At 41.8% G+C, this 122,203-nt stretch overlaps 3 protein-coding genes and 2 long non-coding RNA genes across 11 annotated transcripts; 2 read left to right on the forward strand and 3 right to left on the reverse strand.

Moving 5' to 3' along the window:
• Positions 1-10,963: 10,963 nt before the first annotated feature.
• Positions 10,964-14,466, reverse strand: barhl2 (BarH-like homeobox 2). Its single transcript, XM_029149260.3, has 3 exons — positions 13,498-14,466; positions 12,656-12,881; positions 10,964-11,787 (listed from the first exon to the last, which is right to left on the reverse strand). The coding sequence occupies exons 1-3, from the start codon at positions 14,054-14,056 to the stop codon at positions 11,475-11,477; spliced, it is 1,098 nt and encodes a 365-aa protein (XP_029005093.1). The 5' UTR covers positions 14,057-14,466; the 3' UTR covers positions 10,964-11,474.
• A 43,789-nt stretch (positions 14,467-58,255) lies between these two features.
• LOC114853758 (uncharacterized) lies at positions 58,256-60,521 on the forward strand. 4 transcript variants are annotated; one of them, XR_003785632.3, is made up of 6 exons: positions 58,270-58,358; positions 58,858-58,921; positions 59,277-59,377; positions 59,704-59,849; positions 59,980-60,070; positions 60,190-60,521. It is a non-coding gene; the product is annotated as an uncharacterized LOC114853758 (long non-coding RNA). The 4 variants fall into 4 exon arrangements; XR_008694513.1 differs by having other exon boundaries at positions 58,256-58,358; positions 58,858-59,377; XR_003785631.3 differs by lacking the exon at positions 58,270-58,358 and having other exon boundaries at positions 58,738-58,921.
• A 1,394-nt stretch (positions 60,522-61,915) lies between these two features.
• LOC129604001 (uncharacterized) lies at positions 61,916-62,979 on the forward strand. Its single transcript, XR_008694514.1, has 3 exons — positions 61,916-62,034; positions 62,371-62,410; positions 62,549-62,979. It is a non-coding gene; the product is annotated as an uncharacterized LOC129604001 (long non-coding RNA).
• A 4,366-nt stretch (positions 62,980-67,345) lies between these two features.
• znf644b (zinc finger protein 644b) lies at positions 67,346-88,868 on the reverse strand. Of its 3 annotated transcripts, none has more exons than XM_029147526.2 (6): positions 88,724-88,868; positions 85,308-85,354; positions 72,980-75,577; positions 71,914-72,447; positions 70,405-70,501; positions 67,346-69,256 (listed from the first exon to the last, which is right to left on the reverse strand). In XM_029147526.2, the coding sequence occupies exons 3-6, from the start codon at positions 75,561-75,563 to the stop codon at positions 69,085-69,087; spliced, it is 3,387 nt and encodes a 1,128-aa protein (XP_029003359.1). In that variant the 5' UTR covers positions 75,564-75,577; positions 85,308-85,354; positions 88,724-88,868; the 3' UTR covers positions 67,346-69,084. The 3 variants fall into 3 exon arrangements, with proteins under 3 accessions (XP_029003359.1, XP_040926366.1, XP_029003358.1); XM_041070432.1 differs by having other exon boundaries at positions 67,346-69,234; positions 88,696-88,868; XM_029147525.2 differs by having other exon boundaries at positions 88,696-88,868.
• A 9,985-nt stretch (positions 88,869-98,853) lies between these two features.
• Positions 98,854-116,808, reverse strand: LOC114853922 (complement C3-like). Of its 2 annotated transcripts, none has more exons than XM_055508383.1 (43): positions 116,562-116,808; positions 115,397-115,595; positions 113,409-113,571; positions 112,420-112,499; positions 112,230-112,318; positions 111,620-111,702; positions 111,452-111,542; positions 111,218-111,320; positions 110,957-111,077; positions 110,603-110,718; positions 108,983-109,129; positions 108,798-108,897; positions 108,645-108,724; positions 108,342-108,533; positions 108,003-108,158; positions 106,450-106,579; positions 106,282-106,350; positions 105,808-106,005; positions 105,587-105,701; positions 105,405-105,499; positions 105,176-105,315; positions 104,709-104,921; positions 104,399-104,456; positions 103,893-103,982; positions 103,497-103,700; positions 103,337-103,415; positions 103,083-103,242; positions 102,916-103,011; positions 102,444-102,594; positions 102,277-102,362; positions 102,055-102,132; positions 101,828-101,983; positions 101,658-101,720; positions 101,356-101,437; positions 101,193-101,241; positions 101,019-101,109; positions 100,827-100,916; positions 100,452-100,554; positions 100,123-100,212; positions 99,872-99,964; positions 99,715-99,798; positions 99,414-99,555; positions 98,854-99,114 (listed from the first exon to the last, which is right to left on the reverse strand). In XM_055508383.1, the coding sequence occupies exons 1-43, from the start codon at positions 116,654-116,656 to the stop codon at positions 98,970-98,972; spliced, it is 4,965 nt and encodes a 1,654-aa protein (XP_055364358.1). In that variant the 5' UTR covers positions 116,657-116,808; the 3' UTR covers positions 98,854-98,969. The 2 variants fall into 2 exon arrangements, with proteins under 2 accessions (XP_055364358.1, XP_029003662.1); XM_029147829.2 differs by having other exon boundaries at positions 103,337-103,412; positions 103,494-103,700; positions 116,562-116,807.
• Between the last annotated feature and the right edge of the window lie 5,395 nt (positions 116,809-122,203).

Below are 122,203 nucleotides of genomic sequence, written 5' to 3' on the forward strand. Positions count from 1 at the left end.
GAGCTCAACAGCAGACCACTAACAAGGAGACAATCACCCCTGAAGGAAGGATGCATACACAGAATGGCAGGAGGACTCGTCTTTAAAGCGCTCGCCATCCAGTACTCCAGCGGTTAGTTCCTCCGTCATAATAAAGGTCTGCCAGTTGGTGGTTTTCTCTCTATTTGCTCTGTGCTTCAGCATTCACATCAACATTAAGATTTCTCTTGAATATCAATAATTTAGCCTCTGCGTGGAGTTCATTTTCAAAGCATTGCTTTTATCTAACATGGAGAACAAACCAATCTAAAGCATTGATGTTATTTCTCGTCTTTGTTGTCTGAATTGGAGCGTTGATCCCAGAGACACAGTGGAGGTTTGGTGTTTTCATCTTTGGATTAAGGAAGCATAGGTCTTTTTTAGTTTGGGGGAGTGCTCTCACAGGGGTCAAATAACAGATTAATAGGTCCAGTAATGAGCTCCCCGGAGTGTCCAGGTCTCTCTAACTTCCCCAACCTCCATTATGTCCTTTTATGATGGATGACGGCAAACATCATTCACACATCTTAAAGAAAAATGACTAGGATGCCATTTGTGTGAAGGAGACACATCAGCTGTAGTGATATATATTTCTGATATGATGTTCTCTTTTGTATCTTTGTTTGTCATCCATGCTTAAACTGTCACTGCTGTCTCCTTTGTTTGGTCTCCTCACAGCAACGGGGATGTTAACACATCTCTCTGGGTTTGTTGAAGGTGCTTTAAGGAACTTGGGTTTCAGATCTGGCGAATTTGTCTGCTTTCATCCAATCACGCTCCTGATGCTCAGACCAGACACTTGATAGCATGAAGGCTAAGATCCAAAAGCAATGTATTTTGTTCTTTACAACACAATACTTATTGCCACATCAGCACAAATATGGTCTAATCTAATCTGCACCATAATGGCACATTCCTCTCAGATCTTACAGTAACAGCCGTCAAGTAAGAATCAGAAGGTTTCCTTTATCTGACTGTGCTTCAGTTTTAATTTACATAAACATAACATGAAGAAAGTTTGAACTGCGTGTGGTTATAATTGACAAAATCCCAAAGCCATTAAAAATGTGACTTAAAGAGATTTGGTGGAGCAGTCGTCTATAAACTTTTCTTTCAGACCACATAGCCTCAAACTTTAATTATGGCATCATATTTCTAAACAGCTTGATCAATGTGACAACCTCACCTGGATGTCAGAGAAGCTTTGCGATCCTTCGACAAGATGCCCAAACCTTGTACTGCGTTATCTACTGTGGATATTTATTACATGTTAATGCTCATAGCCTAACCTAACAATAAAAAAAACACATGTTTTCCAATGTGAAGCTAAATTCTGCTTCCGTCTTCTATTATAGAAGTTGGTTAGCTGTTGGTTAATATAATATAATGCCATAATGTACAAAAAATAAGAATATTAGTTCTACATGTGACATCAGTGGTACTGTGGCCAAGCCTACATTCATGTTTTCAGGTCAGGAGTCTGTCTCTGTGCAGGTAGCAGGTTAAGAAATGATGACACTGTATGGACACTATTTGATTCTCACTGAAACTTCTGGCTTTGATTTCCCCTCACATGGCTGGAATAAAAAGGACAGTTATACATATTTCAAGGCCTAAGGATCCACAAAGGGACTTAGGAATAAAAAGGTATGAACCTTTGAACTAAACAAAGGTCCATCACCCACATTTCATATCAGATGTGCTGGGTAGCACTTGTAAAGAGATGGATACAGAAGGAAGAGAGAAGAACCAGCATGCCCTTGCAGACAGGTTGTCTGAGTGTTGTCTGCATGTCCCATGACCCCCATCCTTCCCTTGCCCCCATCTATAACACACACACACAGACACACACACTTGTTAGCCAGGTCTGCGGAGAAGCCTGTGCACTAGCATCGTCCATCTGTGGGCCCTCTTTGAATCGGACCTAAGGCTCATAACAACAGCCAGTATCAGTTGCATTAAGTTGATTAAAGTGGCTGGCGAACACAGGCACTTGGGCTTTCACAATGCCAGATGAAAGAGCAGCGTGGCGGCAGCCCCTCTTGTGGTTGTCAGAGAATCCGCCTTTGCTCTCAGCAGAGGTCAACAAAAGACCAAATAATACGAGAGTGAAAGCAATCGAAAGCTTCTTTGCCAAATGATCTCTAATTGACCCTTTCTTCCTTGTGGATCAGTCGTATGATTTTGGTGGTGACTGTCGACTTACCCACAATTCTACCTTTAAAAGCTTCTCTTGAAAGTGGGCTACTTGAAAGAAGTGACCATTACCTAAACTACAATTGTGTGCGTGTGGGGGGGAGACAAGCCAAATAAAATTTCTCTAAAGCAATAGGTAATTGCATTCCATTTACCAAATAAGAAAAAAAACATTGTGTTCGAAGGAAGCAGATGACATATAATTACAAAAACAGGCATCTGGGAATTGTGGCTTATTTATAAAGGAATTGTGAATAAAATAATAAAAAAGAATCATATCAAGATCTGACAGCATTTCAGTTGCACTTATCAGTGCTCCACGGTAATTTATTCAAATAATTACGATGCCAGATGCCATCCCCTCTTTAACCATCAAAACAAACTACAAGCTTTGTCCCTCCCATGCAGCTGAAGGGGTGTCATGTGAGGCAAGACTTTCCTTTTCATTACGGATACGATTTAAGCAACATGCCATATTCCACTTTCGGAAGGAAGTCAAGACAGAAACTGACAGTATTGTTCTAGTATCAGCGTAGAGGGAAAAAAAACATCAGGAAAAACAAACAAAAGCTTTGGCACTAAGGAGCTGTTCCAGGGATGATAACAATACAAAAAAAAGAAAAAAAGAAAAAGACGCAGTGATCAATGCTGTTCTGGATTTTGATAACACATTGCTCATGCCTTAGACAAATGATGGAAATTCTTAAGGAGCGAGGGCCTGCAATATGCCAAGTGCGCTCCAAATTAGCCTTCAAGAACCATCCTCCGTGTGTATATGGAAGCTGCGCGAGTAAATAAAGGGCCAGCATAAATTACCTTTGGATGTCAATCGTGATAGCACACCCTGTTTTCTTTTTGTTATCGTGTCGCCTATTCGTCTCGCTGGCGGATGACATGAAATGAAAGTAGTCTCTCTCCAGCACCGCCACCAGTACTCAGAGCGCTTTCTGACACTTGAAAACGCTACGGGTTCGTGAAACCACAGCTGGGCCCCCACTGATTGGCTTGCGCGCCGGCTTGCCACTAAACTTTCGCTGCTTGAGGAGTTGTCTGCGCCGGGACAGGTGGTGTTTATGCAGATGAATGAACACATTACTGTGTGCTCTTCCTTTTGGTTTAAACATTAGCGTTTCAAATGTGACAAATCAGATGTTCATCTCCTGCTATATGCAGCCATTGTGCGCGCTGCTGAGAACCCTCTGTATATGAATTCCTGTAGGTGTTGACGTGCTCCTCCACGAGGCACGGACAACTTATACGGCCTCTCGCTGTGATATATTCAGGGGCTTCTCTTTGAATGCCTACGTTCAGGCATAGTCGCATGCTTCTTGTATATTTATTCCATATATTTTATTTTTCACATATAGCTGCTAGACAGTAATGGCAACTTAAAGTCGATGGGTAGGATGTGAATAGGAGGAATCTCAGCTGCTGGATCCTAAAATAGGTATTGTGAACATCCCTTCAATTATCTCCCTATTATCACACATATGTTCTGTTATAATTGGGCCTCTCCCCCAGTCATTTCAAAAGAGCGGCTCACTGACAGTAAGTGGCACCCTCTAATGATATTACATTATCAACCTGAAATGTCACAGAATAAAAACAATAATAATAATAACAAACCAATCTTATAAAAAAGGGTTCTTACTGTGACTTCATTTTTCCAATCAGGAATCCAGCAACTCCAAAACATTCATATATAACCTTGAATTCTGGCTGATCATTTCAGCTCCAATCTTTTTTAACATGTTAACAGTTAGGTAAGTCAGTAGCAGTTAAAGTCATGAAATAAAATGAAAGTTAAATAAACAGGCAAACTACATTTGGTGCAGTGCGGTGGAGTATTTTGCCAAATATTCCTTGCACACACAGATAAAAGGCTGCTGCTTGACAAGGAATACCTGATTGGTCAGGACATTTATAGACTGGGGCCACGACTTCATGAGATGTTTGCTCCACTTGCAGCTCGCTGCTTTGTTTCTGTGACACTCTGTGCTGTGGGTGAGACACTAAAGTCCCCATTGTCTGAGTCAACTTGACCTGACCTAGCTGGTTAAGCTGAGCCATTGTGAACAGCAAATCGCTTCAACTAGGGGGGTGGCTGCTTTGTGTGGCTATAGGGAAAATAACCTTATAAAAAGCCTATGCCCATAGTTAATGCACATAAAGACCAGTTTTGTCCCTGGAAAAGCTCTGTTTATTTCCAGCTGCCAATGGAAAACAATTGTTTCCATGTACCCGTCTGACTCCCTTGGCGATCCGATTCTTCCTTATCCATTTAGCAGCACTTTTAGCGATTCTAATTGTTTATGCACACGCATATGCCTAGGTTTCTCACCACTTTATGAGTATGATATACAGACATATGTCTGCCTATGCATGTGCTAATAATGCAGTTAATCCAATTCTAGCAGGAGATGACGGCTGTGAAATATCAAGAAACACAGAGCCAATCAACAACTTGTGTTCTGGCCTGAAGCCCACAGCAGTGAAGTGGTGAGAGGGCCAGACAGTGCTTAGCACAAACTCCTAATCACATTTCGGCACTCGGCAGGCCTGCGCTTGCACGTCGCAGGTACTTGTAAACTCCTATCAGTCCTTCTCTTCGCACCCAATGTTGCTCCCGGTGTCACTCTTCACCCAGTCGATCGGGAAGCAGCCTTAATTTAAAAATGTAATTAGCTGTGCCACAACACAACCTCCAGCAAGTGCTCGCTGCTTATTCTCGTGACTCAAAACAAAAACAAACAAATGTGATGGAAATGGTGTTAATATCCGCCTCCGTTTGTCGTCGTGTCATCACAAAATCGTATCAAGCTCCAGACAAGACTGTGTTTGGTGCTGAGAGGATATTTATCATAATAACATGAAGTCGATTGTTGTTTACACACATCTTAACACAAACATATCAGATGCGGTTTCATCAGGTTAATATAGATGGATTACAGAAATGACACAGCTGACCTTTGAGCTGAGTAGACCCTATTCCCAGCTTGCTGTTCTTTACACACACACACAATCCCAATCACACACATACATACTGTACACACCTGATGGACCAACTGTGAAAACTATCAGAAGCAGAATTACTGGTGGTTTAGCCCAGACCAGTCCAAACTTGTATGATTGTCTGAACTGGGCACAGCTCTTGTTTGTGGTCTCCCACTGCCTGCAGAGTGGTCACAGAAGGGGGACGTCCTGTTTCTCCCCATAGGCTCACCACCACCTCCTCATTTCCTGCTGGACCTCACTACTAGACAACTCCCTGGCTCTAATTACCACAGCGTTAGATGCAGTTCCAGCATCAGCAGCAGACGTCCTCCCCAGCAGCATCATATCCCTGCAATGAACCATGCCGCTAATTGTTCCATTACATCAACAATAATGCACGTTCACAAGAACAAAAGAGAAAAAAAAGAACCACAAAAAAAAACAAATGAGGTAGGGACTAAATTGACATTCTAGTTTTCATTAACCCTGATCTTCGGGTTCTTTCATCATCCGCCCTCCTCCCCATCGTCTTGCTCATGCAGGGTGGTGAAGCACTCAAATTATCCACAAGCATTCCAGCTATCACTAATTATCCAAAGAGTTCCTCATTAGGCTATTTCAAATCCAACCTTAGATCAACACTTACTCAGACCTCAGGGATGCTTGATTCCCAGCAGCAGTTAAACAAACAATCAGTTCAAAGGATCAGGTATTCTCTACTTTAACGGGAGAAAAAGCCAAGGGTAAACAACTGCTCATTTTAAAAGAAACGACTCCAGCGGCTTTCTGGCATGGACGCTCCGATCTATAATTCATTTCGCTCAAACACATTTGACTTCTCCCTTAAATTAGGTCATTAACTTATGAAAAGGTCTAAATACAAGCGAGCGAGCTTAGCCCACACTAAAGCTGGAGCTCCCCGCTGCCTTCTTATCGCAGTTATTAGTATTATTATAAAACCTGTCTATTGATAATCAGAAACAGGCACAGTACCTGTCATATTGAATGCCATCTTTAAAGAACTTTCCAATGATTAATAAAGTTTTCATCTCAGCAACTAGCTAGCTGAAATAGCACATTTAGCATCTAAGGAGTCGGAAATGACTCTCAGGTGCTGGTGAAGACCAAAAGCCGAGCTAAAAGGAGTCAAACTGAAATAATTTCCCTCTTGGGCCATAGATACATTTCTGAATGTATGCTAATAAATCTGGGTGTGGGGTAAGAGAGATGCTTGTGAACACATTAGCTGATGATACTGTACTGTATATCTGAGATGGTCAAATATATATATTAGTTCCACTTCGATTGTCAACATGGTACCCACACAAATGAACACAAGATTAGTCTAGTGGGTTGTGGGAAGAAGAAGAAATAAAATATAACTTCAGTGTGCATTTTTAACTTTTTCTTTATATTTTTGTTTCTCTTTTATAAAAAAATGCAGATGTTACCCTTTCAGAGTTTATATTAAGCTGACTCAGCGTGAACTGGTTAGCCATACATTGGACACATGTTTCAGTGGAAGGTGCTGAGCAGGTGTCGTGTTGAACATAATTGTATTTTCATTTTGGGTCAATATTTATTACCCATGAGGGCCAGAAAACAATCAAAGAACTAAGTATATACTACTATATCTCACACTGTACTTCTTTCTAGAAACCGGACCCAAACACCAGTCCCTACAGAATGTTCCATTTAGAGTTCCCGCAACTCCATCCAATCACAACACTAATGTGCAGTAATTTCAATTGCTTCTCATCCCCCCGTCCTCATGAGCACACTCCCTTAATGTCAGCACTGTGCTCTGTGAAACACCACCAGAATTTGAGCCTGTCACTTAAAATATAATGCCGTCAGATCTGTTACTTTAACCTTGAAGCAATTAGCTGTTGCTGAGCCGTAATGAATCCTGACATCACTCCGCTGTGATGAAACCCCTAATTGCTCTGTAAAAACTGAAGCTTTTGACATCACTGCTGACAGACTTTTTTTTCTTCTAGGTTGTGCGGTCGCATGTGACGGCGCCTGGTTGAAACTTGAAAGGTAGCGGAGCTTCTCTGCCATCAGCTGTCCTGTCACTTGACAAAAAGAGAGAGGGAAACTGGCTGGATTTGCTGAAATGATGAGGCCATTTAAACTATGATATGTCGCAGCTATATGGCATCATTCAGCGGGACTGTTCCTGATGTCCGTGCTAGTTTAGTCTGAGCCATAGGGTGGGTGTTTGAGATGGCTTGAAGCCTGTTCACTGGTTATTCACTGCTCTGAACAAAACTTTAAGAGCATTTACTTAAGAACATTTTTATCAAATACTTCCTGCCATTAATACAACAGCGGGATTAAAGAAAACATTTCCAGGTTGAAGAGAATTGCACAAAAAACAAAAAAAAAAATCATAAATCATAAAAAATCATTCATGTTATTGTTCCCTTCTAACCCTTTTTGCAAGTTTAGTGTCTCATCAAGAAATATTTTTTTTATTCTTTTACACAAAATATATTTTAGTGCTACAATAAATTGTAAATTTATTTTAAATTGATTGATAAATTGATTGATTTATTATATTGAAATTGTAAATAATGACAAAAAAATACTGTGTTTCAAATATAAGCTGATGATAATGCTACTTGTGTCTTCACAAGCATGTCAAACATCGCATGACAGGTTTTGGCATCATAATTAGCATTATTGCTGAAGTGAATGCTAATTAATGCTAAAAGACAAACTAAACAAATTAACTAAAGAGGTTTTAAGGAATAAGGCTAGTGCCATTTGGAAGTTATTGAAAAACGTGCAGTATTATTGTGTTAAGAGTTTACTTAAAAATTTACAAGCAGATGCTAGTTTTCCTGTTTTTTTAGATTATTTTTGTGATGATGATGATGGTGATGATGATGATGATGATGATGATGATGATGATGATGATGATGATGATGATGATGATGATGATGATTAGGAAAACAGTTTAAAAAGTACCCATTGAGCAACATCAAGGCAGCTGTTGAGCTGACTGTTGTGTGTTCTGGCACCGACGTCACCCTACGCCAGCCTAACGCATTCGTGTGTCTGGGTGGCAAACGGAACACAGCCTCCAGTGTGTCCATCTGACGCACGGTTCCGACTGAAGCTGTAATTTACCATTTCAAACTGCGACCCGTCTTGTAACCGCTGCTGGTCATGGCGTTATTATGCAGAGCTTTAAATTCACCTGCAGGCTCCTAATGAAAAGGGCTGCCGCGACGCGCATCAACACACGGGAAGGGCATGGGGACGGTAGACAGCAGCTATTGATAATAGTGTACAAGATATATAGGAGAACTTAGCGGGGAGGTGTTTAATTTTTTTCGGAGGTGGGCACGGAGGAGGGCGGGGTTAAATTTGTGTTTAGTGAGTGATGTAGGAGATGTGATAATGAGAGGCCAAGGAGAGCAAGTGTTACCTCATTATTGTAATGAAAAAGATATCCAGCCATTACATCAGATGGAAAAAGTGGCAATTAAAGTGCCCAACAAGGTTCCTTAAGGCAAGGAGAAGAAGAAAACGACTCTCTAAAGCCCATCTGTTCAGGATAATATGCGCCATGTAAAAGAAAGGCCTAATCCTCTTTATCCAAGCCTGCTGCCCTTTTTTCCACTACTGATTGTGTTTTCTCAAGTATTGCTCATCTTCGCATAAAACTCAGTGGTGAATTCACACGAAGTTCAAACCCGAAATTACAATCATAACAATAATAACATCCCAACTCCCACCCTCTGTCACGACAGTTCTCTAAAATATTGCGAATGATGTTTTATGAGACGAAAACAACACGGTCGCGTTGAACACGTTTGGCGCCTTAACGCTCCGGATGCGGCGCTCATTTAAAACGACAAAATACGAAAGAAGAGGAAAATGAAAAGATATATGTCACTCAGCCTGCAGCTGCCAGTTTAAGTCACACTCAGTGGCCCACTTTAACCCGAGTTGAAATCACGGTTTCCGATATCAGTAAATAAATTCAAAACAATCTGATTTCAGCAACTCCCAAAAATTACCAGCTGAAATGACTTGGTAGCCTATTAATTCAGTGGTGCTGTATGGTTTAGGCTATTATTAATGAATTGAAACAGCCCGCACCACCGCCAACACACCCGCCCCTCCCACCCGCGGAGCGCAATAAATAAATAATGCTGCAGAAGTCATGCATATGAACAACATGCATCGGCACTAGCTATACTGCAGTAATGGGTAAAAGCTGGAGGGTCAATATGGTAGGCTAATATTTTTCAACACTGGCGATATAGGCCAGCGCTGTTTTCGCAATCATTTCCCATTGCTTACAAGGCCACAGAGGGTGCGATTCATCCTCCCGCAGCTTCTCTCCAAACGCCTCTTTTTGCAACCTGATGAGGACTCACTCTGTTATTAATAAACCCTGAGATTTATTGAGAATGGATCTTAGATTTTGCGGAATTAGTCTAAACTACACTATATGGGAGAGGCAGCTCGTATTCAGTAATAATTCTGCTCCTGCCCTGACCATTTATTTAAACTGGGGAGGAGGAGGGGGCTTTAAATGTTTTTAAAATCAGGATCACATGCTGCAGAGGATGAATGACACAGAGATGCGTCCATGTGGTGAGGGACACGCAGGCGGCTTAAACAGGCCGCATCAACATGTGTTCAAAGTGTTAGCGAGCAGCTCAACCTAAGCCTCGTGTGTGTTTGGATGTCTGCGGGTTTTTTTAAAAGAAGCCTAGTCATATTCGTTTTGTTTTTTGATTTGACGGTAATTAAATTGTCGAATCGTGTGTATTTCCCCAACACGGGCGCACATAATCTATTAAAATTACACGTAAAAAGCAAGCGAGCGCTCAAGCTCCTCAGTGTGTCCAGATACATGAAGAGATCAGATGTAAAAATAAATATGACGGTTTGCATGCATTCCTCGTTTTTGCAGCCCAACAAAGGTCAATTTGCCTCACTGTAATAAGCAATGGGTTCAAAGAAAAGGAATCCAAACAAACAAGCCCCGAGGCGTTAATTCACACGAAGCGTCTCCTCGCCGTACTCTCCGGGGTGCGCGCTTATATGAGGCTAAATAAAATCAAAGTATTCAGATAGGATTTAATTTCAGAGCGGGGCCGGTGTTTGTTCAGAGCAGCCTCTGAACCAACGTTTTGCTGCAGTGGAGACACACAAAATGCGCACAATCTCAATAAGCACGGAAAAATTGCTTAACCAGGATGATGGGGGACAAGTGCAAATTGTGTACGAATACGGTTTAATTTTAAATGTGACTGGAGAAACGTCATCACGCCCAGTATGTTGCATCCAAACGTCCTGAAACGACTTCAGTGGCGTCTATGGGTGAGATTATCAGCTTTCTTTCTTGCAGACTTCTTTCTCCTGATCTTGCGCCTGGGCGCTCCGGCTGAGAAATTCGGGCTTATTGTCTGCTGTGCTCCCAGGGAACAGCTGCTAAGCCAAGGCCACATTCCCAGTATATCGGGCTCACGAAAACCATTCACCCCACCGCCACCAATCAGCTGCTGCGCATCCATATGTATATGCGCTGGTAAAAGCGTGGAAACCGAGCTGCAGTCGGTGATCACTGATTTGAATCTAAATTAAATATCGCCCAATCTAAAAAACACATGCTCCTTTAGCGAGATATTTACGGTGATCCAATCAGGTCAAAAAAATGTGTCACGCTTAAAAAAAAATAGAGTCAACTGAGATTCTGAACATCAGGCACCATCAAAATATGCACATGCATGTTTATAATTTTATTTTAAATATTAAAATTAAAAAAATGTGATATAAACTGTTTTTTATAATTGTTCGTTTTTTATAATCGTTCTTTCAAAATAATTCGTTCACTTTAATAGTCTACAGGTTTTGGAATCCTCTTCTGAGCAAGGCTTGCATTAAATAAAATTTAGACTGCAATTCAATTAGTATCATTACTTCTTTATTCATTCATTCGGCTCCATCTAATAAACTTTATAAGTTTATTTGCTAATGTAGGTGTATTTGTACAAAAGACAAACAAACAAACAATCAGACATGATCAGTCCATGTGGTCTGTCTCGGCCCAGACAGAAAGTCTTTAGGGCTGGGCTTAGGCTATTCGGACCTATATTAAATACCTCCTTTACTTCTGTGAAATGTCTTTAAATGTGTCTTTTAGGGGGTCCCAGCAATGCGGTTCCGATGCAGTTACTCACATCACGTGTTCAACCAGGTTTCTGGTCAGCGTCTTATTTTTCTCTCCGCTTTTTTCTCTATCGTGGGTGCGGTGTGCCGGGCATGGGGTTAGACAGGGGGTTTAGCGCCGGTTGTCCCCCCGGCCCAAGGCCATGAATGAGCACCCTCGGGACAAGAGGTCTCTGGAGGCTTGGATGCGGCGTGGAAGGAGTCCGGTACATACTGCTGTACATGGCTGCGGCTGCCGCGGCTGCCGTCGTGCTGTCCACGGTGCCCAGCAGGCTCGGGTGGTAGAAATAGGGCGACGGGAACATTCTCTGTAAGGCCGAGTAGTTTCCTGCTTCAGCCAGCAGCTCTAATCCCACCGCCGTTTGCCTCTTCCACTTCGTCCTGGAAACCAGATCAAAATACATCTAATGAATTATTGAATCACTTCACTATTTTTATTCCCCAAACGCCCCGTTAATTAGGATGCAGGGCCCTAATTAATGCAGTCAAATCTATCGTTAAAATAGAAATTATTAGGACCAGTCTGAGGTCACGTTTTTATTATGCTTTATCAAATGCGCCCCCCTCTTAGCATACCAGAAATAAAACGTTATTTACAACAATTTCAAAATTAAGATAATTGTTACTAATATTTAATTAAACATATGCTTTCATTTAGCCTTACATTAAACAACGTAGAAGGCCTAGATCTAAATATTTCCAAATGCGCACTGATCTAAACAAAAAACACACCTGCAACCAAAACTTGTAACACACACAGGTGTTTTATATTTTTTAACTGATCTGTTTTTTTTAATCATGTGGAATCCATCTTGACGTGGGATGACACTGGATCCACAGATAGGTTATAACTCCAACTAGTAAATAATATTTTTCGACACAAATATATGTTTTGTTTGCTTTTGAGGTTGGAAAGCACCGGGTCTACAGTGGCAGCCACGTTAAAGTTTTAGCTTTTCGAGTTTGTTGTTGGTGTTTTTAAATTATTACGTAAAACATAATATACAGCCCAGTCAGACGAGAAAATAAATAATAATCAAGAAAATAAAAATATTTTAAATAAGAAACATGTGGATCCTGATTTTGTTTGGGAACACTTAACAGCACCATTTCTCAGAACACTTTCAGCTAATTCTGAAAATGATTTAAAAACCCTGGTGTCCAAACAGAGCTGATGCCAGCACCACTGCTCTAACAAAGCGAGTTTACAGAAATGAATATGGGCTCCGCGCTTCGTGACGATGCTCACCGTCTGTTTTGGTACCACGTCTTGACTTGTGTGTCTGTCAGGTTGAGAGCCGCGGCCAGGTCCATGCGGTCCTGCACGCTGAGGTATTTCTGTCGCTCGAAGCTCCTCTCCAGCTGGTTGAGCTGGTGGTCGGTAAAGGCTGTCCGTGCTTTGCGAGGTTTTTTCGTGCGCACCGGTGGACTGTCTCTGCTGCTGGAGATTTCCCGGTCGCCTTCCTCTTTAGTCCCTAAACACAAGGTGGAACATTTAGACTAAAGCATAAACATCAGGCCTAAGTTGTACATAGTTTTATTTTAGAAAAACCACAGGATTTAAACATACATAAATAATTGGTATGTATAATTTTTAAAGATTGTTTTTGAACGTCCACTAAGTAGTACCTTAGAAATTCACATTCAAAAAGATAAAAACGTGCCTCAGATATGCAAAGCGCAATAAAAAAATATTTTTATCGCATGGAGATTTTTTCTATTTTTGGTTCTACTTCTTTAGAAAACGTGAAATCAATATGTCAATCCATCTCTATTTGTAGCTGGGTTTCACTGCTCCATGATCCCCCCTCTAGGAAGAACAATAATCTCTCTAATTGACCCACTAGGGAGGCCCCGCGCACGGGGAAGATCACCAGTCTTACATCTGTTTCCACATCTATTAGACTAATAAAGGAAGACGAGACTAAAACAAAGAATACCCTGTACCAAGGCTTGTTATTATTATTTTCACTATTATCTCTTATTCTTGGTTACATGTGTAGCCTAATAATTCCCCCTTTATATTCTAATCAACGAAACTATTAGTTCAAACCCGAATGGCTGCTGGTGAACAGTATTGTGTGCTCTTACCTTTGCATTTCATTTCACTTTGAATGTCGTCTCTAGAGTCCAGCTTGTTCCTGTTTTCGTCTTGTTCCAACTTCGGCCTGAAGCCGTCCGGAGCCGTGGCACTTTCTGGTTTTGGCGTGTGATGTGGTGAGGATACACTGGTGCTGTAAGGTGCGCAGGCTGCCAGCGGTTTACTGTCGCCTAAAATGTCTTTGATTAAAAACGAAGAGGTGGCAGTCCTCGGGGCGCAGCCGGCCCCGGCGAGCGGCGGCTGCTGCTGCTGCTGAGGAGACAGCGGCAAACCCTGCGCCTGGTTGTGGTGATGGTGGTGATGCTGAAGGCTGTCCTGGACCAGATGCGGATCGGCGGCGTGCTCCATGGTGACCGAGATGGGGGATGAGGGGGCTGTTCCCACAGTGTCTATTTCCGAGCATGGTGACGGGGTAGCCTGGCTCCTGAAATCCGCTGTCCTGCTGTCGCCGAGCCGAAAATCTCCGTTCATTAGCACGGGGTTACCAGAGTTAGAGGCGCTGGATAAAATAGTGTCTATCCCAAAACTCGACCCGCTGGATCCTTCCATGTTAAGAAAGGAGAGATGAAGTCTTCATAACAACTGTGAGATGTTTCTCCTCCGGTGCAAAGCAGAAGAAAGTTGGCAAAATTAACTCTGCGTTAATGCGTAAAAAAATTAGGGGAAAAGACTTGATAAATAAGCCCAGGAGAGGAACGAAATCCACGCTCAGGTAACCTGTGATGCTCCAAGATGTTACATTCAGTGAAAATGCGGAAAAGCAAAGTGCGGATCTGCGTAGTCCACGTCCTTTTTTGTGTTTGGATATTGAACTTTGTGTTAAAAGTTGAGGCGTATAGAGAGATATACATAGGGCTGACTCCTCGACATCAGGCTCCCCCTTTTTGCTGCTAATCGCTCCAGTGTTGCTCTACAATGACTTCCTATACTGACGTCACGGCCCACGGCGAGGGGGAATTAATATTTTCTCCTTTATAATAAACACTCGACGCCTTTCCCTCTTCCCCCGTCCCTCTCCGCTACACATACACCCACCCACCCACAACCACCACCACCTCACTCAGCTGCCATTGGCTTACATCTTGACCGGCTGCCGCACCTCACCAATCAGGAAGTTGTTTCTTTATCTAGACAGTTCAAGCCAAGCTCTCAATTGTGTTCAATTCTACTAACAGAGCTTTAAAACAAAACATGCGTTTGCTTTAAAGTCATGTTTAAAAACGTTTTAAATGAAATAGCAGCTAAGCTGAAGTGGAAAATAAACCCGAAGTAATTAGAATATAATATTCGGTGACGGTGTAGCAGGTGCGGCAGTGTGGCATATGACAAATGATGAACGTTTTCTTTAAGTTTATTGGCTGTTTGCGAAATATTTTATTACGATTTCCAGAAACTTTCAATATGTTATTTTTTCTTTAAAAATGCTTAATTATTGACATAGTTTTATTTTGGAAACATCACAGACCTCGTCCCGAATTGGGAAAAATTATTCGTAAAAACAACAAAACTATTCTAAACTGCTTAAATCAGCCCACGATCGCGTTCCGTGTCACCGGATGGCATCTATCTGTACGGATAGAAGCTACGAGGCGCAAGGTCGACATGTTTAAAATGGGGAGGAGTGCTGCTGCTGGTGGTGACTGGCATGACGGCGCATCTTGTTAATAACCATGTCATCCTAATTAGTAAAGTCATTATGAGGCGCTAATGAGCGTTCAAAGGTAGTAGAAATTCAGCACTTTTTCCCCCTTCCTCCCTCCGACGCGAATGATGTGAAGGATATGGAGGAAAATGTGCGGCGCGTTCAGCTGACAAAGTGTCTGCAGCTCTGTGCGCACACGCTCTGTAGAGAATGTCTGTTCATAGGAAATGCCACTTCTCCCTCTCTCTCACACACACGCGCGCGCACACGCACGCACGCACACTGAGCCCATACACTTTTCCTTTTTACTGGCGGACGTGTGTTATTTCTTTCAGAGGCATTTTTTTTCTTGCTCCATAAGATCCGCACTTCTTCTGGATATTTTGTGGAGGTATCGTCGAACGAGTTTAACTTTTATTTCTCATACAGTCATTGCTGTTATTTTTCTTCCTCTTCGATCACAGCAGGTTAAAAATAACGAAGATGGGGATCACTGATGAGTTGGATGATGATGATTATTGTGCTGTACGGAGCTTTAGGTATGTTCTTGATTTTATTGCTCACTTATTAAAACAGCAGAGAGACAGCAAATATAGATCTTTTACTATTTAGGTAACGCTTAATTTTTTAATTTCGCTGTTAAATCTAACGCATTGGTAAGATAAATACAGATGTTTTTACTAATTTACGAAGTGTCCGTTTTAATTCCCTTTCCGTCAATAAAAAAGAAAACTTCTTGCACGTAAAAATAAATTAAAAAAAACTTTGAAGACAGAGGCTTTACAACGTTAAAGTACAAAGCGCTTTTTGCGTTATATTGGAATATTTACATATCATATAATTGATTTTTTCCACTCTATATACAGTTTTAGTCAGTTAAATTAAAATGTTACATTTTAAATTTAATTTAAATTAAAACAATCAAATTGTTTCCAAAAAATAATGTTATATTGTAGTTGAATGTCTTCAACTGAATGGCATTCCAAAACAGAAAAGACCTGTGTTCCTTTAACAGCATACAAACGTGGTCCATAGACAAGCTGCTGTGAAATGCAGACGTTGTCTGAGCGCAAGGCGGCGACAAAGCGAGGCCAGAGTGTGTTGGCGTTAATTTCAGGAGGCAAACAGAGGCCCGAGATGCCCTTTAATGCCTCCACGGCCCGACTAAACAACTTGATATACGACATTTATAAGGCTTTAAAACAGTGATTAAGTAGTGAGCCGTTAATGGAGATCAGCCTAAAACAAAGTGACAGTCACAGAAACAAGATTCTAACAACATCACGGCTCTGACAGCGAAGACCTCATGTCCACAGAGGAGAGCCAATTAGAAGCTCCTGTCCACATGCAGCTTGTAATCAGACCTTTCTAAACCAACTCGCCTACAAATCGCTCAGATCGGATCAAAGCGATGTTTAAACGCGTCAGTCAACGCGTGGAGCCGCTCATCAACCGAAAACGCAGACGATCAATCGCTTTATTAGGTTTAAGGCGCCACGGGAGCAAATTGAATGTTACCAGTTAGGAGATCGCCTTATTGGCTTCAGCTGATGGTCGATGATGGGACAGTGTAACAGCGGCTGGCACCATATTGATTCGGCGGCGGCTTTGCGTGTGAGCTGTCGCTTCACCGCTGGCGACTTTTACGTTGCACAGTAGCAGCGTTTACGCAGAGACGCCACGCATTTACACCGTCAGTCACTGTGGTGAAGAGGAGAGAGCGGGACGCGGAGTTTGGACAAGTTACAAAAACCCAGGTGAAATGAGCTTAAAGGTCTAATACGAGTGTAAATACTCTAATTGTGTCATCGGGACTTCGTTTGTGCTTTATACACTATGACCAACGTCATAAAAAGCAAGATCCAATCAGGACAGATGACAGAACATCAAGGGATTTCTTGATTGGTTTGAATAAAATATACCAGATCTGATTCATTTCTGCATATTCTCTATGAAATCGAGCAGCAAAATTTTTAGCACCATTCATTTACCTTGATTAAAACACATTATAACGAGATTTGAACATTGTATATAATATCTGAAAACAAAAAAATGACCTCAATGTGTCAAAATAAGTAATTGTAAAACTGATTTTGTTCATCACAATGTTTAATGATAATAAAAATGATCATCAAGCAAACTGAAATTACAAATAAACCCTATTGCAATGCTAGTGTCATTGTATTAAAATGGCTCAAGTCTCATTGCAATGTGCAGTGTGTGATCCTCCTTTTTAAAATTAGACTAGTTAAAAGGAAAAGTAGTAGTAAAAGTATATATATCACAAACTGGTTATTGATTTGTTTGATTCCTCGTATGAAAATATAATTTCACCTGCAGAGGAGGTTTTATAATCATAACCTGTTTAAAATCCACTGCAGTTGTGCAGTTGTAGTGTGTGTGTGTGTGTGTGTGTGTGTGTGTGTGTGTGTGTGTGTGTGTGTGTGTGTGTGTGTGTACATTTAATTCCCAAGAGGTCACTATAGGCCAAAGAGGAATGTTTAGTGTGGAGGGGAACAACTGAAAACAGACTGTCTAGGTGACTGTCCTTCAACAAACTAACTAAACATCCAACATCTTCATTTGCCTTGTTGATATCTCAAACACACCTGAACAGACAGTGCACATCGATTTAAGACCGAATGATACATTTACAGGATAACATTTATTCTTGGCCTCACACTGTAAAAATGTATTAAACTGACTCCTAACCTGCTCACATTATTTAGCTACGGGTACTTCTGCTTCTGATGTGTGGTGCACCTTTTATTTGTTCAGCGCTTGTTTGGAAATGACTGGTACGACAGCTAAAAACCTGACAACCTCAATTTAACTTCGCAATGGTATTACTGAGGCAACAGCTCAGGCACTATCAAACTGGATGAAGCGGGCTACAAATCCGTGACACACCTTTACATCAACTGTCTGTCTCCTTCGTCTGAACTCCCGCAGTGCAATAATTTGAACAACAGGCGCGCTGCACAACCAGCAATCAAAACCCATAACACTAAACTATTCAAAGTGGAACTAGAACCATGATACCATTTTATCAGTATCTATTAAAAGTTTTAACAGTTTTAAAACGTCATTCTAAACAGCTTTTAAACTGCTTGTTATCTTGAGGTTCATGACAAATAACTGTTGAGTAACCAAAGTCTTAACTAAACGTCCTCTTGCATGTACTTTGAGATTGTTACAGTCCCTTTATTCCAAGTTTTCATGTGCAATCTTTAAATGGCATAAAAAAGGAGTCATCTTCAAATAGTTTCTATGTTAATAGTAACTGGACACAAATAAACAACCATCCACTGTATACAGTCATAAGGGAGATATTATTAGTACCTCAGCATAAACAGGCTTGGTAAAGGAGGATTCATACTATTAAAACATATATGCGTATTAGTGATCAAATTATAGGACAACATTCTCTCTGGCAACCCATGAAGTATTTTTTTTGTTATTTGAATTTTACAGCCATCAAGTAGGGCAGCGTGATGATGTGAATCAAATTTCTCTGCTAAGTGACATCCCCGCAGATCTGGACCGAAAGGCCGCAGCGTGAGAGCGACCTGACATTTTCAGATGGAAATAATGTATATTATTCCAACCTCTAAACCTCATTTCCACTCATGCAGTAATAAAACACGTGACACCGAAGTTCAGTTGAAAGTGTAGGCTTGTATCATTCTGTGGCATGCTATTCAAAATATAAGAAAAACGGCAGGAAGAGTAAATTATACAGTGTTTCACTGACGTGGACGTTAACTTTGCTGTGGAAATAAAACATCCTAGAAATCTGCTTCAAGTGTGCGAGTGAGTTTTTCCCCCCACCCCCCAAGACATTTGCTGCCACAACAAAAAGTCAAGGAAAGCAATGTGACTGCACAGGACTGTGTTTTTCCCCATCCTGTCTTGAGGTACATGATCAGAAACGCTCAGAGAGTGGAGAAAACATTGATTTGAACGTGCTCCAAACGCAGACTGGCCCTGACAAGGTTGTTATAACAGTCGGAGGGGTCTATACAATCACTTAATTACCAAAGCTGTCAGTCACAGAGGGTCGCTGCTGGCTCCATCCATGGCTGCGAGCGGCGTTCCACTAGCAGCCTCCCTGAGTGATTGATCCATGCTGATGGCATCGCAAAAATAATTACAACTTGTCTCCTGATGTGTGATTCCATACCACATTCACGCTTCACGAAGGTAATCGGAGGGATCAGGAGGGGTCAGTGCCATTTCCTATTACCTGGAGTCCAAGTAAAAGGGTAACACAATGCAAACAGAGCGAGGCAAGAAGAAAAGACGGTGGAGTGAGGGGGGGGGGGGGGCTTAAGAGGTGGCCGATGGACATTACCCAGGAAGCTTCGGTACACTTTGTCAAATCACATTTTTTTTCACCCCCCCCCCAGAGCCACAAACAACACATACTGTAACAGACTGATGGTGTCGGACGAGAGATAATGAAAACTCAAGACAATTGCAGGGTCATTAAGTTGATTGGCATCACAATTGTCAGGCTGTTGGAGGCTAAACGAGGGAGTGGTGCTGCTCCGTCACAAGCTTTCATCCAGCTGCAGCGTTTTGTTGTAGAACAACTCCAGCAGCTCCAAATGTTAAGTCAGTGGCAAAGTTTGGCTGTCGTTGTGTTGCTCAAGACGAGTGCTAATATCACTAAATCAATGTTCTTATTTTTCAAGTTCTATTTGTGCCTATTATTTTCTGTTCTTATAACAGCAAATTGTCCATTTCCTTAAACCTAAGATAAATATAGAAATATGGAAAATGGAGGCATTTATATTTGTCGCAGAATCGCTAACTATCATTTCCCGCCTCCCCCCGGAACGGCAGCATAAGGTGAACTGGCGACGACACCGTGTGTTTTTGCCACACATTACTAACCCTTCATTTCCGCGACATGCTCACTCCCTGCATCGAAGGAATAAAACACAACGCGACGTAGATCGAGATTCAAGCGAGTAAACAATGTACATATGGTATCTGCACCTGAAGGGACCATCCCGAGTCTCCATGTGTTTCTGTGAGCAGGCAAATTGGAGGCATGATGTCACTAATGAACCCTGCAAAACAGGAGCGGTGAATAATGAAACGCAACACTGCATTTTGCAACAGAAGGAATAAAAGGTGAAATCATCAGCAAGCGAGGGAGCGAAAGAGTGAAAGAAAGCAAGCAATGATTAAATGATCAAAAGCTGGCAGAGCGAGTCTCTGTGTCACTGCAAGGCACACTCATCTACCCACAAGTGAAAGTTAGGTTTCAAGCACAGTGTAATTATAGCTGGGTATGTCAGTTTGACATTAATGCAGCCAGCAGAAATTCCCTAATTGGCCTCAGAGGAGAAAGTGAACCAGAAAATATATTAACATTTTAAAAAAGCATATTTTGCCTAATCCTTTCACTTTCCAACAATATTTGAAGACCAAAATGCCCCAGGCATGAGAATTTAAATGAGCAATTTTGTTTTTGAAGGAAACGGCCAATGAGACAGAAAATAGACTAAAGGGAAATCATTAGTGTATGAGAGATCCTGACAGGCTCGCCTTGCTGACTGGCTGGCCTGTCACTAGGAGTCTGTGTTCTTCAGCTCCACGCTATGAGCTAAGCTGATAACATGAAAAGACCCATAAACGTGCAGCCAGAAGTCAAAGCCTATTATCTAGAAATTCAAATGCGGGGGTAAGGATGAGAGGGAAGGAATATGTGAGGAGGGGGAAGCCTGGTTGCCTCTGTCTTCTGTAGGGGGAAAACTGGCCAGATCGAGAGATCTTGTAATAGGGGCCTGTTATCCGACACACAAACGTGTGGCAGCGGCGCTGCCAGGAAATAGTGCAACAAATCATAACATCACTCACAGACGGGGAGATAAAAGCAGAAAGAACATGGATGGCAACAAACTGCTTAAAGTTAGGAGGAGATGCGATGTCACATGTGCCCAGGCTGATGTGATATGACCGTATCAGAGAAACACAGCTAAGCGCAGTCAGGAGACGTTAGCCCGGTCCCCCGGTGATGAAGCAGCTGAGGCAAGCATCGCCCCTGGCGTGGGACTGCAGGGCAAACTGCTCGGGCTGGAGAGCCTTGCCCTTTTGAAACAAAACAGAGAGGAATGGCCAGGGGAAGCCAGTCGGCCTCAGCAAAAGGGGCCAGGTTTATTTCCTCGAGCAATGAAGAGAGAGGAGGAAAAAAAAGGGTGATTGAGAAGACAGAGGAAAGTGAGAACAACAACAGATCTCAGAGCCTGCGTCTCTTTTTGTGCGACAACAAAGGGCATATGATATTCCAGCCTCCTTTCCAGCTGGTTGGTCAGAGGTTTCTTCTGGCATCCTCCTGCTTTATTCTGCACGCAGCCACACAAGGTCTGCTTACCACCATATAGGGATCTTGTTCTCGTTTTTTCCATTAGGCTGTTACCTTGAACACAGCAATTTAATCAGGCCCTTTGATAAACATTTGACACAAAGCAGTGGGCTTCTGTCTCCGCTGCCTACAGCCCAGGGCAAGAGATTGAGACTGACGAATTTTCATCCACAATTTTCTCTGTTTTAAGTCCACCTGTCAAACAGCATGCCAGTCAGTGTCACACAAAGATGGGGGAAATCAAAGACTCTCTCATCTTAAAGTAACGCCGACATGCAGAGGGCTACGAGTTTAGCAGGGATCATGCCGTCAGTGAACGCTGCACGGTGCACGCAGGCCATTTGCCAGAAATGGGACAACGTAGACGCGCCGCTGATCGCTAATCAACAGCTAGCTCACAGTGTATTGGGCACAGCCACCTCCTTAAGCTAAATGTCAAAAATACCCCCCAACCCCCTCCCCACCACAGAAACCCGTTTCGCTCCCCGGCCGAATCCTCCCCAGTTCTCCACACTCATTTGCAACAAACATTTAACTAGAGGAAACTACAAACTACAAACCATTTGACCCTGAAGCACAGAGTATGGAGCAGCCCTTCCTCGCCCAATGGAAGCAGGCTCGGGTCACCAGGGTCAACACCTTCTTTACTGAGCCTACAGCAGGATGGAAGCCTCAGTCTGGCGGAAACGTCGGGGGACTCAACATGGCCCGAGAGCTCCGCAGATCCGCAGCGACCCCTCCCTCGAGACCGCAGAGGAAATGCGCGCTACAGTAACGCAGCGCAAGCAGCAAATGGAAATGCAAAATCGAATTATCTATTCATTAATTCCCACAATTGAGGTGAACGGTGCTCGTTACCAGCCTGTCATGGAGGCTGCTCTTATTTGCCCCCGTGGTACCGGCCTAGAATATTACACGCACAAGCCAAACACAGCACATGCAGCATTCCAGAGGCATCAATGCTGGGAATAAATGATATGACCTCTGGCTATAGCATGGCCTTCAAATCTGAATCCCTACCTGACTAGCAAAAATCCTCCTCCTTTAGTCATTCTTCCTGCATTCCCGGTTTCTGCACAGAATCACAGCTCCATGAATCTTTTGATTCCTTTCAATCAGTCTCAAGGACTGTAAACAATGGGGCCGGGGATATTATAAGGAAGGAAATCTACCTCAGCTCAATTAAGGAGCCTGCCCTGCAGCCTCCCGCGGCCCTGGGATATAGGAGCTATAATTAGAAGAGGGCAGTAAACTTGCAGACATTATTGATGATCCACTCCTGACACCTCCTTCATGTTAGCATTAGCATTTCCTCGGAGCTGGGGCTCATGTCAGGAGAGGCTGGTTTCTCCGAGTGCGTGTCAGCAGGGGGGCTATATACGAGCTACACGGCGAGGCCACATTACAGCTGCAGAGAGGGAGAGAGGGAGACAGAGAGACACCCGAGCTCTCCTCCAGGCCCCTCTTGGTGCTCGTCCACCTGATGGGAACATGGAGACTTGGCTGTTCTCCCCCTCATCAATACAGCAGGACTCTTTGTCAGTAATTTGCAATAAGTGTCCGCGCCACATCTTAAGGGACCTGGGAATCATTACTGGCTGAGGCCCTACTCTGCTGCTAATTGGATGCGTTGGGCCTTATCAACTGAGGATTTTCCGAGACCTTTGACAGATACCAATTCGAAAATCATTGTTCAGGTGTCAATTTAAGAGACCGTTAAAAGAGCTTATTTTAATTTTAATTGGAACTTCCTCCTGCCTTCACGGTGAGCTGCGAGCATTAAAAATGAGCCCAGGTCATGCGTGTATGCATGAGTGTGTGCTCTAACTCCCCGAGAAGACGAGAGAAACTATGCAGGTCAAACAGACGGGTAACAGTTGTGACCGGCGTACGAATGGAGACGGCATGCATACACATTTAGTTTACAAGAGTCTCCCTGCTTCCATGGGACTTCATCATCAACATCAAATACGCTGGAATCTGAGCAGCAAAGCCCCCAATTAAGCAAAAACCGTATCCGCTTAACATGTTTGTTGGGCCGGGCAAGCTGGGACTGTTATCGATCACCCCTAGTAAACTGACCGGCTGATAGCGCTGCCCTAACATATTTATGTGTTGCACTCTCTCAATGACCCTGAACTGAAACACTTTCCTGGCTTTAATAAGGCCTGGGAAGGCTCAGCCCTGACTAGATATGCAGCTGCACAGGGGAAACGACTGCAAATGCTGGCAGATGCGCTAATGAGCTAATATGCGTAAAGGAGCGTCGGACGATGACACGGCCGCCCAGGAGCGAAGGATGCAGGCGCAAGGGCGAGGGGACGCATCCTAGGAGTGAAAACAAAGCGGAATGTTTTCACACCACTGATGAATTAAGAAGCCAGTGATCTTGCTCAAAGTTGCACTGAAGCGTGTTAGGTTTAACAAAATAAATAAATAGCACGCCATATTTTTTTCTTTTCTGTTTTTCTACCGAAAGCAAATAGAGCTGTCATTTGATAATAAACCTGGCATTAATGTTAATTCTACCATCCAGTATTTGCAGTATTAGAGGCTTAGAGCAGAAGAGCAATACTGTTCAGAGGGTAATAAGTGTCTAATTAAGGACTAGACAGGAGGGAAATTGCCAAGGTATAAAAGAGTTTTTTTTTTGTCTCTCTCTCTCTCTCGCGCGCTTCCTTTTGCACCACCGTGTCTCTGGGAGCCGATGATGTGTTTGCCGGCTGTTTTACTTGCTGTCAGAAAGGATTTGAGGCGAGGAGCCATCTAAGCATGCGTACGAGGGGATTCATTTGACCTCATTATACATCAATAAAGAAAGAAGCCGGTTTACTAAATATCACCATGCTGGCCGCACTTCATGTCAGATCATGCAGGAGTGTGCTAAAAAGATGATTCCAGAAACGTGTGGTGAGCAGCGAGGGGAGGGGAGGGGAGGGGAGGGGAGGGGAGGGGAGGGGAGGGGAGGGGAGGGGAGGGGAGGGAGAGGGAAGCAGAGTGGGGAGGGGGGGTAGGAGGAGGAGGAGGAGGAGGGTGGGTGGTTGAACCCTGACTAGCCAGGAGGGATTCTGACAAGCACAGGAAAAAAAGCAGATACGCAAAGCCCTGTTTAAGAGCAGAGCAACTGAAGAAAAAGATTTATGCTTTTAATTAATGGCAATTAAACCATGCCTGTTGGGCTGGCCTATGGCAATTGTTCTCAGTAAAAAGGAGGCCGAGCTGGTGACAAGCATTTGAATCCACTAAGTTCTACCAGGGGAGCTGACACTGCAGGCATCAAACCTAAACTAAATCAATAAAAGAATTAAACTTTTATAAATTGCATTTTGACAAGTATCAGATACTGTAGCGCGCTTAAAGCTTTGATATTGCGAATTCCTCTGAGGTGATGCAAACAAGTAGAGGCGCACTTAGAGATCCAAACAATCAAAGGAATCTCGTTAGCGCGAGCTGTCAGATGCAGCGGTGCTATTAATTACTACAAATTAATGTGACTCTCTCCACCTCTGCTGATTGGAATGATAATCAAGCTCGGCTCTGTGCGGGGAACATATGCAACCCTGCCAAAAATAATAAGAACACAAATCAACAGACGCTCCACTATGGTTATGTTTACAAGCCCGAAATGCTTGTTGCTTATTTTATCCTGCAGCAACACACACAGAGACAAACATGCACACATACGTGTACAGTGAGCATATGCAAACGTGGTCTGTTTGCCTAATTTGCCATGCATGTACATAAACACACGTGACGCATTTATGCATTTGAATTTTCATTGCAGCCCTTTCATCAGTGGAACATGTAAACAGATTAAAGGTTGCGGATCATTTACTGCTCTCTTCCCCCTTACGCACACAAATACACACAAACAGTGGTAGGACACAAAAAATAGCAGTTAAGCTGAGCAATATGTGTTCAGACAAAACTAGGCGTGACGCTGTCTAGAAGGCGAGCAGGAGAAGGAGGAAGGGAAAAAAAGAATAGGGAAGTGTTTAAAGCTGGCATGACAGCTCAAATGTCCTGTCACTTAAATCACTGTTCATATCTGCACGTCACAAATCCAGAAACGCATCCAGCATCGCTGTGACATCACGCTGCCGAGCGCCAAGAGGCTTTCTAAATGAGACTGAAAGCAGTAATTACTGCACGCCCACCACACACACATACACACACATACACACACACACACACATACGCACACACACACACACACACACACACACACGCACACACACACACACACACACATACACACACACACACACACACACACTAAATTGTTTACCATGAGACGGATCCAACTTCCTAGTGTTGCATACTCACCCAATTTTTCATCCATAATGTCGAGATTGTTCGTGGCACCAGCTAATGCTAACGCGCCGAGTCTCGCACTGGTCTGATTTGTTCAGGGGCTATGTATTATTCATTGTAATTCAATGCATTTTAAAAGTGATTTGCAAATTCTCTCGGTATACTTAAGTTTACACACATAATACAAAATGTACGATTTTATGTTTCCCTACAAGACACAATTGCTTTGAGGGAAATACATTTTACAGAGGTTGGCAATGTAAATTTAATGGCACAGATAAGTGGATGCTCTGCTTGTGAACATTAACGTGTGGAAATTATTTTAATAACTGCTCACAGTGAACGCCCGGCAAAGCACGAATGGTGACCGCGTAACATATTGCAGCGCAAATGTCTTAATTCTTTATTGGCAGGTGAGCGTTGTCAGTGTCACAGAGCACCAGCTGGTCTGAATGCGTCCTCCCTTGTTGAAGCTACTTTAAAGTGTAGCCTACATGATCTCATTCCCTTGATAAATATGTCCCAGACTGCACCTGGCTTTAGTAACCCTTTGACCCCGCTGGATCTGTGCACCCCAGAGGAGCCTAATCGTGACCTTATGGAGACTCGAAGCATGTTATTAGCTACTCTGTGTGTGTGTGTGTGTGTGTGTGTGTGTGTGTGTGTGTGTGTGTGTGTGTGTGTGTGTGTGAGACTCTGCAGTGAAAACTGCAGCATTTTTAGCGTGTAAAACGGAGCCCGTGAAGGTCCCAGCGGCGGAGCAGATAACCTTTCCTCTCCTCCTTTCCTCCACTCATTCCTATTCAATCTGCACGCTCTGATCTGGAGTTAAAAGAGAACGTCGACACTCTTAAAAGCACAATTCTTCAGCACTTAACATATTTTCGATTCAAGACATATGTCGCATTTTTGATCTTACGACTTTTTTCACCTTTATGAAGAAATATGTAAAACAAAAGGCGCGAGGACGCGGCATCGTTCCCTATTCCCATTGTCATCGGGGTGTTTTAACAGCCAGGAAGTGTGCTGCCATGCAAATGAATGTTACAATATTAAGTGAGGGGCTTATAGAGATGTGTACGTATAGATACGCTGTGCACTTTGTAAAAAAAGAATGTATCGCATTTTGTGTAACCTCCTTCTTTTCATTTTAATGCTTAGCATTTATATGCAGTTAGACCTCATTATGATAATTTGATATTTTGACTGAATGGCTAGAGGCAGGATTATAACAGAAGTCTGTTTTAGAATCTTAATGTCTGCCTTTGAAACTAATGCATGTATTTATTGATTTTCCACTCCTAAATCTATCCTTCTTAAGTTGTCATGATTTAGCTCGAGGAGGAGGAGGTGGTGGGGGTCTTTCTTTCTTAACAAAGTGGTCAGGGCTTAAACGGGGGAATGCAAGAGATGCAATCCCATCTAATTGTGTGCTACGCCTCTTTTTTTCATCTCCCGTGTCACATGTCACAGATGCAGTATTAGCAGCGAGACGGGAGTTAAGGCGGCGGCAGCAACTATGGAGGAGAGGGTGGAGAAAAACACGGCGGAGGAGAATCTGAGAGACAGATTAATGTCTCGCTGGTACTTGGGTGTATCAGGACAAGGATTACTGCAGTAACAGCTGCGCCCACGAGTCCCCTGACTGAGAAGAATTACAAGTATTATCACCTACATCATTAAAGTAGGGTTCATAGATGTGGAATGGCTTCAATCAATTCATCCCCAGATAACACCGAGCCAGCTGGACCCCCTGCGTGAGAACTTGACTTAATTGGCCAATAAGTGGTAGGGAAGGGTGCACGCTATTTGATCAAATTACAGGGCCCTGGTGAAGGGATTACAATTTTCAGATAAGAGCAGAGGGAGGCTGGCAGCGGAGGCAGACCGCAGGTCAAGGCTACCGTTAGCATGGGCCCAAATAAGCCTGTCCGTGGCTAAGTGTGAGGCCAGTGAAAAATGGTGGCCCACTTGGCACTGGGGAAGAGGAGGAAGAAAGCAGTATCCAGGTCAGGCTTTTGCTTGGGGAAATATACTCATTCATCATCCCCCCTTGGCCTCATTTCTGGCTGGTGATACTCGTAAACTAATAAGTTCCTTGTGCTATTTAGCTTGGATCATTATGCTGTGCATTGTTTAACGTTTAATTTGGTCATGATAAAGAGAAGCATTTATAGCAAAGAGGGCCTAATCAAAAACGAGCTATAAGCTGTAGTGCAAATTTAAGAACTACAAAATGTGATTTGAGCTCAAAAAGCACTGTTTAGGCGCTTAGGCTTTAGCGTCACATAAAGAAGACCAGCGCTCCCTGTGTTAAACCACAATTCCAGCTGATTATTCAAATGTTTAATTAGCATTCAGATGTATGATTAGGCTCTCATGGCTATACTGCATACACAAGTAAATCTGCTCCAGTAACCATAAAATCAGCCCAAAAAAATTGGAGAGATAACAAGAATTTAAATTAGTTAAAATGCCAACGCTTCACTGAAATTACCTCTTTGCAATATTCATGGGTGAAATGGCTTGGCTGAAAGGCATTTTCATTATCATTATTCCTAAGTAGAGTACAATTTAGTCATCAGTGCCCAACGCAGTTCTCGTTGGAGGTGGGAATAGATTCACCTCTACGGGACATGAGGGTAAAGAGAGTCTAATTAGTGCTGGGGCCCTGAAAGGCAATAGAATATTTAAAAATGAGGGGAACTGGACTCTGTTTACAGAATGAGGATTCATGATGCAATTTCAGCTTGTTCCTTTTTGAGTGTGTCGGACTGAGTGAGAGAGAGAGAAAGAGAGAGAGCAAGAGAGCGTCTCCGCAGCCATTTCTCAAGATAATTCCTTGCTGGAGAGCATGTTTGTCATCGCTGTTAAAGTGTGGTGCACATTAATTCTAGCTTTGCCGTAGTGTAATTCTGGCAAAATGAGCAACCCTCCAGGGGGCCCTGCATGTAGACTAACTACTGGACAGAATTAGACTCCACAGTCCCTGCTATTCATTATGCCATTAATATAAAGGCAATTAAATGAGTTTTTAACCTCCAACCTCCCATTGTTATTAATGAACAAGTGCATACAGGAGCAGATTAAAACTGCTGAATGACTCCTGCATGGTTTCAGTGTGATGAGGTTTGTTTACATACTTTACGTACAAGTTTAACTGTAATGCTAAAATGACATATTTATACCTGTGTAATAACAAGTGTGTATAAGATGTGAAAAAAAAGGAAAAATATTTTACGTTATTACATAGTTATAAATGTTTTTTTTGCCCAGTTAATGTGTTATTTACTGTATATTAACTCATTCATAGCTTTGTACGAAGAAATTATATGTAACTCCCTCCCTGCCTCACTTCTTTCCTTTCACAGCCCACTGGGGAGTGTATGGTCAGCTCCGGGTAAGCGTCTGTAAGTCGTCTGTAAACAGCAACTTTGACCTGCTCCATCTGCACCACAAAAACCTACCAGAGATGAGACTGCTAATTATCTTCATATCAGGCCTGTGAAACAGGTTTTAAAATTAAAGCTTAGCAAATGAACAGTACGGGGTTTGGTTTGCGGGCACACCCAGAGGGACATGATACACTTTAATTTAATCACATGATGACACACCAGGAGGGTTAATTAGATGGGTTTTTACTGTTGCTGTGCTCGGTGGCTGATGTGCTGGCATCCTCAACCACACAACTGTCAAAATGGTCGTTAGTATCTCATAATCTTCCAGAACACTAGTGAGAGAGAAGAGGGGGGAATAAAACACAGTATGATCAGGGTAATTACAGAAAGGATGAGACCAAAGCGCCTGAAGGTCATTTGTTTCAATATGGTCATTACTGGCTTTTAACAATAGTAATTACATAAGTGATTCCAACATGGTGACATTATCAAGCACCGCGGGTCAGATTCACACGGCGACAGAGCAAAAAATTGTGGCTGTTCAGCAGCTGTGATTCATCCTGGAAACAGGCATCACCAAACTGGCTTGACTGGGAGCAGAGAGCAAAGCCTCCGCCGCAGCAGAGGCTGAGAGGACAGGTTTTTCTTCTCCGAGCCGTCCTGCTTCCCAGACGGTGTGGGTGAAGGTCAGGGGGTCATTGTCACTGTGTACCCAGTTCTGCAAATAGCTCATTACTGAGTCGGCAATCTCACCACAGACAGCACTCCTGGGAGAGGGGTCGCGTCGGTACCTGCTCCGCGCCCTGTTTGTTTAGAGGTCTCTTTAGGGACTCTCTCCTGCTTCATGTTTAATTAATAATTAACTTCTGTCAACCGCTTGTTTACCCACACTTGGTAACACAAAAACAAATGATACTCCAGCACAACGACAACTGAAGTTGGCATGTATTGTTCTGGTCTGTGAAGCCCTGCTAGCTTGTTTTTACTGCCCTTTTGTTACTGCTTTAGAAAAATGCACAAAGCCTATAAAGGATACTTTGTGTTTAATGGACAAGTAATAACAACAGACAATTGTTCCTGAACTGAATAATTTGTATGTTCTGTGGGTAAACGTCTGCAGCTCAAAGTGAACCTTGGCAAAATCTGACAATTTCCAAACTCACATTTGCTGAATGACTCTGAAATACAAAGTGTGATATTTCACAAGTCCTCGGACCGCTAACTAAGCTGTCAAACGGGTAAACTGCGCTCCGTCTCACCGACAACAACCTGCAAATGAGCTACAAGTCATTTACTGTGATTATATCAGCAAATCATTCAAGTCTTTTCTTTCCCCACTCTCTATCACTGACAGGAGGACAGAGAGGCCACCCGTCACCAGTCTCCGCCTCACCTCATTTGGCTAATGCGTCTGTTTGAAACGTGGGCGGCATTCAGCAATCATGACAATTACTGGTGAAATGAAGAGTGACAGGGGTCAAAGCGTTACGTCTTTATTACAGTCGTCTCCGTTCACAGCAGGCGCGGCTGCGGCAGCAGCCTGGATGCTTGACAGTGTATAAATCTGTCTGTGTGAAGGTCAACAGAAGTGAAGAGGTTCCGCGACCCCGTGACCCACCGATCCAACTTGACAACTCTATCTATAGCCTGTGTCCATAACAAAGAGAAAGAGAAAATAAAAGCGCAGGCTGCACTTCAAAGGACCTGAGACACATCTTTTATAAGAAGACAACTACACAGTTTAAAGTATAAGCGGTTTGAGACTATTTACCTTTTGGTACTTTACTGATGCTGCTTTATCCTTTAAGCGAATCACATACTATAGTAGTTACTGATTGTACACTGCTTTAATACTGGTTAATTGTATATTGTGATATACAGATTTATAGATAAAGTAATAAAAAGCTGTCATAATTACTAATATTACCTACCTATGTAACAAATGTATGCTAAACCTACCAAAACCAGTATGAACTTTTAAGACACACCCATGTCTAATCTTTAGATGAAGCGGTGTTAAAACAATTTCAGATTTTGGCCTAGAATTCAAGTGTGATGAATGTCTACATCATGCCATTGTGCAGTACAAATAAAACCACTATGACCCGATTTGTAAACACAAATTGGCCGATATTCAAATTTTTACAACTTCTTCAAAAAAAGCCATCATTATGTTTGTAAAGATTGAATATATGCATCTTCATGACTGGAACAATATGTATCGACTTTAGTGAGCAATTTGATATGTAAACGAAGTGGTTCCATGTTTTTGATCCACAGTTTCTGATTTCTGAAATCGTTTTTATGCATGAAGATTTGTCAGAAAACAATTCATGAAAAGTATAGTTTATATTGTTCTTTCTTTATAAGGTTGATTTTAGGTTGGTACTGTACCATTTTATCATCTGTTGTCATCACTGCATTGCACAGCAGGAAACCTACTGGAAACCTACAGTATTTTTTTTTACTGAGTCAGGTCACAGCTGGTAATGCTTCATTTCAGTACTGTTTTTTTCCAACTGAGGGTAAAAACCTTGCGCACTTACAAGTGAAACACCTTTATTAAAGTGGCCTCTGCCTATATTTCACCAAAAGGTCAATATATGTAAAAATCACATACATTCATAGCCATGACCTGCATTTTATTATTCTGTTGTACATGTTATGAAACTATTCACATCCGGGAATACATTTTGTTAGATTCAGTGCACATATGATGAACAATTTTTAGTACAGTATAAACTTCTCATTTCAGTCCCAAATAGCCATACATGAAAAAAAATGTTGATTAAGTGCAACCACACAAAAAAGTGCTTCTGTGATGTTTTACCAGCACATGCTTCTGGTTCAGGCCCCTGTGGTTCTGATGGTTTTAATTGACTGTCTCACTGTGATTAATGGTCACATGTTAAACATGCACATCGCGGACATTCTTACACAGATGTGGAAGGCAGTTTGAGGGAGAGGGGCCATCTCTGGAGAAGCACTTATCTCTGACTGTGAGCTCAGCATTTGGGACGGGACGGCGGAGAGGAGCACCGATCTGGTCTGCAGGCCCCAGAGCCGACCCACGCTGCATCACAGTGACATTGAAGATATTTAAAGAAATGGCCTCCCCCCACTGGGCCTCAGACAATGGGCCCAGCTAACAAAGATTTTCATGGCTAAAGCCGAGTAAAAGGTTGCAAAATACAAATGTGTTCATCATTTCTCAAAACTGAGGATGGTAAGAAGTTCCAGTAAAATGATAGGAGAAAAGTATTCAGCTAAAATGGTGCATTTAGTGTCCAAAATCCCTAAATGCACTCAAGTTATGTATGACAGCACAGTCCTGTAATCACCCTGCACACCTCCTCTGGTCACCACTGCAGATTACAAAGCTTGCCACTGATCTAGGCTTTAAGGGACTAAAAGATTCACCACAGTGACAGTGTTTACACAGTGGGGTTCACATGGCAGCGCTCTGTATGGAGGCGCAGGCCAGCATCAATCACCCGAGCACCATGCAGCCACCAGCCATTGGGACCAACCACTGTTCAGACTGATTATCAGGGCAGCTCTTACATCATTAGCCCAACCCCCTGCCCCTTCAGCCTAGCTCACTAATGACCAACAATGCTTGGCAGGCCAAGGCTGAAATGCCTTGGCCAACATCACCAAAGACCCACTATTACCAGGAGCCACGTTAACACCAAACATTCTGACCCCGTTCACCGGGTGGCAGCTGAAGATAAAAAGCAACTACAGACAAAGCCCTTGAACGAAAGAGGTCAGTATCGGAGCATGTGATTGAGCTAATTGAAATCAACATCCATGATTGGACACACAGACTAGGGCACTTGGCAGCGCATCTCATGCCAACATCAGTCACCATTCGATGCTGGCCTGCTGGCAGTGAGGGCAGCCTGCTGAGGAGTGGCAGGGGTTGCATGCCTGTCATGAGTTTACAGAGCGAGGGATCACAGTGGAGCCTCTGTAACTGGTGTTGTGTGCCCGCATCAGCGCTCCTTCACAAGGACATTAAAGATATGGATCGGAGGGGGCTCCAAGCCTTCAGCCTGAGCTGGGACCGGACCGGGTCTAAAGCTCTCTCACCTCCCAGCAGGCTGCCTATAGGCCAGTGTTAATGGTGGCTGCTCCACAGAGCCATGCCAGTCCCCACACTCCCCTCAGCAACTCTGGCACCATGCTAGCCCTGGGCTGAGCACATTAATGCTACACTAATTAGCAAAGGAGCTGACCAACCAATTATACACAGTTCAGTCAAGACTCCGAGGTTAAAGGGTATTCTAATACTGCATCACATGCTTCAAAATGATATAAGTGTACTGAGCAAATGTGCCAGCTGTGAGGGTCACATGCTGGTCCCCAAAGTCACCGCAGCACCCAAACAAGGCATGACCTCATCAATTCATATACTGTACCTCACACATCGTATGTCCTTACATACATCTGCACAAATTATACACAGGCAACAGAAGAAAGAGATTCAGAAAACCGATCAAGGCGCACAATAACGTGGCGTTTTGGCCGGATAGGTGAAGTGTTTGTTAGAAGTGCTACACAATTAAAACAGCCAGCAGCAACCTCTAGGAGAGACTGCATTTGAAATATTAAGGTGCACTGTGATTATTATTATAATGCCAGATTGGTCCTGTTATTGTCTGTTTTGCATACAACACAAATTATTAAGAATAAACTAACATGATATCCTATTAGCGAGATAGAACAATTATTATGAGGGGTAAGTAGTTGTTGCTTTACTGAATGTACAAAGTTACACTGACACCAACTCATGAGACATTATTCTTGCTATAAAAAGCTGTCTTGTTGTGTTAATTCTAAAACATGTGGCTACACTGTCTCCTGATACCCCTTTTGCTATGCTGCTGTGTGTGTGCATTTCTTTTTTTCATAAGCAGAAAGTTCAAACATATAGGTTGCATTGTTGGTGGCACTGGACTGTACCACTAAGAAAAACTCAGTAGAAGTAATGGCAGTAAATCCATTTACCAGGAAGGGAAAAATAGCTATGTGAATAAACAATGCAAAAACTGAACTGGGACAATATTAATTAATATTATTAAAAAAAATAAGTAAAACTAAACTTTCATAGGTATATGAAATTCCAGATAAATGTTATTATATCGACTTAAAATAAAGTGAGTGGCTTTGAATGCAACCCAGATATTACAGAATATGTCTAGGAGTTGTACGATCAAACTTCTAGCACTGGTAACCAGGGGAGAGCTGGTCTCTTGAACGCTTTGTGAAACCTTCCCTCAGCCCAATTAGCAAAGATGTTTAAAAGACCAGACTTGTGACCAGAAGGTTGGAATCCCAACTGGGAGGCTGCTGTGTATCTAAGACACTTAACCTGAATTGCCTCAGTAAATATGCAGCTGTATTAACAGATATAGGACATACAATGAGGACATGCTTACACTTCATATGAAGGTTTAATGGGCAACAGGACACCGTCAGTTTTGCAGCTTCCTGCAAAAAACGTCAATAACTTCAACAAATGAAAAGTTTGCTACCGTAACAGCAACGGAGGCAGACGGCTGTGTATTATCCCAGAGGTGGCCATTACAGTGCCTTTGTCCTGACGGGCTCCTCAGTTTACTCTGTTGGACCACAGTTATTTGTATTCTGTTCACACGACACTGATCATCTGCCACCATCTGCACGGTTTTACTGCCCGTGATCATGGTGCTGTTCTGAGGGGCTGTCATTGAGCTTTACAGCATTGTTAGAGCCTGCCTGGGTGGGGCATGAAAAGAAATGGCTCATTCAAACGTGACACTTTTCTCTGCGTTTCCCTACGAAAAAGATTGAATCACAGGTCACATAATGCACCTCTTCAGCAAACGAGTGCCTGAAGAAACACCTGACCAGCACTTTGCAAATGATGCACTGAGCCACTAAGGCGAGACTGGATACAGTATAAAAAGGTTTTCATTTTCAGAACTGTAAGCAACAGAAACTTTTGCCTTTTATTCTTCCTTAAACAGACACACACATAAAATATACCCTCATACAGCCACGATAGTCAGTCAGCTGCTTATGTATACAATAAAATGCTTCACTGTGATATACAACCGGCCTAAGGTTATGATATGCAATACAGTATTATCTCTTCCATGTAGATAAATCATGTATTCCAGGATGCTACAGTATGAAAACAAAAATATAGAACTTCTTTGAATAATGACTTTCCAGTGATTTAATGTCGAAGCCTTCTTCCTTTTGTGAGTCCCAGGTGATGGCACTTTGCATATCGCTGAGAATAACATCCGTTTGTGAGCGGGAGAACCTAGCATTGCCCCTTTGGCAACGTAAAGCAGTCCTTTAGTGCAAATCACATACCTGCAGGTTATCGCTTCATGCTTTTAAAGTAGGAGACAAATCAAAGGAAAGTCTATTTATTCAAAAAGGCAGTCAATTATTTTGTAAAATCAGGTGTTAATGTGAACTAAATGTTTCAGAGTTCTTCTGTAGTGGCACTGCTTGCTGAAGTGGGAATTATTGAGTTCTGTATATAATTTTCTTTGTAAAGTGTGTTCTTTTGAATTGGTGCTATAAATAGTAAATAAACTGAATTGAAAGGTATTTGCTAAGTTACAGTAACTAGATAATAATTACAATATATTACTACTGTATATGTACAGTATAACCTATATACACATTTTCTTCTGTATATAGAGAATTTGAAGAATGTTGCATAACTACATAGTTTTATAATGGTGAGTTTTATACAAACTAATCAATAAATGAACATTATAAATAATGTGCATAAAATTTCAATATATTGACTTGTAAACAGAAGCAGCTTTGTGATCTCTGTAGCACCTGCCAACTTTTCCACCTGGTTATTGCTCTTTCGCCTCCTGCCAATATTCTTTCCCTCTTTATCCTACTGCCTTCTCTTTGTGCTGTCAACAAATAGGCAAAACATAAAACAGATTATTAAATATTCTTATATTTGATACAAATACATCATTTTGGCCTAATTATCTCAGGTGAACCTGGCTATTACAAAAGATAAGCAATAGGATTACTTTTTATTTTAAATCCAAAAACATTTTATTTTTTTCATTTAAAACCGAAACCTTGGGCGACATCCCATTTTATCTTATAGGATGGAATCAATTTTGTTTTTGTAGTGCATAGACAATGGTTAATATGCTACTCCTTAGCCAATAAATATAGTCTATACTTACAGTATTGTTGGTATTTATGATATAGGAGTCCAAATCTAAGTGACGGACACAGTCACACAATTTTGTAAAGTGAGAAGCATTTCATAATATTGCCTGCAACATATAGACATACATAAATGGATATGAAATGTATGGTTTAGATTGGCTGGCAACAGAATAGTAGAATGAAAAACACAAAGTGAGGGAATTTGCTGCAAGTTTATAAAATAAGAAGGTGAGAAAAAGGGGCGGTGGGTTTACCAAGACCTATTGATTTCTAAAATACACTCTAAAAGGTCCCATGCCTAACTTTAGTTTGACAGCTGGATTTGTAAAAAGACTTTGAACTACTCTAGAACAAGGGCGCCGAGATAACTCTAACAAGATAGAGCTACTGTGGACCGGGCTAAGAGAGGCCTTAAGGAGACAGTCAGAAACAGTTGAGGACTCAACTTAAACCAGCACGGAGGGCCGACCGTGGGCTACAACCAGTAATGGTATGGGAGGATGCTGGAAAAATGCTGGCCCAAATTTGCATGTAAAAAAATGCCAACGGCACATTCAGATAACAAGACAACAGAAAAGGAGGAGGAGTAGCAGGAGGAGGCAGGGTGGGAAGAGTCAGCAGCATCTTTAATAATATCAGAGAGAAGTCAGAAAATGAAAGTCTGCCTATAGGTACGGGGCTAATTAACAAAGTTTTGTCTGAGAAAGGAATCCAGGGCAAAAAAGAACGGTTAGATTCAATATTCCCCAAAGATTGTCTTCAAAGCGAGGAAATTAAATGCATCTGAAATAATAACAATAATAATGTGTGTGTGTGTGTGTGTGTGTGTGTGTGTGTGTGTGTGTGTGTGTGTGTGTGTGTGTGTGTGTGTGTGTGTGTGTGTGTGTGTGTGTGTGTGTGACTGCTTGCAGCCTCTGTCTTTCTCTGAGCAGGCAAGATGTGTGTTATAGTTGTATCCACTGTGCAGGAAACATGCTATAAAACTCATGAAATCACAACAGTTATTATGAAAACGAAGGAGAGTTTTACACTGTACATGCACCATCTCGCACACAAACACACCTCCTCTACCAGCCTCGAAGATTCCCAAATGCTGATTAAAATTCTTCATAAATCACCATAGGAGCCCCACGTGTTGTTGACTTAATTACCTACTGAACAATATACTGATAATGAATCAATTGAAAGAAAGGTTTCTACTCAATTTCAGAATACAGAATTGAAAAATTACTTTTTACAGGATGACATCACATTAACACCATATTACACTACACCTGGACACTCCTAAAATTGCTTGATTGTAACGTGTAAATGTTCTGATCAACACATAAATGCCCTTTTAGCGTTACAGTATGTGGAGAAGGCAGAAGTCCCCAAGCCTTGGTAAAAAAACAAAACAAACAAACTGTAAAGTAAAATTATTCAGTATGCTAGTGAACAGCAGCTAGTACGAACTGCTAAAGGCACAATATGTTTTTCGTATTTTTGGGTGAACTAAACCTTTAAGATGCCTCACGGTGATGGAAACTATTTAAAGTGCATACCACTATATAATTTCTGTAACTGTTGCTGTAGCAGACGCTGGTTACAAGAGCTTTTCCTTTCAGGCAGCCCTCAAATATCTAAGGCCAATTCAGCATGGCAATAAGTGAAGAATTACCATGGAAGCACTCCGGAGCCCTTTAGCTTTCTCCTAGCAGCTTGTTTACAGTCGGGCTCGCTGAAGGTTGACCCCGGCTCTTGTCAACCTTGAGCAGGTCTCCGACTCCAGGCCTGTCCCGTCCAACGCCTCCGTCCATTTGTGGATGTTGGAGGGCTGAGGGGTCAGCTCCATTCTTACACTATCAAGCCCCTTTGCCTGGATCCTCGCTCTGCCAACTCCACTTACTGTCTCCTGCCCCGTCTCGTGCTCCCTCTCCAATCCGCTGCTACCTCCGACCGACCCTGTTATATAGCAGAGCAATACAAGACATGTTTCCCTCTCAGCCAGCAAGGAAGGTTATGTGTTGTGTTATCTTTCACTATCTGTGCCTTTCTGCGGGTTTTTTTTTTCCTCTAACTGTCGACTCACATTGCATTACGGCTGCGTGCTATAAGACTCGGAGCCATTGCAAAGGATCAGCTTCTATTAGGACGCCTATTATCATCCCAAATCAGTCGCATTTTAGCATTTAAGTGTCGAAAGTTCACGCTGAATTTTCCAGCACCGTGCCTCGAGGTATGGAAGGCACATCAGGCAGCCGCCGATAACATGTTCGCTCTCGCTCTCTGTCTTTTTTTTCAACTCTACTTCTCTAACACACTGACTGTTTGTAAAATTACAAGGGATTTCACAGGGCCAGAAAGGGGTGTGATGAAATGCCTGCTGAAAGTGCCTGGCACTAGCAATAAATGTTCACAATGTTCAGCCAGTGTTGCACTGCGCAACAAATATTAAGCTAATCATCAGTCACTTTTGTCTTCTAGGCAACACTGAAGCCCTCTTTATAATCCTATTTACCATTTCCAGTGAAGCCACCCCCCTCCTGTACCCACTGCCCACCCCCTGCATGCACACACACACACACACACACACACACACACACACACACACACACACACACACACACACACACACACACACACACACACACAGCCCCCACCACCCCACCACTCAGACCCCAGGCTGTTCATCTCTAATGAAAGAGAAGATAACGCACAGACAGTCAGGATCACACACTAAGTTGCCTGCCCTACATTGTGCCTTTTCTTCCACCAAATACTTCACAGGATGTCACTGACATTATTTAAAGTGATTACATTTAGCAGAAGTGAATGTCAGGGAACAGCACAATTATTCTCATGGCAAATTTAGCTTTTCTGACAACCCCCCCCCTTGATGTTTTCTTATTCATTTGTCTTAAATCACTATAAAATAAAATACATACTTTAAACTATAAGGTATAAAACATTATGAAATCAGTATAACATGGAAAAACACTTTGGTGAGTCTTCAAATCCTTAACCACACGTACACACACACACACACACACACACACACACACACACATTCTCACTTACAGATGCGCACACGCACACAAATAATTGAGATTTTTTTTCCTCACAAGGACATGCAGAGCCTGGAGCCAGCGCTTAATTGCACGAGCTATCATTACACGGAAAATCAACAATTTTAAAAATACACCGAACACGTTTCATCTACACCCTCCTCCTAATCGCACCAGTAAGAGCCGTCTGGAAGGGATCTTGATGTAGTCAAACTATCTAAACAGCGCCAGCGGGTGCCTCCCAATCAGCACCACTGATGCAGATCCTTTTGGACACAGCGGAGTGCTGCAATGCTGCCTCGCACTGCTGCCATCCTCTCACCATCTCGTCTCCGATGGGGGAATCAGATGTGACCCGCGTGCCATGTTTGGCTGTTTCGCCCATGGTGAAAAGCAGACAAATGAACCAGATTGTAGACAGTGGCGCAAATCTCTCCCCACTGTGTTGGTCTCGCTTCACTTTTGAAAAGCCATTTGGAGATTGGTGTGGAAACCAAACTGTTACTTGTCTCCGTCTTTGTGGAACAGTAAGGATGTACTTGTCTCCCTCCTTTTCCCCAAGTGAGGCGCTGCCCTCAGCCCTTGGGGAAACGATATAATGAGGATCTCTATGCCTACACTCTGCCTCATTTCAATTGTAAACGCTGCACACACCCTGCACTTTGGGCCAGTGATGGTTGCATTATGGGCCACGCTCACAATATGACAATCCATCATGTCCGCGCATTGTGCCGCTTCACTTTCACTGTCGTCTTTCATTGTTTATTCCGTTGTCACTCATTTGCTGTTGCAAAAACAGAATCCATTCAATCGCTGCTGTATTAGCGAACGGCCTGTGGTGCATGCTACTCAATAACTACTGAGCAGCTGCACATCTCATACCAGTGGTATCTTGCTAGAAGCCCATTTTGAGGCTGTTCACCATGTTTCAGTATAATTGAATAATTGAACAGGGCTGCTGAGGCTGAAAGCAGCAATTAGCAGAAACAAGGCGGGCGAAAGAATGACATGCCAGGTTAAAGGTCAACTCACATTTGAGGGAAGCAATGACGGCAAACTCCCAATTTACACAGTCTGGGCCAACCTCTTAGCCTTAATATTGACAAATGCATAACAGCAGTGTCAAGTGCTCAAGGGTGATCTACTTTTTTCCTGATGTGGGGCTCCCTGGAGTATGGTGCAGAAACATATTCTCTTCAAACAATCCCAATGACAGCCAAATAGCCTGCTTGTCGCTTGTAAAAAACCTTCTAATGATGCGTGTCGAGGGAGCGCCCTGCCTTCTTGTAGCAGACGACTCCCCTGTGTACGAGGAAAAGCAGAAGGAAAAAAATAATCATGTTTTCCCCCAAATCATTCTTCCTCGTGAAACCTGACGACAGCCTGAGCATCTAAACAAACCTCGCCTCCTCTCAGGATCTCGCTCATTTCCATCCTGCTGAATTTCTGATCTGTTAAGTCAACATTCATTACAATAACCATTAAATTTCCATTTTCAAACAGCATTTGCACATATGCACAGACTGGGATATGTTTTGGATTTAAAATTGAACATGATTTGTACATGAGTGGAAGCACAGGGGTCCTTGTGATGCTATTGCATCAGTGGAACACGGAAGCACCAGTTCCAACCCTGTGCATACATTTCAGGTTTCATATTATAATTAGAACAAAATGACAGGAAGCTGGATGCTCCCTGTCTGGGGCTTAATGTTCCCCCATGAAATATTATAACAACACAAAATCACATACCTGAATTCCTACTACAATTTCTGGTCGAGGACTCTAGACTTCAGACGACACCAGTAGGCTGTGCCTGCTCAGTTTGAAATGCTAATATGTAAGAAAAATTAAGATAAATTTTACATTTGAGGACAACATAAATAGTGTAACAGTTGATTGACCTTTCAAGATGCCCAAAGTCAAAATCTAATAGGTTAACTATCACATATTTAAGGCAAAAACCAAAGAAAATAATTAGAAATGCAGTCAACTCAACCCAAAGAAACAATGTGTAGTATCCTAGCCGTAACTTAACTGTTAACTAAAGTTAACAGAAACTGTTAAATTTTATAAAACAAAAAAATGTTGCAGTTAATGAGACATTAGAGTAGCAATACAACAAAATCTTGATCCTGAGTGAACTAGTTCCTTGACAGACCACAGAGCCTCTATTAAAAACATGTTTTTCTTTTTCCTGTGTTCACTGAACAGATGACAGGGCAGCCAATGAGAAAGGAGGCTCCGTGTCTTAATGCCAAGAAAGTGGGAGTGCTAACGGGCCCTGATTAGCTCCGTTTATCTCTAATTAATTACCTTTACCTAATTAGATGCTCTGTTTCAGCTAGACATGGAGTCAAGTAGACTAGATTATTAGTGTGCTCATCGGGCCTTTATAAAGGGCTGAAATTAATGTTACGTGCAAAAGAATCTGCTGCTTTAATTGCACAGGTGTTGCCTTATGGCAACACTTCATCATCCACTGGCTCCCCAAGATTATTAGCAAGGATTCATACAAAGGGACCATTCTGTGAACTGCACCGTCGCAACAGCTCATTAGTTAGGCTTGTTATTGTATTATTTATTACATTTGGCCTTCCCCCATTGCCCATATTGATTCATAGAGCTATTTTTTTTATCTCCGCTCCTTAGCCAGTTAGTGAGACTAATTTCAAAGCCTGTTTTTGCAGAACACCAGAAGCAATAAAGACAGAAAAAGACGGAAGAGTGAGCTTTCACACTTTTATCTCTCTTTTATGAAGCAAAGCCCCAATACATGTTCAAATACTGTAGCTTTCCTTGATAAACAAAAAAGGCACAACACAAAGACTGTAGAAGGAAAAAAATATATAATCAACCTAACATTGACAATATTACATATTTATTTTCTCTGTGTGGGTTTTATGGAGCCTATTGTAATAATAAACCGATTTGGGAACAGTAAAAAAACCTCCTTGCAAGTCCACTGCAATTTTAAGTTTATTTTTATTATGAAAATAATTTTTGTAAACATAAACACATAATTAACTTACACAATATATTGCTGAGTTGTCAGCTCGTAACATTTTTGAGTATAACTCAGAAATACTGTACAGAACTATACATGTACAAAAATATAACTCACTCAATTACTTTATTTTGTCCTCGAAAGCATCACGGGTTTGCTGAAGCCTATCCCAGCTGTCAATCAAGCAAGAGGCGGGGTTCACCATGGACAGGTCGCCAGTCAATCACATACATAGACAAACAACCACTCACTCTTGTACTCACACCTACGGGCCATTTCAACTGTCCAATCATCCAGACTGTAGGAACCACAATACCTGGAGAACACTTCACCACCGTGCCAAAAATATAGCTCTTCTAGAAGAGAAGAACATTGGCAGCTTGACTTGTTCTCATATACTGTACAATATGTCCCTTAAACGTGGAACGCGCTAGCACCTAGTTAGCTTAGCACAGCACAGAGCAGACACCCTAACCGCATCAAACAAATAAATATTCAAATTAGAACTTTATCGATCACTTTTGAGATTCTTTTCTTCCTTGTTTTGAAGTTAATGTTTTATATGACTGTGTTAAATTGCTTTACTGTATGTAGGTGACCTGCCATAGTAGATATCAGCAGAACAAAGATTATTAATAATGGAATGAGCAGAATGTGTATTTTGAGATGTTTGTGCTCATATACTATAAAAACCTAAATTATTGCCACACCCATTAGGATCACAAAAAAATGTAAAATCCTCTCTCATAAAAGGTAAAATAATTCAAACATGCTACCAAATAAATGTCTCAAGTGCTAATTTAAAGATTACCAAGGTGAACCAAAAATACCAAACCGCAAACATTCACTTTTACAGGAATTAGTAAAAAAGGTTGGTGACGCTGATGTACTGCAGGTAAAAAAAACTACTCTTTAATTATCAGTGGCAGCAACTGAAGCTTAAACTGATTTTTTGGTGGGACTGATAGCGAAGGTTTCTCTCCTTATCACTCTACAGCTCCGCCAGATGTTATTTCTTACTCTCCTCCAATCTCACATCTTGTTCCGGGGTAAGAGAGAGGCTGACAGCTTGAGGAAGTCTGATGTCCTGGCACTTATAGCTCTGGCAAAGGAGTGGATAATGCAGTGAAGTGAGGGATGTGCAGAGCGAGAGGGGGGGGAGCCTGAGGGAAGCAGTCTACTGGACATGCATATGGTCCTCCCCTGGTTAGCTTCTCCACCGCTTCCTCCTCACCACTTATGGCCCCTTGCAACCTCGTCTTATGGCACCTTTGCCAATAAGAATGGGCAAGGCAGCTGTAACCAAGCATGCTCAAGGCCACTGACCTGGAAACGTGGCTCAACCTAGCAAGCCCACTCACTAGCCCCAACTGGATTTGTATGGCCGGGAGACTGTGAACCCCCCCCCCCTTTCCACTTCCCATCATCCTGGCCCTAATGCTCAGCTTCTTGGCAGTGTTGTTGTTGTCCTGCAACACAAGCACAAAATGCCTCGTCCAGATATGTACACGTGAATGACGAAGCAGATTAAAACGTCAATATTTTCAGACACTTTTGTCATGTTGATGTTTAGCAGGAATGGGAAGCGAAGTGGACGCTTCAAAGGCTCAGCAGGTCAAAAGTCTGTGAGATGGTTGTCTTTCAAGTGCTTGACTAGAATTTTCTTTAATATATCCATCACTGCTAACTAAAGACATTTTCCCTTCATTTTTGCTCTATTTTATCACGTCTCTAAGACATCACACATTTTTTGGTGACAATTCCATAACAAGACCCCTCTTCGAAAAACTTCAGAAATAAAACGTCATGTTTGTTCAGCAGCTCAGAATGAATGAAATTAACAAAGATGATGTGACACCATCTGTCATCGACCATTACAAATCAATGGGCTCCTCTCCTGCTTGGGCATATTCCCTGTGGTTTTCCGTTCTTAAAAGTACAGCAGGTATTTTAACGCTGATGAAAGGGCTTGTTTCATAGCCGAGCATGAAATGTGAGGGACATGTGACGACTGGGATGTGACCTCCCATTTCTGAAGCCGCCGGCGGAGACGGGACGGGAAATCAAGCGTCACTTTTGAGATGTGACGACGGGCTTTAAACTGAAGTATCTTAACTTGTGTCACGTTTAGAAACAATTAGAGGCCTATTGATGTTTGATGGTGGAGGTGGTGGGAGGGAAGGGGGCTGCTCATTTTAGACATTTAGCATTTCAAGCACGCTGACATATTCGGCTTAAGACAAAAGGCTGTATTCTACTGATGGTGTAAGTGTAATGACAGACACTTGTGTCATAATCAACTCATTTCAGCATAAAACAAGTAAAGGTGACCTAAATTTGCTCTATATTACTCACAGATGTTACTTCCTTTATTCCATTAAAACACATATATGTATGACAACATGTCACTTACTTGAAGTCGGATGTTTGCCACAGTTTTTTTACTTGATCATCTTCTCCTGAACTCCTTTCAAACCATTGCACAGTTGGATGAAGGCCCACTTGCTACACATAGGTCACTCATCCAAGAGAGCATGGAACATTTCCTTGCCTCCTATCCCATAGCTTCAGAAGTGTGGGTGGAGCATAGGGGTGTCTCTCACGCACGCTCTCTCTCCCTGACACACTCCCGCTGCACTGCTGTCCTCAGCATCTCCGTGGGGCGGTGACTAATTGCCCCCGTAAATCACTGTGCGGGCCGCGCGATCCTCCGTTTATTTTTCCTGACAGTAATTTAGTGCTTGCTCTTTTACACACTTGTCATCGCGTGTTTTTCCTCACATTAGAGGCTGGTGGAAAAAGGACGGTAATTAACGGTACGACGAGCGCTCGCCATGCCTCTTTCATCATAGTGTGATAATTGTGCTCCTTGTCTGTCACGGTAACCTCTCAGTTTCCCTTGGAACTTCCTCGGTGCCATTTGTCAAGTCTGAGGAATAGGAAGGATTCTCGGGGCCGAGCTGCGATCCGGCTCGCCTCGCCACTGGTTTTCCTATTTGTACAAAGACTGGGTCATTTATATTTCACATAAAACTTGTCATAAATATTAGCCTTATCCTGCACAGGAAGATAAAAGATATATGGTAAACACACCTGAGTGCTTGATAGCTGTGGAGTTTCGCACCTTCCTTTGCGTGTGTGTGTTTTTTGTGTACTCCCTGAAAGGAAGGGAGGTCGCAGAGGAGTTGGCAGGGACAGCCTAATAAACAGTCTTTCCATTCATAGTGCTGAGATGCAAAAGCCAGGGCAGTGGGATGCGCAGAACAGCTGAGGCCATACAAAATCCATTCAATGAACTAATCTATTTACAGGAAAGCCCAGTTCACTCACCTCTTTAGAATTTACAGTGGAATAATACAGTGTGTGTGCTGCAGCACATGTCATATTCTATTTTTATCAGCTGTGGGCAGGTGATTCACTGTCTACCTTGTTATCCTCTGCCGCTCCGTGCTGGGGATGCACAGTATCCATCACCCATAACCTGCACCCCAGAGGTTAAGTCATCAATAACTTTGCTGCTGAAAATATTGCAGAGGACTTGGAGGTTTGCGTAAGGTCTTTTGACTGGCTGTCCACGTCCAGCTCCGCATCCCCCTGCACCCTCCTATCCTAGACTTTTTTTTTTTTTTAAATATCTTTATTCTCCTGTCACAGACAGGGGCTAATGGGATGTGTGGTCAAGATTTCAGGATCCATCACTGGCTTGCTGAAGAATTAGCATGGGCCCCATGCATCACCTGCCAGAGCTGTCAGGCCTGCTGTCTATTGCGCTTCATTATAGCGCTGGCACTGTGCTGCCTGTCTTCCCCTTTGTGCTCAATTCTCCCCAGCCAGAAACCATGGCCAGGGAAAGCAAAAAAGAAAAAAAGGCCACCACGCCCCTCAATGTCAGCCTGGTTACCAGCCACCAAATTAGGATACACCGCCGCGCTTTTGAGAAATTAGGAAGAGGAGTGGAGAGAATGCTCTGGGAGACAAGCGATTCTCCCTCCTCCCTCTTATCCCTTCACTCCTCCTACTCACTTTGACACAACTTTTAGTGTTTTTCCCTTTTTAGCAGGACTACAAAGTCTTTAAAACTATTAGGGCAATTAAGGAGCATTTGGCCCCTGTCGTGCCGAAGGAACTGTTTGATTACTCATGACCCTCTGGTTGGAAGTAGGGGGCACTGCTCTCATTTTTGGTGGCTAACCCCCTTGTGGCTCATTCGGAGCATGGACCTAGAAACCCCCCTCGAGAGCCATTCTTTATGTCTCCTCTGCAGTGCAGATTAGACCAGCAGTGCTAAGAAGGTCACCGTGAAAATGAAGAGAGCAAAGCAGGACTACAGCTGGGGACCCTGCCCCGGTCCTTTCCCTTCCCTTCTTATTAGCAAATCAAAGCTGCCTCCAGAAAGATTCACACTCCTCACCTGATTTTGTCCTTTTCCGCTAATCACATAGCCACTTTGCCTTGACTGACAGTTTTCTTTATAATTGGCCCATGATCTGGCAAGGATCTAATAACCAGAAAATCCCCTCTGAGGGTCCGCTGGGCTTGGGCGACCTGTCCACACACACACACACACACACACACACACACACACACACACACACACACACACACACACACACACACACACACACACACACACACACACACACACACACCACCATCCCCCTAACACCATCTGCAAAGGGCCGTTGCCATGCCACACTGTTTGTGCATGACAGCGGCGAGCTAATCTTAATGCTCAATAGTGGTGTGAATATTCAAAGAGCAGCCGTGGCAGAGGATCCACAGTAGCACACTCTAATTACTGTTCATTTGCCAGAGTATCAAAGCCTAATTACTGTTCATTCTAATGCTCCAGAGAAAAGGAGAGAAGAGTCAAGGCAGGGTTAGAGGAAGATGCCCTCGAGAGATCAGTAAGTCAGTCTGTATCCATCTCTCCCGTCTCCCCTCTCGCAGTGCGAGCTCTCGCGTCTGCGTACATCCCACACGCCTTCCCGTGTGCGAGCACACATTCAGAAATTCTTCAAACAAACATGTTAATCAATCACCAAGACAGCTCAGAGCGCAGAAAGAGAGACGACACCAGAACAGAAGATGAAGGCAACAGACAGGGTCCATAATCCCAAGCTTATTGTTTCTTTTCTCTTCTTTATCTGTTTAATGTGTTTTGGGTAAATATCAGACAGGGGAAAGGAAGGGGACTGTCGTCATATTGTCTTTGCCGTCACCAGAAGAAAGCTCGCTTTTTTCCTTCCCTCTCACCTAATACCCACAGAAGCCACCACAATCACTATCTGCCACCAATTTGACAGCTTCTGTCACCAATTAGCAGCTAAATCAGCATCTCCCCAAACAAGAAAACGAAGCATTTTATATGTCTATTATTTAGCACTTGTCTAAGTGGCTTTTCTTCTCCTTTCATTCACACTCTTACTCTTTCACATTAGAAATCAGACTAAAATGCAGTTGCTGGCTCGCTGGTCCTCTCAGATGTTCAGCCCCCCCAAGTCTGCGCAAGAGGCCACTGTGCATGGGGAATAAACCCCGTCTTTCCTCATCAGGAAGTTTGTCTTCTGAATGTTCCACCCCTCGCTCTGTAAAAATTTACAAGGCACAGACAAGCCCTTTAATGAGGCACACCCAGCTGTTCTCCGGCTTTCCCCATGATAGGATGTTAAATGAAAAGCTGTGTGCAGCATGCGCGGTTTGTTATCATTCAATCTGCTTGAGACCACAAACTGGTCATTATCCAGCCATTATTTTCTTTGATTTACAATCGCGATTGCCACGGCTTGTTCTTCCCTCAGTGGGACGGATAGGAACCAGCTTGAAAATTTGCATTTACATGATCCGGCTGAGCAGCTTATTAGATCTGGATATTTATTTTCCACTTAAACCGATGTTTGATTACACTTTAATAAAGAACAAGAAAACCACTGAGCTGGCTGGGACTAACCGCTCCGGCCCAGTGGTGTCTGTGGGATTTTGTGTAATGAAATGAGATGGATGAAAGACAGGAGAAGGTTAGGTAGTTTGTAGCGGTGAAGATGAAGATGATTCGCAGGACAAGACGAGGGGGAAAGAGACAGTAAAAATCATACCAATTCCCCCAGCAGAGCTAAACTGTTACAGTCAGAGAACAGGTAATCAGGGGATAACAAAAGAAAAACAAAATCCACATCACACAAAACACACTTGAGGTGGGCTGAGTCTGCTGTTAAGGTGAGACATCTAGACCATAAAATATGTCATGGTCTGCAACAGTGGCAACAAACAACACTGGAAGGTTGTCTCTGAGCAGAGGCAGCACTAGACACGTGAAGAGCGAACAAGCCGAGTTCATACTGTAATACCAGACAAACCGATTCCACCCAAATCTGCTCTGATCGTTCAAACAGCGAGAACTATTAAAAGGAGTAAAGGAACAGAGTCGGGTCATTGTTTTCATGAACTCTCACAAAGTCATGAAGTCTCAGTTATTTAAATCACTAATTCATTATTTGAGGCAGACAATGATAAAAACCGCTCATCTCAATATGAAGGTCATCATTTTGTCTTTTGTGTGATCAATACAATACAGAAACATGTTTATTTGTTTTATAACATAATACAAAACCTGTTACAAACACACAAATACAAAACACAGCTGTAGTCATTTTACCTTCTATTATGTGTCTAAACACCTTTTAAAACAGTATTTCAACTCATCTACTCGGACAGTAAACTAATGCATTAGCATTACTGTATCTTTTTCATTTTTATTAGTTGAGATAGGAACTACAGTAAAAGAATCCAGTTACACAGATGTTGTATACGACTTTATGGCATGAGGTTTAAATGTGTGGGTGCTGGTTATTGAATAACCATTGACACTGACAACACAAAAAAAGAAATTCTGTCCCACCTGACAGGACATATGGGACTTTAAAACAAATGAGTATGTCGGGCCAAAGCAAAAATGGAAAATACGACGGGTCTACAAGCCATAATTGCTTATGGACATTTGCTTTAAGTTAAGTGATTCTACACTTGACTTAATCAATATTTGCCTTAAGAATCCATTTATAATAAAGTCACAGTTGATGAATAAGTCACAAAAGTAGCATGTATCTCTAGTGTAAAGCAAAGGTCACGATCCATGTGAGAGCGGGGGTTTCATGGGTACATTAGTTTGTTTCTGGACATCAAGATGATGCATGTGATCCGAACAATAGGCTTATTACCAACACACACACACACACACACCCTAGAGACGCAGCGCCTCATAGGCAGCTAGTGCAAACTGAAAGTTCACCACCAAAGGCCAGTATCTGCGACTTTCTGAAATCATAAAATTTGACTTAAAACTTCACTACAGTGAACTCACAGTAACATATACCTTTCCTACAAATAAATATAAAGCTATAGACAATTCAGTGGCCAAGTTCATGCACAGTAACTACTGCTTGTTGTCCACCAAGCAGCACAAAACACACAGAGAGAAAATGCAGAGGTGAGCCCTTGGCCTGGAGTGCCCCTCATTTAAGACGATCGACAAAATCAATAAAGTGAAGTATGTTTCCTCGCTCTTTTGGCTCCATTCCTGCTCCTGAAGCATTCCCTCAAGTAACCTACTCCAGCTGAGTTCTATTACTGCAGCTCTTCCCCCACGTGTAAACCGCTCTGTCTTCCCCTCAGCAAATAAAAATCCACTAGCAGAAACTATATGCTGTTGTCCTAGTGGTTAACACAGTGGTGGAAAAACAAGCAGCGCCTCGACACAAGTGCCAGAAACGAGCTTTAAAGCTGTGTGATGTGTAAAAGCACAAAGTTAGACAGGGTGGAATTGAACAGAAGTAATGTGGTACCTGATGATGCATTTGATGATATTTGCAAATATCAAAACTAAATCAAATGCAAGCTGTTTTTTCCAGTGGTGTTACTGCACATTTTTATTACACTCTACACAACATATGTGCAGCCAGGTTCTGTACTGGAGACACATGTGTTTACACCACTTTTACCTTCTCCACTATTGTCAGCAAGCGAACCGAAGAGGTGAAAACCACGGTAATCTTCTAAAACATCCGACGAGTCGCTGCAAAGCTTTGCTCACATACCCTGAAGAAAGCTGAGCCTTCAGTTGTTTCAATAAATGTCACATAAGAGAAAAAAGGGTGCTGATTATTCTCCTTTTGTATTCTCAGTATGCCCAATTAGCTCGCTCCTCGCTGGGTGAGCACCCCCTCCATTGGTTACTGTACAAATGGGAGGAAGGCTGAATAAATCTCACGAATTAAATACTATGATTGACACAGAGATCCCCAGGCTATGTACTCTAAAAACACAAAACAGTCAAAAAGGAGGAGTCTATTTTTGTCAATGAAATACATTGTCATTTCAAAAATCAAGACTGTTAGTTATTCATCATGAATTGGCTTTGACTGATTTCCTGTGCAATGTGTACTGTATTGTTTACATCAGACAGAGATACAGTATCAGATGAAGATTAGGATTTATGAAGGGTTCTATAACCCAACAAAAAAGGGTGCATGCTGAGATTTTCTACTTTGACACTTGACTCTGCATATATTTTGAAATAAACATTTCTTCAATCTCGAGGAAACTCAGGTGAGTGAGTTTTAAGGTGCCTGCTTTCTTTCCATGCCAAAATAAGTGATAAAGATTTGGACCACTATGTCTTTATAAGGTTTATGTAGGTTTTTATTCCAAAAATCCCTGTAGATTGTCCACACTGCTTATCTCAAAGTGCTTACGGTATTTCCGGCCCCCTGATGGTAAAAAGCTGTTTAAGGAAGTCTGTTGCAGGGTGAAATTAATCACATCTCTTGCAGAAGTGTGCATGGCATCATACGTAAGAGACCAGATCCACTCTGTCCAATTGTGTGGGTCAGAAATACTGTTTTGGTATTCTGCGTTTGTCTGGGCAAGACTTGAGGTGGTTCTGTGAGTGGCCCGTTTATCATTGAAGTACGCAGTATGGATCTATAACAGAAATCATGCTAGAAAGGAATTGGCTAAATTAGCAAAATGTAAAGAACAAAACATGTGCACTTCTAACACACCCAGTGTGTTTTAACATGAGTCCTATAAATATCCCAGAATGCCTACAAAGTGTATCCTGCATGTGCAGGTACCTTTATCAAAATCTTGCTTGGTGGACAGTTTAGCTTATCTTATCATATTAGTCTTAGTCTCACAAGTCTGTCTGTGTGTGGCCCTGTGATGCACTGGCGACCTGCCCAGAGTGAACCCTGCCTCTGGTCCAAATGACAGCTGGGATGGGCTCCAGCACCCACTGTGCCCCTTGCAAATATCAAGCGGTTTAAGATAACGGAGTGAGTTAGTGAGACTAGACACAGTACGTTTAGGTAGTTATAGAGCTGCTGGCTCTTTAAAGGCAAAGGCACATTTTTGTACATCTCCACATTACAGAACCATATAGAGACCAAACAACTAAGAGCCAGGCTAAGACAACCAGGAAAGTTGCACATCGAGTTCAAAACACAATTTAGGGTGGACTCTAATAACAACAACAGAGCAACAAAATAATTCAGTGCTGCATTTTACCATTTTTTTTTTTAAAATACCCTTCTGCCATTTTCTAATGAGTGCTCCTTGAGGTGCGAGAGATGACCAAGGGAAACAAAGCTGGAGTCTGCCGGGTCAACTCTTCGGGTTCATAGACCCCGAGGAAGTAAATTGATTGTTAAGCGTTAGGGGAGGGGTAGGAGGTAGACATTTATCTGCTGACAGACAAACCCTGGCCCTGCAGGGGAGAGCAGGCAGCACTTTACTTGACATCATTTCCACAGGCCTGTGTTCCACAATCCTCCACTGTTCAATGAGGCAAGACCTTGCGCTTTTGTTACAATTAACCCATTACGAGAAGCCTTTCATTCGCAGGTGATTCCACAGTCCCTCGATAAAACTAGTTTGATCCGAGGGACTTTGGCCTACAGACATTTGCCAGATGAATTCTGTTGAAAAGTGATGTTTCATCAAAAGCGATGTCAGCACAGACACACTCCCATCAAAACGTCACTACACTTCGTTGAAATAAACATTACCTCTTGTCCCTCTTTGATTAGGATTCATGTGTTGTTCCTGTAGTGTATTTGTAGTATATGGCCTACAATAAAAACAAATGACCGTTACCCTTGGTGAAATACATAAAAGTATTTAAAAATTGACCCCAAGGGTCTGCTTTGTCCGTGGCTGGAGGCATTATTATACCCTGGTTGTCACAAAGTACCCCCTCAGGTCATTACTCCCGGGCAGCTACGGTGCCTTTGGCAGACAGAAGCTGAGTTCCATTATCTGGGATGCACAGAGAGGCTGAGTGGAGCAAAGAGGAGAGGGGAACGAGGGGGACGCGCTGGCTGCGGATCAGAGGAAACAGACATGTAGCAGGAGATGGCACCGCTCTGATATGACGCTTTCTGGGACCTCTCACGGCCCTGGAAGCTGCCTATCCAGGCCAGGTTTTACTGTTAGCTGGCATGTGCTGGCAGGGAAAAAGTTAAACCAATCATGAACATAATTGCAGAACTTTTTCATCTGCTTTTCATTTGATGCATATATTCTCTTTAGTTAAATTGTTTCCTCCTCACCAGCTCCAGCCCACTGGAGTGCAGATAAGAGTGATGTTTTTTTGTGTTTTTAAATCAAAGCCAAGTCCCACTGCAATATGCAGCAGTGTTGCCGATCGGAGGCCAAACAAGGAAATTACTGTTAGGCTAGTAAGCTATGCATTCACTTTAACATGCACAGAGAAGCGGTTTATCAAGGTGCTGCCCAAATGCTGGACACATTGTTTGTTGGAATCTACTGTCAGTATACTGGGATTTCAAAACTAAATAATCACTGTAAAGTTCAAGTAATACAGGCTACACTGTGTTTGAAAGTATTCACATTTGCACTCCGTCTGCAACATATAGCACACTCGCCAAACCAGAAAAGATGAAAAGATGAAAAGGAGCCTTTCATGGAAGAGTCCTGTGCTTTGTACTTGCAAAAACTCCTAATGCCGACTTCAACCAAAGCATCATCTGACTTCCTCCTTTGTTAATAACAGCTAATAACATCTGGTTCAGAAATGTAACTTTGCATTGTAATAAGTTTGTGACCAGAAGGACAGATGGCACACAGAGGATTGATAGGAGCATCTGAACTCTAACAGTTTATTCGCAGGCTTTCACCCCTTCACACGCTTAACAACTTCAATCAATCTCCCAGTTACCAGAGAAAATTATTAAGTGCATGTTGTGTAAAAAGTCCAAACATTTAATGTAATTCTCAAAAATGTTTTAACATTTACAACATACTGTACGGTGAGATGAATCCAGCTATTATGGAATTCCATCCGAGGAGAGGAGGTGTTGCAGTTCTCATTCATTACACCGCTGGTTTGAAGACAGAGGGACCATCGTGTACCACGTTCACATTGAATCTCTTTTCCCCTTCCACAACATCACATGTGCACGTCAATCTGTCAATCAAACATGACAACTATTTACACTCACTGGGCGAGATGAAAGGTTCGAGGTCTATCAATCAGGCCCTGTTCACCTAAGAGAATGGGAAAGAAGACAGACAAAGCAGGAAAAAGGCCTATAAATTTTTATATCCCGGGCTGTCTCTGATGCGTTGCAAGCGCGCAGACGTGCACACAGCTACATGGACGCGTGTGAGCGCCTCGCACACGAGTTACAGTACACACACACACACACACACACACACACACACACACACACACACACACACACACACACACAAACACACACACACACACACACACACACACACACACACACACACACACACACACACACACACACACTAATACTGTGGTGCAGCTCTTTGATGTTCAAGGTGCTGTATCTGCTGTATCTGTTGTGCATGTCTGTCCTCTCAAATCATTTCCAGCACCGGGAGAAAAAAAACATGGAAACAAAGGCAAACAACATATTCAAAAGTGTCAAACGACACATCCGGCGTTTCATGTTCGCTGGTGCTGGTGACGCGAGGCAGCTTCAGTTGGCTTCGATGCAGGATGGGCTAATTGACAACGGCTGGTGCAGCGGGTGAGAGATTAAAAAGGCAGAAAGGATCCATCTCTGTTGTAAACCATCAGCTAGTAGACATTTACTGTGAACAGTTTAATTAAGGCTTTAACATTAAACAGCAGTGTAAAGGCCCTGACTCTATGAACCACAGATGTCTGCAAAAATATAATCAGCTAATTTTTTCCAGTTTCTAAAATATAGCAATTGGTGTTTTTGTGTAAAATAAATAAATTTAGATAATTGTGTTTAGAATAAAATGCTACTTAAAAGGTGTTGTTACCTGAGAAAATCTCAAACAATTTTGAATTACTGTAAGTAGGTCAAACGAACAAGTGACCTATTAGTGACAGCCTTTTAATTTCTAGTCCTTAATGATCACCTTAATAAATGAAACCACTACTATGACATTTGGTAAAACTACCTCATGAACCGCAATTTACACTAGACAATGAATGGTCTGCACCGTCAGGCGCTTCAGTGTTGTCACTGTCTTGCCCAAGGACCGAGGGAGGCTCGGTCCTTGTTGTAAGTGTGTTTGTTGTAAGTGTGCGCCTTGCAACTATCTCCTAAAGCTGCACCAAATTTAGCATCAGGCATCAGATTCAGACTTAAAAGTTAGCGTAATGTTCACTAGATGAGGATCTATTGAGGACAGCGTTACATATTCAGACTTTGACCAGTTATTGATTATATTGAGCTGTGTACAGTACATAAATCCTGCAGTCACTGTTCAACCAACATGAGCTAAATGCTTCACGCAGCTTGCTAAATTTGTTTCCTCAACGTTTGAGGCCAATACAGTAGCGGACGAGCAGTTTTTGTTGCTGCCCTCTAAAACCAAATCAAGAACAATCAGCTTAGGACAAAACACGAAGCTGTGGGCAATGTTTTTTTAATTTATTTATTGATATATATATATATATATATATATATATATATATATATATATATATATATATATATATATATTAAGCCTTGTCATTAGTATCGGTGTCATGGTAGCACCTGACCCTCAGTGGCATGTCAAAAACATTTTTAATTTTCAGTCTAGCAGAGTAATGCAAGTGTTAATAAAAAAAGTCATTTTACAGCTTCTTTCTATTCTATACATCCACACAAGCCTGCATGAAGAACACTGTGAGAATGACATCACTAATTAGCACTTAATAAGGAGGTAGTGTCGGCTGCCTGACATACAGCACCTACAGCTCTTTCATAGACAACACCTTAAAGGGCAGCACTGGTGCATGTTTTAGCCAATTACCTACAAGTCATATGTAGTCAAAAGTAAAGTCTTTACTGTATTACCACAGGAAATGATGTCTCTGTGAGCACCATAATGGGAGACACAATGTTTTCTATGTTACACTTTATAATTGTAGGTTCCCAAAAGAAGTGAATAAAAAAGGCTTAATAAATTAATAAAATGATCTGAAATAACATGGACATTTTCTGTGTGGCTGTAAAAGGTTCTACCACGTAGTCATGACCAGGGCTGAGCGTTTCATTTCAGCCATTAGCAGCAACAAACGCCACGTGCCTAAAAGGACAATCTGAAAAGGAGCCTAGCCACAAACAACAGGCCTACCCTACACAGCCTTGGACTAGCAGACACAGGTAGACCTGGGAAAGGGATTTGAATGGTTCAGCATCACAGGAGCCGCCAAGGGGAGGGCTATTCAATCCATGAGCGATGCTGCAAAAAAAGCCACAAGGTGTCTCTGCTTTAAGAGCACTGAACCGTGGAATGCTGCTAGGGGACAGCTGATCAACCTTTACTATATGATGTCAGGAGCCATCACTGATGATGCATCCTACTGCATCGAAGCTGATTACAAAAGTGTACTCACATTCATTTACTTCTTTTAACAATATTTTAAATAAATTTTACTGACTGAATGAAGGCAATTGTAATGTACCCAATAAAAAGATATAATCATCTCTATCTTTTAATCATAAACCTTCAAGCACCAATGAGTTTCCTCTCTCTTTAAATGTCACTGGTTGAAATTAGCTACAAATTTGTAACACTAAAATAAAACTCTCGCTCGATCAGCGTCTTCTTGCCAAATAACAGCTGCGACTTTCAGTTCCAGTAATAACTGTTCAGTCCTGTGTAAAGCAGCACAAAGGCATCCATCTCGTACTGTACCATGTGCCAACACAGGCTTCAGAAATGATAATGAATTTCTTCAACAGTGTGCAAGAAAAACAAAGTCAGTGCCGTATATATAAATCATTTCAGAAAATAATAATGGAAGCTGAAATATATTTGACGATTATTGGCTGAGGAGAAACTTTTCAAATAAACAGCTTTATGGTAAGTCATATCACTTGGCAGTTGATCATCATGATCACTCCTGGATTGTCCCAGAAGGTGGCATATTTATTAGTATGCAACAGATGGGGAGCCTACATTTTCCTTGCTAAGGCTTGTGAAATTGGTCTTTTGGTAGCAGTATAAATATGATGAACTGTAGCCTATAACAGGCGCCGGATCTCTCACAAGGACAAAACGTCCAAATGAGCAGCCAAAGTCGTCGTGTAGCTGCTTTACAGCAGTGCCATCAATGATTGATCTACATCCCGCTGAGCCACTACAGGAAACAAAGTATAAAGCCTATAATTTAGCTGGAAAACAATGCACGAGTCTGTCGGCTTCTGCATCCATTTCGGCACAAGCATTCCCTGGTGCAGATAGATCATTAAACTAGCAGGCGCTTTGCAATATGGTGTAGTCAATGTCACTGAAAAGATGGGACAATAAAGTGAGGTAGGGGGTGGCAACAGCAGGAAGAGAACATGGAGATGTATTAATGTCACATAGGCTTTAGCCTGCCTCCTTAAGCCCTGCGAAGAGTCAGCCAAGCCAATTTCCATTATCATATTGATTGAAATAGTTCATCATAGTGTAATTTTAGGTTTATCGCCACCCGGTTGGGAATAAGACCAAAGCATTATCCAACAAAAGCTATTGTTCCAGGGGACATTTTGCTGTTCCAGTTCATTGATGGAGTTGATTAAGTTTAAATGAAGCAGACACTGGATAAAAGTGGGGGTATTGACCAGCGAGCGGTGTACCGCGCTTGAAAAAAGCCTGATACACGCGGAAAAGCAAGATTTGCTAAATGCTCTAATCTTCAATCAAATCTAACATCAATACAGACAAAGTTTGGTAATGAGAGATTCAATGAAGCATGCAGTCGAGAGAATTAATCCCCTTCGCCTAAACTGAGTTCAACTTTGAAGCTTGCTCCTCAGGATAGATGGTTATCTAAATGCTAAATAAGAAACGTATTGTACTTTTCACAGCATACTAATCACTTGTTCATTTTGTCTCGATTATTTGTTCTTTCACACGTCGCCGTTGTTGATCTGGTGATTAGATCAACCTTGGACAGTGAAGGAGAATGGAATAATGAGGCTGCCAGGGGGATTTGACGCGTGGTGGCCCGTAATGCTCTGACCCACTGGGACGCCGGGACTCTGCACTGTTACACACTCAAAAAACCTGGATTGGGTGCATGCTACATTAACATAATTTTAACATGAAACTTCAACAATATAAATTCTTGTTTTGTGTCTGAACATAATAAAATCACGTAAATGTAACAACTTCAACAGGTTACATCAATATTTTATGTTAACTCAACGTAATAAAAATAGGTTTAGACAACAACATGTCCAGAACTGAAGGTGGCAGTAATGAGCAAATTCACAACTTGGACTACGGCCCTGCCGCTTCTTCAGGATCCTGACGTAAAGGAAAACACCTGTTCATGATGTGTGCAAGAAGGTAAGTTTAACGTCCATTGAATAAAAAACCGCATGGGTGCAGAAATGTTGTTAGTAGCTATATATAGTGCCTTTTAGCATTTTGGATGTTTAATTAGCTAGAGTACGTATCCGTGTTATGTGACTGCGCCTGTGCTCACAAGCTAACCTAGCTAGCTTCCGTACAACACTGAGAACGTGCTAGTTTTAAATAAGCTTATCTGCAATAATATATATATATATATATATATATATATATATATATATATATATATATATATATATATTGTAATTTTTTATATTATTTTATAGCCGTTAAACGGCGATCTTTGCTCAGTTAGGAGTGAGACTTTTACGTATTTCCAATGCGAGTTCATCGCGCGGGCGCGGGATTTTCAAATTTCAAATAACCGACATCAGCGTTGCCCCTCGGTCGGTTTGGATGCGACGAGGATTTTACGAGTCAGCGGCATTTGTTCAGGTTGGTGCAATATTTTCTGACATATACTCTCCGTCCGCAGGTGTTAGAGCAGAGAACTACTGGAAACGGAAAACAGAAGTACAGAGACTTGCCCTAATGGAAAGGTAACCCATGAGCATTAAATAGAAATGTGCTGTCATGCTATGCATTTCCTGAGGTAATTTACACGAACCTACCAAAATGGTGTTTGAGTTATTTCACTCTACATATTGTTTGCATTGTATATCGTATTATCATAAATCTATTTGTTTCACACGGTAAAGGAAAATAATCAAATTGCTTACACAAGTATTTATTTAATTAAGCTTTAACATTTGTACCTTTTTATAAGATTGTGTACTCATTTCACAGCACATAATTGGTTTCCTAATTTATTACAGCTATTTTGACTTGAAACGTGTTCTTTATGATCTAAAATGTGTCTCTTGGTGTTTACCTCCAATGGCCATTCTGTGAAAGTGTCCCATTCTAGAGCTGAGAAGAGACAGCAGGACAGGGAATCATCTGCTAGTGTCGCGTCAGATGTCTACATGTCCACAAGTTGTTTAAGAAAAAGTAAGGTAAGAGGGAATGAAAAGAAATAAGATAAATAGACTCTAAGGTATTTGGAGATGCAAGGAGTGCAGCGTGACTTTTTCTAGTAGATACGACTATTGCAAACACAAGGCAAAAAGGCTGAAGTTATCAGAGATGAACCCTTCATCACAGAGTTCAAAACCAGATGGCCTGCTCTCTTCTGTGTTTCTGAGGTTGGTCAATAAATATGTCTATATATATACAATGTGATTCTGATCAGACAAACAAAATATATTAAAATGTATCAAAGTATTGTTTACACATTTGCCATTCAGTGCATTGATAACTTGTGTACTTTTTTCTTTTTAAGAATAAATTTAAGAGGACTACAACAGTTTGCTGCAACAGTTCTTCTCCATGCTGGATGGTTATTCTTCAGACCTGAAAACGGTGTTTGGCAAGGAAGGCGGCATTCAAGGACAAAAGATTAAGAGCATCATGGTTCCCATAACCCAGGTATGATGATGGGAAAAAAAAATCTATGTCGTAATATGTTAGTGACAGCTACTCACTTGAATAAAAATTGTTCCCTAAAATAGATTAAAATTGTTTTGTTTTTTGTGTGATTACTTTGTTTGTCCTAAAGACTAACTCCATTGATGTCAGAAGAGTACATCCTTTAAGCCCAGTGTGTGTTCCTCAATGAAGATCCTGGCAACCTTGTGAAAGAATGGATGGTAAGAATGTTTTTTTTTTTTTTATTTCATGTAAGTTTAAAATTTTAAAGTGATTTATATATGCTTTAAAAGTTGAAGTGTTATATAACATCATCCGCTTTTTTAATTTTACATTTCAGATCGTGGACGCCTTGAAGAAGCCATGATAGAGACAATTCTTGAAGTTTTTGTCATTCACAAAGATGCAGAGGCAGATGATGACCCTGAAGATGTAGTCATCGTTTCAAGTCCTGGATGAGTTGGGTAGTGTCCCACTTGCTGTGTTGTTGTTTGCTCTTGTTATATGCTCTCAACCTCAGCTACCCTCCACTAAAAGTTGTTTGAAATATTGGCCCAATGCTGTATGTACAATACTGGATGTTAGTGACATTTTGTAGCTGCCTTTGACATTTGAAAGCTGTTTTATCGTTTTTATGAAGCTTATAAAGTATTCTAACCAGTCTAAATCCAATGTGCTTTGTGTCTTCTCCAACCTACACACCAGCTGGGGATATATGTTAGTTTACATAATAGAAATACTGTTTCAAAGATTACTTTATTTGTATGTAATTTTGAAAAGCTAATGTTGGCACAAAACATTTGATAACTTTACATTGGTTGTGTTAGTATAGCATAATTTATTAATTAATTTAAATTAACTTGTTACTACCCTATAAAATTAAGTAACAAGTATTAATATTATACATGATCAAATAACCCAAGAAAATTATGTTCAATCAACCCTAAAAACATTAGTGGGACTGACCCATGGTCATTAGGTAACATTAACATGAATATATCATGTTGCTTCACCCTGTTTACATTTGGTTCACTAAGCGAAATAGCTTCTTGCTATCTTAACGCATTTTAATTAGATGGAAATACTTTCCATAATTTTATTATGTTCATCCAACAAGTTTTTTTTTTGAGTGCAGTTCACACAGTGGGAATTGGACAAAACTATCTTAAAGCATTTAAACTCTAGCATGAGATTACTTCACTTCAGTTGTATGAAGAAACAAGACCGTCACTAGTGGTAAAGCAGGTGGGATTGTGAAAGTGTATTTTGACCTAAAATCAAATAAATATTTATAGAAAACACTATTAGAGCTTACACTCACATAACATTGCCTGGGTTCATGACCACTATAATGAAGCAATAAATGTAAAGTGGTTACCTACTGTTAAAAACACTGTACAAAAAAGACCAGCCTTCAAACTTACCTAGAGGCCTGTCTGTTGACGACTGGACCACGGCAGAAGACCATGGATGGATGGATGGATACATGTGGCTCTAATGACAGACAATAACACAGGAGGGGTCTTGTAGAAGCTCATTTTTTGTGGGATTACAGTAGTGTTATGTCAGAAGATTGCTAAGCGGAACCAGCAATTGAATGGTTCCTTTCCTTACCTTTCTTCCTTCCTTCCTTCCTTCCACCTAAAGCCGACGGCGTTCTCGAGATATATTATAAACCCTTTAAACAGGTCTCTTTTAAAAAAAATACTAATAATGCAAACTGTGCAAACTTTCGCGATGTCCTGGAAGGAGGTACGTAGCAGTTAGAGTCGATCTGTAGCTGTATATAAACTTGAAAGTTCCGCCTTTTAGTGCCGGTCAAACCGCGCTAAGTTTATAAGGGGTGCTGTTTGTGTACCAAAGTCGTGCTGTTTGTGTACCATTAAATAACAGCAGAAACAAGGAGACCTGGCATGATGCAGATACTGCTAATGCACGATATATTTTTGAATGTTTGACAATATTTACCTTAACAAAAAACATGCACATTAGCACATTATAGATATTTTTATATTCCAGCTGTAGGAAGAAGGTGTGTTTAAGGTGAGTCTGGGTGTTTCCCCTGCAGGCCTGTTGTAGAGCAGCCTCCTGAAAGACGGGCGAGCGCGGTGGATGCTGTGTTTTGCTGCTTGCTGCTGCTGCTGCTACTGCTGCTGCTGACATGTAGCCTGGTACCACATAACAGGTGACATGTCGCTGCACTTGAAGTAAATGTTACACATGCCTCGTGAGGTCTGATTTGTTTCTTGGTGTTGGCTACGCCCAAATCCATAGCGCATCAGTGCGCATCACGTAGACAGACTTTTGAGGTATAATTTCTATTTTAGAAATAAATATATTTATATGCCTGTGTGCCAAATCCATCAAATTGTCGTTTATCACATTATACATTGTTTGTATTATTTCAGATTTGTGTCTATACCCTTGAAAGGTCTAAATAAAGCTTTTGCGTCGCACCCATTGGGTCTTGAGCCACCAGACTTGTTATCAATCTGTCTTAACTTCCACTATTTATTTCCAGATGCCACCTCATTATTTGCATTTACTTTTGCAGAATGACGGTAAGTGTTGTCAACCGCGCACGGTGGATCTTTTTTCAACCCTCCTGTTTCATTGTTTAGATTTGAGCTGTGGGACATGAAGCCTGAGCTGTGTGTTGTCACAATCCAATCTAATCTGCATCTTTGTTTCTTAAACAGGGCATGTTCGCTTACCCCCCTTCTTTTTCTGCAAATCGACAGGAGATGCAACCCGGGAGAAGTGCAATAAAACAAACTCGTGCTCTCAAAGGTGTGCGCGGCTTTGTACCGGCGCGTTTTGCCTGTTAGCTGCACATCCTGTGCCTTTTCATCTGTCAGTTATTCCCCCTCATGTTTTGTCATTTTCTCTGTATATTCATTTGTCGCCTCGTATTTTTTCAATGCCTGCATACACCCGCGGTTGTAATTAAATTTCTCCCTCAAATGCAACAAAGCGCAAGAAGTTATTTTTTTCCTTCTTCTTCTTCTTTTTCTTCTGCTTCTTCTTCTTCGAGAGAGATGTGTTTGATTACCGATGTGATGTTGAGACAACCTGCGCGTCTCCTGTAGATTTGTGCGTCCTGAGAGCAAGGCGGGGATGTGATCTTTCACTAGCCACAGCAGACTGATAAGTATCAGATGCAACAAAAAAAAGAAAAGGAGCTTGGTGAGATTAGTGCATCAGCGGCTCACTGTCCGAAAGTAAGGGAATCCTGCAGGCTGCAAAGGTCCGTGAAAAAAATACCAAAAATAGAGGCAAACAGGACGCTTTCCATAAATGAACACCAGTAATTAGGGATGGCTATGACAGTTTGAATCAAAAAAGAAAACCTTTTGTCTTTTAAATTAATTACAATTTGTATTTAATTTTCGATTACATTTGTTCGATTTTTTTTTGTTTAACATTTGTTATTATCATTTTTGGCGTTAATTTCGATGTCACCAGTTGTGTTTCTTCTCCTGCCTACTCTCAGAACGAAATGAGCAGCGTCCCCTACTGGTAAGTTTCTGACACTGCATATTGGCACCAGCACATTAAGCTCCTGGGCCCAGTGGTTAGTAAACACTTTTATATCCCATAGAGCCGTTTCACACCCCTGTAAGTGATTACTGGGATGCGATCGCAAGCGTAAATATTCACTTTTTCTGTGAATACTTGCTGGATCGGATTTCAGAGCACGCATTTATCATTTTATCTTTCATCTATCATCTGCTTTTTTTGTTAAAAGTGGCCCAAAGATGGAGAAAATATGACTGAATAAGGATGGAAATCCATATTTAAAGGGAAAGCGGTTCCATGAATCCGGGTGTAATATGATGGATCACAACAGACACTTCACAAAAACAGACACGTTAAAATCTGGACGCTCTCTCTCTCTCTCTCTCTCTCTCGCTTTCTCGACAATTTATTCCTTGGCTAAACCCGAAATCCTGCCTGACTCGTCATTTCTGGCTCATATTCTACATTTCTCCCCTCATCCAAATCAAAAAGCCTCAGTGCTCGTATAGGGCTTGTCAAGCCTCCAGTTTAGTGATGTAAAAAAAGGAGGTCAGCGTGAGCCCGGCGGGATGCAGGGCAGCTGCTCCCTGACCGGTCCCCCGTCACACCTACTGCAGCTCCGGTTCTGAATTTGCTAGGCTGGTAATTACAGTAATAGGAAATAATGATGTAGCCGAAGGTGCGGCATACTGTTGGCTGCATTATTAATCTCCTTGCTGCAAATGATGCTGATGATACTCAGACTGTAGCGTGAAGGAGTCACTACAGCTAAATTAATAAGCAAAGTGAGGGCAAATTTTTTGGACCTAATTATTTAAATATAGAAAATCGTTAGCGTTTTATTTCTGCACGCGTTTTTTATAGTTCGATCCCATTTATGGCAATCAAATGTTTAATTTCACTACCTCAACCTACCATCTTTTTTTGTTTTTATTGTCGTTTTTTGTCTAACTCCTAAAAGCTACATCTGGAGGCGCCATTGGCCACAACCGCTATTTCCATAACACATGATATTCGTCCTCTCTGCAGAACAGAAAACACAGTCTGTGACTCAGGTGTAATTACAGCAGATAATGTCACCGCGCCATAACGCACTTGTCTGCCCAATTAGCCGAAACAATTATTGCAACTTTGACTTTAATTACGTCTCAATTTGAAGACTAGCGCTGGTCTATAATTCAGTGATTAAAACCCTCTTTGCCCCAGTGCCTTTAGGGCAGCGCATGATTAGGACCTGTCAGCTGCTGGAGTGAACGGAGCCAGTCATGCGTGTTGTGCAACATGACCCGCTGTTGTTAAAGCTTGTCAACATATTAACCTGAATTCCCCAGTCATTATGGATAACTGCCTACATTAGAAGCAAAATGTACACATATGTAAAAAAAAAGAGGTATTTTTTTCCTCTCAAGCGCAATAACATGGTGTGTGACGTCACAATGTCCCGGGGCCTGGGTTAGACAAAAGCTTTCGCTGCGGAAGCTACATGCTGAAATATATCAACTGACGCGTGTTTAAAGCTCAAATTTGCATGCCGGATAAAGACGCTGGGATTGCTTTGTGTTAAATATTAACGGTTGCCAAAAGTGATCTGGCAAAAAACCCACAGGAATCATGGGAAATCTGATCATTACACGGAGACAAACAAAAATAAAGAGGTTTGACATGAGGCGAAACACTGTTTTGGGAGGGCCAAAAGGTTCATCTGAAGCACATTTGATCCTTGTCAAAATATATTGATTCATGTTCTTTCAAGAGACAGTTGACGTCTTCCTTAATTTCTGACTGGCCGCGTGGACTGACTGATGAAGGGAGACGCCTGCTTCCTTTGTGGGTGAAGAGCAAGAGACCCAATAAGTCATTTACTAGTCATTACAATTAGTATTTCCTTTTAAGAAGTCGTTATTTGGCTTTAGATTTACCACCTTTTATCATAAAACAACCTTGCAGTGGGAGCATTGTGTTTGGACGGTACTGCTCCGTGGCACACATCCAGCACACAGCAGACTGCAGGTATAGGGGTTTGCATATGTTCAGGCCAAGCAGTGGCTGCAGCTGTAGGTTATGAATTTCCCCTCGGCCACAATCAGTGCAGGCGAGTTTCCTTTGGTGTATCCAGAGGTGAATAATTTATGGGAGGATAAAAGCATTTGTGGTAGCAAGCTAGACAGTCAGACAGTAGAAGGGAACCTCCACCCCCCACCCCCTATCGCCTCTCAACCCCTACGCCTCACCCCAACCGAGATTACCCCTCGCTGTGCGGTGGCCTTGCACGATACCTCCTCGGACGGCTGCTTGAAGTGCAAATCTGTGTTCCAACTTGTTCCCGGTGCCTGTCAGCATGTTTTCCTCTTGTCAGCAGCGATTGAGTGTGGGCCTGTGTCACCCATGTACCACCGCTGTAACAGGATCATTGACAGGCCAGTGACACTGGCCAAGCAGATAATGGAAACCTATTGATTTTTCTTCTACTTTTTTCTTTTTTTATTTTCACACAGGCAGTCTGTGGTAGTCCTGGATAACTGGCCAAAGGACAGGTCATGATCAGTGGTCCCGATCTCTGGATCACAGCTGCCACAGACAATAAATGGGGGGGAAAAACAACAAACAATGAATAAACCTGGCAAAAAGTGGTAGCTGTACATGAAGGACATACATTAACATACAGAACATACATTAAAGGAATAAACTTTTACACCGTTAGATTTTAAACCGCCACACAGACCAAACCCTTACTTTTCTTTCCAGTTTAATTAGCTAAATCAATAGTAAATCTTCTCAACTGAATGCAGATTTTCGCCCTTTTGCTCACCCAGGGGTTGTCATTTGCAGTTTTAATGGAGCAATCTCCAGAGAGGAGGCCCCTTTGATACCCATGGCAATGATAAGCATGCGCTGGCTGCCTACCATTGGACCCTCGTGGCAGATGGTGAGTGTGGGTCCTGCAACAACACATTTCTTTATGTCAGCCTTGTCCGTCTCACTCTCTCTCTCTCTCTCTCTCTCTCTCTTCAGCCACTGGAATAATGAAAAGCCCCAATCCTCGTCATGGCTAACTCAATCTCATTATAATCTCTCCTTTTTTATTCATTCGGCCCCTTGGGATGCTGTCTGCCAGCAATGTGGCTTTCAACCTCCAGAGAGAACATCTTTTGAAACAGCCAGGAGACCTAATGAAGTCACAGAGTGGCACAATTATTTCCCAAAGAAAGAGCATTAATGTACTTGAAAATTCCCTCCGGAGGAGCGTGATGACAATTGGTTTGTACAGCTTTGATCGCTGCTTTAAATACTGCCCAAGATAAACTGCAGGGTTAGACCCTTTTGCCACTGGTAAGTAGAAAACCCAGAAGTGGCTATCAAGCAGTGGATACATCAAATACTCAGCCTGAGACGCTTGAAAACAGGAGTTTAAAATAGCACATAGCCCTAAAATCACTTTCTGTTGGGAATAGTGGTACATGTGACACTGAAAGTTGGAGCTTTTACAGCACAGATTTAGGACAAATTTTGTTAAACGTGCCTAACTTGGTTATTGTGTGAGACAAACATCTGAGTCAGGGTGTTTTTATAGCCTCGATCTAGGAAGAGGGGTTGCTGGTCTTCATCAAAATCATCTCTGTTGGAGAGTCTGGATGACCATTGTTTGAGTCAGGCATGAATGAAGGCAGTAATGTGGGCCTGCTCTGCTGCATCTGGACAAGGATGGCCTGACATTACTTATCAATGAATTATACTACAGTCAAGGTACTGTATGTTACGGTCTGTTATGCTGTTATAGTTAAAGCAGAATACATGTCTCATAAGAGTTGGATGAAAGGCCTGACCTCAGTCCTACATGTTTACTATGGAAGGAGCTGAAGGAGGCAAGGAGCTGAACTGTTCTTTAAGAAGAAGTGGGCTGATATGTAGAGATGATGAACCATTACCAAAAGGTTTAGCTGTGAACAAAAGGTGAATGTAAATGATTTCACACGTCATCATTGTTTAGTTGGGTTTCCTTTAGTTTGCACTTGTACTGTATGACACATCTGTATTCTAGGTTAAATATAATTAAACTGTCAGCTGTGGAACAATAAAAACAAGACTCTGCTGAAGCATAAATCAGGTGCCCAGATGACCACTCAGACGCTTGACTTATTATACTTATCCGTCCTGTAGTACAGAGGCCGTTGGAGAGGCCTTTCCAGAATACCTTTATCGTAAATGACAGGACACGTTGTTCTTTACAGCTAACGTGTGTCTATTGTAAGCTAATATGAGAAAAAGGACATTTTGTACTAGCACAACTAATGCTAACTCGATTTTACTCATAATAATCAGCACCTCCAAGCCTCAATCACGGCCATTCGTGGAGGTGAAAACCTAACTCTACAAGCTGTTTCAGCAGCGCTAACAAGTGTACAGTTGGCTGTTTAAACCATGCGAACTGTTTCATGTCACTGACTTCTACACAACCACCCAACCAACCACACCTAAACCTGCAACAGTGGAACTAAAACCTGTCCAGTGCTACAGTGATATAAAACATCAAGCCTGAGTACAAATAAGTAAAATACAGGTTTACAATTTGAAATTCGCTAAATGCATAAACTACTTAACTATTAGTGCTACCTGGTCACACATTAAAGCTTCTTTGAATCATGGCCTGTTTTTAAATTGCAATAATAGCTTTGACAAATACAAATGTATATGCACTTTATAGATATGTTACAGTATGCAGTAATATATTTAGTTATTGTACGATGTGCTCTGGGATTCTGCTCAGTATTAGTAATTAAAAGGTAAATAATAAAGATGTGCAATCATTGCACAGCCCATGACCCTGTCTAAATGCTTCTGCTACCTTAGAAAAACACAATATGTAGTGTGTTGTGCATTTTGTGTCTGAACCAACCTTAACCTACCACTGAATGAGCAGTAATTACAAATATTCTCACATTTTGGGCCCAGGAACTCAAAGTTGACACATTTAGACCTTGTGTCACTTCTAACTTTCTCATCATATACATACTTTGATATCACGGCTATAATGAAAGTTATACTTTGAAAAATTGACACAGGTGGATTAAAGTCGAGCAGAGGAACAAGCAGTGACAGAACGAGTTGTCCCAGCATAATGTGCATCTCGACTGGGACTTTGATTAATACAGATTTTGTCTCTGTTACAGACACAGGGAGGTGAATTCTACAGAGCATCCACAAAGCAGCAGCGGCCTCGTGTTCACCGCTTAACGAGCTAACAACAGGATTATAAATTGGCCCTGAAACTCAAGTCACATGTTCAAGTTCATGTTGCTTGCTAGATGACATTTTCACAAGACAGTTAAATATTTAGATGTTTTCACTGTGAAATATTTTCTGCCTACACCAAACCAAATGCTTTGTCATAATAACAAGGCACTTTTAGTTTATCAATGTCAATCATGCTTTTTTAATAAATACATTTCTGTGAAGCCTTTTGCTTTTGTTGCTTTTACACTCCCACTGTGACGATGCAGTTGTGCCTAATCTGCTGTCTATACAATCGCACTGGGAAAAGATAAAGTGTATAAACTGTAATATTAAGCTCTTAAGGCAAAGTGTTTGCTAATGAATACAATATTAATAATATACTGTATTCAATTGTTGTATTGTCACATTCTACCTGCTACAGTCCGTACAGTACAGGGGAAACAGTTCTTGTTGAGGAGGCACCTGATGTTTCTCCACCTTTCACCTAATCTGGGTCATCATGAGACATGCTTATCTCTATTTTATGATGAAGACCCAAAACCTCCACCATTCCTGTCCCTGAGTGGGGCACGCTGGTGTGCAGGAGGTGCCTCTGTAAATGCTTGATCCAATCCTCTTGGACAGACAGAGGTCCCTGGAAGACCAAGTCACAGAATCTGCAATTAGAAAGAAAAGCTCATACAATATATGTAAGTGAAGGTTAGAGGGGCGTGTAGAGCTTCTTATTGTAGGTGCGTGTTGGAAAACCCTGACTTATTCATATATGAGAGGATCAGGCAGGGAATTCTCTCCTGAATAGGTGGCAGCTTCTGCAAAAATGGGCCAGTAAAGGCTAATGTGTTAGTCTGTCAACAGTTTTATACACCACTAGTGTGGCAAGCACTATTTAATTTAAGGCAGTTGAGCACAGACTGGACTGAGTCTTGACAGTTGTCTCTCCCTTTTCACAGTTAAGCCAATTTAGTGGTCTCCCAAGCAGGTTTGGAGCAAACACCTGATCAGCGCCTCCCACAACAACTGAATGCAGCCTGACAAAGAGCAGGCCCGCTCTCCTCTCGTTGCATATGGCGCGCCATCTGGCTCACATCGGAGGTGAATATAAGATGCAAAATTCAACACAATGGATTTGTGCTAAGTGGTCATGGAACTCCTATTTAACAAGATGTCCTTCATATGCACTAATAACTTACGTATACTTGCTGGCAAAATAAAAATTTCCAAGTCAAGCCTTACAGGCTTAATGGTCTCTCTCTCAGAGGAGACATACAAAGATGGGGGTTGGGCTGTACAGGTCAAGAGTGGAGCCCAGATGAGGTCAGACACTTACTCCTCACAACTCAATGTGGGACCGTTCCCATTTCGCATCTTTTAATTTCCAAATTGGTAAAATACCCAGATTCATTCACTATTTAGTGCTGAATATTAGTTATAAGCTGTAAAGAGGCACCACAGGGGACGGCCTCTATGTATAGTGTATGTGTTAAACATGCTTTTTAACACAATCGTTACATGATCTGTAGAAATGACCTAATCCCCCATCCAGAAGACATATTAAAACTTCTGCAGGTGCAGGACATGGGCCGTGATGACCATCCTGCTGGACATCACATGCCTGTCACTCTGTCAATGCCTCAAGGTGCACCTGTTGTCCTGTGGCTGAATTCTTTTAGGCAGAGCATCTGATTGAAACTTTGCTTTTATACTTTCCAGACAAAGACTTTGCACCAGCTTTGTTGACAGACTGTTGGACCTTCCAATTCCACCTGTGTAACAATGAGTAAGACTTTACCTTTTATGACTTTACCTGCAGGTGAGTGTGTATATCTCAGCATTCAAGGAGGGGAGAATCCTCTGCTTAAGCCCAGGCCCTGGTCTTGGTTTCTTTCGTTTATAATCGTAGCCTGAAAAACAAAACTTGTTATCACAGAATATGTGATATAAATAAAGATCACAAAGCCCAAAATGTATTCTAATCTTTCCAGACTCCCGAACGAAAGTGATGCATGGTCAACATTCTTTAGCGTAGTTACAGATTACGAACTGGTAAATTGCTGATAATGCTAAGTCGGTTGGTGTTTCATGAGGAAAGGTTTTGGGTTCATGCTGTAATTTTATTATGAAGCAAAACTGTGAGTCCCAGCGCGATCTAAAGTCTTCTTCCACCTTTTTTTTCATTTGCAGCATCTGATTTGCACTCTCCTGTTTGAAAGTGTTGCTGGTAAAGTTTAACACAATCTTGTGTCTTCAGGGGGGCTATTTTCACATACGGTACACCACCTCATGAGAGTCACAGATGATTCATAACGACATGAGGAAAATCACAGATGTTAGTCCTATGACAGACAAACTGGCAATGATGCATCTGAGCAATTGTTAATATATACTCTGTGGAATGTGCAGGTGTTTCATCTCTGAAGATCTATCAGAATAAAAATTATTAATGTTGAATAATAAATATCAATCAAAGCTCACAATGTGTTAAATGTTCTAAATTGTCAACAACACAATAGAAATGAAAAAGTGCACAATCACAGTGTTATTAGCGTGAACATTGTGGTGGTGTATTTGAAGAGAGACCCCACAAAGAATAATTCAAATGTAAAGGTTTGGCAGCGTCTTTCTTGGAACTTTACTGAGAGGCTGCTTTGGGCAGACATTAAACACAATAGTGTAAACAAGGACGGTGGCCTCACAACTCAGCATCAAGGGGCCTCATCGTCGTTTAATGTGAGCTTCAAAAGCATGAATGATTGCTGCGTCATTAAGATTCTGCGGCATGGAGGTTATGTACAGATTCTGTGATGCAATACTGCAATACTCATTTAGATCAAACCTAATTTTCTCTCCTGGAAATCTATGAAAGCCTGCCAATACAATTTTAGCTCTAACTCTCAGATAAAACTTGTGTGACAGGTGACAGGAGGTTGGTCTTGTAGGACACACAGATAACCATGAACTAGAAGCAGAATTATGAACAATTATTGTAATTATTTCCTCAGGGCTCACGTGAACTTTTGGTTTGGTTAAAAGAACCTGCACATGATGTGTCTTCACGTCGTGCTTTGTTTCAGCTAATGCCCCAAAACACGCAGTTTTTACCGTATAAGATTCTTCTCTGCTCACGAAGGAATAAGATCATATAAAATCATAACCAAAGAAACAGTAACCAATGAAACAGAAAAAGTAGAAGATCACCTCATAAGCTTTAGAAAGATATGAATAATGGGCTAAAACATGCAAAAATCAACTATGATTATGATGGGATGGTCTGAACCACCACAGACTGTACCACGGGTCCAGTTTTGTTCCTCACCTCCCATTTTATTCTCCTCCCTGTACTCTTTGGTCATATCACAGACTTTCCTGCGTTGGTTGCTGGTTGCTGTGAGCTCCACGCAGCCCTGTCTCATCTTGAGAAGTTCAACTAAAGTGCTTGAAGAGGCCTTGGGGCATGTTTGTGCTTCTACCTGTAGCCTCCGCCTCTCTGAAATGGCCTCTGCCTCCTGCTTCGATGCAAAGCTGTCAAATACGGGATACGGATTCCCGAGCCCAAACTGAGCTTTTACTGGGACTCCAGCATGGACCTGGAAGTAGCCGTTGCTGCTGATAAACCTCTGAGACACCAAGAGACACGGAGGGAACGGACTCTGAAGGATGGTCTGATTCGCTTTACTCTCGTCCCGCAGCAGTTCGTTTATGAGGCCCAGCGGGGACTTAGCGGTGCCGGTCACACTTCCACCTATTCGCTTCAGGTGTCCCCTCACATGGTTGGAGAGGCCGGTTTTAGTATCAAACCAAAGGCGACACAGGGGGCAGGGGTACTCTCTCTGGTCCTCTGGCTTGACAACTGTAACATAAAGTTAGTAATAGTTCATCATGTGATACAGTATGTATGCATTTGACTTGTAACCTTACATTATGTTAAATGTTAAATTACTGCAATTAAAAAAAAAAATCTCTATAGAAACTCAAACAACTGATCAGTATAATTGAAAGTATAATGATTGTTTAGCAGTATAATAATAATAATGCAATATTTCTGCCTATACATTATGTATGATGTTGTGATGAGGGTGAAGAGCAAAGTGACCTTTGACCTTAAACACGGATTTGGAGAGTGATCAGGCCCCAGTTATAGCGTTTCATGTTTAAATGTTGTCCCATGTCCAGGATAAGCGTGTGGATGCTTTTATGTCGTAGCAAACAGACGTTGCCTGTTTCTTTGAGGGAAAACAGAGCAGAGCTGCATACATCAAATCACTTTGGTTCAAAATCTAAAGGTCTGATGTGCTGAAGGGTCTAGCAAACCTACAGTATACTGTAAGTAGCTAACTACTCAAGTGTATGCAGACAAATCTCTGGGCTCCATGTTAGCGTACCTTTTCTCACTCTGGTTGCACCACACATCCCCCTTCGGGTCCGTGGCTGATGGTCCCCCAAAGCCACTTGCTTCGGCGAGACCAGGTGCCGAGCGTTGTAGGACAGGCCCACGCGATGGAGGTGTCCTCGCACATGATTAGACAGACCCACCCCGGACTTGAAGACTGCGGGGCAGTACGGACAGGGCTTGTGTTCCACAGCTCGCGTGGTGAGAACTTCAAAGCTGTCACTTGTGGACGTGCGAGGGGGGTCCGGGGAATCCTCGCACACTGTTGCTTCAATGTACTCCTCCTTGATTATGAGTTGCTCTATGTCACTGCAGTCTTCATCTCCATCGTCTTCATCCTTGAGTGCATGTGGGCTTTGGTCTTTCCCTGCAAACCTCTGCCTCTCTCTGTGATACCCTCGAGCAAAGTGATTCCTTTCATTCTTGATGCTCTCCAAGACGCTGCCTGTAGCTTCACTGGTGTCCTTACTGAAGTTGCTGCTGCCCCCATAGCCTTTCTCTAACTCCCTAACTGCAGACTCTTTCTTAAGCCTCTTTCTGTGCTTTGGCAATATATTAGCATTCACACTGTCAATAGTGTTACGCAGAGGTGTTGACACTTTATTCATTGATGGCGAACGCTGCTTTCCTTGCACTCGTAAAGTCTCGCTGGCAGGGTCGTTCTTGCTAGCCCGAAAGAACATCTGGTCTAATTTAAGACTTCTAGCTGATAGTAGAAAACCTGTGGTTGGAGCACGGTTTGCCTGCTTTGGGCTGCCAAAAGCCCCGCAGCCATTGTTCGCAGCGTCTTCTTCCACACAGGTGAGATCGGTTGCCTCGTCTAATTTTTCTGCGGGTTGCAGGAGTAATTTTCGATGCTTGTCGATCTTCCACAAAGACGGCAGCGCTGTGTTTTTGGTGCAGCCAACGTGGCACCGAAACTGAGGAGGATTCGCAGTTCTGTCCTCTTGGACGCACGTGACCCTGTTTTTGCTGCAGCTGATGGGGAATGAAGCCGCCTTCTCGAAAGTTGGCACTGGTTTAACTGGTCCAGGAGTTTTGATTTGGTCAGAAGGCGTTTTATAATCGCCGCAGCCTGGATGCCTCTCCAGTGCTAGTCTGTCTGTGCCAGTTAGGAAGTCCACATTGCATTCGAATGGAGCCTCTGCATCATTAGCTTGAGTCATCCTTCTGGGCTGAGGCGGCTGTGCGCCGAGGTGTGCCAAACGGAAGTGCGCTTCAAGTGCCTCCTGCGTCAGTGTAACGTAATTACACTCCTCGCAGAAGTAGTAGTGCTTCAGATTATCGTGTGTTTTTGCATGCTGGACTAATATCTTGGAGCAGTTGCAGCCATTGACGTACTGCGGACGCTGCAGCGCGGTGGCACCGGCTCTACGACCACTGCTACATGTACGTCTTTGCAGCCTGTCTCGGTGAATAATAATGTGCTTGGAAAGGGAGTAGCTATCACAGAACAAACGCCCACATTCCCTGCAGGTAAAGGGCTGGGACTCTCTCCTACTGTTCAGCTGATAATGCCTGCTTAAATGGTGCATCATATGTCTTTTGTCCTTGAACTGAACACGGCATGTTGTGCAGGAGAAGAGAAGCGGTGGCTCCGTCGCTTCCACTTTTGGACCAACGCTGTCTTCGTCTTCGGGGCCATTCGGCTCATGAAGGCCTTTGTGTGCAGCGGACACATTGTTCCTAGAGAGGTGTTTGAACAGCGCAACAGAATGCTTCAGATCAGCCTGTGGACCCAAAGAACTCTCTCTGTTGGCGGCATCAACAGTTTCATCATCATTACCAGTGCAGAAAAGTGCATTTAGGTGATTTAAGTTGCTTTTAACCTTTTCAACACAGCCTGGCGTGTTTTCCATGAGTGCATTGGATCTTTGGTGCCTCCCTTCGGTCTCCAGCCCACTGTCACCGTGCAACACATCCTCGCCTGCTGAATCCCATCTGATTACTTCAGCATCCTGATAATCACGCGAGGAGCGTTCTGACCATCCTACGCCCTGTCGAGATGTTGTTTTTATTGTCCGTTTCCTCTGAGGTTGGCTGAGGTGCATTCGCTCCGCACTTTCACCTGACAGTGTGGAATAGGCCAGTTTAGACTCATTCTCCTCCAAGTGAGACAGTGGCGCGTTGACACCTGGCTGTGTGGCCGGTGTTTTTACAGCGGGGCCCGCTGTGTTCTTCCAAGCGTCTGATTGAAGCTCACTAGGTGGTCGTAACACCTCGAGGCTTGTGTCCTTCTCCGCCTGCCACGCGGCATCCAGGACATTGTTGGATAAAACAGTGCCTTTGTTCAGGACACAGTGTACCTCTGAGGTGGGGTGTGAACCAGGTCCATTAACAAGTGCTCCTGAAGGCAATGAATTGCCTGCATGGGGAACAGCGGGGACACTGCTGTATACAAATGGATTCGGCTGGGTTCCATTTAAAGGGTTTTCGTGTTCATCTGAGGACAGACCTGCAGCATTGTTCTTCAGGGAGAATGTGTGACTCTGTAATGGCTCCTGAATACGACCTGGGCTGTCAGACACAATTTCTCTGTCTTTGTCCTCATGTGTCTTTAGCTTCAGATCCGACATAGCGCCAATACTTTCTGAAATATTAAAAATATCATGAATTATTAGCTGTAGTGAATTCTTCTAATGATTTCAAGCATTAGCCAGATAAGGCATGCAAGGGCAGTATTAAACCATCTAAGGGAAACAGGGACCTGTAAATTAAAAAAATGAAACACAGCAGTTATAATAATTTTTTTTTTCATTCACACTGACAGTGTGGTTCTGTTAAAAAATAGTTTTTGGGCTATTCCCACAGCTTCCCAAAATGAGCGTGGTATTATTCTGTGCCGCATTATGATTCCCCAACACCCTCTTTCGCCACCTCTATTCATAACAAACCCTGCTGTTAGCCCTGAATACCCTGGCGAGGATGCTTAATTACGTGAGCGTACCTCTGGGATACAACCTTCCTGCTTCTCCACCCAAAGTTCTCAGTCGTCTGCTAAAATTGACCAATTTCCATGGGAACAAAGTACACCTCCAATGAGATCATATTGCGTCTTATCACTCTGTGATGGTGCCAAAACAGATCCCAGCATGAGACTGTTGTTACTTGAATCCTGACAAATTGGCAGCCAGACAATCTGTCTAAAACACAAACACAGACCCACACAAAGAAAACATCACTTTTGCACATACACATGGACGAGCGCAGTAATCTTTCAAAGAAAGGTTTTATTGAAGTCACAGTTGAACTCAATTAATTTATTGGAACAACAAAGTGAACAGTAGAAATTTTAAATGCGTATGTGTACATTTTATCACAGATTACACTGTGCTGTCCAAAGCTGGATTCGTTTAGGATGAAAGCTCTGTGGATTTGACATCCAGGGCTGGTCGCTCTCTACAGGAAGCAGCATTGCTAACGAAGTGGTAAATTCAGTGTTAATGAGTGGCTTCACTGTTACCACCTCAGAGGTAAAACCTTCCAAGCTCCATATTTTCCCCATCTGTTGTGGTGTGAGAGGTTCGAAGAGGGAACAGACGCTCTAAATTTAAAGCAAACTTCGATGTTACCCCCAAACGGCGGGGTGGCGAAGCCATCAAAATGCTTTGGTTCAAAATGTGCAAGCCTCATTAGCAGTTAGCGCATGCGACTCGCCCATCTCTCTCTTTCTGTTCGTGTGTGTGTACATCACGCACATCATTTTAAAACATCTTGATTGCTTTATATTGTAAATGTTGTAAGGCTGACCTTACCAGGCCTGAAGCTGTTTACAGACAGAGCTTTAATACAGTCAAGATGATATGATCATATACTATTTTTTTTTTTACTCTGAATTTTCACTTTGGCAAATGAGACTTAAAGGTATCTTCACTATCACATTCTGAAGACTCAAACTAGAAGTTAAAATGTCTTTTTGCTACGTATTGAGATTTCCTCAACCCAATTAGGATTTAAGAGGACCTAAGATGCAATAAATTATTATAAGGCAGCACTGTGCTGCGCATGTCAATTCTGCAGCCTATAGGGGAGAATTGGAAATAATTTACCTCGAGTGGATAAAATATTAGAAACAACCAGCAACACATTATTACATCAATAACTTATTAGCAGGATGAAAGTTTGATAAATTCTGTCAAGCTATTTATTGGAATTTAATACCTTTAAAATCGTGTAATATTTTTGTTGATGCTGTTGAAAAGGTGTTAATTCTTCTGTTGTTTAATTGGCATGTGCCACATGTTGGTAGGCTGATGTACCGTATGATATACAGTACACAGACAGTTCCTTTACACATACACATCTGCCCACCTCTTACACCTCAAGTCAGTGGAGTGGAAAAACACCAGCATGTATGACATGGTGAATATTATAAGCTACTGTGGATGGGATGTATCACAGGGATGTTTATCTGGGTGGTACCCAACAAAGTGGAAAATCACAACAATAAAGGGTTTAATTTTTACTTTATTAACAGTGACGTCGACCCAGAGCGCGAGTTGGAAGTGCTCTCCTGCAGCGGGCTCTCATAGTCGGTGGGCTGGGAAGCGTGCCATGTATTTACATCAGTGAGGCTTTGAGTCTGGCTCACAACTTCAGCTCATGTCATGCCCTATTCTTTTTCATCTTCCTGCCATTCTCCACGCTGCACAATTTAATTACAAGAAAATGCTATAACATTCTCCTGGATTTTTGATTTCCTGACTTATTTTTTGTAGCTGTGCAGGTTGGGATACAACACTACATGGTTTTCTTGGCAATGTAAAAAAGCTTGTGCAAATGAGAAAATTTAAACTAGAGTCAACAACCGGAGTGGCATGAGTTTAGGGGTCAAGTGTTATTGTAAGACCTGTCAATGCAATGTTCTTTTCCACATTTCAAGGCCATTGCAGCTACAAGGGTCCAGTAAGAGACTCTGGGCTTTGGACAAACAAGACATTTGAAGCTGTCACTTTGAGCTTGGGAAATGTTTGACAGGTGCTTTTCACCATTTCTGATGATGTCTAGATATTGATATTAAAAAAAACAAAAAAACAATCCACAGTTATAGAAGGTAGAGGCAATTGTTAGCTGCTCCTGTTAGCCATCCCAATAGATGCTCCCTGTGATCCATGAACAAACACTCACAGTCACATTTTCCAGGAACAAAAGTTTAATTGCAGCAGGACAACACACTGATTGAGCAGTTTGGCCCCGCAGGCTTTACGAGTGTGAACGTCTAAGCAAATTTGTTTAGCTGAAGACCCGGGCTGGCAGCACCATGGAGACGGTGCTGGAGACCAACTGGGACCAGTCAGCCAAACGATTTCAACTGCTGGAGCTGTCTGTACAGATCAACGGCAAACATTCTATTCCTCTGCCATTGCCTTTGCTGAGGAGATGTCAAAACAAGAGGGAACAGTCCCTCAAGTGCAGCACTACACAACTTCCTAAGCTAATGGGATCTATTGATTTATTTGACACAACGTGAATTTATGAAGCGGCCTCTTTAGAGTGAGAGTTTCAAAGTGTGGCTCAAAACAAACACAATGAGATTCTGCTTGACACTCCAGTAATCCTGAGGTGACTACAGTGAAGATAGTGAAGATAAAAAACATCTTAGCCCTGCAGTTACTACCCAACTCTCAAACAGCAGAAAAGCAGTAATTAGTAGGACACTACAAGTCAAATGTCACCCTCCCATGTGACTAACTGGCTTATTGAGCAGAAGAACGTGAAGCTTAAAAAAAGATTCACAGTATAAAACAGACATTTCTTTCACTTGCACAGGAGAAGACAGAGAGCACAGCTTCAGACGCGGTCTTTGTCTGGATTACGTACACTCTTATCCCAACGAAATCTAGTCACCCAAAGGTCATTTCCATAATAATGGCCTCCATTCTCCCTAATGGGATTGTGAATGTGATTATGTATGCCAGCATCTTGTGCAGACACTATCAGCCCTGTCATCTTGAATTGCGCAAATGTAATTACACAAAGCCCTTTGATACCTAAACAATGTAATTTACTGCTTGAGTGAAAATTCATGCTGGAGCTATAGGAGTGAAATAATACACCAAAAAAAAAGTATGAGCGCTATAGGTACCATAGGTGGCTCCGTATAGTAGGAAAGATATAAATGCTAATGTGCATTTTAATAACAGGAGAATCAGTGTATTTCAGGGAGAGTTAAGAAATAACTCTCAAAGTAGAAGTGGTTACTTCAAAGAATAGATTAGACATCTAATCATATATATATATATATATATATATATATATATATATATATATATATATATATATATATATATATATATATATATATATATATATATATATATATGTATATACTACATACTTTAGTCTTATACTTTGCCAAGAGATGGGTTATCATATGGCAAAGCTCAAGTCTGTGTATTAAATATGAAACTACAGCCAGCAGCTCATCTTAGCCAGGCGTATGTAGACAGGACTTGACTGGCCAAAAATCAAAACAATAAACTGCTATTTCCTTAAAACCTTGGACCATAGCTGCGTTCCAGCCGCTCTAACACAGACTTGGTGCATTTCGGCTTGGTCTACCACGGCAGCTTTCTGTGTGCTGTGGTGGGCTGGTCCACATGTGCCCGCTCCAGTGAACTCAAGTGTTGCGATACTTTCTCATATCTTACAGTAGCTTATTGTAGCATTAAAAATAAACCGCACACAAGCTGCTTCCACGTTCAGCCTCCAGCTGAAGCTTCATATTTAGTGGACCTACACCGTTGGGTGTAATTAATGCCGTCAGTCTTTTGTTTTAATTAAGCGGACGTAGTATATAAGCTGTTGTGCTATACGGGGAGGAAGGTGTAATAAATAGACATTACAAGAAAGCCTCGTACATTTTGTAGAGATGCAAGAACTAGAAAGAGACTAGCAGAAAAAAAGAGGGCCAAACTGGCAGAAAGCACTAACTGCAGGTAAGACTCTCACAAACCATAAACACTCTGGTTCTTTAGCTAAGGTTCAACGCTCCAGACCCTCTGAACCGGGCCACAGCAAACCTCTCCCTGCACCCCTCCCATGACGAGGAGGAATGAGTGAAAAAGCTGTGATGGTAGATTTACTGATGAAAAAAGGTGAAGCAAGAACATTGGGAGTGATAAAAGGGGACAGGGAGCGAGTGACAGTTGGGTTAAGACAGAAGTCATGTTCAATAGCAGGTAGAAACATCAAACAGCGAGTTCACAGGAAACCCATGCAACCTTGTCTTGAAGGAGGATTTTCTGTTGTGTGGAGTAGATTATATCTGTTCAAGCTGCTGACACGGCCTCATTTGCTGCCCGTAGTGTTGGAGGGGGATTAAACGATATAAACTTTAAAGCTTTAAACAATACCTTTCAAAATTAAATGGATTAAGGGAGGGATGTCTGATGGGGATTTCCCAGGGCTTTGTTAGTTTTAAACTCTACTCTTTTTAAAAAGGGGGAAGAAGAAGAAAAAAATCGCAGCACTTAGAGATTTCTCAGGCATGTGACCATTTTAATGAGGCTTCTCTCACGTTGAGGAGGGCAGTGGGCACAGGAGAGCTGCCAAGCAGATGGCTCTCATAAACATCATATCTACTCTGTTTAGATACATGACTTCTCATCTCCCGACACTGAGAGGAAAACAAACCCGACCATCACCACCAGCACTACCCTCTCGCCTGCTTTTGGCAAGCGGCGCCGGCTCGTTGAAATGGCACATTTCCATTTCCTACATGCCTCCTTCGTAGCAATATGCATGAGCTGCGCAATTGATATACATAACCTCTAATCTCTTTTAAGTATGCAGAGAAGATGCAGCAATTGCAGCGCTGGGTATTTTTATTTAGTGGCAGTTAGGATGTTGACTTTTATTAAATGTTATTATTACCATATAACTGAAAGCATAAGCAACCCAAAAAGTTGCTGCTATGATTAGACATGCTCAGATTCCTTCCACTTCTGTTAGGAGGGGAAGAAAATGAAACACACATATATAAATAAATATATACATATATCAAACTTTGTTGCTGCCGCTTTGCTGTAGACATGTGACCATTCAGATGAAAGGGAGTCGGTGTCAAACTGCTCTCCAAATTGAGGACAGGCTCCACATCGCAGAGCAGGCATCAGTGAGCTTAAATTCAGAGACATGTCAAGCATTGCACGTATTAGGATGAAATCTCTCATTATCTTTCTTTAAAACATAATCTGGGTGCGCCGCAGCAGGGAAACACAGGGAGCAGGGGCCTCGCAGTCAGTTTTAGCAATTAAAGTGAGTCCCCAGTAGTCACCTTGAGTTCTATTATTAGCGCAGGATGAACTGCTGCAAACAGAAAGTGGATCAAGTGCGTCGTTTGCGGCCTGTGGTCGGGCTCAGAGACCTAGAAGTGGCTAAAATAAGCAGCGCTGTGATCACACGGGGTCACGGTGATGACATGAGCAGCAGAGCTGATGGAGAACAAAGAAGGAGCAAAGTCTCTGAAGAAAAAAAAGCCAAAACTGCAGCTGTCAAGAAGTCAGAAATTCAGAGTCCAACAAAAGCCTATTTATCTAACTCTATCAGGAACAGTGGACAGCTTCAGCGCTGTAACCTTGACAGCACTGGGATTCCCTTGTCATTTCCCAAGGTCCACACACACACACACACACACACACACACACACACACACACACACACACACACACACACACACACACACACACACACACACACACACACACACACAGGCACAGACGCATGTAAGGCGATTATTCAGTGCTGCTTGTCAATTGCACCTTTTCAACCCCGATCAATGAATCCTCTTGCACCAGGGGTCTGTACCAGCGCCAGTCATTAACATGTGAGTGCCACTCTATCAGCTCCGGCTCCAAATAAATCAAAGGGTCGGCCACAGAAGAAAAGGGGCTAATATTTCCTCAATAACCCCAGAGAGACACCATGGAGAGATGCAAATTGCCTCCCAGGAGACCCCAGGGGATGTGAAGGAGAAACTCGCTGGGAGGGAACGGGGAGCTAATGAGTATAATGGTAAATGTATACAAGAACAGGGAGAAAAGCCTCTCTATTCATACCAATTAATACAATCTTATCAATGGAGGTGTACTGTAAAAGCAGGGCCCGTGTCTAACCCCGTTGCCCTCCTCCTCATTTCCACCTTGCAAGCATCTGTATTATTCAGCACAGGCCAGTCTACGGTCATTAGCCCTGTGGGAGGCTGGGCCAGGCCTGGGGAGTTAAGGAGATTTTAAAAACCGCTCACTCTTCACATCAAAACAAATCAGGCCAAATCAAAGGGGCTCAAAAATGTCCGTTCTTCGAGGGGTGTGGAAGGAACCAGCATTGTTATGAAGGCTGCTTTGTGCAGCGGTAATCCGAATGAAAGAAATAAATAGGAATAGGGGTTAGATTACCATTTGAAGACAATATCAATGACAATTAATGATGTTATATTTTATTCATAGTGTCTTTACATGATACGTAGAAAATCTCAGCATACATTAATTAAATTAATTAAATGCTACATTGCAACATTTGAGGTTTTCTTGTTTCTACCTATATTATTAACAGTGGTTTTTGTTCACAGAATTTCATCAAAGTTGGCAAAAACAAGTCTGAGATGATAGATAGACATTACCCCACAGAGTTTCGCCAATCTCCATGTTATAATCTACAGCAGTTAAGGAATATCTTTCAGAATAGATTTCACATTTTAGATTGCTTACTTCTTGGTTGTTCATGTATTTCTTTGTGTTTATTTGCAAATGTTTCACTTTGCAAATGAATTTGAAATGCCTTCCCACTGAACGCAGGGGAGCTGTGCAGTTTAAGGAAGCATTTAAACTAACTGAAATGACAAACAAATGCATGAAAACGATAAGGAGAAGAAGAAGAAACATCTTGATGAACCATTTTGAAGGTCAGTAACCAGAGTAGAAAAATAAACCTGACAGCAGCTGGATTCGCCTCCTAGAGATCACAGAGGCTACTGAACAGAAGGTTAATCACTATATAACTTTTTTTTCATTTATAATCCTGTACTTTAGACTTCATCGAGAACGTCTCCAAAAGCCCTCTGTCAGCATAATTGTGCCTAACCTGTGGCCCACATGCTCAAATCTCTAAAATATCACATCCAACTCTGAGAATAAATGGGAAAATAATGAGGGAAGTGCTGAGCTCAACCTTAGGTACGTACTGTATCAAAGAAACTATGAGCTGACTCACAGCTCATGTGCAATAGAACTCACTAATCCAAATCCTCAAAGATGGAGGTTGTTTGAACTTGTGAAATGTACAGAGAGATTAATACAAGACAATCCAGATTTGACATATTTGCAGATTCTGCTATACAGCAAGTGGTTGAGGAACAAATGCATCTCTGATTTCACACTGGTAATTTGTATTTAGATTGTTTGCAAGACCAGCGATACTGCCCCTGATGGATGGATGGATGGATGGATGGATGGATGGATGGATGGATGGATGGATGGATGGATGGATGGATGGATGGATGGATGGATGGATGGATGGATGGATGGATGGATGGATTGTTTGCTTGCATATTGTACAATAGTAGTCCAGTGTCCAAGTGCTTCCCTCAACACATCATTATTTGACCCACAACAACAATTATTCCACAACAGCACAAAACCTAGTCATACGTGTATATTATAAAGATGTGTTATTATACTTTTTTATTATTATTGTTTATTTGTTATTATTTATATTGAATTATTCATTATTTATTCTCAGACTTATTGTAGTTCCTCCTTCAATATAAGCATTTACATGTATGTGGTTTCCTACCTACAATGATAATGGCACATTTCTGACTTTGAGGACTTTAGTATCAGTGATCATATTCTGCCCCTTAGTGGAGGAAACGGTCCATAACCTGAACGTTAAGGGATCTGAAAAAAACGAGCCCTGATGTGTAGCGAGAAGCCGCAGGCTGGACTGTGGACATCTGCTGCTTCAGCCAGACCTTGAAGAATCAAAGAACAGAGGGTTCTAATTCTTTATGAGGGGAAGTTAATTGTAATTATGGAAAATACCCCAAATGAGGCAGAACAGGGCAGAGATGCTGGTCTTCGCTTGTTGAAAGTGCTTTGTTAAATTGGGTCGTGTTGTGTCAGAGATGAGGAATCAGAATTCCCTCCCATCCCTAGAAATATGTCTGTGCGAATCCTCCCGAGCAAGAACTGCTGTTGCAAATTAAGAACGTGAAAACTTTCTCATCACCATGCCGTTTGCTACACCAACAGCGGTGGATGTTCACCACGACGAACTGATATAAGTGCTGAAATAGCAAGAGGCGACATTAGGGTGCAGTGGCACAGTATACACAAAATATCACAAATAGGTTTTTTATAAACCCTGACAGTGACTAAAATTTAACAAACTCCAATTAGGTGCTTGAACACGAGACTTCCTTATACAAAAGGCTGCACGTGGAGTTGCTTTACTTCTATCACCTTCCATCCAGCTAATTAATCAATAAACACTGTCACAATTATACAGTCTATTCCAAAACATCCTCTTTCCAATAGCTGGACCGGAGAACATGCAATGTCAAATTCCTGTCTTTGAACTGACCAACTATAAAAGCTGTTTCTGACCCTAGAATTTGAATGATTAGCATGAATTTAAACATTATTCACAAGAGTGGCTTCGATTTTATGAAAATCAAACAAAGACTGCGCCACATAGTAAACACGACTTGTGTGTCAGTGATTTTGCTTCACACTGGAAAATAATCAACAGCCAGCTTGTCACTCCCTCCAACCTGCCAAGTGTAGGAGTGGAGGCACTGACACATGTAACTGACATCTCAGATTTAATTTGACTGGTAATCACACCCAGCTATAGTTTCAGAGCATTTCACACATCTGAACTACAGTTTCAGGTGTTAAGCTGGTAAGGAGACATACAACTGTGCCTCTGAACGGTAACACCTCATCACTCGGTCACATTTTAGGCTCATGCTCTGCCATTATGATCATAATAATGAGAATACTAACGTGAATATTAGACTCCGCACACATTTTCAGGCTTTATGGAGAAAATGCAATCAACACTCATTTTGAGCTCAACTTTCCCTGATCAGACACATTCACGTTCAGTTCAGTGGCTATTTGAAACTAATTATGAACATGCGTCGATTTCGCTGCGTGTCACCTTGTTGTGATTCTTGTCTGAATTGCAAAGCATGAGCTGATAATGTCACTTTTAATAAGACGCAATATTCTATGTATACCACCCGCGATTGTCAGATTTGAGAAAGTTCATCTGCATAATCATACAGCATTTTAAACAAGATGAAGTGTATTTACCAGCCGGCGCTGAGGCCTTAATTTCTCCACGCCCTTAAACGCCACACCTGTAACAAAGAAACAATGAATGAATGTGACATGTTAAAGGTGACAAGCAGTACAGCAAAGAATCAACGGGAACAATGCACTCAGTCAAATTTATTACATGTACTGTATATACAGATGGAAGAAATAAGTGGGACAGAATGATGATTGACACGAAATTAAGCTTTCAGCTTTCTTGGTTCAGGCTTCCTGCAGTGATTTATTGTACACAGGCTAATCAGGAAAGGCGTGGTTTACTCTAATGCCATATTCCGTCATTATATATTTAGAAAAAAGCAGAGATGAGCTACTGTATTCATGTTGAATGTAGCAAACACACAGGGATGAGAGGCTGCTAACAGCTAGCAATAATTGTAATAAGCAATCTGCCTGTATCATCTGCAAAATGTTGATTATATCAATTTTGTATCAAAGCTTGTTTCACAAACTACTGTCTTTGAATCATTAGACTGAAAAGTCTAATGAAGACTGTAAACATCTTTAGGTTTGACTTAAGGATTGACACATAAAGTATGGGCAAAAATTATTTGATTGTGAACGTGCAACTGGAATTTGATTCATAATTCAGACAATAAAAAGTGTCACAAGATATTTTATATCGATGGCGAAGGAACTGGATTGAGAAACTAGACAGCTAGAAAGTTAACTTTGCAATTTAAGAGCCAATGGACACATCATTGTGTAAAACACATTCCTTCTGGGTTTTTTTCTAACGGCTGACATTCTGCAGAGCTCCAGGTTCTTCGTAGACCCAGCTGATTATTAAAATATCCTCTCACTGCAGCTGTTCCTCAGCTGAGCAGCTAATTCAGGCCAGTGTGCTCCTGTTTAAGTAGTCCCAGGTGTGTTCATTTATAGCTGTGTAAGCAGCCGCCTGGCTCTCGGCGCACACACAACTGTTTGCTATGCTGCGCATTCAGAGACTTCAGGCGTCTTGGTTAAAACATTTGACCTTGTCAAGTGACATATAATCAATTTGTGGATAACATGCCTCAACTACCTGATTTATTTAGTTAAGCAGTTGAATCCTTTGCTCTCAGTGGCGCATGAGAACAGCTACTATAGCCATGTAAATCTCGTCCTTAGACACCTGCAGGGAGTGATGGACTTGCTGCACCGTATGTAGGTCTACACACAAAACCAGCTTCCATTCCCAAGCTTATAATGAGGGTTCAATACTCACTGTCTCCAACAGAAAACGTTTAGACTCCTCGTTTTGTCACAGGTCTTGTAAGACGCTGCCATATTTTTCATCAAATATTGTTTTGAGCCTGTAAAGATGGTATAATACTACTGTATAGGCATTCAAGTCAACTTCCTCCTTTTGACCAGTTGATAGAAACCTCTCATTAATTCCTAATATATATTTCCAAAATATTAAATAATAATTTGAAGATAGGCAACTGTATAAGACAGAGAAAGACAAAGAGTAATGATGACACAGATCCTAAGTAACAGTTTTGCCTTTTAAACCATTAAACTAAAACACTTTTATGGATGAGCCATAGATGCAGAGAGGCTGTTCCCACAGAAACACACATACAGACAGGTTTAGTGCAACTATATACACCACTAGTCATACTAAACACTAATATAAAGTAATTTTAGTAAAGCTAAAAACCCACCACTATAAAAAGTACCATTATGCTTTTACTTTGGATGACGTTAAAGGGGTCATTAATTTTATATATACGCTTTTTCTTGCTGTGGTGTTACTTTTAAACCTGAAGTAAACATTTGCATTGCTGCTTCAATATATATACTTACTGTATACTGCAACAACAATTCATTCTATACAGGTCTTTTCTTTCAGGGCAGCAAAAGATGTGACTGTTTTTATCTGTTTTTATCTTTTCAGGATGTTACAGCCTGCTCTAACACGGGGACCAGCAGGTTACAATATGGATCTGATGCAATGCTCTGTATTGGTTAGTTTGAATTGAAGAAAAAGTGTTAAGATAGCAAGTATTGTGCTAAATCAACTTTGAGGCACTTTAGTTATTGTGTGTTACTGTGTGTCTTTGGGCTGTGTGCAGACCTGAGCACCAACCTGAAAATAGCACAAACTGGGGGGGTAAAACTTGTTCTGATGTACTAATGAGGTCCACTCCTGTCAATCAAACCTACTCCCTCGTCTGGACCGCTCGCACACCCGCCCTCAAAAACTTTCCATTAAACTTTCTTGTCTTCAACACTTCGGTAGAACCTGCTGCTGAATCCAGGCAGTTATCAAGCAAAGCATGTTGTCGGTTGTAACGGTGAAAACAGAAGTGTGTTAAAAGCTAAAGATAAATAAGTCTAGTGGACACATCCTAAGTAGAAGAGGTCTGAAAATGGGACTCATTCTGGGCTGGATATTCCTCACATCTTCGCATGAAATACAGTCTGTTCCTCAAATGACACTTTCTCATCAACAAACGGTGAGGGCTGTATACTGTATGTACAGTACGTCAGGCTGAGAGCTGTTGTGGCTTGCAGAGAGTTTACCTCCAGTGCAGTACAGTAAATCCATAGGCCGGTCTAGTCTAGTCTCCTTCTGGCTCATTCTGAGGTGGAGGCAGGTCTAGATAATTTGATATACAGTACATCATCATCCTGACAAAATGAAACATTTTAGAAAAGTTCATTGCTTCTGACTGCTATTTCTATGTAACATGGCAAAGCAGCATTCAAGGCTCTAACAATCTATTTAAATATGTGACTGCTACAGTATATGTGTCATATGAAAATATTTAGCCACAGTAGAGTGTGAGACCCAAACCAGGTCCTTAATCCCCCTGGTGTCCTCCAAACTCAGGTGAACTCTGGTCAATAGATACATTAAATTAAGTACTTAAAGTGACTTTTTGGCCTTAAGCCTTTAGTTAGTAGCTGTAAAACAAATAATCTGCAACTCAAGCTAAAACTTAAAAGGATGCATGTTTAGATGGGTAACACATAATCATAATTTGTACCACTTGGCATTTAACAGCCTTCATCCATTCAAGGTCTGATGACTGCGTCCACCTCCGTCTCAGTGACCGCGTCAATGCAAGTCATTGGGAAGGTTTCCTCGTTCCGTTAAATCCAACTCGGCGCTGACTGGGACTTTATTTTGACAGGCTATGCGACAGTCGGCTTCAGACGGAGGAGGGGGACAAGGCTCCGCGCCGCATCGGTGAGCCGAGGCTCCACACCTGCACGCTGACCGTACTGTACCGTCACTGCAGCTTCGGCAGCCTCGCGCCCACCTACAGCACGACGCCACGCGACGCCACGCGACGCGGCGCGGCGCGGCGCGGCGCGTCGCACACCGCGTTTAGCGGATCCGCATCAAAGCTTTGCGGCAGACTCCAACACCTACCTCGGGCTGTGTCATCGTGTTACCGCACCTGAGACCGCCATCCGTCCTTCCTCACTGTGACACTGTCGCCATTTTGCTTTAAAATCACGCAGGTTGCGCTCCGGTCCGGAGGAGAGAGGTGTTCACGGCGGAGCCAGAGGAGGGAGCGTCACCCGAGCTGCTCACCGACCACCCCACCACCACCACCACCAGTACTGTACTGTATGTCCACTAGTTCCTGATCACGCTTTCTGTTTTAAAGCGACACAGTTGGGGGACAACACAACATAATAGACATGAAGGAAAGTGAATTAATAAGTCAGTAAACCTTAAATATTCTTTATGCTTTTCTGACACACATACTGTACTGTATTGTAGGAGTTTCAAAAAGTTGGCAGCGATTGCCCTTCAAATGATAAAATAAATTCAAAAAATATTTATCTGTCAGTCACCAAACACAACTTGTCACCAACACAAAGTCCAGAACCGGATGGCAACAAACGGGTTAACGCCCATGGACTCAATTTCAAAATGGTTCCATTGCTAGTGAAAAAATATGCTACTGTTGTATATTTAATGCTGAATGGCTCTTGTACCGCACGAGTGAAACACTGAGCTTTAACCCTCATTTAAATTGTAGGATAATGATGCAGAATGCATGCTGAAAATGCATTATTGATAGAGATGCATGGGTTCTCGTGCCCAGATGTTAACGTGTCCGTGTTCTGCCCAAAACTGCAGCAGTCAGGGGAAAGAACAGTGTCATCACCAGTGCATGTGGGACGGCTCCGGAGAAGCAGTGATAATAATAAAATACACTTTTATTATGTGTGACAGTCCACTGAGAATAACAGTGTTTGTGGTGTTTGCCGTGGGTGATTGGAGTGGTAATTCTCATATTCATAAACATATGAAATATTGATTGGATTAAGGAAGCGACTAACAAACCTTTGAGTGTACATTGCTAAAGTGACGGCTATTATCAACAACGAGTCGTGTGCAGGCAACTAGAGTTTCTTCAGAGCTGCTGAATATTTATGGCGTGGGCAAAATATGACTTATTTATTTTTGCTAAATTATTAAATGTGTGGAATGCAGATCATTAATCATTAATATTGATATATTGAGAAAGTGTAAGACACAAATATTTGTGCATAAATATTTATCTACTCCACGCCAGTGTGGATTAACTCTAGGTTTTAGCTCGCGACTCAACAGAGATGTGTTGCTTTCAAAGCTGTTTCCAAGTCATTTACTGTATTTGTGCCTGCCTGGCTGTGATCTGAGCGTCTCCACCTACAGTAGATGGCAGAGAACACAAAGCAATACCAAGCTGTGTGTTGTCTTTTGTGTGAGATATAGGGATTGACACAAGGCCTCTGTTTTCAGAGCATGAAGTAATTCTTTTAATGGCCTGCTAGCTGTGCACTCCAAAGTTTGACTTTGCTCTGCAAAATGAGAGCAAAAATCTCAAACAATTTATTATGCTGTTTGTGCTTCACTTCACTAGTTATCGTCTGCAATTTATTTCCTACCTTGGGGTACAGCGAGCCATTTTTCTCCAATTTCAGTGGCTCACTTTTTTTTCTTGATCCTGCACGATGCTGACTAAACTCCTGCCTCCAGCCATGATGTTGGAACATCACAGAAAACCACATCATTATACTGAAGCTAGTTAACAAAGAGAGGCAGAGAACCAGTTTAAATCACAGGGCACGAGGCAGAATGGGAATTACTGAGTTCTGCAGCTCCGACCCAGCGTCTCATAGCCGGGCATCGCAGATGAATGTCGCTAATGAAGCCCGTTAAAGGCCTCAGTCTAGATTCAAGGTCAGCACACGACCACTAGTCGCTGCTTCACACGCGTTTCCTCTCTTATAAATGAAGCTGTCCTCCCGAAGCGACTCCACCAGCTGAACAACCTTTTCCACCAACATTTAGGAATTCTATCCGCTTACAGCTCATGACCTCTGCATCTACACATCTGTAGATCTGATGGATTGATTTGTCTGTGATTTAAAACATTACAAGTATTACATCATAAAGCAGATCATTCCAAATGTGCATGATATGTGTGGCCGTAGGCTTCAAAGACTACATTAGCACACCACATGCAGCTACAGCACCTCCTGAACTACAGTTTAGTCATACAGTGTGTTTACTTGTCTGATATATTGATTTACAAGTTTTTGTCACTTGTGTCAGTTTTTCAACACATTGAAATCATTTTTCAAAGTAGCTTTATTGTTTTTCTGCTCCTGTGGTTTTAATACAATCTATTCATTTAGTATACAATTTTATTACTTCTAATATTATGTGACTTTGGATATAATGAACTCTTGAAATGACTAAACTCACGTTTTTACGTTGAAATATGTGCTCCTTATCATATTCCACCACCAATAATTGGGCAACATAATGTGTGGCAGGAACCTTTGTTAGTACAATGCTTTCAGTCACATTAATATTCATTACTTGTATCTTTGTGAATTTAAATTTTTTTTAAGCAGCAGTCTCTTTATGTCACCTGACATATAAACTAAGCTCTGATAATAAAGATAAATAATTTCACTTCATCCTTCACTTGACCACAAGGTGGCAGAGGAAAACCTACCGTGTTCGTTTTCACTGTGCCTTTTGAATTGAGTCTTATTAAACACTATTGAATCACTGCTCACAAATTGCATTTTGATATGCAAAACGATTTTTAAATGCATATTATATGCTGTTTTAATCCTTAATATCAGTAAATATGGCATATTAGGGGTTTTAATATTCTTAAGAGATTAACAGCCACTCGTTGCCTGTGTGCTTATGCAGGCTTTCAGCATTATCAAATATTAATTCTTCTAAACTTGCTCTTTTAGGCGGACTTCTTTGATGTCGATGTAATTTTTTTCCTCGGCTAAGCAGATCTCACAGAGCGGTGTCTTTTGGAAAAGCAGCAGGCCATAATTCATTGATGAGCTATGTGGAGCAGATATTCACATCCTAATGCTTACGCAAGATCTTACACAGGTCTCAGCAGTGGAGTGGATACAGCAGAGCAGAGAGGAGCTGGGCTGATTGGAAAGCGTGGAAACTAATCTGCATGAACTTAAAGCGTGTTAACGTGCACGTGTAGACATCCGGGAGATGAGAGGTCATGGCTTCGATGACGACGTGCAGACTGTTTAAGGTCAAAGTCATTAAAGATGTTTTCTGTTTCTGCAGTGAAACAAACAAGCGACGCTACTTTGGTTCCTGTCATGTCAGTTTTGCAAAGAGAAGAATCAGGAAGAGTTTTACAGAGGCAATTACAGCAAAACAAAAAGTTTAAGGTTATCATTATTAAATTATTCATTTTTGACAATGTCGGCCCTCTGAGTTTGGGAATTGATCTCTCTGTAAACACGCTAAAGTGAAGCCAGACTGACATAAACTACACAGACGAAGCCATCTCTGGAGCCGAGCCGCCTGCGCTTTCATGTTGCCTCACTTTGGGGGCTGAACGCCGCTAACTGCGTTGCTAACACAGGCTGATTAGCTCTGTACACTGGAGACGAGCCGCGCTTTGGAGTCTGAGACTATATTTGTTTTCTTTTTTCGTTTGGATATCTGAGGAAAGAGAAGTAAAGAGAATGCTTAAAGTCCCACCGATGCGTTTGTTCTCTTCAAAGAGGAGCTCTATCCAGTGAGTCAGTGTCAGATGCTGCGCGCGCGCGTTCATTATTTCAATAAGCCAATTTTGCCTCCTGTGATTGCTCTATAAAGAGAATAGTGGATGACCCTGGCTCTGTTGTTAAGTTAATGCTTTTGCACAAAAGAATAGCAGATGCTGGTCTGTGTATCAGTGGGGTTATAGTGGACCCCCGTCTGTCTTGTTATTGGGGGGCCGTTGCCTCAAACGCACCAGATGTGTTTGCCCTCTGGAATGCGCTAGTCCGCATGAGTTAGCGCTCACACAAGACAAAGAAGGCCGCCTCGGCTCCGCTGGAAACCTTTCCACTAATGGGATAATTGATTGACAGACTCGGAGCTTTCATGCTGCGATTTTATTTACCCTCTCACTCACATGCTGTAACACTTTCAATTTAATTGAGAAACAATTGGGTATAAGGGCCGCAGTGCCACAGGGGGAATCAAGCGATGGGACTGTTTTAATGATTCCCCTGCCAGAAATGATAGCGTCTCTGCGCACACTGATCCTACAATGGCTGCGAGTGGTTTAATTGTTCACAGCCATCATTGTCATCCAGTTAGCCACTCAGTGTCAGAGCCAATCTCACAGATCACTTCTTCTGCTTTGCAGACAGCAGAGGTTCAGGAGTTTCACTTGTTTTTTCGAGGTCAGTCGTTCCCCACACTTGGCACAGGGAGTGAAGTCGGTGCGCCAAGCAGCTTCCTGTACATCCAGCTACTGTAATAAACTGCGCCGGACTCAAGAATGCAGACTTTGGCTTAGGGGTCGCTGTCTGTACTCCCCCACATGCTCATCATTGCAGAAGCGTCTGTCTGAACATAAGAGGTTCAGTCAAGTTCAAATTATTCTAAAAGTATCCTTTCACTCAATGCGTGAATGTGGAATGTGAGCCAGCGCTTGACACTTATTCTGCTCTTACGTCCAAAACGTTTGACTTGACTTTGATTAAAATGTTTTATACATTCTGTTATCTAAACAGTAGAGAGGCATTCTGAGCTGTAAACGTTTTAGGCCAGTTGTAAATTGTATGATCAAGACTGTTAAATGATTACATATCCATTTCTTTGCTGTGGCTTGATGCTGTGTTTCTTTCCCATCCCTTTGCTATAATCATACATATACATGTATTTTATGTACAAGTCTATCAACATATACATGTTGCCCATTTCCGCATATGAATAAATTTTTTAAATTGGTAAATTGTTGTATACCAACATTATACCTTTCTTTTCATCTCTCGTTAATTTAATCTTAATTTTTCTAGGGGATCAATAAAGTGTCTAAAGGTTATTACAGTAGGGTTAACTATGTTGTTGAATGTCATATAAAATAATAAGGAATACACCTGTATGAAAATATACAAAAATATAAGTAAAACAAAACATATGTAGAATGTACAGAACTCAGATAATAATATACTGTACCACTGAATTCAGCACACTACTGTATGTGTCGTATAATGTACTGTACTGTACTCTATACCCCTGCTGTAGGCCTGTGCTTCACTTAATTTCCACTGGAGGACGCTGCAGCTGAGCAGATTCCTCATCGTGGCTTCTCCAGTAAAACGTCTTCCAAGTGTTACGTGAGCAATGACTACAGCAGAGAGGTCTGAAGCACAAAGCGGCACTGTGGTGTGTTACCATCCACCACCCTGCATTACTGTACCTGTGATGACACTCGTCAAAATAATGTTCTGTAACCATTTCTATACATTTATGAAACACTGAGACCACAGAGCACCAGTGTAATATGAGCAGCCAGGTTGTCTCTGTGCGTGTTATGCTGTTACTGCATCTGTGAAGCATATGTACAGTATGCAAGTACAAAGGAGTGGTTAACCGGCTGTGTGTGTGTGTGTGTGTGTGTGTGTGTGTGTGTGTGTGTGTGTGTGTGTGTGTGTGTGTGTGTGTGTGTGTGTGTGTGTGTGCATAAAAACACTTGCATACTTAACTATGATACACACTGCATGATACACTTACCACAAGGTCCAATATCATGCTGTGTGTGTGTTATCCCCCAGTTGGAGTAAATGAGATCATTGCTTCACCTCTTGGCACTTCTCACTTCTTTTGTTCACACTTGGTGTCAGCCTATTCCAAATTTCTGACACAGGCTTTTCAAAAGAAAAGAGAAGCTGAGCACACACACACACACACACACACACACACACACACACACACACACACACACACACACACACACACACACACACACTGGCATTTGTACTTGCATGCTGTACATTTGCCTCAGCTCTTCTCAAAGGAAATGAGAAGCTGGGACACCTAGGAGAGCAGTCCTCCCTTCACTTCAGCTTGCAGACGGACTCCCTCCCCATCCAACATATTATTCACAGTGAGCTCAGCCTAATATTGTGCAACCCTCTCTGCTGGTGCTCGTCCAACACAAACCTTTTCTGCCTCTTCACTGTGTTGCCACGGCTCTCAGCGGTGCCAACGAACACATCGCAGGCCACAGCAGAAACTACAACTTGTGCCATTTGTAATCTCAGAGAGGTTTCTCTGAGCAGGCAGGAACAAGCAGTGAAGCTTCACTGCTCCAGTATAATAGAAAGGTTGAATTGATTGGTAAATAGGATTTCTTTGTGTTTGTCTTGGAACCTAAGCCAATCATCTCTGTGACATCCTGAAACTGTATAGTGATCGCCAGCTGGAGCCATATGAAGAATGATTATATCATTGCAGGAGGTGAATGATGCTGCTCCTCTTTTTGGAGGTGCACCAAGAGCTGGATGCTTGGAAACCTTGATCTGGCTCCAGGACCAAAGGAACTCTTCAGTAGAAACTAGGACACTGTGGCATGTAAGCACATCATGCAGGTTCCTGAACATGTGACTGGTTTTCTGTATGATAATGTGGTAACGTGAGCCAGAGTTGAATCTACCTCTTTGACCCTGAGCAGGATAAGCAGTGGTGATAATGGACCGATGGGTCTTTCTTACCTGCTTTCCATTCGCGTCTACCTGGGTCACACTGACAGATGTCTAGCAGCCAAACAAAGGGTACTGTCACTGATATTTTCTCACCTTTGGGCAGCAAGCTAGCAAAGCTAATGCTTTTCTCCAATTATCATTATTTTTGTAATACATAATAATAGTTGCTTGTAGAGGTTTACCTTTTACTTAAACAAGCTGTGATAAGATTTTTCTTTCTCACAGCCCTACGTTTTTACGTTTTTAATTTTGGTTTGACAGGGAGTGTCAGAAACAACATCACCATAAGGTCACACACAAGTGATGCCAAGAAGAGAAATGCAACCTCTGACCTCTGCGATTGAACTAGCGAAGGATTGATGCCCGTTTACAGTATACTCATTAAACCCTCTGTGAAAACCTGTGTGTTTTCGTCCAGTGGTGCTGGGTTCATCACCAGACGTCCACAGCGACATTTGGCAGACACACACACAGGAAGAGTCTGCATCGTTCATGAGAAGATGAAATATTTGTCTCTGTCCTGTCTAGAGGAGACACCGATCCTCCGCCAGAACTTTCCCCATGAGAACTGCTTCCTCCACACATCTGGATCGCTGAACATTTTTTTCCGGTCCTTGCATTAGGATCATTAGCAATGCAACATCTGTGCTTGCCTCTTTACCCTCCCCCCATCCCCCTGCTATGATTGGGTGTCTGCTCACTGGGCTTACACCGGGCCGCCAAGTCTTTCGGGGTCGCAGATGTTTTTGTTGCTCTGTGGCGAGGAGCAGGTGACTGCTAGACGGGAGGTAGTGCGGCTTCCAGAAGACGAGCAATCTCGGAAAATGCCACGTCCTGTTTCAAAGCCATAAAAGATCTCACTAAGTAACAGACGCATTACCAAATAAGTAAACTTACACCCAGTATTGCTTTTGCAGGGATTTTTTTGACACAATTAATCTTTTCCCAATCAGTTTGGCAATAACAGAAGAACCTTTGTTTAGTTTTCCACAGCTCATGGAGCTAATTTAAAAGATTTGTTTTCATCTTATTCTATTTCCTGTTTACTGGGATGAAGGCGAGCGCACACACGACAAGTCCCAGTCTGAAACTAAAGGCAGCTGATTACTTTTAGGTAGTACACAGTAAAAAGACATATTTCACAATAAAATTAAATGAAATAAAAACAAATTATGAAAACAGATTTTATCTGCAAATAAAGTGGCTGATAAGCCAACCTCTGTGTTTGCTCTGTGCAAGTCTTTTCTGAATTTGAATCAGGCTCCGAAAAATGTGCGTGGCAGAGCCGACCTAATTGTCAGTTGTGGCTAATTTAATAGTTTAAATATGCCACATAAGAGCAGTGGGAGCTTTTTGTGTGTACACAGCGCTTTTGATCACAGCACAGTCTGAATCCTAAGGACGGCTCAGGCGATTACATGTACCCCTGGGAACCGAGGCTTGGTGCGGCCCGGCTTCGGCGCCACACGTCACTGAGCGCCGAGTTTGTAGCGTGGAAGGTCCCCATCAACTCTGAGTCTACCATGAGCATGTGGTCTGCCTTTCAACGCAGCACAGCACATTAGCTGCGACCACAGTGCATCAGATGTTGGGATCAGGCCTCAGTCTGGGCTGCAGCCATGCTGAACTGGCAGAATGGGAGTGAACCTAAAGCATGATTGTATTGTAAGTAGGTCTGCTGTCCAGAAGTCGTTACCTGTACAGTGATTGTGAGCACATTTTGCTGAAGCTTGTTGTTTTAAAGAAGACAGCTGCTTTGGATTAAAGAGAATATACTGGACTGTTTGATTCTGTTGGTGAAAGGCACTTGTGAGAAACTGACCACTAAAGGCTTTTCCTCAACAGCCAGACAGGAGATGAAGAGCAGGAGTGATACACTCTAATGCCGCAGGGCACTGACGCAGCTCTTGAAGGACTGCAGACTCTCCAGAGGCACAGGCGTGAAGCTGTCAAATCAAAGTGGATTCTTTATGTCAGAGACTACAGAGTCCACCGTGCTACAGGACAGTGCTTCATTTGCAGGGCTTCATTTGGCCCAAAGTCCTTCTTTGAATTCTTGAACATCACAGATATAGTACATGAATCTAAAATCATTTACACATGGCTCCACATCACATTTCACCCATCGGGTATGAGGTGATACTGTAGCACAGAAACAGTAATTTGTTCAGTAAGTATTTAGGTAGAAAAACAATTAGCTCACAAGATTTATAAAGAATTTCTAATGCAGGAGAATGTACGTAGGTTAGGCCACAGTAAACGTTTGTTTAGACCATCTCCCTGCTGATCACCTTCATCAGGTTTGTCAGTTACTGTAGCTTTTTCAGCTGCTGATTGACTGAACACACCTGATCGAGATAATCAGGGGTAACTGGAGTAAACTAGCAAATGCATGGAAATCAAACACATTTGTTCAACTGATTCACTGTCACTGTAGACATTGTTATAAATTTGCTAAATGCTAGTCACCTAGCTAATGACAATGATAGTTTGTTAAGTCCTTTGGCTTGAGATGCAGGGATATTAGTCGATAACGTTACTATCTATGGACCTTTTCATTTACAGTAACATACAGCCTCTCAAAATTATGGGAATCACAGTACACTTAACCCTGAAAACTCAACACAAATGAAACAAAATTCAACAAGAATGGACATGAGTTCACAGAGTTCAGTTTTGCAAAATTCGGGTAATTTATCTGCATGAGAGCAGGATGTAGTGCATCATCTTTGATTACAATCCAGATAACATTTCACACTGGCCTGGTATAATATATTGTAGTTTCACTACCTCAACAATCAACAGTCTGATTTGAAATCTTTTAGTACCAATGTAAATGTAATTGTTGTTCCTGCTGCTGTAAGAAAGGGCTGTCATGCTGATTGAGGCCTGCCTTTCTGGGGCAATATTAGGATCCTCAGTCTGCATAAAAACACAATAAATATTATGTAAATACCAAGTCTTAGCACTTACTATGATGGTCATCGGTTCAGAGTTTTTTACTGCATTGATGGTGAGATTTGCCACACTATTGGCTGCAGTCCTTACACCTCATCTTTGTCGCCTTCAAGATTTGTAACTATCAGTATCTATTACTCAAGAAGGCAATAGGGGTCTTTTTCTTGTAGCTGTTGGTGATGTCTCCTTTGTGTTTCTTATACGTGTGAAATGACCTTTTTATGGTAATCTCTAGTGTTCTTTACAACTGTACATCTTCCTTTTGCTGCTGGTAGGATCGTGATGGTTTCATTCCTCCTGGTGGCTGTCAGTGCACTCCTCTCCTGACTAGAGACTTTAAGCCATAGTTCTTTAGCTTCAGCCACTGCTACATCGTGTTTTGGAATGGTAGATTCTGTGGCTGTGATGAAATTGGGTGTGATAGCAAAAAAAAAAGCCTGAGTCCAGAGATGGGGTGTGGTGAGACAGAGGGGGTGTATCAAGAGTCCTACAGGGAACTTTTGATTTAAATTTTAAGCCGAACCCTTATGGTTTATGTCGACTGATGACAATGACACAACACAAACATGAAACTTAGACCATCAAATAAGAGCTGACCACATAAATTTTAATGCCTGGTGACCTAGAGTAGGACTCTAATCTTATAGGTACTGTAGGAAACAGTCATCAACCACAGTTTTACAGATCAACAGCCTGTGTTGTTCACTTCTGCTGACATCCGAAGACAGTGATCTGGTTAACCATAAACTCTAGGCCCACGCATGTAGCCCTGTGGTTGCTCATTTGACACTCTTTGCTGGTCGGCCAGTATTCAATCCAGGTGTTCTCCCCCAGCACGTACTGATAACTAGAACAAGGAAAATGATAAACAAAACAGTGTTGTTATTAAAGTAGTTCACATTTTTTATCCATATTAATTTATTTATTATTTTAGTTGTCATGAGGGTTTTTGTTTGGGAAAAGAACCAACAACCAACAAATCTGTCCTCTATAATTTGTGAGCTCCACAAACATATATATAGTATACCTCGGACAGCACCCCTTATTATATGTGATCAATATATTATATGGCATTAAAAAAGTACAAAACAAACAAAAACAATGCATACATAGTGACGATAATTCAAACACACAAATATAACGTACAGTTGTTTTTTCTCATCTTTATAAATGTCTTTTGATGTGCCCATGATAAGGTAGGTTTTGCCTGTCTCCAGACCTAAACCAACCCTGCAGTGAGGATAACCGAGGTAAGTGCGGTTACCCTGAGGTCCAACATCAAAACTCCCTGTAATTAAAAAAGAGGAGAGAATAGAAATAACAACACTTTTAAGGTGATGCATGTCGTGATACTGTAACTAACCTGCCAGTCTTCAAACATACACACTTTACCATTGTACTTCTTCCTGACCAACACCTACTGTAGGTGTAGCAGACCAATACTGACCTTGCTTGATGGGGTCCAGTATCTGCATTGTGTAAATGTCCGTGGTCAAACTGTTTTTAAACTCTACCAGTTTTACTTTGTACACTGAGAAGATAGAAATGGTGTGAGATCACTTGCTTGCTCATTCAGTCACTCACTTACTCACTGGGTCACTCACCATACTCAATTTTGCTGTCTATTGTGCTCTCACAAGCCTTCGTGGCCCGGTTTTCATTTGGGATTGAGCCTTTTTTCTGCATAGAGCAGTTTTCTGGAAAGTGAATGTGATTTTATTGCAGTACACAGAAAAGGTGTGATCCATCACTTCTACAGTATGCTTTTGTTTACTATTGCACCTTCAGAATACAGTGTTGTGTTTTATATACTGTTTTTTCATAGTTTTCTAGTTTGACAAATACTCTTCTTTACCTTCAGCACATATACATTCATTGTTTTGACAGAGCCTCAGCAGCTCTCCTTGTTGCCTCTTTGGGTGGTAGTATTTCACACATTGAGATCCTGCAACAGGAGAAAAAAGAATGAAAAAAGTTATATTTTATTATTTATATTATTTCATATATTTTCTGTTGAGTCTAAACAGAATTACAGTTTATAACAGTAATCAGTACAAATAAATGAATGATTTGTTGAACAGCTGAAAAGTTTTGAACAAGTTTAAATTCAGACAGGCACAGTAAACATGTGACAGGACGGAGGCTAATTTACTCCCTAAAACCAATGTGAAATGTGAAACTCACTATTATAGAATTCATAGACAGACACAGCGGCTGGTTGTAAGATGCCCACTTTGACACTCTGATGGAGCCTAAAGCTGATCTCTTCTTCTTTCTTGTTAGAAACCTGTAGAAAGAAGTTATACGGTTATGTTTGACAAAAATGACAGATCATGCCTTTTTGTGACTGAATTGTGACTTTTTTCAGCAAGTCTGTCCGTTAAGAGCACAAGCAAAGCAAATGCTGCAGTTGTTTTTACTTAATTTGAATAAGGAATAATTTTTTTATTAAAAACGAATGCAAATATTCTTAACAATCTAGTGACCTCGTAATAAAACTCAGATGCAGCACTGATAAACATAAAATTAGCAAAAAGGTTGGAGGAAAGAAATACTTACCTTGTCAAGGTAAATGATGAGTGACCCTTTTTCTGACAGGTCTGTGTTTTTCTCATAGTTTGCAATGGTGCGGGCATGGCCTTTGGACAACTACACACACACACACAAATACAGGTCTACAGTCAGTGGAATTGATTTCCATTTAAATTCCAGGGATTATCTGAGTGAATATCTGTGCATATCCGTTCTCACCGAGTCCAAGTCGTCCTTGTCTGGAGTCTGGCCAGTTAGCAAGCCAATGTCCACGACTGTCATGGCTGCATCGTGCTCATTGTCCTTATACCTGCACACAGTGAATGCAACAAGAGAAATAATACCATAGAAAAGTAGAGCAGCTATAAAGCAATGATGCTTGGTTGTACTCACAAAAGCTTTATTATCAGCTTGTATGTGGTTGTATCTTCTTCCACTTTCTCTGAAGACACATACTACATCTTATACAAATATTTATCTTTCTTGTATTTCTTTCTTGTAAATACTATCAAAATACTTAGCAAAAAGAACTGCTACAGTCAAGAGTGTGAACTACCTGTCTGGAGCTCCAAGGTCATGTCAAACCTATCACAGTTCCCCTTCTTTTCTTGAGGCATAGCATAATACAATGACACCATCTACAGCATTAAAGAAATGTAGATTTTAAGCATTTAGGAACCGCGTGGTGAACCATGTACCTTCAACATAGTGGATACATTAGGTAGCACATAAAATGCATGATTGGTCCATAATGGGCTATATGGAGCAAGAAAACCAGATATTTAGAGTATACAGATTAAGAAACTATTCAGATAAAATCATACATACAACACACAAGTGTTAAATAATAATAATTACTGTTAGTGTTGCTTCTCCTTTTCCTGTGGCAGTCACTGTCACATCCTGGTTTATGTCCTTGAACTGTTATATATATACACAGAACATTAACAACTCTATACACAGCTCTATGCAACCATTGAGCAGTATGCTGTTAGATTTCAGATTTTGGGGAGCATGTCTGTTCTCACCTTGGCTGATCTAGAGGTGAACTGGCTTTCCCTGTTCAATTTGTATGGGGTAGCTTTTGATTTGCGTGGCAGCAAGATGTCGACATTCAGATTATACTCTGGTTCCTCAGCATTGGCCCAGTATTCTGCTACTGCCTGGTACACCATTATAGTGGCCTACGGAGACACAGTCGATACAGTAGCTTGAAATGATACATGCAGGCAGAGACGAGAAGGTCCTTTGTTACCTGAGTTGAGCCATAGCCTCCTTCCACCTTCCTCTGCTCATTGAACCACCTCACAACAGGTCTGGCATCTTCAAAAGCCTTTCAACAAAAAGCAGTAAAATGAGTATATGCTGTAGTAAGTACATACAGTACTGTAATATTGCATGGAGATTATTACTAAAAACAAAACAATACCTGAAGCCTGTAATCTGCACTGATGGACACTGTGGGAGACATACTCACCCCGGATTTGACCAAAGCTAGAAGAGCATAAGCTGTAGCCTCCAATGTCAAATAATGGTGCCCAGGTACTGGCCAGTGGGATGAATCTAACACAGAGAAATACAGAAACGCCTATAAACACACATACTTAACATGGTAAACCCACATTTTGTTTTAAATGTAGATACCTGAGGACACAAAGTTGTTAAGTATCCTTCGGTTCAGTTTGTTTTCGTTGGCGAGGGCGTATGATGTCATTGCAACAGCATATGAGTAAGTGAGTCCCTGCAGCCGATTTTCCAAATATGCCACCGCTTTGTTTATGCTGCCTGTCAGACTCTGGATTAAAGGCAAGGATGGATAATGGTGGAAGAAATTAGAAACTCTTCTTTATGGAATATCTACGTTAATAAAAACAATCCTTCTGATAAAATGAAATTTTGTTTTGCGATAAAATTCTGTGAGCAGCCAAAATCCTAGATATTCATATTTATGGTTTTAGGTGATAACAGTAGGAAAAAAAGCGTCAGTGATTAAAATTTTGAAAACTCTATAGCATTAATTGATTAGATATTTGCGCATGTAAAGTTTTTGTTTGTATTTAGGGAACCGTGACAGCAACGGCTCTGTCTCTGTATTGTATGCGCCAGAGTTACTCACCGTGACAGAGGAAGAACATGTGGTTCGTGCCTCTTGTAAAGCAATAAGACAGAAGGCCGTCATGGAGGCATCTGAGTCTCTTCCCTCCACATCCCCCTACAGATACAATGTTTAACATTCTTAGATTCAGATTGATTAGCACCAGGAAGAGCTGTGAAACCACGCACAATCATGTCTCTCTGCGACACATGTCCAATTTCCTTAAATATGCCATCAGGCTGCTGTGTGTTCAGTATGAGAAACTTGACGGCGTCACAGATAAGACTGTGTTCTACTGGCACCAGCCTGGAGGCCATAGCAAACACCTTGACGACATAGGCAGTGAGCCTTGAGTGAGGAGACAGGAGAAGAAAGTCAGTGTAATAATACAGGGTAACAGGGTAAGTTCATGTACAAGTCCATTGTTGCTCTGGCTCCTCACCATGTGCTGCTTTGAGATTTAGGCCATATAGCAAAAGACCCATCACTTTTACGGTACTTCAACTGGTTAGTGCGGCCTGGTCAGAAATACAGCAGAAGGTTTACTGACTAATAATTATCCCAGTTTCCCAATTTGACCCTAAATCATTTGCTCTCACCAGTTTCGATGTGTTGAAGGGCTTTACCACGCTCATCGAAGCCCACACTTTCCCACTGGTTGGTTTTGTCCAAATACATGGTTGCAATCACTGGCAGGGTCATGAAGGCCATGTTCTGCTCTCCACAACCCATTGGCTGGAAGATTAGCGCCCCCATCGACACCCCACTAATGACGCTCTCCACTAATGGACCCATCTGCTCTCTCCCTATGTGGACACAGGGGACAGGTCCCCACAGCGTTTTGCTGCTCATTACACTGTACACTGAGTGTGTACTGCAAAATCTGCAGGTGAGAGCTTCATATCCTGTTTTCTGGTTGGTTCATAACTTCTTTATATTTTAGCTTTGAGATTTAAATTTGAAGTTTGAATTTTTTGAAAAATGTCTTCCGATCTCACCTATCAAAGAGAGATGTGTATTCATAGGTGTGTTTGGCACCACATCTGTCAGAGAAATTGCACTCCTGAGGATTTCTTGCTGCCTGCCACCTACAAAATTGTACACATTTCCATTTAGGAATGAGCAATTGGAAAAACAGACTCCTTGTACTGTAGTGTGTGGTCTTAGGTAGGTTCAAATAATTTTAGGTTGTTAGAAAATACAATTAAAAGCTTACATGAAAAACAAATAAAGCATTGTGAAAGAAAAGCCATGTCTCCAGGTAAAGCAGCATTTGTCAGCCAGTGGAGTTGTCTGTAGTTTACAAGCTTGTTTGTCCAGTTTTTGTCCAGGAGATTTTTGGTATGAATTTGGTATGAAATGTATTGCACACATGATTCCCACACTGTGAATGATGAATGTGTTTCCATGTTTTCATATGGAGTGAAGGTTTTCATGCAACCTCTGTTTGCGAAAACAATGGTGGTGATGTGCACGAAGACTGATGTGTTTTGATGAAACTTACCCTTCTTAGCTGGGTCTAGTGTTATAGTTATTGGAATTTTTTTCAGTTCACCCTCAGGCTAGAAAAAAGCAGGAAACAGGAATAACAATTATATCTGAGCAAACTTGGTATGATCCAAAATTTAATTTTTGGCTAAGTGATTCTTATTATTTCCTTGTCTGACTGTTGTTAATGAGTGTAATGTGATTCTAAACCAGTGACAGATTATGGTTGTAATGCATTCTTCTTCAGCTGCATTAAAGCATTGACTGAGTAAGAGATCAGTTATACATTATACAGACTACTATGCTCTACATTCCACTCTTCTTACCACGACCAGTAGACTCTTTATAATTCCATCACCAGCAAAAAATCCTTTTACAACTGCTTTGACCTCGATATTGAATTTTCCAAACTTCAAAGGAATGATGACGTAGGGTATAGATTTAGTGGTTTGAGCCCCAATGGTGACCTCCTGACGATACTTCCCTTTTTTAGACGCAGCACTGCACAGGTCTGTGTTTTCAATGAGATCCAGTTGCACCTAAATCATTTAAGATGTTTTCAGTAAAAAGCTAAAATTGATTTGATAATTGTTAATCACAATAATGGAGTGTCACAGAGCAAAATCACTTAAAGTAATAGTCATCAGTAATTTCTATCATTAAATTTTCAAGCGTTTAACATTTGTGCATGCATACATTTCCATTTGCTACAAAATAATGACCTATACTTCTGCAACTCAGACTAAGTGGCAAAAACGTGCCAACATCATAAAGGGCAACCAACCAAACTCACAGTGACAGAGTCGTCATTGTAGTTGTGGAGAACAGCTTTAACTTCGAGCTGCTCTCCACGAACAGCAGAATACGGCAGCCTGAGATCAATGAAGAATTTCTTCTCCACAGTGACTTCCAATGAATCAGCCACACAAATACCTTAAAGCAAAAAAGAGACCAGTTAAAACACACAGGTGGAGGGAGGGGAAGTACAGTAAGTACTGGAAGCTGAAGAACAGAATCCTCACCGTGGGTTCTTGACAGGCTAATACCTGTGAAATACCAAGTTGTAATTGAGTCTGGGAGGACAGCTTTAGAAGAGGTTAAGGTCTTTTCGGAGACACTTGAAAGACAATTATTGAAAGTATATTCAGGGTTAGTGTTAAAAATGTAATAATAACTAAATCTTTTTAGTGTGTCTCTTTGTTACCAGTTAAGCTCGCCGTGATCGCAAGCAGGCAGTTGGATGTCTAACCACAGCCAGCTTTCTTGGAATTTTGAGCGAGAAACAATTTCATTGCTGTCCATGTATTCTGATTCTTCACCTAAAGTAAAATGAAAAACCAATAACACATTGGTTGAGTATGGCAACATAATGCAAGTTACACGACAATTAGAACAGCACATGGCAATGATGTCCCCGTTTCTTACTGCGAGACAGGTGGAGGCTTTCCGCCTTCTTCTCAGCTAACAGGTTTTCTATGGCCTTGCAGCAGCGCAAGAAGGCCTGGACACAGTTTGCACCATCTATGATGTACTCACTGCGCCTCTCACAGTTATAGGACAGTGGGGTGGGTCTCATGCCATCCAAGCAACACTCACGTTGCAGTTTATCTCCATACTGACTCACTGGTTAAATGAATAGAAAACATTTTTTAAAAAAGCATTACTCTACAAATGTACAACAATTGGACATTAATGGACAATTTAATATTCATAAAGTTTAAGCATATTGAGAAACTGTAAAAAGAGTAGGGTTTATTTGCACAAATGATGCCTTCAGTTCACATTTGTATCATACATAAGTAAAAAATGAAGTTCTAAATTATCTTAAATTATCTCAAACTTAAAACTTAAATGTGAAACAAAATAATATTTCAGAACAAGTTAGGAGCAGATTCTTACTTAGGCTGGTTCTGACGTCCATTACAGAGCTGGCTCGTTTCCTCCTGACAGAAGTTGGGCATTTCCGTTCTGAAAATGAAAAAAAGTAGTTCTAAAGCAGAGACCAACAGCAAAGCATGCCACAGATAAGAAGTTGAATCCTGACATTCAACTCTACTTTTGTGTCACCTTGTCTAAAGGGAGTCGTGATACCAGTACCGGACTGAAACACCAGCCCAGCATCATAGAAAACACCCATACTGTCCTTCCCTCCACCTGGTGAGCAGCCAGTGTCATACGCCTCCACAGCGTCCCACACCTGAATAGAGACAAATACGGTTGGAATTGTAAAAATTAATGAAGTAGACCAGCTGAAGGAGGTGTTACTAATCACCTGGGGCCTCATGTACAAAGACTCCTACTAAACTCCTACTAAACGTTCCTACTAAACTTGGCGTAAGTTCAAATCCAGAAAACTGCATAAGTACAAATGTATCAATTGCTACTAAGTACGAATCTACGTATGTTTCCTTCGTACTTACCATTCATCGTAGCGCAGTTGAATGAGTAGCAGGCTCCTCCCATGAAACAGCTCTATTTAGTTATGTTAATTCATTAAAATACAATTTGCGTCCACGCAGTACGCCAAGCGGGGTCCTGTGTGTACTTTAGGTGTTGATGCTGCAGGTTCCGCATAGGAGCAGAAAAAAAATGAGTGGTCTGGTGGACGGTGTAGGCGGACGTTTTTGAACTCAACACTTTTTGGACCGATCTGGTACCAGCTTCAAATCCGATACAATGAATGGATCATCGTTAAACCAGGCACCTCGCTACAATGTTGCTCACTGTAACTGCATTCGTGTGACACTTATTATTTGTATGTTGATGAAATAAAAATGTTTCCTGACTCATGTTTTATCCTGTAATGGTGCTGTCCAGTCAATGAGTTTGCTCTCGATGCAAACTGCATTTAATGTTGCCCTGATCAATCGTGTGTCCCACAGAGCTGGCATGGCTCGGCTCAGGGTCCACTACCCAACCGGTCTGCAGCTCCCTCTGGATGCCCCTGTAGCTGGAGCCCTAGTGTGGTCAACAGCTGGATGTGTGCTTTTTATATCATTTCATCTAATTGGGAACACTTGGCTGTATATACATTTTTATATAGTTTTTCTCTGACTAATGATCGTTTTCACGTGATTAACAGTTTGCCACTCTTACCTCTTCATGTTGCTAATGTATCAATAGCTGTAGAAAAGTACTAACGCCAGCCAGCGAGCTACCATAGATTTGCGCACGTTTCTACCTTACGTAGGTTTTGATACATCTGACCTTAGGCATAGATTCGTGCTTACGCCAGGTTTTCGTGCGTAAGTACCCTTCGTACATTAGGCCCCTGTTGTTTCTTAATCTGTACACTGTTTCAAAACTATTTCTGCAAATCCTGATTGATCATTTAGTTGCACAAAAGCTGGGTCAAGTTAGCCCAATCTAGTTAACATGGGATTTATTCTGCCTGTGTTGTGGACACTTGTCCTGGATTAATTTATCCCAAACCTACTGTAGTTGCACATACTGTATGCAAGCAGACTGAAGAAAGTTGAATTCAGTGACTAAAGATCTATTCTTTGAACTAAGCATGTGTTAATGCTAGTTACCTGTCATAGTTTAGCTGCCTGTTCCATTAGAAATGATTATTCATACTTTTCTGAGATGATCGTTCTATATAAACAAAGAATTCCTGCCTTTTTCTGAGTGAGACGATGCTTGTTGTTCAGGACGTAGACACCTTTGTCCACTGCCACCAGTCCCACAGTGGCCCCTGGATCCCCCCTGACCTTCAGACCAAACGTCTTATCTCGAGGCTTATACGGTCTCTTTCCCATTGGTTCTAAACTTAACTAAAAGTGAAAGTAGCAGTTATGGGAAACACATCTTTGGTTACAATGAAGCTGGTAAATACATGTAAAATTATAGTAATGTAATGAAAATTTAAAACAAGTAATAGATGATTAGTAATTATATACGTTAAATCCCTTAGACAGGTTTGTTTGTGAATATGCGTCAAATGTGTTGTGTCTCACCGATCCAATGCAAGAGTCCTTGACGTCCACCCAAAGCGAGTCAGACACCACTTCATTATCATCTGTATGGTAGTAAGCTACAATACGAAACGAGGGCAGCACAGTTTTGGAGATGGGGATTATTTTGGCTATAAATATTTGACTTTGTTTCTTGGCTCGACCAAAATCCACCAGCTGACCTCCGTTCAAGATCTGAGGACATGTATTTATATGTCAGGCCTTATCCAACATGTGTGTTGTACTTACAGTAACAGACTGCTGGAAATAGCACAGAACCAAACAGGGACAGGTTCAACCTCTCACCAGGTAAGTGATGTCATGAGCATTTGTTGTCCCATGTGGCTTTAATTTTACGTTCACCTGTGTATCGCCCACATTCACATCTAAAACAGGAGGATGTTATGATTAGTACTTGACATTTGAGGACAGTCAATCTGATTTCAGGACTTTTCTCACCTATGTGTATATAATAGTTGCCTTTAGTGGTATATGGGTGAGCTGTCATAGATGTAGTTGCTTGCCTTTCAGGTAAGAGTTTAGGGTCATCGGTCTTTGCCTACAAATACAGTAAATGACTCAGACTCAAAAACTCTCATTGAGTCCCATCCTATTTCTTTTTGTTTTTGCATAAGCATACGTACTGTGACAGTTAGTAGTCGAAGGCTTTGCTCGGTATTAACAGAAAGTCTTGCTATGCCATTCGATGAACTTTTGGTTTTCTCAGCGCCTGGATTCACCACTACTGGAACATTTGGCACCGGTGAATTATCAGGATTCAGAACTTCAACCTGTCATCAAAAACCAAGTAGCTGATCTCATTTTCATACTGTAGTAGTAGTAGTCACCTTTTAATCATTGCACAGGTTATACAGTACTACACACCAACAAACGTAATAACTTCTTTAACAGATTCCAGGTTGGGCCTCTAAACTCCCCACTGCTCACGATAGGCCCCCCTTCACATCACCCACAGCTCTCATCCACCTCTACCCCCACCTCACACACAATCACAACAGATCAGGTGAGAAAGGAGCTGAACACGATTTATCCAACAAAGGCTGCAGGACCTGCTGGGATCAGCCCAATGGTGCTAAAAGTGTGTGCTCCCCAGCTATGTGGTGTCTTCAATTTCTCCAGTGCATTCAACACCATCCAGCGTGCGCTGCTGGGAGAGGAATTGAAGAACATGCAGGTGGACCCCTCCCTAATCTCATGAATCATGGACTACCTCACCAACCGCCCCAGTAAGTCCGCCTGCAGAACTGTGTGTACAGGAACTCCACAGAGGACAGTCTTGTCTCCTTCCTCTTCACCCTGTACACCTCAGACCTGTCATCTCTGGAATCTTACTGATGACTCTGCTATTGTAGTATGTATTCGGGGTGGTGATGTCACAGAGTACCACGGAGTGGTGGGCAGCTTTGTGGACTGGTGTGGACGTACCCACCTCCAAATGACCATCAGCAAAACTAAGGAGCTGGTGATTGACTTTAGGAAATTTGTGAGTGCTGTCACCCCTCTCACTATAAAAATGAAGAGGTGGAGGTGGTGACCGAGTACAAATACCTGGGAGTGTACTTGGACAATGAACTGGATTGGAAAAAGAACTCCTTGGCTGTGTACAAGAAGGTTCAGAGCAGTACATATAGTACTTCCTGAGCCGTCTGGAGCTCCGTGCTGGGGATGTTCTATGAGTCTGTGGGTCCAGTATTTTACGCTGTGGTCTGTGGGGCAGCAGCATGAATGTAGCAGACAGTAACACACTGGACAAAGTGATCAGGAGGGCTGGTTCTGTTCCGGGGGTGGAACTGGACCCCCTACATGCTGTAGCTGAGAGGTGGATGCTGGTCCAACTCCTCTCTATCCTGAACAACACCTCCCACCCCCTACACAGTGTGCTGGCTGGACATACAGTAGAAGCACCTTCAGCCAGAGGCTGATCAGTATTAGGTGCTCCACAGAACGCCACTGGAGATCCTTCCTACTGGTGGCAATCAGTCTGTACAGTTCCTCCTCTCTCTGTAAGGGTTGATCTTCATCCATGCAATAACATGTATAACAAAACTTTAGCTAGTGATTAAATGTGAGTAATGGGCAGCACGGTGGTGTGGTGGGTCTCTGGCTTCCTCCCACTGTCCAAAAACATGCATTAGGTTAATTGGCTTCTCTCCATTGCCCATAGGTGTAAGGTGCAAAAATAATTTCCCTGTGGGATTAACAAAGTTTTTCTAATCTTGACTACAACAAAATGACTATTTTACCACAACATTAAATGAGAATCCTGGTTTGAAATATTGAGGTGTTTTCTTGAACCGGATGATGTAAGGTGATGTGACAATCTGGATACCTCTCAGCTCTGCTTCCACCATCTCACTGCCTGTTGGTGGTAGTGACACAACGCAGTCCATTATTGTACAGTACAGTAAGATTTGACTCAAATTTCTCCTGTCTTCAATAATAAGTCTACATTTTTTGTTTACATGACCTGAGAATGTACAATAGATGAAAATACCTTTTAATCCTAATTCTTCACATAAAAGCAAAATAATATTCAGTGAACTTTGTCTCACACCAGCAAGGCACAGAAAACACACTTCCACACTACAGTATCTTACCACTTTCTGTCAAAACACTGACGGTTACATATATGGAACGTCCCACAAGCTGTTGGATGCTTTGGAAGGTCTTTATAATGTCCTCTTTCTTCAGTTTGGCAGTTCCAACACCCCTTCGGATCTAATGTAAAATAAAAACACATCTTCATAGAGTCAGTAAATGTGTTACATTTAAGCAATAAGGAAAAATGGTGGTTTGTGTTTAAATTGTGCTCAAGAAGGTGTGTGAGACAATGAGACAATTACAGACATTTTATTCACCTGCACTCTCTGAAATGACCCAGGAATGCTTCTTTTCTCACTGTCTTCCAAAATCCCAAAAACAACAAAGGCTGACCCATCCACTTCTTGACCAAACAGATACCTACAGTAAAATACACAAATACACAAATAAGAAACTCTCAGTAAACATATATTACATTTAGCAACAGCAAAATGTAAAATGTAATTTGAAATAAAGTCACACATAAGCCACACAACTAAAACCCCACATACGTAGCTTTGATGTTGATGGTGAACTCTGAACTGTCCACATGGAAGTACGGGGTAGATGCTGCCGACAATTTGACTTCAAAACTGGGCAACACTGAAAATTTTAAAAAATCGCGTCAGGGTATAATAGATTAAATGTTAAAAGATTGCCTGAAAAAAGCAGTCACTCACCGTATTCTCTGACTTCAAATTCTGCTGTGTAGCTGTACTGTGGGGTACTAAGGAACTTTGCCACTATTTTCCATTGCCCAGGACTACACACACACACACACACACACACACACACACAAAATTGGAATTAACATTTTACACTACAAAAAATGTTTCATTTGTTCAGACACCTACAGCAAAACTAAAACATCTTAAATATTAACAGTATTAAAAGTCAGATGCAGTAATTACCATTGATCACTTTTTTGATATTTTCTTTGCTTTTTGTGGTTTTCTAATAGATTCCAATACTTCTAGATTAGGTGTATTTCCAATTCATGCTTAATTGTAGTTTATTTTTTTTATTTTATGAACTTGATAATTAACGTTTAATAAGTTTCAACTTTAGACCTAAAATGTTAGTTATGAATAAATGTTCTTCCTTTCCTCAGTCTTGGTTGGCTGATTGGTGAGGTTCAGAGTTCAATCACAGCAGAGAGTCATCAATGCAAAAAAATGCAACTAAAAACTAACAAATAAGTGGGCAAAGGCCGAGATGCAGCTGAGCAAATGTTTTATGCTAACAAAGCTGTAGGGTCATTGCACAATGTTAATCCTAGCAGGGACTCACCTGACAATTTCACCAATTTGATAAGATCCAGGGTAGATGCCAGATGACAGGGACTTTGATTCAGTTTTTACAATGACGCCATCGGGAGTCTAAAAGCATTAGTGACAACAATTTCTGTAGAAGGTTTATGCAAACACTAATTTTCTATTCAGTTCAATTCAGTTTTGTTCATAAAGACTTTGTTACATACCAAAATCTCAACAGCAACTGAAGCATCAGACCTCTCCACAGGAGTCATGCCAGGGCTCACTCCAAACAACCTGTAGTTGACTGTAAGGGACAGAGAGAGGTAATCAGCTAATACATACAAGATGAAATGGAGATGGCTGACAATGGCTCTCTCTTATACTGTACTTGGGTTCTACTACTTTACGGTCCACCACTGCAGTGACTGTTAGATCACTCAATGACTCAGTTTTCCTTCAGAAAACTTTATTCCAGCATTTCTTGTTACAATTATAGCACTGTGTTGGAGTGCATGTGGTTTAGCTCGATGGACGCACAAACTACATCAACAATAACATTTGCGTCAAATTTATTGAAATTGCTGGACTCAGAGAAACTGTCCTCCAAGCTTTCCGCATCTGAAGCAGTTCCTGATCGGCACATACCACTACTAGAGGGGGAGAATAGTCCAAGTGGCATTAGCCATTTTAACACAGTAACAGAGGCAGTGCGGTAGTAGATGCTCTGACCTGCTCTAATGACTGTGGTATTGTAAAGTCTGTGAGCTTTTCTTCTTATGCGGCCAGAGGAATGCCTACTTCCACTCTTCCACTACTTAGTAAACAGACTTTTTTTGGGGGGGGGTTGAATTTTCAGATGTCTCTTCTAAAATTGTTTTGCCGTTTACTACTGCCACAGTAAATTTTGGACACATCTGCTTTGGGTTTTCACACCCACATCCTAAACACTGGGTCTTTTCGGGAGCTGAATGGGCTTACTGTGATAAAAGGAAGGCCTTAAGGAGAAACGACATACAGTAAACACTTTTGTGCAGACTGTCAAAACTCCTCCTTCCATCTAACTTTCCATTTTATTACAGCTGCAGAATATGAATATAAACGTAAAATGTATAGGAATAAATAGAACAATTTTAGTCAATTGTAAGTCTTATCTGAGTTTGCTTTTACAGCCACTGTGTACTCAGGTGTTTTAGCAGTGAAGAATTGCAATCACCTATGCTGTCAGGGGTGTAGATTGTCTTGTCAGTCTGGATGAAGATGTACCCAGACTGGAAGGACAACATAACCACTTTCTCAAGCATCTTATCAGGGAACTTGGCTTGCAAGTACACATATTCCTTCACTTTGGGATCTTTACTGAAGTCATCAGGTGGGATCTGGAATAAGATCTTTGAATTATTATCAGTTCTTCATGTTATAAAACATACATCCAATACAATTTATCAGTTTGTGCTACTGAAAAGTAACCTGAAAGTAACAATATAGTACAATATAATATAATATGATAGTACACAAATTTGTGTATTTGTATTCACATTCACCCCCTTGGATGTGAACGTCCTGTAGTGGCTCTGGTGCTGCCAGCTACTGTACATTCAGAAATCATGTCATTAGTTACAGTGAGTATCATGTCTGTAGTCTACACAAACACACACACACACACACACACACACACACACACACACACACACACACATACACAGGTGAGGGACGTATTTCACCCCTCCGTTCTGCCCTTGTTTGTTACTGTGTTGTCCTCATTGTTGTATTTGTGAGGTCACTTCCTGTTTGGTCCTTGTCACCTGGCCTAATTAGTACAAATTTTATACACCTGCCTACGATAGCTTTAAAGGCGCCAGCACATGCAAAAACCACTTTTGGGGGGAGTGTTATGACCCCTGTTTCTCCCACCTCCATGTTCCTGCTTTGACCTACGCCCACACTCTCTTTCCCTCAGCTGTGTTTAACTCTGCCCATGTTAGTCACGCATTGCTCTGCATTTAAGTCGTGCATTGGTGCCGATTGTTAGCTCAGCCATGTTCATGTCCAGCCATGTTGACCATGTTAGCCACGTGTTGCCAGGCATGTAAGACGTGCATTAGGTTCTCTTGGTAGTTCTGTCCAGCCACGTTCATGCTCACGTTTGTTTGCTCATGCTAAACTTTCCTTGTGTCTAGCCATACTCCTGCTCATGCTCATGTTTAGCCTTCCTTAGTTAGCGCTTATTCTTGCTTAGCCTGCCTTAGCTCTCGTTCATACCCAGCCTGCCTTAGCTCTTGTTCATGTCTAGCCTGCCTTACTGTAGCTCTCGTTCATGCCTAGCTTGCCTTAGCTCTCGTTCATGCCTAGCCTGCCTTAGCTCTCATTCATGCCCAGCCTGCCTTAGCTCTTGTTCATGTCTAGCCTGCCTTACCTCTTGTTCATGCCCAGCCTGCCTTAGCTCTCGTTCATGCCCAGCCTGCCTTAGCTCTCGTTCATGCCCAGCCTGCCTTAGCCCTTGTTCATGTCTAGACTGCCTTACTGTAGCTCTCGTTCATGCCTAGCCTGCCTTAGCTCTCGTTCATGCCTAGCCTGCCTTAGCTCTCGTTCATGCCTAACTTGCTTTAGCTCTTGTTCTTGCCTGTATTTGTAGAGAGTGTTCCAGGTGTGTGAAATTGTCCTGATTGCCAGGTTTACTGAGGGAGAGAACGAGTGTTTCTAGGTGTATTTCAAGTGAACTTGCTACTTCCTCTACAGTGTCAGACTCTCCAGCTAGAATCATAAGGTCCATTCACTGCCGCTTGCCTGGTGGTGTTTTGGTCGTTAAGGGGCAATTAGTGAGATGTTAGCTGCTAGCTGCTTTGCTTGCCAGACATCAGCAAACTGGATGCTGTGACCTGTGACCCGAATGTCTAGCACGCTTCCGCAAAGAGGTGTGCTGATCAACTTCACGTTTGGCAGACAACAGCATTTTCTACCAGGGGGCTCAAAATACACATATTTTGGTGTTCTTTTTTCTGTTTCATTTATCTTCATAAACCTATTTGTTTTAACCAATAGCATGAAGTTTGTATAATGAAAAACTAGCTTGAAACATCATGATGAAGACATCACTAATGCGAATTACACAACATTCACCGTTACAATCTAATTTGCTATTTAGTAGTATTATAAATTTATAATACTAATATATTAATATATAGTATAGTATTTTAACATTACCATAATTTGTGCAAAGGCCTGGAAATCCTTTGCCTTGGTGAGGGTCACAGTTGTGGAGTTCAGGGTTTTACTTTTAGTTGGAAAATTCATCACCGTGATTTCAACATTGATGTCATTCTCCGCTGCACAGTCTTGGACTTCCACGAAGACATTTTCTGTTGTTCCTACTCGCAGCAAATTAGGAGCAGACATCACCTCTCTAAAGACAAGGGGAGAAGAGCAAGTACACAATTTTTGTTATAATGCATCTTTGTTAAATGGGCTTAAACACACATTCTTGCAACACTCAATCTATTAAACTTTAAACCCAAACTGTTGACAAAAAGTAGAACTGGGAGATGATAGGGCAAGATCTAGCTTGGACTTTAAACGCTGAAATTGTTTATTGATTGTCTTGAACAACATCTGGTACTATTTAAACACTATCAGTGTTTCATCACTGCGTGTTGTGTAATGTGCAAATTTACTGTAAAAGGATAATTTACTGTCCATTTACTGGCATTTATTCAAACACAAATGTGGGTTGAATAAACAAAAGGTAAATCAACAAAAGCAGTAAACAAGCGTTTCCACATATTATTTACTGCACATTATTTACTGCACAATACAGTGCAAATAATTTATTACGTAGAAAATACAAGTTCCTTATGAAGTTGTTGTGATTAGTATGTTAGATACATACTAATGTGTTTATGTTAATGATAAGTCTCGCTATCATCTGACTTGTGATTTTGTCAAAATAAATGCATTTTCATATTTGTAGTCAAGAAGCTGACTACAAATATTAATTAATAATATTGATTGAAAATATTGATTACCCTGATAGACACGTGGGTTTAAAGGGGAGGATTTTTATAGTAGTGTACAACGGTACTTCATTTATGATTTTTTATTTATAATTTAAAGCAATGCTGTTGTAAAATTAGTATGACCTGCTGGACACATGTAGAAGCAATTCTGTGTGGCATCAAAATTTACGAATCTACATAGTTAACTATGCTTTGTGAGTATTAAAACTGCCAAAGCAAGCATGAAAATCTCTAGCATGTGCCCTGCCCTCATGGAAAAGACTAGCAGTGTAGTGTATAATATAATGCCTTCAAAGTGACTGAAGATAACACATAAATTTCTGGTCTGAAGGAATATGTTAGCTAGGTGTACTTACAATGGAGATCCATCAGCCCAGGAAGTTAGGGTGGACAAGGCCAGAATGACCAGCAGACACAGCTGGGTGCACTGCATGATCCTATCTGATCCCATTCCTGCTGTTAGTTTAGCCTGGCGCTCTGCAGCTCCCTCCTTTTATCACCTGTACTGTACTGTATGTTTGGGTTTAATTACCACTACTTTAGAGTTAAAGCTGCAGCTACTAAATACTGAAGGTGTGTGGGCTCCCTGGCTACTGGGTTTCTTCCCTCCACTCGTTTTGGTGGGTGTAGCGGCTGAGCTCCTCCCATTACCCTGGCTTTCACAATTAGCATTGTTCATGCACCAACGTCTGCCTCACCCTTTGGGTGAACAATGTTAACCTACAGCTTTACTAACTTTAGTGGGACACTCAACACTTGAGCTGATAAACAGTTTCTACACTTTGTAAACTTAGCTGTAAGTATTACTGGTACATATCACTACCAATATCAATAATGTGTGATTATGGAAGTTGGGATGTTGTTTGTCATGGCTATTATTATTATTATTATTATTATTATTATTATTATTATTATTATTATTATTATTATTATTATTATTATTATTATTATTATTATTATTATATTATTATTAATATATATTATGAGATTATTTATAATAATGCATATACGTATGTGTCATGTTCTTGTCATGTTCCTAGCTGTCACAACTCGTGTCAGTTCCTGTTTTAATCTGAAAGTACTTCCTGTTTTCGTCTCAGCTGTTCTCATCCCGGTTCACAATGCACACCTGACAAAAATCAAGTAATCAGACTCAGTACTTAAGCACCACCTCAGCCAACAGTCAGACGCCAGATTGTCGAGTCATTGTACCACCATCCAGCATTCTAGACGATTGTCTCATGTTATTGATCCTGCCTGCTTCTGACCGCCGATTCCTGCCTGACCCGTTTCTGTACCTTCGCTTGGATATTGACCTTTGCACGACCGTCTGACCCGTGAGTTGTCTAGTCCTTGCCTGTACCGTCGCTGAGCTTCTCCGTGTATTGAACCATTGCCTGCTTACTGGACCTGATCTGTTCCTTTCCTGTACCTAAATACTGAGCCATTCTGTGTGTGACCTGGACTGATTGACCACGTTTGTGCAATAAACCCTGATTCACTCCTCAATACTCCGGTGCGCTGTGCATTTGGGTCCTCAGCCGTGTGTTCCTGACACTAGCCATGTTCCTAGTCATGTCCCGGTTTTATTTTGGAAAGACTTTGTTTTCACTCATGTTGTCATGTTTTGGTTCCAGTTTCCTGTTTTATTTCAGTTTCCACTTTACTCCTGGTCCTCATTACACACACCAGTCTGCTATCAGTAATCAGCCACCTGTATTTAAGCACCAGTAATCACCTGAACCAGTTGCCAGATCGTCGCGTGTACACACCACTTTCCAGCACTCTCGCATAGCTTACCATTGTCTTGATCTCGCTTGAACCTGACCCTCGATTCCTGCCTGCTCCCTGCCTGTACAGTCGCTGGTAACGTATTGTACCTGACCGTCTGACCAAGGGATAAGCCTGTTCATTACCTGTACCTTTGCCGTGCTCACTCGCTGTCAAAACCTTGCCTGTCCCCGGATCTGAGTTTGCTTGTTCCTTTGTACTCACACCTGAGATCTCTGTAAATAACCCAACTTACCTTGTCATCAAATAAAACCTGTCATCACTAAAATCACCAACCTGTCCGCGCTGTGCATGTGGTTTCAATATCTGCGCATCCCTGACAGTATGTATGTGATATGTGTATGTTGGTATGAGTGTGTGCACATACCTTTTACACTATTAATAGTATTAATATTAACTTCACAGGTAAACCAAAGTACAGCAGTTAGTTAGTTACAGTATGAATGTGTCAGCCTAAGGTACATCCCTACTTATCTATTTTGTGCCTATTGTTTGCTTAACTGATTTGTTTGGTTTGAGCAGCTGGTTTGGACTTAGAGGTTAATAATTATATCTGACAAATGTGGTTCTTAATTTCTCTGCAGTGAACTTTCATCTTGAGTTAAGCTCATGTTTTTCCACAGATGAACATTACACTTACCTTTTATAGAGTTTTTGATGATGATTCATGTCTAAGTCATTTGAGATGTTGATCGCACGGATTACAGAAATTAATTGATTTATTTGCTGGGATGAGAATTAGTTCCTCTAGTCTGAGGCTCTGATTAAAATCCAGCGGAAAAAGTGGTTTGTTCTCTCCAGGTTGGAGGCATGTTCTTGCCCAAAGTGGAGGCATTCAAGTATCTTGGTGTCTTGTTCACAAGTGAGGGAATGAAGGAGCATGAGATTGATCAGTACCTATAACCATGAGCTTTGGGTCATGTCCAAAAGGACAAGATCACAGATACAAGAACTGAGTTTCACACCAGTAGGAGACCCCGGGAAGACCCAGGACACGCTGGAGGGACAACGTTTCTCGTCTGGCCTGGGAATGCCTTAGGGTCCCACCAGAAGAGCTGGAGGAAATTTCCAGGGAAGTCTGGAACTCTGTGCTTAGACTGCTGCCTCGGATAAGAGGTTGAAAACGGATAGATAGATAGATAGATAGATAGATAGATAGATAGATAGATAGATAGATAGATAGATAGATAGATAGATAGATAGATAGATAGATAGATAGATAGATAGATAGATAGATAGATAGATAGATAGATAGATAGATAGATAGATAGATAGATAGATAGATAGATAGATAGATAGATAGATAGATAGATAGATAGATAGATAGATGGATAATTTATATTGTTTAAGAACAACATAACAGATCTATACATACAGTAATATATCTCTATCACTGATCTCTATCTTGTGATCACCCACTCCTTCATCTGAAGCCATCAGACATGTACCCTCAATTATAGAATCAGCCTTTGTTCGGCTGCTCAACAAGGATAGACTAGAACCAGTCACTGTTAAAACACTTCAGAAAATCAGAGAACAGCTGGAGAGGATGTTGAGAAAGTCAAGGGAATCAACCTTGACAAGGACAGTGCCTACAGTGGCAAAGAGGCAAGAATAAAGCTCAGGAGACCCAGTGGGTCGGCACTCAAACGTCAGGGGCAGCGGGGTAGGACGATTAAATGACTCAGCCAGAAATACGGCAGCTTTCATACCGGAAGATTGGTCTGTCAGCAATGAAAAGGGAATATACTGTTAGGAGGAAACGGACTGTTCATCAAGTCTGTGTTTATGACATTACAGTACAGTATATTGTAGGACCACTGATAAAAGAAACACATATGGATGAAGGTATACTGTAAAGGCAACTTCAGGGTGATTCTTTACATGCAATTTGTGTAGAGAGAAAAATAGTAAACTAGCAAAACTAATCAAGGTCAGTACAGTGGTCTAGTCTCCTCCTGTGACACTGGAAACCAGCAGCTCCAGTGAATTTGGTAGGGCACTGTGTGTGGAAACATGAATATGACTGTGAGGAAAGTGAACCCTACAGTAGCTACCAGTGAACTTTCAAACAGGACGATGATGCTCCCATATGTGACCTCGTCATAGATGATGGTGCCAATGCAAGCATGCGAATGCAAACATAAAAAGCTTTGAGGTTAGATTCCTGAATAAGTTTGCTGTGATATATATATATATATATATATATATATATATATATATATATATATATATATATATATATATATCCATCCATCCATCCATCCATCCATCCATTTTCTTAACCGCTTACTCCCTAGTGCGGGGTCAGGGGGTGCTGGAGCCTATCCCAGCTGGCTACGGGCGAGAGGCAGGGTACACCCTGGACGGGTCGCCAGTCCATCGCAGGGCTATATAATAAAATATATAGAAGAGAGAGATAGAGATAAGGAGGAGAGAGGAGAGAGAGAGAGAGAGAGAGAGATAGAGAGATAGATATAGAGAGAAAATATAGAAGAGAGATGTATAGATATGAGAGAGAGAGATATATATGAGATATAGATAGAGAGAGATATATAGATAGAGAGATATATAGAGATATATATATATATATATATAATATATATATATATATATATATATATATATATATATATATATATTATAATGTACGGAAAGACACAACATTTTTTCTTTGTGTCTGGCTACCTACCAGTAGAGATGTGAAAAATATATTCACACATATTAAATACAATATAAACTAGACACAGAATGTCCTTGCGTCCAGGACCTCTACAGCAAAGCGAGTGAGGGCCAGCTGGGCTACTCATTAGCAGATCGACGCAAACACTGTGCAGAGCAGAAGCTCTCACCACTTCACAGCAGCCTCACAAAGCTCCACGTCTGATTTATACCAGCACCAAGGTGTTAGCGTGCCAGTAAATTTTCCTCATTATTTGAATACGCCGAGTAAATGAAGCACATGTGCTTGTTTAATAAGCTGAACAGCTGATGTAAACTGTCATGCGTAACATCTGCTCTGCGGTCTGAGGACATCTCACAGGTGCTGGAGAACACGTCACCCCCAATCCTCCAAGATTCTCAGGCTTTAACGACATGTGGATGTGCTGAACTTCTACAGCAAACGCGTGTTTACACCACTCGCTTTCCTTTGGTTCGAGAAGAGAATATCATGCGTCAAACTTCTGTAAACGATAGAAGCCTTCACAAAAATGTGAAACCTCAAGACAGTGACACTTCGATAAACAGAGATCCCGGTGAATAATTAGTTTTGGGTCGTAACCCTGAGTGTTGTTACTGCGTTGGCCTTATAGGGTGTAAAGTCATTGCGCAGCAGAGGAGCGTGGCTGCGTGTGCTGAGCGGAGACAGAGCTGTTTACATCAAGGCATTCGGGCCAGTGCAACTTTTATAAGAATCACTAGGCTTCTTTTACTAAAATGAAGGAGTCTGCTGCCCCTCCACCGCTGACGGCGTCCAGGGTTAAGAGAAGCAGATATCTGTCTGGAAGGCCAGCAGGGGTCAGGTTGCGGTGCAGTTCTAACTGGGCCCCAGTTAGAACAGCTGTTTATGGAGCTGCAGTTTGAAGTACTTCGCTGGGTTTCAAGAACAAGTTGAGGCCAGCTATCACTGTATACACAGATACATGCTACTCAATCTGTAACTGGCTAATACCCAAACACTGGGAATGTCCAGAGCAATGATGGAAGAATAATACCTGTTGACTGGATGAGGAAATAAATTGCGTGGGTAAAAGCAGAAGAAGAAGAAGAAGAGAGGAGACACAAACCATAGCCAGGTCTGACCTAACGACGACTGGGAAGAGTCTGTTATTAAGATTGAGAGAAGAGATGAAACCTCTTCAGGGAGTCTTTATGGTAACGCGTGTGTGTGGAATTTAGCTCAGTCCGGCCAGCACAAGGCCCCTTTAAGGGATCCCTCTGACGACCGTACTCTGATGTTTGTCTTTGCCAGCCATGTGACCGAGTTAGGGAAAAAATGATTCTACATCTGTCCTTGAGATACCCCAAACACAGACGTCAGCCTCCCCCCTTCGAGCCTCACCGGTACCACGTGCTGCAAAGATATACAAGACTTTTTTTGATCACATAAAAAGCGTAATTTTACCAGCAAGTGGTGGAATAATGAAAATCATATGAAGGCCAACAAGGACGGCAGCCTTGTAGTGCCTGTGCCCGGTCCACTGTC

This window comes from Betta splendens, chromosome 4 (genome assembly GCF_900634795.4).
Source record: "Betta splendens chromosome 4, fBetSpl5.4, whole genome shotgun sequence".
NCBI classification, from domain to species: domain Eukaryota; kingdom Metazoa; phylum Chordata; class Actinopteri; order Anabantiformes; family Osphronemidae; genus Betta; species Betta splendens.

Coding starts and splice junctions, on each gene's coding strand:
- barhl2 (XM_029149260.3), bottom strand. CDS start 14,056: ATGGAAGGATCCAGCGGGTCGAGTTTTGGGATAGACACTATTTTATCC. Junction 12,882..13,497: donor AAGTGAAATGAAATGCAAAG/GTAAGAGCACAC, acceptor CCTTGTGTTTAG/GGACTAAAGAGGAAGGCGAC. Junction 11,788..12,655: donor ACGTGGTACCAAAACAGACG/GTGAGCATCGTC, acceptor TCTGGTTTCCAG/GACGAAGTGGAAGAGGCAAA.
- znf644b (XM_029147526.2), bottom strand. CDS start 75,563: ATGTCGGATCTGAAGCTAAAGACACATGAGGACAAAGACAGAGAAATT. Junction 72,448..72,979: donor TGCAACCAGAGTGAGAAAAG/GTACGCTAACAT, acceptor TTTATGTTACAG/TTGTCAAGCCAGAGGACCAG. Junction 69,257..70,404: donor ATATACACACTCACCTGCAG/GTAAAGTCATAA, acceptor TTCTAATTGCAG/ATTCTGTGACTTGGTCTTCC.
- LOC114853922 (XM_055508383.1), bottom strand. CDS start 116,656: ATGGGATCAGATAGGATCATGCAGTGCACCCAGCTGTGTCTGCTGGTC. Junction 111,321..111,451: donor ACCATCAACATCAAAGCTAC/GTATGTGGGGTT, acceptor ATTTTACTGTAG/GTATCTGTTTGGTCAAGAAG. Junction 99,965..100,122: donor TGAATGTATATGTGCTGAAG/GTAAAGAAGAGT, acceptor TTCACTTTCCAG/AAAACTGCTCTATGCAGAAA.